This window comes from Struthio camelus, chromosome 1 (assembly GCF_040807025.1).
Source record: "Struthio camelus isolate bStrCam1 chromosome 1, bStrCam1.hap1, whole genome shotgun sequence".
NCBI lineage: Eukaryota > Metazoa > Chordata > Aves > Struthioniformes > Struthionidae > Struthio > Struthio camelus.
This window is the reverse complement of record NC_090942.1, coordinates 135,351,968-135,487,175: the sequence shown is the minus strand read 5'-3', so window position 1 is coordinate 135,487,175 and position 135,208 is coordinate 135,351,968. Positions and strand designations below refer to the sequence as shown.

General features: G+C 42.4%; 3 protein-coding genes and 1 long non-coding RNA gene across 9 annotated transcripts; 2 read left to right on the top strand and 2 right to left on the bottom strand.

Annotated features, from left to right (window-relative positions):
• Positions 1–65,108: 65,108 nt before the first annotated feature.
• Positions 65,109–74,897, bottom strand: LOC138062086 (uncharacterized). Its single transcript, XR_011136078.1, has 3 exons — positions 74,725–74,897; positions 67,176–67,254; positions 65,109–66,125 (listed from the first exon to the last, which is right to left on the bottom strand). It is a non-coding gene; the product is annotated as an uncharacterized lncRNA (long non-coding RNA).
• Positions 74,898–74,904: 7 nt separating this feature from the next.
• PRDX4 (peroxiredoxin 4) lies at positions 74,905–84,667 on the top strand. Of its 2 annotated transcripts, XM_068917861.1 has the most exons (8): positions 74,926–75,154; positions 78,101–78,218; positions 79,273–79,389; positions 79,876–79,998; positions 80,974–81,104; positions 82,838–82,872; positions 84,160–84,206; positions 84,544–84,667. In XM_068917861.1, exons 1-8 carry the CDS (start codon positions 74,926–74,928, stop codon positions 84,545–84,547), a joined length of 804 nt encoding a protein of 267 aa, XP_068773962.1. In that variant the 3' UTR covers positions 84,548–84,667. The 2 variants fall into 2 exon arrangements, with proteins under 2 accessions (XP_068773955.1, XP_068773962.1); XM_068917854.1 differs by lacking the exon at positions 84,160–84,206 and having other exon boundaries at positions 74,905–75,154.
• A 6,452-nt stretch (positions 84,668–91,119) lies between these two features.
• ACOT9 (acyl-CoA thioesterase 9) lies at positions 91,120–120,971 on the bottom strand. Of its 5 annotated transcripts, none has more exons than XM_068917800.1 (16): positions 120,866–120,971; positions 112,600–112,691; positions 110,851–110,877; positions 107,760–107,805; positions 103,759–103,929; positions 103,628–103,665; positions 101,487–101,570; positions 100,809–100,912; positions 100,014–100,087; positions 97,810–97,877; positions 96,741–96,852; positions 95,565–95,655; positions 94,971–95,056; positions 94,140–94,227; positions 93,801–93,951; positions 91,120–93,518 (listed from the first exon to the last, which is right to left on the bottom strand). In XM_068917800.1, the coding sequence occupies exons 2-16, from the start codon at positions 112,679–112,681 to the stop codon at positions 93,460–93,462; spliced, it is 1,281 nt and encodes a 426-aa protein (XP_068773901.1). In that variant the 5' UTR covers positions 112,682–112,691; positions 120,866–120,971; the 3' UTR covers positions 91,120–93,459. The 5 variants fall into 5 exon arrangements, with proteins under 5 accessions (XP_068773901.1, XP_068773880.1, XP_068773919.1 ...); XM_068917779.1 differs by lacking the exon at positions 120,866–120,971 and adding an exon at positions 114,556–114,736; XM_068917818.1 differs by lacking the exons at positions 110,851–110,877; positions 120,866–120,971 and adding exons at positions 110,445–110,657; positions 114,556–114,590.
• A 500-nt stretch (positions 120,972–121,471) lies between these two features.
• On the top strand, positions 121,472–124,551 carry SAT1 (spermidine/spermine N1-acetyltransferase 1). Its single transcript, XM_068917830.1, has 6 exons — positions 121,472–121,800; positions 122,140–122,191; positions 122,277–122,360; positions 123,563–123,664; positions 123,739–123,779; positions 124,035–124,551. Exons 1-6 carry the CDS (start codon positions 121,735–121,737, stop codon positions 124,203–124,205), a joined length of 516 nt encoding a protein of 171 aa, XP_068773931.1. The 5' UTR covers positions 121,472–121,734; the 3' UTR covers positions 124,206–124,551.
• The last annotated feature ends 10,657 nt before the right edge of the window (positions 124,552–135,208 follow it).

Below are 135,208 nucleotides of genomic sequence, written 5' to 3'. Positions count from 1 at the left end.
AGTCCCGGGGCATCCACACAGGGCTGGAGACCAGTGTGCCCAAAAAACAGGGGGATGGTGTGTAGCTCGGCAGAAAGCTCTCCAGCCTCTTGTCAGTTTCTCTGAAGAGCCATGGATGTTCCTACAAAATCTCCATCTCCGTGAAATGTGAAGACCATGCCTTCAGACCCTCCAGCAGTGCTACGCCCCTCTCCTCGAGGAGTCACAATGCTCATTTCCAGATAGGCCCGTATTTTTTTTTAGAAAAAGATTTTTCTGGCACTTTGCCTTCCCACACCGCCATCCCCCATCTCTCTCCCATTCTCATTTATTCTCCTTCTCGTTTATCGCATACACATAGGATATTCCAGTGCAAAAGGGTGGTCTCACTCAGTCCTTTCTCCTCCAGCGTAAGCCAGCGCAACTTCCACTGACAACGGAAAGCCATCTGTAATTCCAGCAAAATGAACACCTTTCTTCTTTCCTCACTAAACCACAGAAGCAGAGCAAGGTATTCTAAAGACTGATATCTTAAATACTGCTGAGGGGGCAAGGGGCAGGCATACTATTAGTGTTTGCAAACAACGTACTCTGTGTCCAGTGGAGTTTTTCAAATTTAAACGTTAAGCACAAATGCAAGCACAAATGTGTGGGAAACAGAATTAGAAGAAAACTGGCTGCAAAAAAATTCACTCTGAAAGCTCTCTATAATAAGCAGTAGAGTTCATAATCTATGGTGAGGTTGTATCACTTTTTCAATGGTTGCTGAATAGGGGTATTTTTGGAGGTAGCAGTTTTAATCTGTGTTTCGAATACAAAGCAATTACATTGTCAAGTGGAACTATTTAGCAAAAAAGTAACTATGAAAATTAATTGTGTTCGAATGCCAGAGTTAGTGTGGCACATTAGGAATTATCAGATTGTATTTCTACCCCACCTCTGTACTTTACTACTACACGTTTGCACTGTTGTATACACTGCACATACGTTTTGTGTACTCAAAGGCATACTTAGCAGATATATGAAACGGAGATTGCACAAAGGGCTGTCCTGAGCCAATTATAGTTAACGTTTTCACTGCTAATGTGGATGGCGGAAGGGAAAGCATCTTTATTCAAAATTGTCTGCGGTACTAAGTTAGGAAAGACTGCAGCATTTCAAAGGCTGAGAATAGAAGTCAAAATGTTCTTGAGACATTGGAGGAATGATATGAAATCAACAAGAAATTCAGGAGAGGCAAGTGGGGGGGGGAAAGAGAAATCAACTCTATAAACACAAGATGGAGAACAATTGATTGAACATCCATCCAGCAGAAAAGGATCTGAGGTTATACTCTATTGCTACTTCATCATGAGTAAAAACTACGGTGCTGCTACAAGAACATCAGATCTAATCCTTGCCCAATTTATTAAAAAGATGACATATAGAAAACACGGGAGACGTTTTTTCTGTTCTCCTTGGAGTGCATGAGTCTTCAGCTGAACACTTTGAGCACGACTTTTGGAGAGAGCACAGAACTGAACAAAAAAGAGGAGTCGGGAAAACACGCTCTGGGAGGGAAAGTCTGCTTAGCCTAGTAAAGACACATCTGAGAAGAACCGTAGCAGCACTTTGCTGTATGTAAAGGATTTACGAGAAGGACAGGCGTCAAATGTTTTCCACATCTCTTGAAGGTGGGACAAGAAGAAATTAGGTTAATTTGAAGCAAATATTATTTAATTTGCATATCCTCAGTCTAAGAATAGGCATGCACTGGGAATACGCTGCCTGGGCTGGTTGCAGAGACTCCTAGAGCAAGGCTTTAAAGACTAGGTTAGATAACAACTGCTTGAAATATCCTAGGTACGTGATTCTGCCCTTTTCTAGAGGCGTAGATATATAATAGTATTTTCAAATTTGAGTATGGCATAGTGATTTTGGGTGCCTCAAAGTATGTCCCTTTAAATTGGCTCAGGTTGGGTATTCAGAAACAGAGACACTTAGCACTACTTGTCATATTACTTAATGAAAAAGCTGGATCCTTGGCATGTAGAGGCTGAGACAGATTTTAAAAAAAGGTGGGGGAGATTTATGTATCTGTAGCTAATTCTTTTAAGTATGGCAATTTAAAAATTTGCAGCAATTTAGCCACTAGTAAAAGGAGGAAATGCGATGTCTTGTACTGTTTTCTAATGCACTTCAATATGCAGCTGTGAAATTCCAGCTCTTTGGCTCAAAGAAAAACTGCCATAAAACATTCAGTAAAGATAGTCCAAGAAAAACAGAACAGCAGCAGAAGAAAGAGGCAAATTCATTCACCGGAGAGACAATTATTAGGAGTTTAGAAGAGAAATGCCAGTTTAAAGAATTTCTCCATTCCCCTCTTGCAAATCAGTCTTTGGGTGTTTAATGAGTTCCTATCAGCCTATGCAAATAATTCACAATGAATAATTTATCTGATGATTTTTTTCTGTTTGTGGAATATCTAAAAGCAAATTGGTTTCCTCTCACATATTCATTATTCAAAATTATGTTAACACAGTTTTATGTGAGTGTGCTTCCACCGCAGTTGCTTCGCAATCGTGTATTCATATCACCTCTTTTGGGCAAGTGTCCCACTAGATTCCTTTTATTCTCCAGGGAAAGGTTCCTTCCAGCTAAATTAAGGGCCGGCTTTCAGTAGGCCTCTGGCGAATCTCTCCCTACGCTGATTGCACTGGGGTGGGCTAACCTCCTAATTTGAGCATCTGAATTAGACGTGGCTGTCCGGATTAAGCTGGGCAGCAGGAATTGCTCCTCGGTGTCAGGGTAGGGAGCCTCTTCTTGGGCTCCCCCTTTTAGCTGGCTGGGGAAAAGCAGCGTTTTGGGAAGCAGAAGCAATGCTCCTCCAGGCATCCCCCCTCCGCCTGCTCCTCGTGGGAGAGCAGCCATGGTCAAGCAGGTGAGCTTGCTCCTGGTGGTGCGGGAATTTCGTTATGCACCACCCTAGATAGCACCTGCCAGCACAAGGAGCGGAGGGACTCCAGGTGAGGACCAACGATGGGGCAGGTGCCATGGCATGGCAGGGACTGAGGATGGAAGTGAAGATGGAAAAGAGTGAACAGGGAGAAGAAATGGGAGATACGGCTACGGGTAACTTTCACAGCCCATCGCAGACCCTCTGCGGCTCCGCGGGTTCTGCTCTTCTTCCTCCCACATTGCAAAATGGGCAGGTCACAGCTCAAGAGTAATTTTCTCCCATATTTTCAGCCGAGCTATTCTAATTCACCATTGTGTATACATTTGCAACTAGTTTGCGCACAAATGATATAGAAAAGATTAAGACTTTAATATCAAATCTCATCTTAATATTCCTTGCCTGAGGGAAGCAATCACTGTGCTGGAAGTCTCGTCCCTTTTTAGGTCAAAAAGGATGGCAAGGTATGGTACGCTGACCAATGGAGGGAACTTGCTTTCTGCTCCTCTAAAACAGAAAATAAATGCTTGCATTAAGGATTTTCAGTTCGCTTCTGCCATGAAATTTAGGGATGCCAGACAGGTCAGGCACCAGACCAGGCGTTTTTTCTGTCGTGTAACACACTGGTGATGGAGGATGGTGAACAATGGGAGAGAATTGGCAAGGCCTCCCAGCAAATGAACTTGTTAAAAAGAGGAAGGAAAGCTTATACAGGACTACAACTGTTTTTCCAGATGTGCCTAGGTCTCTCTGTTGATCACATTACATGGAGACGGTTATGTGAATTTCCCTTTGTCCTCAGTGGAGACAGTTAAGGACTGCAGTAACTGAAAACTGAAATATTTGGGTCTATATATGTTGAATATATGAACTGAACTTAAATATTTGGGTGCAATGAGCTAGTATTGGATGCTTAATGCATGCAGCTCCATTAAATATGTTCTTTAACCATATCTTCTTCTACATTTCAGCGGAGAATATTATACACACCACATCATCTGTCTTTGCAGAATTGTCTTCCACACAAGCAAACCTTCCTCTTTCACCATTTCAAACTGCCAAAAAAGTCATTCAAAATTGTCAAGAATTTTTTTATCCACAAATGGAAAGTCTCATTTTCTTTACAGCAAAAGATAAGCCATCTAAAACTGCTGACTATTTGTTGCTGACCTATTAATGTAAAAGTGAGAAAGCTTGCATGGTGGAGATAAAAAGGGGGAGGGAGGAGAGGACAGAGCAAATGGAAGAATAGAAAGCATGCAAGGAGAGGAAAGAGTTTAAAAGAAGAAGAGAGAATAAGAGGAAAAAGAGAGGCAAGGAAACAAAGGAGATGAGAAAAAAGGCAGAAAAAAGAAAAAAAAACATGCTTCAGTGATGCCCTCAGTAGAAAAGAAAAAAGAGTGAAGAAAAAAGGATATGGGGAAAATGTCGGGATGAAACCAGCTGTTAGAATAATTCTGAGAAAATAGAAAATGATGTCAAAAACCTCAGTAATTGAATTTTTGCCTTGAAAAGCCTAACACGGCTTTACTTAAGTGTTTAGTCACATGAAAGCCAAACTCCAGGTCTTTGACTGCATATGTTTCTCAATGAAGTCAATGAAAATAGCAATGGCAGCATTCAAATCTATGGGTTTTTTCATCATACAAAATGTAAACAAAATAGTCTTTCCATACCTGCACCATTCCTCCATCTATTTGTATCCTCTAACACACTCCTCGTATATGTCTATCCCAAAACCACTGTTGTTAGACTTCCTCTATTGGTAGTGTCTAGTTGAAAAGAAGCCAGAAAGGGAGAGGGAGAGCGCACATGTTGCCTGCACATAATAAATAATCATTAAAAGATGGCAGCACCACAGCATTCTCCAACATCTAGTCTATTTACCTTGAGTCACCTTCTCTGTACTTTCTCCCTATTCTTGCATAATTGAATAGTACATCTTACCTTTTTTTTCTGCTCAAGTACTGTGCTCATCTGAAAAGTATTGTAAACTCATTCAAATTTCATGAATCCATACTGGGCCTAATGCAAACTAGCCAGGAAGTTGTGCAGAAAAAAAAAATCAAATAAATGAACAGCCCAACACATCTCCACTACCCATCAAAAATTCTTCTTTTGTTATTTCTTTTATCTGCTACACAGGCCAGTCTGATCCTTTACCCCCTTGGCAAAGGGCATTGAACAATTTGTAAGTGACCAAAACTTAACCATTTAATCCTCTTCAGACTTACAACTTGCCATATAAAGTGTATATTCAAATGACCGAATCACCACATGGTGACCATGTTTCTTGGACAATTGAAGTTTCCAGCTGACTCAGAAACAAGGGCCAGAGAAGGTAGCTGTAGTGTAACGTCAGAGTTAGAAAAATATTTCATTGATGGCACCAGTTCGAAGATTTCTTGCCAGGCACTTTTAGGCAAGTGCTGCTATCTTAAGAACAAAGGACCTAGTAACTCATCTTACTCTCCCTTTAGATAGCAGTAAAATTCAATTTTTGGTGGTGGAGGGATGTGGAGAAGCAAAGAGTCATCAAAGTCACAGGAGTTATGGGTAAGGAAGCTATAAGAGATTATGATAAACTGGAGGGGCAGGTAGATATGGAGAGGGTTTCTGGAGTTTGTAGGGAGTGCCCATTTCTCACCCTCCCGTTAACCTCACCTAGATGTTTGCACATACACACAATCCCTCTGCTTATTTTACCTCATTGATGAGGGAAACCTATTTGGAAGGGGCTTCAGTTGGCAGTAGGGGCAAAGCGTGGTCCTCCTGGTCCTGGGAGGCAGCGCAGCAGGCTGGCCGACAAACCCAGCTTGACTCTCTTTCTAAAATCAAGGTCTCCAGGCACAAAATAGTGAAGGAAAGAAAACTTAATATTCCCCTGTAGAAGTCTTTTAACAAAAAAACGTGTCACAATGAGGCGCAGTGGGTGGGGCAAGAAAAGAAATTTGACAGAAGAAAAATACTGAATAAAGATTATTGTTAGGGACACTGTACCATAATATTTTTTGGTTTTGATTCAAAATCATATATTTGATTTGCACTGTGTCAGCCTTTCCAGAAATACTGCATGACTTGTAAGAAGCCTGGTAGTAAATAAGAATCATCCATCAAAAAGCAGAACAAGCAGGTTTCTTGTTTAAAAAGAGAAACAGTTCACCAAAACTAGAAGATCAGCTAAAATGAATAAGAAAAGTTCTGTGGAATTCTAAGTCACCAGAGTTGCAAGAAAAACTATTTTTGAATTCTTCCCATTCACGTGCGCATCAAAACTGCAGCTCATGGGTGCTCCTTTTTCTCATACTCAAAAAGCAGAATGCATTAGATGACGATGGTCCTGGAGCTGCAGTATGGCACAAGAAACCTCTAAAATACGCTAGTGCCAGATTGGGTCAGGCTGAAAATTATGTACTCTTCAACTGAAAAGTGTAAAAATTGTTGTATGGTGATAAACTCTTAGAAAATTTGCTGCATGCTCAAGTCTTTTCCATTTCTGCATTACTAAACGATTGTAATGTTGATTTCTGCCTTAATCTTGCTTCTCCAGTACCTTTCACCAGATTTTCGTGTATCCTGCCAGCCTTTCTCATGCAAGTTCACCTCAATGAGATTACCAAGGTGAATAAGGCAAGCAAGATTTTCCCATTATTTTATGGGGAAATTATCCACTATGTTTTTATTCTCTGAAATGTACAGCTTCCGTCCCTGGCCTTCTGCATGTGATTACATACATAGGCATGATTATGATATGACTTTTTGATGCACTGCTTTCTTTTCATGTACACCTGGCAGATGGGGGTGTGTATTAGCTCTGAAGATGAGCACTAAGCAATAATACCTGCTTGTCACATTGGATCAGGAACGGCATCAGCTGCATTCCCAAGTATTTACTCTTTGTCTGGAATTCCTCAGATATTTCAATGCCAGCCATACACCAGAACTTTAAGAGCTGAGGTGACAATTCAAAATATGAAAATCATTGCAGAGTAAATGAAGCAAATGATCATTTTTGACAAATACACACGAGTGTTGCACTCAGAAATCTGGCTTGAATGTTTCTAAATAATTAAATTTATCTACCTCAGTGACTACATTTGAATTGCAAATTACTTCTCAAACTCAGTCCTGTCACATACGTGTACACCTACCAATATTCTCTGTTCTCACTGGCTGCTATCTCCAAGGTGCACAAGCACCTTTGGGCAAGTATATTTAAGTAAAGCACCCAAGGGTGAAAACACTGGGCACAGCTCCTCAGACCCATGTTAGCAGTGCTTCACAGGATTATGTTGCTCTCCTTCCCGACGCTTTGTTTGAGTGCCTTTAGCTCAGTGCTGCATTGTGCAACATACCCATAACCTACGAAGCAGTGAGTAACGCCAAGGACAGGGCTCCAGAGGTAAGGATGCACATGCAAATTTAACTTAGCTCCATCGTGTATGTATTATGTTACCCTTTAGTTACCTGGTCATACACTATCATCTCCTCAACGCTCCTGTCCTTCTTCTCTGTACACAGAAGAGACGGTGCATAACTGTTCAGCTGATATTCTTCACTGAAAGAATGGTGAAAGATTTTCCAATGCTTTTAGTTAGTTCACCGTATTGTTTTCATCTTCGTTCAATGCTTCACTCGATGCTTCACTTATTATACATTATTCAAATGCTGCGGTAGAGACAGAATTATTCATTTTCCTATGCACGTATATGAACTTTTTCCCCAAATCAGTGACTTTGCTCTCCCAAACGTCCGGTGAGATGAGAAGGCTTCCTTATGTCCAGTTTACAAATAGGGACTTGAGACCTAGAGGTGTTAATCATCAAAGGACTAACTAATTTGAAATGTTTACAGCCTGGCTATTTTTAGGGAACCTGGCATTTTATTGCACTGGATTTCTTCAGAGCCAAGCACAGCTCTCCAGGACTCCATCGGAAACTCCAAGGGTTCTTCTTTTCATTTCAACAAGTCAGACCTATGGGCCCAGATAAGAAATGCAGAAATTGAAGAATGCACAGGCATCGCCTGTGAAAAGTGTCACTGGACAGATTTAATTCCCTGTGGAATTCACCGCCAGCCTCAGGGAGAAAATTCAGTTCTCCGGGGCAGTATTTAACAGCCCCTTCCCAGAGACTCTCCTTTCTCCGTCTCATTCACCACAGGCTTTCCCAGTTCCCACAGCAAATGACGTAGAGGTCCAAAAGGCAACGGCCTCTCTCGCCCTGCAGCCCTGATGTGTCCCCCCAGCCCAGGCACCTCGGTGAGTCCGTGGAAGCAGCTGTGCATGGGCAGGTAACTGAAGACAGCGCTTGCTACACACCGTTCAAGAGGGTGAAGTCAAGGTTGCACAGGCACAGCAGCTCGGACACAACCAGGACTGCAGCGAAAGCAGCTGGTCTTTACCCACTGAAAGCCTGCTTTTTCTTCTGCTCGGTGCCTTACCCTAGCCCCATGCAGACAGAGCCAAATAAGTAAGCAGAAACCATCTCTCGGGGACTACTGACCTCCTTAGACTGGGGTCTGTTTCACAGGGAGAGAGAGAGCTTCACTCTCCTGCGATAAAATGCTGGGAGCTTTTGCCCTCAAGCAAGGCAATCACCTCCTTCTTGCAAACAGCCAGGTCAGACTACTGAGAATAAAAATTGTGCATGCACTTTGCAGTGAAAATTTTAAATCAAAGCTATTAAACCTTGGCAAAGTTATAAAAACTAGGAAAATAATTTTATGGCTATTACTCCATCCTGGAAGGATGACTATTAACAGACTATGTTATTTAAGCAGAGCTTTTACAAACAGAACAACATGCATGCGGGACCTGGAGAACCAGATAACCTCAGCTGATAAAATAGTGCCTGCACAATTACACTGTTTGTGTAATTTCCTTAGACAGGTGACCAATCCTCTGCTAATCAGAGACTGCAGGGGTAAACTCTTTCTATAGTGTCCTTTTCCTGCAGCCAAAGATAAAATCTAAAGCCTTTTAGCAACACTTTCTATTTATGCTTTCCACTAACTAGTAGCACGTAAGCCAGGACACCGTCTTCAAAGTCCTTTCAGTGCTCTCTCTGATACTGAACTACATTAACCTAATCCCAGCTGAATGAGATAATCACATCTACCTGTACTATAAAGGGACTTTACAGATGGCTTCGTTCAACATAACTAGCATCTGTTCTGCAAACATCATACCTGCTTCCCCATACCTAGAAGCTGTTATGGCTGAACAACAAAAACAATTTTTATTAAGATCCTACTAGCCCAGCTACCCATTTAGGCACATGCAACAGAAATCTATCCAGCAGCTATAGCAGAGCTAGTACCTTCTGTCACAGTTATTGATATTCTGGGTGCTACTAAGATCACTGCTAGCCTTGGGGAGGGGAGGAGGTTTGTGTGTATGTGTTTGGCATATTTTAAGAAGTTTTGTCAAAATCATCAAATCTGTCAAATAAAGAAAGGAATTTATACTGATTCCAAATGACTTTATTACTGCAGCTGGGGACACATGCTAAGTAATCATGCTGCCTGACTCACAGCTTACAGTCTTAACCTTCCAGAATTGCTATATACTCTTTTAAATACAGAAAGACACATATTTTTGTGGCACATCTAAACTGCTATTTAGTCCTAAGCCTGAGGCTGGGACCAGTACCCACCCCAGCAAGACTCCTGAGCTAACTCCGCATTGTGAAGGCCAAATTAATGCTTGGTCATCACTGCCTTAACACCCCCACATAGTCTCAGACATGCTTATGCTCAGGCTGGACCTCATACAACTGGAGCTTCAAGGTATGCCTGCAGCAGAAGGGAGGCATTGCAAAAAAATTATAGCTGGGCAGGGCACTGCCAGATATTCACTTGCAAAACAGCAGCAGTGGTTTAAGGAGTTACTATCTCAGCAGTGAAGTCCCTCTCCCTCGGCTGAGGTGGATTCATCATTACTGAAAAGAGAAGTGCTGATTCAGGGAGGTAGAAAACACTCAGGTGGTGAAAACTTCTTAAATAGCTTCAAGCTCTTTCATGTGCCAGCAGCGCCTGTGCTCCAGGCTTGTGGCTGGTTGTCAGTGCCCCAGTGCTGCTGGCACAGCCCTTAAGGAGGGATTTCAAGCTCCCCACGTGCTGCAGGGCTGTCCGGTCCTGCAGGAGCTCAAGGCTGTCATGACCTGTCCAATGAGCTGATGGCTGTAACGTGAAAGTAGATGTGGAGTTCAGTGGCTGCTCCTGACCTGAGGGCAAACCTGCAGCATAGGCTGCCCTTAACGAGAAATGCAGTAGTCATAGACCTAGTTAATAACAGAAATGAAGCTGCTCGGTTCACAGAAGTGAAGGAGCTGGCCCAAAAGGGTGTCCACGCCAGAGGTCTAAGCCACCTACCCCAGTCGTGTGCACAGCATTTTTGTACAGGCGGCTTTTCTCAGCCCCATCAGCTGGCTGTGGCCTGGGGCTATCTGTGCTCCCCTGCACCTCTGAGCGCCCGTACGGCTTATAGAAATCAGCCAGGCAGCCCTGGGCTCTCACAAACCATGAATCAGGCCACATAAGATTGTTCTTAAGAATTATAGGATTTTTAAAATTTAAAACATGTCTCCTTTTACATTGTGATTTCTGAGTCATTGGAGTCCCCCTTCCCAAGCTGTTCTCCTTGACTATGACAGCCAGAAGCATACTTTCCTAATAATGACATATCATAACACGACTTCAGATATGGAAGCCTGAAGGAAAACACCAAATGTTGTGACATGTGCAATAAAACTCCTAGAGTTGCCAACACCGAGTATCTCACGTAGACGATCAGCATGTTTAGCTCCTACTCACTAGGGGCCAGCCGCATCTCTGGCAATCAGGCCTTTCACTTTTCTTCCGTTTCTCTTCTCTGAAATGGTGATCCTTCATTAAAATGACAGGTGGGAATCTAGGGATCTCAATTAATATTCGTTAATTGCTTGGAGGAAAGTTGACGAAATATGTATGGAGTGTTATTGTAAATAAACCAAAATAATTAAAAGGAGGTTCAAGAACATATATATTTTTTTAATATGTGTGTGTGTGTATGTGTGTGTGTGTGTGTGTGTGCGTGTGTGTGTATGTATACATATATATTTTTATATATATATGTATATGTATACATACAATGGTTTTCTCAAGAAGCTAATGAAAAATTATTTGGTTTCATCCCCTTCTGATATAGTTACTGTCTGATTAGGAGCAGCATCATCAATTATTCCACTGCTTGTTATATGAAACACTAGAGGAGATATAAAGGATACCTTTGCTAAAATAATTATCTTTTTGACATAGCATTATATGTATATTTCTTTGTTTAGGTATCCTACAGGCTAATAAAACCAAGAGCCAGATGCCTTGAGACAAACTGGCTATTTCCTGTCAATAAAATGTAATGCTGCCCAGTTAATTTATAGGAAACACTGACACCATTAAATGCTTTGGGCTGCCTGTGCCACTCATCTCTGCAATCGTTATCTTACAGTGGCAGCATCGTTATGGCCCTACTACCACAGAGCATTTGTCCATAAGGAAAGAAGAGGAGTTTATCTAAATAAAAGCCATGAGTAACGTAAGATGGTTCTGCACCAAAAAAAGATCCATGTGGCTTTGAATTTGCTTAGTCATTCTCCAAGTCATTTTTCTTTTATAGGCTTCGCTATATTCACATATAAAACCAGGACAATTGTATAAACGTTTGAATAACACCAGTGCTCCGCAGCTGCTTGGTCCTGCTGGCAAACTGGCATTAGCGTTGGTAAAGATCCCTCTGATCATACTGAGCGCTCATCTAAGCAACCACGCGTTTGTTAACAGACAACTTGAGGGAAGACAAATAGCGAAAAATAATTTTAAAAAATCGCTCCTGTCGTCCTGTATTTCTCCTGCCTCTTTATAATTCTTATAAAGGTCCTTCTATTCTCTGGGCTTTGGTTAAGAAACATCTATGCTCCAGCCTAGTTTGAAACATAACCATGAGATTCTTGTTGTTACTAGCACAGTTGCTAATTACAGAACTGTTGCCCAACCACAGATAAGCTGCATTATGTTTTATCATGTTGTTTAATATGAGAAACTCGTGGTATTGCCCTGAAATGTTTACCACATACTCTGTTTTTAAAACTTGGCGTTTATGAGGCATTTCAAGAAAAAACAGCAATTTGGGCTCTAAGGGCTAAGTAATTAAAAATTAGTCCAAAAGAAGCCCATGTTTTGAGCTTCTGAGGCCCTTCTGCATTGGCAAAAATAAAACAGAGAAAAAGAAAACATAGAAATACTGAAAGTTTAGTGGGTTCTCAGTGGCTCTGTACTTATTTTACTCACTAACGGCAACCTTCAAAATTCTGACTTTTGACAGGCAACCAACAGAAAATAAAATTTCTGACAGTTTCTCACATTCTTTGATACAATATGAGAAACTATCTGAAACAAGTCAAGATATCACCTACTCACACAGGCCGCTCACTAAGGATCCCTCCCTCCAAGGCCAAGGAGGTGAAAATAGTATTTACTGCACTTTTTTATATCAAATATCTTTTAGATACTCACTGCCAGTTTGCTGAAGACCACGGCCTTCTATCAAGTCAGAAGTCTTGAACTGGCTAACAACTGCTTTAGTGCAAACTAAGCTCTTCTGCTCGTTTATCAAAGCTGAAGACTCCCCTGGACTGTCCAGCCCGCTCCTGAGCAGCATTTTGGTTAGTAGCATCTTGAATCTTGCCTTGACAAAAGCTAGGTTCTTTGCACTCCCCTCCTGAAAAAAAATAAACAAATAAAATAAAAGTAGCTATTAAAAAATAAAACAACTTTTTTTAAACAGCAGTGATTTTTTTTTCAAGGAAATAACCTTTTTGATTGGAGTATTCTTTTTCCCAGACCTTTGATGAATGGGGAAGAACAGATCGTTTTTCCACAAATACTTTCCTCATTTGAGAAATCTCAGGAAGATGTAGGGCTCAGTACGTTGAGGATGAAACCCCGGGGGATGACTGTGTCAATATGAGGGCTTGCAGCCACCGCAGCAGTGTGGCCAGCCCCCTCCCTCTGTGCAGCCAGCACCTGGGATGAAGTTACGGAGATGAGGGACCTCCCTTTGCTGATAGCTAGGAGCTTTTACGTCGGCTCAGCTGTAAAATGTGACCTCACCCTTGTAAGCCAGCCGAAAATTTCCATGAACAGGAGAGTGTCCAACAAAGCAAAAGACCCTTTTTACACTAAACAGAGAGGTCTGCTCCTAGCTATGTCGCTCTATGAGGAAACCTCTGCTTTGGGTAAAAAGGACCACGGCTTTGCCCTGCCTGTTGTTTCTAAAAAAGACGCGGGAAATTACTATATGGATGCTACGCTGCTCCTCAGTCGTAACGTTACTGAAGTCCATGGCTCTGTAGCTTGGATAGAGAAGCAGGACTGCGGCCAGTGTCCCCCGCGGCATGCCCCATGGGCAGCTTGCTGCGTCCTGGCTCAGCGCCCTGCCCAGGGGACACAGCCGGACTTGCAGGGACCGGCTTCTTGGGCTCCAGCTGCAAACGGGAGCTGAGCTGCTGCTAGTCACTGCAGTGATTTTAAGAATGAGATCTTTTCTGTCTACTTGAGTAAGTGCCAGCTACGTGCAAACTCACTTATGTGAGGGAAATTACGGCACGTGGCAAGGGCTTAGTACCATTAGCATTGCAAAAATAGTGGAAGTCCCAGCAGAGACGCCCTTGGCAGCCCCAGAAAGACTCCTCGCCTCCTAATTCTACTTCGTCCTCTTCACTTTCCCACGTGTTCGGACCCCTCTAACTGTCTCCCCACCGACCCCAAGCTCCCCCCACCTTGTATGAGGAATGACAGCAGCACGATGCTTTCACAGCTTACTGACTTGAGCCTTATATTTGAAAAAGGGCAAGAAAGAAAAACAGGAGTGAAGAATCTAGAAACTCTGATGCAGCAGGAGAATCTTTATATTAAATTGCAGAAGAATGCTGTTTCTGTGTTCTACCTGCTTTTAAAACCAATTGAAACCTGGTTTGATATGGAAACTCAACCACAACTATTACCTTTGTGAAGTTATATTTGGCCAATTTTCTTGTAGCTTCCAGTGAAGTTTATTTACAGGTTGTGATTTCACTTTTTATGCGTAATTATAAAGTGCTAAGGGCTAAATTAATTGTAGTAAATGGAATTCGAATGGAAAGGAAAAATGCCTCCTAATATCCCATGGAAAGCGACTTCCTGGTATTCTCTAGCAGGAATCATCTACTGAGCACCTCTGTATTATGCATGAGTTGCAGACTGAGAGGTTTTGTCTGATAGAGGAACACTTTCTACCATTATATTTCTATCTTTGAGGTTTATTAGGGGAAGGACAAAGCTTAACATTGCATTTTACAAAAAGATTGAAATTTGTTTATGTAAATTTCTTATTTACAGAAGCTACTTGCACCAGCCAAATCTCAGTATAAAGAATACATATGCAACCCAACAGATTTCCAAAGCCAAAAAGAACCTAAGATATGAATGAAAAAAAAAGTATAGTTGCTGCAAGTTGTCACAGTGTTCGACTTGTTTATAATTAAATTTTCCATTTTAAGGAAAACTAGAATAGGATTTTAATTCAACACCATCTCCGGAAAATGGTTTATACTTCGTAATTTCATATTTATCATGTCAATGGGTAAAAACTAATCAGCACTGTCAAATTCTGTCACTGAAGAAAATGTCATAAAAGCCAAATGATATTTTCAGAATTTACAAGAGGTGTTTTTATACAAGGAGAGACGGAGAGAAACTGTTGAATACAATAAAAAAAGTAAAGAAATCAAAATGATGAAATAGAGGGATTTTTGACTTTATTACCACCAAAATTCCTATCTCTGTCATTTTAGAGTCAGGGAAACAAGGACCTTTCATTCAGCATCTTCATGAATTACAATCTGATCTGTAAATATGAACTGAGCACTTGGTATGATGTTGGGGTGTTTCTATTTTCCGTTTAATATTACTTCATGTATTCATGTGCTAATAAAGGTTAAACTAGCTGATGCTTCAAGCTATCCTCTACGTTTTATCTCTCAGAGCTATAAAAGACAGTGAAAATTTGGTTCCTTTATACTGTGAAAAGAGAAAGATTCCAAACATTGTAATGAAGTGCGGTACTTCTTTTCCATGTATCATTTCAGCAGCAGTTGTTTACAATGAAAATATTTAGTCAGAACTGGATTTTCATGAGAAATCTGCATGTGTTACTAATCTTCTGCTGACATCAGACTGATTCCCCTGGATTTTTCATTTGCTTCTGGTGAATCACCCTGCTCATAAAGCAAATTGCCTTCTCCTCACTTTGATTTCCACGTTGATTTTTTAGTGTGGCTTCAGGTAGAGCATATGCAGCAGTTTACCCTTGAGATATTTCAGCATAGTCATGCTAGCACAATTTTCATCCTAAATTAACACACACAAAACCTTCTCTGTCCAACGAAAAAATAAAATAAAAAATTAGAGGAATCCATTCGAATAACTTCCCACTCCAGAACAGCCTTTTTATCTCAGAGTCCAAAAATAGGCTCAGATGTGAAGTTGAGTAAAAGACAGGCAGCATAATCACAGGCAAAAAGCAGATGCAAGTTTCTCCAAACCATTTGCTTATTCTCTTCAACTATCCAGCTTTTCTTTCAGCCTCCCTAAAGGATCAATGAGTGCGCCTTTGTACTGCAAACATAACAGCCCCCTCTTAACCCTCTCCCAAATACATGCTGGACTAGACAGAAAAGGAAGAAAACTTTGTGGAAGCTCACAAAAAAGAACCTGTAGGCAGAAAAACAGCTGCCTAAAGTTACCTTCTCAGCACCTACAAAAGAGCAAGGTCATGAACATAAATGGCTCGTTTGGCTGAGAAGTGAGATCTGGATTTGGGTTAGAAGTGCCATAAAGAAAAGATTTAATGAAAACCTATATAATACATAGAAAAAGCTCAGATTGCCCTATGGAGAGGTAGCCAGTGAACACCATGGACAGAAAAGCTGGATCTAGCAAAAGTGCCTCTACTGTTTCACCAAATAATCTTCAGCTGAGATAAACGTTAGCTAGCAAATCTTGATAATCCGCTGATCCGGCTAGAGAAAAATTACAGAAAAATACGGTGTGTTGGTTTAGACAGAGCGGGTAAAAAGAAGTCTACAGGGAAGGAAAAAATACAAAAGCATGAACTGCAAAGGAATTACAATAAAAACCCATGTGTTACTATAACGCTTCATAATCCGAGAGGAAGAGCCACTACCAATTAAAGGCAAAATTCTGTTCTGCAGGTACCAGTTGGCCTCCCATTTACAGCAGTAGTGATGGAAGAGGCAAACTTTGGCAGTGACCTTGTCTTTTTTTTTTAAGGTTCTAGGGGCCAGAAGCCAGATTCACAAAGGTATTTTATGAGCTAAAGTTGCATATGGACCCATTGACACAAACACAGGGATTTGCAGTAAATCCTCACAGGCTGCCTAAAGTGGCTTTTAAAGCTACCTTCATTTTAAATCACCTAATCACCTTTGTAATTTTGCCTCTAAGACACAGATGTAGTGACTGAGTCATCTCAGAAAGGGTACACAGAAAGAGAACTGCTACCATTGCCATAGCATTGATATTTTTAAGGAATCTAAATTAACCTTGCCAATTCCAAGCACTGAAAGTTCATGCTTTCTGTCATTCGTATGCACAGGCCGTATCCAAAAAAAGCAGCCTCAAAATTAAAACAATAAAAGAGCTTAAAAAATATACAATGCTATTTTTTTAAATCCACCATAGTACAGCAAAATTATTTTATTATTTTCTCATCTTTTCAATTTAATCTGAAAAAGGGACATCAGGTTAAGTCTTTCTCTGAATAAGCGTTCTATCTTACCACAGCTTTCCACCTTAGAGTAGGAGCTACTATTTTTCAGACAGTTTAAGATCTATAATCAAGCCTAATCTGAGGTTCTCCAGTATAATTATTCTGAACTACTCCCTTCCTTTTTCATATGCATATATTGACTTAAGTCGCTTTTTATCTTTGAACTGGAGCAGCTGAAATTGGAATTGGGCCAAACATCTAATTTTCTTAAATCAACAGCTCTTCAAACTTTCCAGATATGCTCCTATTGCTTTTAGGGAACAGTGCGAGCTATCCTTACCAACTCAGACTGGGTCCAGTAATTTCTCAGTGTGGCAGGCTAATCGGTGTCCATGTAGTCTTGAAAACAGCTCGTCTTCTAAAACATGGAGTTATGGTCTTTGAATGATATATTTCTTCTGATCACACTGATTTTTTTCCTGAAATGTCTTCCTTGAATATTGTTTGACTTAACCTGCTGAAACGTAAATTATCTACCTCTACATTATCTAATTGTCTGAATCATCCTTTGCTTTATTTGCCGTTACCGGCAGACCTTGGGATTCCACATTTGACAGCAGTGCCGTTAGCCAAGTCACCTGCAGGCCCACTGAGCACTGCGGCTAGAATAAGATCTTGAACTAAAACACTGTAGGTGTTTTTGCATTTCGTAGCTGTTGTGCTTTGCTTTGAGCTCGTGCCTACAGTTCCCAACCACAGACGGACCCCTTCTGCGCATCAGGTGATGTGTAAATGAAAACTGAAAGGGAAGCTGAGAATAATTTGTTGATTGGCATTTTTTTCGCCAGCAGTCGTTTATACACACGCGTAGTGCTTTCTTGTCTCTTTCCAATTTAAATCTTTTTATTTTTACCAGATTTGTACTCTGATTCACCACAAAGCTATTAAAAATATTTAGGGGACAATCTAGCTCCTGTTCAAGAATGTGGAAAGAAAGATTGATTTCGTTTCTGTAAGAACTGGATTCAGAAGAGAAATGACCGGTATTTCTGCTAAAGAAAAGGCCAGAGCAATATGTCAAAACTGCTGCATTCATAGTCATGTCGGAAGCATTGCTCATATACGTCTTAATAATGCAGCATACTGATGAAACCAAAAGGCCTTTTCCCCGAAAAGAGCACCGCACCAGTCACATCTCAGGCTCCTCCTCACTCCTTCCCAACCTGAGTCAGATGCTTAAAGAGTTGTCCAGACTTTTTCTATTTACTTTCCTTTTATTTACTGGCCAGTCTGTACTGGCCTTGCAATGAAGCCATCCAAGTCTTTCCCTTTTGTCCTGAGAAGTACAAGGCAGAATTTTTCAATCACTCTGCATGCACAATATTTACAGCCCTCAAGAGGAAAGGAGCAATCTCCTGTTAAGAATTGACAACTGCAATTAGTAGCAGTTCTTTAACGAACGATCACCCAGATTTGTTTGGTTCCCTTGCTGGTGTTTTCTTTCTCCTTCCTCTCTGTTCTCTCACTGTCTCTGTAGCAGGACCAACGATTTTCATTTCTGACGTCCCATTATAGTTTAGGAAAGCTCTTGTTCGACAGTTTAAAAAACTATTCTTGTGGCTGCATCTATTCAGATATATCTTCACAAAGTCTCTGTACAGTGGCTACCAAAGCAAATAGGAGTCTCAAAACGTCCCTGAAAAGTGCTTATTAAAGTTACTATATCTAAAAAAGACTTAGTAATAAATCTTTACACAGGCTTCAGTTCCATGAAGCCTGTGAATTCCATCCATTATCTTCCCCCTAAATGTGCTGAACAGCCAGACAGGAAAAAAAAGTATGTTGAGACAAATCAATCTGAAAAAAATGAAGCAAAAAATATAATAAAAAAAACATTGCCTTGAAGCAGAGTTCACATCCCAGCAACAAGAGACCCCACAGAATTAACTAGGACCTTTGCTGTTGGTACTGATGTGAAAAGGCACATCCTTGGTGAAGTGACGGATGGTAGCACAAACCTCTGGGCAAGAAATAGGGCAGCATCTGAGCCCTTCATTTTAAGCATCGGCTTAAGCGTTGCCCTGAGTGAGGCCCCAAAGCCCCAGGGCAGCCCTGGGGCTCTTGGAGCCCAAGACAACGCTGCACTGAGGAATGATCTGGACTCCTTTTCACAGCGTAGGAGAGGTGCCATTTAAGACGAGATAACAAGAAAGCTATTTGTGTCCTGTTTAGCTAAGACATGGTCGCATGTTACGAGTTTGTAAGTCCTGTATCCTTACCTCTAAAGAACGCCACAGAGCCAAGCTTCCTGTGAAGCAGGAGGAAGAAGCCCACGGCACAAGTTTTCCTCAGTCCTGGTGTCTCAGCATTGCCTGGACAGGTCGTTCTCGCCCCCAACCCAAACAGCAGGACCCCAGGAAGGGAGCGAGCAGATAGGAGGCAGGACTTTCAAAAAAGCCCCATTCTGCTCCCAAATCAAAGCACTGGGGCAGAACGGGGCACAGACGACCAGGCAGGTCCAAAGGAGCCATGTGCTCCGTTATCCCTACGTGAGCCAAAGGAGCTACACTGCTCACCTCTGTCTGAGGCACAACATCCCCCGAACTCCTGCTGGAGCAGGGCCACTGCAAAGCCAGGCAGTAGTGACCTGAAACAGCTAACTACAGTGAAGAATAATTTCAAGTTCTAGCTGTGACTTCACACTGAACTATTATTAATTACTTGTTAAAGGGGGAACATTATCCATATTATAAATGTTACATGAGTAAATGAGGAATATGAATGAGTGAGATCTATTCATTTCTTTATGAGCACATCTCTCCCAGAGAGTGCTGCAGAGCCACAGGATGTCCCCAAGTTTCAGAATTTGCATTCCCACCTCTGAGTTAGATGAAAGACATGCAAAAGCATATGTATCTAGATAGCTCCTTAATGACTCTGCCTCTCAGGGGATTTTTGCACATTGCTTATTCAGGAGAATAGGTTGTATCACACACACTTACCAATAATAATTGCTATTTAAACAGCTGTCCTCTTTTACAAAGAACTTAACAGGCACCTACTATCAATCCTCAGAATAAGGAAAAACTACAGATCTTCCGAATTTGCAAATAGAGCACTGTGGGAGAGCAGTTGAAGCCTTTTCCATAGCTTTAGGCTGTGTCCGAATTGCAATTAGAAGACGCATGTGGGGAGAAACAGTTGGTGCTGAGAACTAATGCCCACATTATATACAAGTCATGGAGATTTACTTCAGACTAGCTCCAGTCTGCTCTGATGGACTGAATACGCAGCGGTTGGAGTGCTTGTTGCAGTTTAGTTTCATCCAAAATGAGCTGAGTTCATTAGCTCTGAGACCTGCAACACAAAGCAAATGGTGTAAGTGGAGACAACTAGAAGAACTATTTTAAAATGCACGCCTGATCCGAACTAAAACACTAATGCAAATGCACACTTACTCATCCTGTCTGGCATCTTGTTCTTCAGTACCTTTGAAAACACTGAAATAAGTCATGCACGAAAACACAATGGAAGGAGAGAAAAGGTTGCACGGTCCTTCCTCTTTTGACCAAGTTCTTACACCTCTCGCAGTCCTTTGGTAATCAAGAGAACAAAAGTCTAAATCGGGGCTATTCAACTAAACCATATTCCATTCTCTTGCTTTGAGGAAAGAAGTTCCAAGCCTTTCGATCATACCTAAGGAGCTTCTCTAAGATACCAAATTTCCCATAATTTTTAAGTTTTTTAAATTTTCTTCTACATTCATGAAACATTTTTTGTTTCACTTCTGTTTGGGAATTCAGCAGTTTTCTCAAGACAACCATTCCTCCTCTGGTTTCTTGCACATCCCTATTTCTGCACAGCAGACAGAAATGAGCTGCTGCCTCTTAAGCAGCATGTTTCTAGCAGAGGCTGCAGCTGCAGTGCTGAACACCTTCCACAGCAGCACTGCATCCTTCTACACAGACCTACAGTGCCAGAGTTGCACATTGATTTTGCTGCGACAGAATTAATGACCCCTAGGTATCCTTCCTACAGCTATACAGGAGACAGTAGAAGGGAGACCGGTGCTATTGCATGATCCGTAATAAAGGAGAACAGGATCACATCTCTCCCTCGCAGGTTGTTGTGAGGGCAGGTACCTCCAAATCCTTCATGTTGCACCTTTCTTGAACTGGATATTTTTTAGAGAAAGCCGGACTAGCTCTCTTTTCCCAGGCCAGGTGCTCACAGCAACACCTTTTAGCACGGCTGTAGGGAAGGCAAACAGCAGCCTTCCACCCTGTTTCCAGCAAATACATTTTCTCTTTTTCCTGATATGACTTTCCCAGCCCTTTCACGCGAAGTGAGGGCGGGTGGCCGCCAAGCTATTCCCACAGCCCGGGCTCGCTGCCGGGAGGGGGTGCAGTGGGCAGGCCGGGTGCTAGCCAGCAAGCTGGGCGCGCAGACGGCAACAAGCACAGCAAAACTGGGTGACAAACCGTGCCCATGGTGCTGGCACCCGACCAGCACTCCCACTGCCTCCTCTGTACCATACAGTCATGCCAATGGCAAGCTGCTCCCTACTAGCTCTCTGCTTGGGATTTCAGTACTGCTCCAAAAGATCCTGCCGCCTTAACCTGAGATACTGATCTGGATGTTTCTTCCTCTATGGGACTACAGAAATTGCTCAGTTTGCTTTTTAACATTAAGTTTGCTTAACAGTTCTCCAGGGGGCTGTGGCAGTGCACCATCACAAAATGCCTTGAATGCACAGCACCAAAATTTTTACTCCTGACCAGATTAGAAAGTTAAGGGATGGGAAGGAGAGAAGAGTGTCATTTTCCTCAAGAAATCAAAGGCAGGCAAACGTTTGGTCCTGCCATGAAAGAAGTAAAAGTTTCACTGCTGACAAGGTCTTTCTGTGACACCAAGCTGCGTTACATGAAGGTAAGGAGAACATCTCCACCTGTGAACGGCTTCATGATATCACACCTCACGTACCTGGAGCAAGGTGGTCATCCTGCTCTTCTGCTTTCTTAGGGAGGTGAAAAAGAAGTTCAACAGCTTTGTGGCTGTGCACGCTGGCCAAGACGGCCCACCGCAGAAGGGGCAGGAGGACACAACACCTCTTCCAATGGTGCAACAGTTTACATTTTTCCCAGGGTGTTCGGTCAAGACTTCAGTCGCTCTTGACCAGCCCCGTGGATTATTCTAGTTTGTGCAAAAAGGATCCTAGGCACGCCCCTTTGCCGCGTCTCCCTAGAGCCAAGATTTCCCTGCAATCAGGAATTTGTATCCTAGGGAGAAGGTGGACCTGCAGCCCCGTGCCCTCCAGGTTCCCTGGTGCAAAAATCTCATCAGCTAAAATTTACTGGTTGTGAACTGTCGAACAATTCTCTGGTTACTGGATTTTAGAACCAGATTTGCTACATTTAAAAAAAAAAAGTTATTTCATTGTATATGATGGCAAGCTGGTCTGTTTCTGCTACTTAGTGACATGCATGATAACACAGAAACACAGTTTTTGCTCTTAATTTAGTCTCTGTAAAACTCTCATGTTACTGATTAATGTAATAAATTACTGCATAGTCCAAATTATGCCCACAAAATGAACATACATCGGCATCAAAGCCGGACAATGCACCCAGTGTTGTTACTTCCCAAACATATATTATAACCCAATATTCATTTGAGAGATCTCTCGCCTAGTAAACTTTAAAAATTCTTTACCCAGATCGCTGCTTTCTTTTGATATAGAACAACAAAAAATGTCTGTTTAGCACTAAAATTATACAAAACATCCTATGCATATACCTACACGAGGCATATCAGAATACACAATATTTATACAGATTGTGGACTCTTTTGCTTTAGTGGATAAAAGCTGTATTTTTAGGTAAAGTCTGTATACAGCTGTGCATGACGTAGCCGTATATATATACACTCCTTCAGCACAGGCAACCTCCCTATCATTACAATTATTTGGAACTGCACTTCAAATTAATTATGAAATAAGACACATTCACATCTTGCGGATGACAGAGAGCAAAACTGGAAGGAATTACGCTGTTCTAAAGCCTGGTAAAACAGGCAGACTAGGAGCACTGCCCTCCTGCTTAGCAACATTTTCTCTGGTGAAGGGGGGGGGTTATTTGGACGGCTGCGCTCACGCACGCTCTCTCCCTCTCACTCGCTCTTTCTCTCCCTCGCTCCAGTCTTTTACTTCTCACGATGCTGCAGAGCTTTCCCAATGAAGAAGCTGTTTCCATGACACCAAACCCTTAATTTGAAGCATACATATAAACAGCCTAGGAGTGTGATCACAATGCACCATTTCATATTTCTTTTATTCTTTTTAGGTTCTGCTTTGGACAGAGGCAGAGAATCCTTGTGAAACTCAACATAAAAACTACTCATTATAGCTGGCAAACAGTTTCACCTTTAGTGTTTTACAAATACCTTGATTTTGTTCTCCATTAAATTTCTTGTCATGTTTAATAATCCTAAGAAGCAGACGAGTCAATTAATCAGACTGCTTTTGTGTTTGTGCCTTGTACTTTTAGCCAGATTGGTCTCTCCGGTGCTTTTTTCCGTGCGGTCTTAGCTCGTTGCATCCTTTTTCCTTATTATTTACTTTTCCTCGAAAGCTAATTATTTTTTGGTCACTCTCCTCTTTTCTCCTGAAAGCTGTTATGTAGCCTTCTATCATGGCAAACATACAGTAACTAATTACAAATGTAAATATTTTCCTTCATTTGTCTGAAAGATAAATAAAAGAACATTCTTCTTGCATATAGAAGCTGTAAGAAAATATATGCTACATTAAGACAGACATCATCTTGAACTGAGCAATGAAAAGCATTGTCATCAATGGAACGTGCCCAAAAAAGCCATTTTATTTTTTAATTTCTTAATTGTGTCTGCTTAATGGCACAGTTTCACTTTATTTCTTAAAGAAAGACTTTGGCAAAAATGTCCTCTAATTGAAAAACTATACTTGTTTCGCTCCCAAGGGGATGAGATTAGAAAGCAAAGAGCACGGATGAAGGTTTTCTGCACCCATCGCATGCTCCATCTCACCTAACTACTGATACGAATGAACTGCATTGGCAGAAGCATCACGCGATGGCGATTAAGTACTATTCATATCCTTAGCTTCATTAACACGCCCAAGACACCTACAGTATGTACGCCCACACACCCGCGAAGTCAACTGCTAGGGAAAGAGCGCGTTTGCCGAACGCATTATTTTAAACTGCTCGCAGCCTGTAAGGTAACCAGGCACAGGGTGCAGCGCCGTCACCTCGCTTTTCCGCAGGGAGGCAAGCACAGCAGCTCAGTTCCCACCACTGCCAGCTGCGAATTAAACCGTAGCTGCAATTCACGTGGCATTCCTAAATATGCAGGGGGTACGTAGGGAAAACTACGAGGTGGCACACTTCCATCTGGCCTTCATCTGTATGCTTGCTATTGAGCAGCAGCTAGTAGCTTTGGGCCATATGTCTCACTGTCCTGGAAGCCGTGAAATGAAAACGTTAAGGAGCAGCATTTTACTGGGGAGGCCTGGAAACTCCTCCCCAGAATGAGTACACAGGAGAGGGTGCTAAATGACTCAAGTGATTCGTTGTGAGATCAAAATCAGAACCGTCCCTTTTCCTCTCACCAAAATATCCAGAAAATCCTGAGTGCAAAAGAAGGGAGCAATCCGCACAGCTCGATGGGACAAAATAACCACAGACACACTTGCAAGCAGAGCGGATGTATTAGGGCAAAGGATATAGGTGGGGTTCAGAATTGGACAAAGAAATGATTTAACTGGCGTCTTTTCACTACCCATGTTGGTTGCCCTTTGAGGTAGATGTTTCCCTCAAAGTCACCTTTTCCAAAGGCCAAGGAAGGCACCAAGACTCTTCCCACTGATGACACAGGGCTTCTCACCCGGTAAAAAACATTGCGCATGACAAAAGCAGGTGGTGGAACCACTACCTAAGACACATTCACAGAGCCTAAGCTGCTGAAAAGAGTAGAAAATGTTCAGGATGTAGAAAGATAAAACACAAGCAACTAGCAAAATCTAGGGGATGGCATCCATAGCTGCAAGGGGTAGCGCTGGTAGGCGATCACCTATGTGATATTCCCACCTGTGACGATTCCCTTCCTTCCCCATTGCTGCTGTAGCCATGCCCAGCGTCCTCTCCAGCCCCATCCCCAAGAGATGACTGCAGCGCTGCAGCAGTGTCCTCCATCCCTGCGCTGCCAGAGTGAGCCTGTCGCTCGCCACATCAGGGCACCTCTAGTTTGATCACCTCTTTCCCAACACAGCACCTTCTTCCCTCCCCTCTTGGTGTCCCTTCACCTCCAGTAAAAAACTGCAGCAGAAGCAGAGATGGTCTCAGGAGAGCTGCCGTGGCCTGTCAGCCCCTGGTCTCATCATCCCCTCATGCAGCGGGCTGTCATTGGAGTAGCAGAGTGTCAGTTATGCACAGTCTGGTGCGTCTTCATCAGCGGAGCCATCCTCTCTAGGCGATTTATGTTAAATGCTATTTTGTGGCACAGGCCCTGAGTGGAGCCACTGACCCAGTAAACATCAGCTTTCTAAACCTGGCCAGCTTTGGGATATAATCACAAGTATTTGTGGGCATTGCTATCCTACATATATTGGCAGCTGCTGGATTATTTGGCCACCCCTGTGGAATGGCTGAAAGGAGAGAAAGTGGGTTGCAGAAATCAGGACTCTTGCCTGGGACCACCAAAGAGCCAAGCTCAAGCATGCTCCACTGCAGATTTAATTCATAAACCTCAAGCAAGTTTTTGGTCATCTGTCAAGTAAGGACAGCAGCAGAGCCATATATCACAGGGGCAGGGCGAAGACAAATATATGGCAACAAATAGGAGTTTGAGGTATCAGGTAGTAAGCGATATGAAAAACTTGAGAGAAGCAGAGGGTTTGAGACTTGCAAAATCTTACAAAAGGCTACCTTATTGTCAAGAAATCCTGAGAGGGCATCCAGCCTTGAACGTGAAGTGTGACTCCAGCTGGCAGATCCCCCTAAGCCCTGTGGCGGGGTCCAGGCTGCCTCAGGGCTTCGTCATCACTTGCAAAGGCCAGGACAGTCTCAAAAAATAATTTGGAGCGTGACAAGGAAATAAGTCAATGATGCATTTGAAAGTCAGCAGTAAGAAAGAGGCAAGGTGACTAAGGAAGGACAGAGATACTTACTGGACCACACAGATGGGAGGACAGCAAAGATAAATGGATTTGAACTGCAAGGAAGAAAAAGGCCATTTCGTTTGTGGGATAGGGTTTACACCACTAGGCTGCTGTCTTTCTCAGTGTTATTCTGAGGGCTGCTCATGGATCTCTATTCTTCAGTTGAATGATTTTTTTTCCTTTAATAAACTTGCTTATTAAGTCTCACTATCACACCAAAGGAGTAATTTGGATTTAATTTATGTCTCTCTCTCTGTGCTTTCCTTTTACTTTTTCTCCCCTATCTGCCAGTCTTTTCAATTCTCCGTCTTTTGTATGAGTCTTGTAGGGCAAGGATCATACCTGCTTCTATTTTTGGAAACCACCTACGGGGAATAAATTATGGTAATTAAGTCCAACAAAATTAGATTGTAGCGACTGCCAGACGTAGAATAGTCACTGACAGATATCCTCAGAAAAAGATAGTCTGGTCTTTGCCCTGAAGGAAGAAAGAACCAAGGAAGGTGCACCCAGTCAGTACTATGAAACTGCATATCTCTAATCTCTGGAAAAGTACCTGGCAAACGCTGTCTAGAGCTAGGATTTCACCCAGGCGGCACCAAGCATTTGAACATTACCACTGAAAGGTTATTATAATGTTAGTAAATGCTGAATTTAAATTTGAATTCTACTAAAGATTCACTTTTAAGCTACGCTTATTCCATTGCTCATGGCTTTGGGGGGAGGTAGACAGGTGGAAAAAGGCTTTGAGCACAATTTTATTTGACATGTTTCTGATATCCAAAATGCTTCAAAATGATTAATGCTCCACATTTGGCCTCTGTCCAAGAGGTGACTTACTTAATATTCTGTTTACATATAATTTGCAAAGACAAAAATACTAATTCACATAGATTTCAACTGAAATCTGTCCACTTGTGTAACAGAAAAAATGGTTGAGTCTATTAACCTCCAAGTAAGTTTGGGAATAGGCTTCCCAGAGGAGGAAAAACAGATTCCCATCTGAAGGCACTCTGTTCAGTAGTTCTAAGGCTGTGAATGCTGCAGCTGAAATAGTTACACATTTGCCTGAGAGCACTTCATGTTGCATTTTCACGGTGCACTAAAGGTAAGGCAGTTTGAGTAGACAGCGGCACCCTGCATCACCTTAGCTCGCTCTTAACTGCTTTAAGCACTTTTCTTCTAAAGGTGCCCCTAAGTGTTTAAAGACAGCCTGTAAGTGGGGCGGAAAGGGTGCTTGTGCCCTTTTCTTGTTTTTGGTGTATAAAAAAGGGCTTGTAAAGTTAGGAGATCAGCTTGTTTGTTTTCTGCTGGCTTTTCATATCAAGAATGCAGGTCTTGTTTCTCATAATAAATAGCTCATGGCAGTGTTTTGTAACCTGCACCTTAAAAGTCCTGGCGAATCTTAGGGATCCCAGTTTTCAGCCGGGGCTGAGCACATTTTCACCCAACACCCCAAACAGTTCTGCATATTTGCGTATATGACAGTTAGATCATTTTGAATATTTTTTGCCTAACTCACGCAACCATGATAATATGGATTATCATATCCATACTTATCTTCCTGGATAAAAAGTACCAACACAAATTGCACAGTTTCACAGACGGTTTTACCAGAGTGGGTCTGTTCCTGTGGCCTGTCTTCCCAGATGAATGCTCCTGAGCTAAGGAGCCAGTGTCCTTTGGAAGGGATTTTCTATCCAGTAACGAACCACTCTGCCAGCAGAAGAGTAAACTGGAATATTCTGAATACTTTTTTCCACACTAACACTTCATTTGCTGTGGCCTCCATTCCTTCCTTCCTGAGAATCGAGATACACAGGTAACACACGATCGGTAAAGCGTCAGGAGAACAGAAGAGAAGAGACAGTTCAGGTATGCACCAGCTCTTCTTTTATGCTGTCACATTGTGGCCACCCCGTCGAAGGTGATTTTTCTTCTCCCCTCGGCAGCACAGGATCCCAGACCAGCAGAGCTCCTCCATGGTGTGGTGCTCTGAATGAACGCAGGGCAGTGCAGAAACCATGAGGAGGTCTTCTGACACGAGGAAGCTGCCAACATCTGGTTAAAACCAGATGTTTGGAAGGTCTCCAAATAAACATCAGAATGGAAGGGGCGATGTATCCCTTTTTATTAAGGGTTTACACTCTTTCGCATTCGTATTGCAAATGCTTTGTTGTGCTCAACCCCTTTGAGAAACCATCTTGGAAAGCTATGAGTCTTCAAATAGGAGATGATTTCAGGGCAAAACCTGTCTCCATTGAAATCAACAGCCTAACCCCACTGTTGTGGACAGGTCTGGATCATCCCCTGTGAATCCCTGACTGATTGCAGATATTAACGCCTCCTCAGCCATACATACAAAAGCTTTCAGCAAGGAAGTATTTCAGGACAGTAACCACCTCAGTAATTAGCCTCCTGTACCAACTCCTCTAAAGGAAATACACTGAGAAGGAGGCAATACAGAGATTCAAACACATTAGCCTTTTTTCTATACATTTTCTTCCTTCCTCGGAGGAAGCTTCCTCTAAGGAAGAGAGCAATTTCATACCTATGGCTGACAACAGTCCAGTGTTGAACTTTCTGCCATCTACTTCTTAAACTCTCTAAAAGAGGCTATCATTTTTCGACACCTGTATGAGGTCTTGCAGATGTGGCTGAAATAGCCCCCCAGTGTTTTCTTTCCTTATTCCAATTTCCTTATTCCATGATGCGGTGCAGAATTCATGCAAAAGCTTACATTTATATCATTTTGCTTTTTTTTTTGAAGAAGCCAAAAGCATATTGTTTTTGTCTGAGTTCAAATTTCTGTTGAATATAGGCAAAGCATAGAATGACATGCACAAGGCATAATTACATCTTAATCTTGAATGAACTCTAACTTCAGTTCACCAGACCCAACGTACACTTGTTACTTTCCAATCCCAGATCAATGGCAAAACTCTCACTAACTTCAGTATGGACAGAATTTTACTCTTCATATTGAGAGAGAGAGGTCTGGGTAAAAATCCTGCCAATCTACCTGGTTCAAACAAAAGAATGAGGGAAATTTTAATCTGGTTTAGTTCCTTTTAGTTCTGTAAAAGAATTATGGGAGGCAATTCCTGATCCATCAGGTGTGCTTATATTATAGAGCAGGTTCCACCTCCAAGCCTTTAGTGGACTTTTTACCGCTCCTGGGTTCTCAGGTCTATCTAATGGTCTGTTGTATCTTTTATCATTTATAGCTAAGCAGCACCCTCCTCCCACTGTGCATACAAATGCACTTCCTTTAAAAACAGAAATCCCTGAGATCCTATCATGTAAGGAAACTACAATCCAGGCGCTATAAGAAAGCAGGGAGAAAATCTACTTTCTCCAAGAAGGTGACACAGTATCACTCCCACATATGGAGTTACTGAGTGGCAGATATCTGGTCAACAGCAACACTGACACTGTTACGTTATAAGACCACATTTCTTTTAATTAAAAGAAGGCTGCCTGCTTGGACTATTTCTATCATTGTTCCCTATGTAAATTTTAATAGCCGAATAGGAAACCTCTAAATAAAGAGATTTGTAATGGAAATGCTGACAGACCTTTGACTATAACATCAGAAGCTGTCGCACTATAGCAACCTCTGTAGAAGTTTCTGTGCCCACCACAGAATTTCAATACTGGCCCGGCTCTTGGGACTGGTGTATTCCAGTACCGCTTTTCAAAGCAGGAGTAACACTTATCTGGATACTGAAAGGATAAACCTGGACAAATTACATGAACATTTTAATTAAAGCACGTCTTGACAAAAGATCCGGGAGGAAATAGTAAGGTAACACCCACAAAGAAAGTGTGGAGACAGCTCTGAAATATTTTCCAGTCATAGAAAAGGTAATTGGATGAAGTGAAGGGGAAACAAATTCAATGTGATAAATGTGATGATAGATATTTATTGCTACAAAGGATTAGCTGAAATTACCTTCAAGCAGGAGCTTGATGCTAGATATGATAATTTGATAAGTCAAACCTGCTTCTCCCTTTTTTATTATATCAGCTTCTTCTATTATGATGTACTATAAGGGGTGGGGGGGGAATTACATTATGGATTTACTGGGACCTGTGGGATAACCTTGAAAGTGTGCCACTGAATTTCTACATCTTTTTTTAGATCTCCAGGATGGGACCAAAATAGTATTGAAAGTATGTGGAAGATTAAACTGAGGAAGAATGCTGGTAAATACAGAGTGTGACCTTTTCTTTGTGAAGGGAATGCCTCTGTGGCCTCCGCTCATTGGGAGTCAAGGCACAAATGAAAGTGCCGAAAGGGAGGAGAGGAAAAATGTACTCAGAAAAGCAGTAAAACTTTCTCAGCTGTGAGCATTCCTTGCCAAACTAGAAAATGTTATGCTAAGCTATCTCTCTATATGTATTATGTATACGTAAATATTGGTGACATGTTCATTTCACACCTCTCCTAGTTCCTTGCTACAGGTTATAATGAAGCAAATTACATTTTCCATTGTAAATAATGACTCATGCCCTATCTATACTAAACCAAGCAGAGAGGGGAGGCACAAGAGCAACTACAGGAAAGTATAAATACAAAACAAATGTGTGTTTTATAATTTCTGCCTTGTAACTATCCTGTTCTGTTCTTCTTCAAGCAAAAACCACGCCTGGAGGTTTTGCCTGAAAAAGAAGTGTTGTAAAGGGTCAAGAATCTATATTTTGTCTCCAAAACAGACTGGCTGATACCTATAGCATTGCAAAGCAATTGAATACTTTTTAGATTGCAGATTCTTCGGGGGCAAGACATGTGTCTGTAGACTGTCCCCAGCACAGTGGGATTGTTACTACAATATTAATAACAAATTATAAGCAGAGCCCAAAGGGGGGGGACCTTTTGTTTAAACTGAAAAAAAAGGAACGAACAAAGGCATGACACCATCAAACACAGTCATCCCAATTTGCTCTAACTCAGTATTGACATTTTTCTCCATTATCCATCACATCAGTGAGATTTTAATATAATTATTTCAGAACATTGCTAAGCTCTGGTCTGCACTTGGAAATTTACCAAAATAGCTCCAATTGTTCTGAGATGGTTTGTTTCAATATAAATCCCAAAGAGGACACTCTTATTCCAAAATAAGAGTTCCTATTTCCAATTTAATTTAATCTAGTACTAAAATATCCTCCTGGGATCTTATTCTGCAATAGTTATTTTGGTACGTTTCCAAATGTAGGCAAACCGAAAGTCATGGATTGGAGAGAGGAGTTTACTGAAGAGAAAACTGTTTCCGCTTTAAAAAAAAAAATCCGAAAGAAATTATTTGCCTAAGAAATACACCCATTTCAGAAATACAAGTGCTTATACAAAAAGGATATAGATTGTACTTCAATAATAGCTGCTTAACACTGCATGTGTTGATATCAATGAATCATCACAAATTCTCACCACAAGAACCGCTCTCAAACCTCCGCCACCCCCTTTTTCATTTAAACATTTAGTCTCAAAACAAAAGCAGAAGAGCAAAAAAAAAAAAAATCTAAACCAAGAAAATAATCTATTTCAAGGAGACTTCTGATCCTGAGAAAACAGAAATGCCAAAAAGCCAGTAACTCAACTAAGTGCTTTACAACAGCTGTTGATTTTACACAGCGGGGATTCAAACTCTGTGCTGTTCAGTAGCATAGAGAACCTTACAGTGGACAAACTTTAATAGAAGTAGAATGAAGCTAGTACTCGTAGCTGAAATAAAAGGATAGCATCTGTTGCTTTTGAAAAGCCTTTTATTGCACCTTTTACTACATCAAGTCTAAACTTTCTAAAACCTCTAGAATACAAAAGGAACTTGGAGAAGATCCCAGTTTTATATATTAGAAGACAACTTTTGCACTAGCATAATTTCTCGTACAACCTTCCTAAAGCATCTGAAAAGTCAGAACGTATTCAGGTAAATATTTGGTCCTACTCCTCCAAGATTTCCACTATATTATATACTACAGTCATTTTAAAAAGCAAACAAAAATAGTAGACAGGGCTTCCTAATTCACTAAATATAGACATTAGATCCAACCTAATTATTTCTATTATAAGAGCCACGGCCTGTCCTTTATGGATTGTCGAGACAATCCGTACCTTTTGCTCAATACACCTTTTTGCTCATTTTCTGTTCACCAGCCTAACAAGAGAATTTAAGGCTTTCTTATTTTCTTTCAACCCCTTTCTGAAGCCTGACCATGCAAAATGTACAGCAGCGTTAGTCAACACCATCACAGTCAATGCACACAACCAAGACATGTCAGATTTACCGTGCATCCAGTGGCCACCTTTGAAATCTGTTGCATGTGCCACTGACGTGGCTTCTCTGTGCTCAAGCCTGTGCTCTTGTCTGAGGTTTCCTGAAGCCTGCCAGACCTTGCAGACCTCGCGGGCTGGACAAGCCAGCGGGGGTGTCAAAGGGAGCCTGCCTTACTGGCAACCCGGCTCCACACTGGGTCTGTGACCTCCAAATCAGGGAGGGGGGAGCTCCTCCTTTGAATGACGACCCCTTGGAAAAACAAATATGTGGAAAGGAAAGGAGTGCAAAGAGTACCTTCAGTTCCCTTCCCAAAATATATCAATGACACCTGCAACAGAAAGACTTCTGCCACGTACATGAAGGGAACGTGCCACAGTCTCGGCTCTCCCTTCTCCGGCAGACCTCTGCAAGAGTCACCCTTTTTCCTCCAGCTGCAGAATAAGAGAGATAGTCATCCTCTCCCCCACGATGCTGAGTTGTGTTTCACAGCAAAGAAGCAAGAACTCACTACATACGGAGCTGTACAAGCCTGTTCTGCTTGAGATGGAGACTGAAGAGTGAAAAATAGCAGCAAAAGCTGGAGATGGCCCTGCCAGTCCCATGCTCTTGGAGAGCTCTGGTCACCCTCTGGTCAGTCTCTTCCCGAGGATGTCACCGTCCCTCCTTGGGATAATTTCCATCTGGAGTTAACACCATGGCAGAGTGTGCTCCTGTCCTAAATGTCTCAGGAACATCACCTCCATATTGAGGCATGACAGGGTGCAAAGAATTGCAAAGTGAGCAAATATCCCCATCTAGCGTCCCTGAGTACTAAAGACCATATTCTGCTCTTTTCTGTCTCTTCTGTTCCCTTCTAGCTGTCTTGATTCCTAGGGAGAAGGAAGTTGGTAGATTTTGCTACTCGCCAGATAAAAGACTAACAATTATCATTGCACATCAGATGGGTGTTGTGCAAGTTCTGGGCATGAAAACACTTCTGCCAATGCAATACTAATGGCAACATTTCTGCAAGTTTAGTCCTAGCTTTCTCTTGAGCAAAGGCTGTTTATTATTCCATCTTTCATAGTATATCTCTGTGAGGCTTCTTTCTTGGCTCTGTTCTGCTAATCTGACCATAAGGAATTGGCAAAATTAGTTCTAGGGGATAAATCAAAGGGGTTTGCGTGTGGCCCTTGCCCCCTGTTTTGCATACGGTGCTCCCAGCTCATGACTGTCTCCTCAGTTCTTCCAGAAAAGCTCTCTGGCTACAGTAGCATGTTATTTGAGGGTGAAATGCATTAGCCTCTCTTTGCTTCAAATTTAATTCATCTATTTAAATAATTTAATACAACATCCATCAGTATGAAAGCTAGGCAAATTGAATCCAAAGGATTTGAAGACACATAGATTAAATAAACTACCTTTAAATCCTGGCTCTCAAATTATCACTATCCCTAGATTAATTCTGCCTTAATTAGACCAAATAATCTTCTCAAACTGATTAAATTATCAAAATAAAGATGAAATAAACATAAAGCAAAAGCAAACAGAATATAAACTGCCAGAAAGCACAAACCATAATGCAAAGCCCTAGATCATACACTAAATCTCATTCCATTTAGGCTCTCTTTAGAAGAACTAGGGAGCATCACATGAAATTATCAAGCAAGGCTTTAAAACAAACAAAAGTGAGTACTTTTTGACAGAGTGTATCATTACATTGCCAAAGTCATTGCCACAGAATGCTGCAGATGCTGAAAGGATAAGTAGAGTAAGTAGAAATAAAAGTCCACAAAGAGTTACTAAACACAAAGATGAGAGAAATCTTGAAGCCATAAACTGCTGAGAGGCAGGAGAGCATACTGGGGAAACATCACTCAGTACTTTCCTTGTTGTTACACCCTTTCCCTAATTACCAACTCCTATCAGAGACAGGATACTGAGCTAGATGCACTGTCGATCTAGCATAATGGGGCCATTCTTATAATGTGACAAGTCATGAATTGGATATAATTTAAAATGTTGACACTGGCTCCAGAGTCTTATACCAGAAGGTGATTTAAAGACCATCCAAGCTAAACTCTGTTAATGGAGTTTAGGATAACAATTAGTCTCTCAGGCTTATCTAACCTGCAAAATTTGTTCGTGTTGCTACACCAGTTAACTTTCAAATGCGTTAAGCAACACTATTGTAAATGGGAAATCAGACGTTTCACTACGATCACGGCTCACGCGGACAGCCAGTCAGCATATTACAACAGAGTAGACAAAAGTACTCTAGAAAAGGTCCTGGGCAAGCAGATTCATCATCAGTGAGGGCTTTAAGGACAAAAAATATCAAATAAGACCCTGACACTTGGAAACGAGATCCAAATGTTCTACAGTATCTGTCTGTGGTTTCCAGCATCCTGGTGGCTGTAAACCACGGATAGACCTATCTTCCCCATTTTGATAGCAATGCTGAGATTCAGAGCAATGAAATATCTATCCAGCTCTGTTTTAAACTAGCTAGCCTGGATAACACTAACAGTAGAACTGCTGGGACTCTGGCATCTTCAACCTGCCGTGTTTTTGCCATCTGTACTGAGTTCCTTGTTAGCATCGTATCTCACCAGCTGTATCTGAGCTTACTGAAGCACAGACTCACACCTGGCTCCAGTGCAGACACGTCTCATGACTGAGTTGCAACCAGGTAACCTATTTCAATCCAGGACAATAAGACATGCTCATTCCTGAGGTGCCTCTGAGAAGCAGCAGTGAACCCACCCATGGATTGCTCCCTCAAACCACACTACCCCCTGAGAATAAATACAGCAGTTGATGATTAATTGTATTGTACCCTAAATCTACTGCCAGAGCTGGATCATCACATTAACTGTTTTTTTCAGAAAGGCATCCTACCCAATATTTCATTTTTTGCAGCTAGAAAATTATGCATATAATAGGAAAAAAAACTAGATCAATGCGGCCTTCAGGCCTGATCCAGCTCTCATTGTCATCAACAAAAAGATTTCTGATGCCTCCCGAGGACGGGAATTCATCTGATAGAGTCGCAAAAAAGTGTGAAACCCAGCGGGACCATTCAGCTTTGTAAGCTGCTCTCCGAGTCTGTGTGAGAACAGCCCCAAGCCTAGGCAAAGCTGATGGAGAAGTAGCAATTATTGGGAGCACCCAAGTGACCTCATGGCTTTTTTTACATAAACCAGAGCCCTCAAAAGTGAGGCTGGCAGGTGTTCCTGAACGTGGTGCGGGGACATGCAGGGTGACGGTTCGCGCTGAGTACACTTGCATCACTGCTCTGATGGATTTCACAGCAGCAGCAGAACGAGATCTTATTCCTAGGTTTCCCCATTCTTCCTGCCTCTGTTCCCTATGTGAGGTCTGTCTTTGCCTTCTGCCTTCATCTCCCCATAGCAGAAACAGCCCAGTCTCTTAGCCCTGCACCTGCAAAATGTAATGCCTGCCCTGCTGTCAGTCCTGAGCCAGCTCTCTCTTTGCATCTTCCTTTGGTTGACAATAGTCACAAACGGCCACAGTCACACTTTCCTCAACCACTCTTACTGGCACTGACCTCTACACTTGAAATAGGCTTCAAAATCTTTATAAAACACTTCCCTCTATCAGTCCCCGTGCAGACCCATATTCACACAACCCTAAAATGAAAGAGCCTGGATACCTGCCAGCGCCAATAATGCAGATGACTTTAAATCTTCCTTTTTCTCCTTGCATTATCCTTACAAGCCATTAAGACCCGCAGGAAAAAGCTTTGTCCTCTGTGTTTTTCTTTAATTTACAATGCCACACACCAAATGGTACAGTAGAAACAGTTAATTACATAGGCTGGGGATATGCAAAAACACTGCATAAGCAGTGCTGTAAAGGTGCTAATAGATATACATGAATTCAGAAAAGATCTGAGAGGAGGAAAATAATGCCTCATTAGTATGCTACATGTGTGTGCAAAGCAGCAGCCTGTTCTTTAAAATATGTGAACAGCTAGTAGAACCAAAGCATTCACCTTGCCCTGTAAGAACTCATGAAAACCAGTAATCTTTGTCGTTTTTCTCATTAGGATTATTAAATCCACTGATGCCCGTATTACATGGTTTTGGATCATTGCAAAGATATTACACATGGCAAATCTGCGTTTTCATGTGATCACAACAGTTCATACCTATTTCTGGCTCCATAATAGGTACCACCAGTCCACTATTCCCATACAGCTTGCAGTTTGCCAAACATTTAGAGCACTGTGTTGAGCCTGGATCAGCATAAGAATGTGGCCCTCAAAATGAGCTCTGACTTCATCCTCTGAGTATGGACTGAAATAACACAGCACAGGGGTCATCTCCAGCTTGGTTACTTCTAATTCTGAAAGCAGACATTTTCTTCAAGTAATCTTAATTTATGTGAACTTTTCTGTTTTCATCTTCACACGCTTCTGGCTTGCAGATTGTTTTCTCCTATTGTCCTTGTTCACAGTACGAGCAACAGCCTTCACGGGACCTATTCCAATTGCATGAATGACTGAGAGCTCATTTTAAGGGGGCAGGGATGGAAGCTCTCGATAGAGTTATGGGAGAATAAGAACAGTGGAACACACAGATTATGGCAAGGCAGTGTCACAAATAAAAAAATTAGACCAAACAAATATACCCCAGCAAATAATCCAAATTTCATTATTTAATGTGTCCTTGTTGGTCAGCTAAGTATATCCATCACACAGCTTTTACATCTCAGCTGCAGGATATGGACACGCGCCTGCAAGATCTGGTTTGAAAAAAGTGACCATTTCTTTTTAAATTTTGATTTCTTTGAGAAAAGAAATACTAGGCTATTTGAACTCAATGAGAGTGTTGACATTGACACAGAAATGCATAGGATTTTTCTTAGGCTGAATTTGACCATTAGAAATGGATAAAGGGGTTGCGCAACCCACTGTCACAGCATGCTCTGGGCATCAAGGGCATGACTGAATTAAACAAAGATTGGGGTGCTGCCTCTGGATATTCTCCACCTCTATTCAGTTCCTTCTTCCTTTAATTTAAAAACTGACACAATGAAACACGCTAAGAGACACTGTGCTTTCGCAAGTAAGAGGTTACTCTTACAGTAACTCTTCATGGTTAATCAGGTTTCAAACAGCAAACAGACGAGATGAAGGTTGCTCCCATCAGCTTCCATGTAATTGCTCCTACTTTTTTTTTTTTGTACCTAAATAAGTAACAAAGCAAAGTAAGCTCCGCCAGACGGTTTCTCTTCTTGTGGTAAGCAATTGCCGTGGAGGAGAAAAGTACTTTCTGAGCATTGCATGCATCCTGGTAGCTTGGGACCCATCTGAGCCGCCTGAGCCACCTTGGCCGGGAGGCACAGTTGAGCATGTACACGTCGCTAGCAGGGCATTCCAGCACTGACTTTGCCAGTACGATCTTTCAACATAAATTGTCTTGGACGGCAAGTAACTTGTGTCCGTGTTGCACCCACCACAGTAGCTGCCCAAGGGATAGCAAAGCAAAAAGAGAGCCAAAAGAAAAAAAAACAGAAAAGTTTCTAAAACAAGCATTTTCACTTATGCAGTCTCGAAAACTGTAGAGAATTCAGAGCTCAAGAAAGTGAAACTTCCAGTTTATCCTCATTTCCCAGCAACAAGATCATGCTCCAGCAAAGTATACAGCACACTTTAGATGAAAGGCAGAGTCACAGCTAATACATCGTACGTATATCTATTCAGCTCTCCAAGGATCAAAACACCCATTCCTTTCTTCATATCCTTTTCGTAAGGATGAATCATGCCTACAGCAATTGTGTTTTCATTAGCTAACACTGAATCTGTCTTTCCTGACTGAAAAAAAATACCCTGACTTCAACAACGAAAAAAACATTGCTCCTCTGCAGGGTATTTCATCCTTTCCTAACAACCTACAAATCACTAAAATTAACATATATATCATGATCAGCTCATAATTTCTTCTGAATTATTCACATAATAGAAAAAATCATTTTTTTCTGTACTGGATCCTCTGCATCATTTTTGGAGAGTATTCCAAAGTGTGAGTGTATGTACATTCAAAGCATGCTTTCATAAAACCTGTAGTGCAAAATATAAAAAATTCAAAACTTGTTCATGTATATACGTCTGTTCAATGTAGAACTGCATAAAACATACACCACAAATGCAAAACATTGAAGACTTAGCATTTTTTGCATTAGCATAGCTCCTGGAGGATGCAGTATTTTCTGTTTGCGTTTTGGAACTGAATCTTTATTAACAACATTATTATTTTGCTGCTGTTGCTGTTTTGTTTATTACCTGTCCACAAAAGCTTTAATTTTGATTTTGTGTTTTTTAATATTGAGCTAGAAACTGTAGGGTTCCATCTGCCATAGATACTACGGGAATTAATCGGAACAAATAACACTTAGGCATGCTTTTTCTGTCCCTGGTCTTGACGCTTCTGTGGCTTCATGGTGGTGTTTAGGATATCCTGGAATTCCCTGAGAAAAGTAAAGTTCCAGAGTCAGACTTTCTGTCTGGAGCCAGAGTAGCAGCGAAAATCTCAAAAATGAGCAAAAACTCTTACTGTTGGGGGACCTCAGTGAGTAAGAGACAAGCTAGCTGCTGCTACGGGCTCAGAGCATGCATTGGGCATAACTGGAACTGGAAATAATTAGATAAATATTTCCATTCTGAACTGTGCCTATTCTTTTAATCCTTTCTGTTGTGACTCTATTTGCTGCTTAGTGATATCAGTTTTAATACGCACTTCCTAATTACCGTTATCGAGAACCTCTTCCTCAATTCCATTACACAGTTCCATTATGCTTCCTAATTTCTATATACACTCCTAATGCTCCACCTCAAGCAACGGCAGATTCCTAGGCAGGCTTTGAAATTCACGCTTCAATCCCTAGAGCACCACCAAAACACAGTCACCACATTGACTTGAGGAGACGTTTAGCTATGATAATGCAGTTGATAAAAGTGAGTAGTCAGCCTGTTATCTCATAAGCACCACCTGGGTTAGCTGAGAAGGAAACTTAGAAAGGAAAGGAAAAAGGAAAAAGCACAATATATTTTTCTCCTATTCTCCTATTCTTTCCATCATTCTTTCCATCCTCTTTCCTAACAAACACTGAAAATTAAAAAAAAAAAAAAGTTCTTCTCATTTCTGCTTCAACTTACGTAAGCAAAAACTGGCAGCTCTTGTCCACTGCAAATTATGGGCATAAAATATGTGACAACTTACATATTTATCATCCCTTGGAGGAGGCATTCAGACCATCAGGAGCCTTAACCACATGGTTTTTAATATGTGTTTCTAACTCTCATAGAAGTGATGAAGTGTTTTACTGCCAGCTGAGCACTAATGGATTTAAAGCTGTTACTGCAGTCTGTAGGCAGCCTGCAGTGGTGAATTGACATGCATGCAATGTTGCTCATTTGATGTTAACAAAACTAGGTTTAGTTACAACATTTTAGTGTCAACACTAACAATCTGAGGATTGAACATTGTTGGGGAAAGGAGTGTGAGAAGCCAATGAAAACCTCTAAGAAGTGGAAATTAAAAAAGAAGCTGATGGAGAACAGAAGAGAAAAAAGCAGGGAAAAGAAATAGAAAAGAAGTTGGGGAAACACCAGGAATAAAAGGCAATAACAGAAGAAGCCCCAAAAAGAAATATCTTCAATAAACCTCTGCAAGTCATGTTGTAGGTAAAGACCAGGTGCTGCTTTGGAGCTCTCTGAAAACATCTCACTAATATCAGTGAATTGAGAGAATCCAGCATTTCTAAATGGTATCTTAAAGGTCAAATAAGGATTTGGGGACTGAATGTATGATAGACACCTGTCATAATCCTCTCCCAAAACAATTGCAATCTCGAAACAATTCATTTAATATGGGAGACATTTAGGAGCGCCACAGCCATTATATTTCGAGCTCTGAACAAAAGAAGAAGGAGTTCATGGTACTTCGATGTTTCACTGGACTTTCATCTCTAAATTTTGGAAGGTCATAGCAGGCTGGCAAGATGTTAGCAGAAGAGCTAGAGAATGAGGATGCTGAGTGTATATGGAAAAGTATGATCATCTTAAGGCTGGCAAGAGGTGGCTACCAGTGGGAAGAGAGTCTAGGTAAGCAAAGGGCTAAGAAGGTAAAAGGAGTGAAGGCTAAAGGATGTGAGCAGTGACATCTCTTCCAGGAACATATCTTTCCTCCTCAGATCCAGCCGTGCACTTCAGGTATGTTCCAGCTACATATGAATGTGAAACCCAGACACGTGTTGCTCCCAGCTCACTGCCCTTCCTCCTAATCCCCCACTTCTGCAGCAAGAAAAACTGAGAGCGCAGTATATGCCAACTGGATGCACCGTCCAGGTTGGATGACCTCGGGTTTGGGACCTCAGGATGTCCCCTGTCATACTGCACTAGGCCACCTTTAGAAACCAGGAGACCCAGCACCAGGGAGAGGAAGGTTCTAGCAGAACACGAGTAGAAAAAGTTGCTTTCCCATCTATGGCATGGCAAATGCAAAGTGAGAGTGTATACTACGTCCTAAGCTGAATGCATAAACTTGCAATGGGGTTAACACTGGTTAGGCTGATTGATGCTCACAGGAGCCAGCGTCCTGGCAGGTAGGCTGCGCCCAAAGCACAGGCTGAGCAGTTCTTGGCATTAACAAATTGAAGAATCAAAGAAAATGACAATAGTCCATTTTCTTCCTTTAAAACGCTGTTATTAATGATTTCATATCAATCCAAAAGGGCCTTCCATAGCTCTCAGTCTGGCAGAGTCTGAGCCAGGGCCAGTTCTCTGTAAATGGTAGACATATTCCCCTGATTTACTATGTAACATGTTTTTATGTCACATGTCACCAATAATGAGGGCTCTTTCCCAAGGAGCAATGTTTGTATAGAGAATACTCTAAGAATCACATAAAAATATCTCTTGTCTTTGACACTGGTCAGAGCTTCATCATTTTTGCTTCAGGAAGAAAAAAAAAGAGAAAAGTTCACCACCTGTAAGTGACTTCCAACAAGTTCCATTTTAAACTATATTTTCAAATTTACAAATTTACCAGTTTTTACGTGGAGTGTAGATTTAGAACCTGCTGGTAAATGAATATTTAATAGGAATCTCAGGACACTAAAACTGTGCTGCATACTATAGACACTATAACATCCTTCTCTCGTGCTTTTTTTACAGCAAATAAAAAAGTCTAAACATCAGCCAAGGTTAAGTTATGTGTTCATGTATCCACTTGCAATGGGACATTTTTGCAATGCAGCCAATGATTACAGAATTACCATAACAATTTACGCCAAATATGAACAGGGCCCCACGTACGTGTGTTGCCATACGTCACACTTCTCAGCTGGATGAACAATCCCATATGAAGTTTCATGCTGCTCGAGCAAAACCGTCTCCTGTGCCTAATCAGCTCATTTGGCTTGGGTACTATGACACTATTCTGCAGCCTGAATTGCAGACAAATCCAGAAGGGTTAGCAGCTGGAGAGCAGAAGTTGAACTGAGGAAGCTGCTCCTCCGGCCAAAAAAACATAGCAAATGAGTCCTGGGGGAAGCTGAGGGTGCTGTGCAATCCTGCAGGAATGCGTATTGCTGTCTCCCAAATTGAGGCCCTCAAATGGCTGGCTGTACCAATTAAACTCAGTCAGCTTCACAGCCAATATTCCACTATCGCACAATCTTCTTGTAGACAGCGTCATTTAAATTAAGAGCATTTTCCTTCAGGCTAGTCCCTTAGTTCATAAGGGATTTAAGGAAAGTTAGTATAAACCATTGCTGAGGTGAAATCAGACCTGCGACAAGATACCATTGGCTGATTTTATGCAAGCCTTGAAAAGGCAACTTCCCAGCAAGCTGCACAAAGTTATGAGTAAGGTTTTGGTTTCATATAAGAAGATTTATTATTAGTACTGTTATTTCCAGAATGCATTTCAAAAGCATTATAAGACTTCACTTTAGTCTGGCTGGATTTTTCTTTGAATCTTGCAAGGCAATTTGCATGAATACTGGAAATATTTTGCTGATAAAAGATAGATAAAAGAACTTGCACCTTCTTAAGCCTGGACTATCAAACAGCCATTGAAGATCTATCAGCTTCCAGTCACAGTTTTAAAAAATTACCTTATGTGTTTGTATGATGAACCATTATATAGCATTTTCAAAACTTTGGGGATAATTGTTTTCCTGTTACATGACAAAGAAATTCTAAGACCAATAAGCCAGAAAATTAGGTTGATAGTTCAGTACTGTCCATCAGAAATAAGAACATTCAGAGTTAGTGCTAAAATGTTCTGTGAGACTGAAACAAATTTACTGCAAAAAGTGAAAGCATAAGAATATTTGAATTAAATTACTTAATGGGAATATCTATTGCAGCTTTCTTTCCCTGTACTGGGGTTTTATTGTCACCTCATCTATGGCCAGGTCCACTATTGGAATATTTGCCAGCATGATCATGCCTTGTGCATACATGAAGAGGAAGTGAGGAAGAGGAGAAACGTATTTTATGATTTTTTTTTAATTTGACAGCATAGATGCATTTCTGCTGGAAAATAACTTTAGCTAGCTTCATTTGTTTTATTCATATACCTGGTATAAATAACAACATCAAATATAACTTCTTCCTGTTAGAGACTTCTAAAGACTTCTTCTGTACTATGCAGTTGTGAGCAGTTGAATTTCTGCTGCTCAGCTAGACGTTATGTGAGCTGAAGTAAATGGTTTTGTACATATTCTCATTCCAGTTTAGTGTGAAGTGACAAAGTGGGTTGGTTTATTCCAACTCAGATAGACAGTTTGAGATACAGCCTGATCCTGAAATAGAAATTCCATCCGACAACCTGAGTTGGGGGTGGCTTCAACAAACAACTTTCCGTTTGAGAATGAGGTAAGCAATCATACCTTCTGTGCTGAAAACCTTTTAAATCTCTTGAACTTAAGAGTTTGCGTTTCTCCAACTATACCATAAGAAGGCTGGGCAGTAAAGCTATTCCCCTACGTATGTCTTCCACTCTAGCCTAGGCCTATGATCTAGCCAGATACGTTTTGGGGCTCCATTTGCATCATTTTGTCAAGATTTATGGTCACTTCTCCATCCCTCTAATGAACAGGCTGAATCATCAGCTCCCAAAACATGAATCAGCTGATCCAAGTCTCAGTGCTGCCCCTCTGAGCCTCCTTCAGAGCTCATTTCCCAGGCATCAAGACACATCTGAAGTCACACTGCTGTGACTTCTGCTGGCAGCTGCTGCCTTCAAAACTATCCCCTGGGAAGTTTTCCTAGTCTGGAAAAAATGATCCTGCTCTTAATTCAGTTGAGAATGCGTTAGCTTTCTGTCAGCAATCCCCTGAATGGGCAGGGAAGAGCATAAGGGATGATAGATATGCATTAAGAAGGATACATATTCTTCTCTGGCAATGCAGAAAGACTTGCACATCAAAACACGTAGGAACAATAAATAAATCTCCAGCAGTTTCACTAACTACTTGATGAACAGGTTTAACATACTGATATATTTCAAAAACAACCACCAATGTGGACATACAGTTTATGTAGGTCAGGGAAAAGGCAGTAGTGGAAAACTTTTCAAAACTCCTTGATAAGAATTTCAGATTGAAAACAGAAACAGTTGAAAAGCAGGTCACCATTTCTGATTTTCACCACAGAAGAGTAATATATCAAATAAAAAAGAAAATATCGTGATCAAGACTACTGGCAAAGTAGTAACTAGTAACTGTCTTTGAAGTGACTCGTGGTCACCTCTGCTGCAGGCTAAGCTCTGCAGTCCAGCTGCATGTTCCATGGTGCCTAAGGATGTCATTCCTCCTCACTCATGAAAATCATCACTTCTGGGAAACCTGGCTTACAGGGCAAAATGGGGACATGAGGAAAATAAATGATAGCTTTCATGAGGATTTGGCACATCACTTCCAAATCCAATGACTCAGGTTTTGCTTGAAATACTTCTGTTTGCAATGAAAAGAAGTAGACATATCTGCCAAAATATCATTGAAGTCTGACTGATTATTTTGTTACATCTTAATGACCGAAAATGTTACCTCCTCAAATTTTGTGAATTATCCTCCTTGAATCATAGGAAACAAAGATTGACTAATCTTTCTTTTTACATTAAAAAGACAAAATGTAGTGCTATACAACTTAACTAAATTTGCTAGGCTTTCAAATCTAATAATAGCATTATTCATAACTGATTTAGTCTTTCTCAATTCCACTTAAGTTAACTTTCCGCTTTAATTAAATTGCAACGTATTTTATGCCATAAGAAAATTGGTTATTTTGAACTGCTAGTATAATTACGAAATATCACTACAACGCGAAAGAGAATCCTGAGCTCTATAGTTATAAATAAGCCCTGAGAGCTAATGTTACGCTTCTGTTTTCCTTACAATATTTAGAGCATATTTGCATTGCTGATATGTTTTATGTTGCTGTGCTAGATAGTGTTTTGCAGACAGTGCTACAATTCTCAGCATGCAATAACAGGAGTTAAATATTTATGGTTATGTAAAACTTTAATTCTCTCTGCAGTCTTCCAAATTCCTCTTAAAAGACAGAGTTTGCCAGCTCAAACCCAACACTGGCACCAGCAACAATTGTGCTGGCACTGCCACTTTCTAGAGGAAGAATTTTCTCTATCCCCAGTTCATCCATAATTTCAGTGTTTCATCCTGCCTTCTTCAAAAAACAAGTTATCAAAGTCAAAAATGTTGCCCTACTTTTCAAATCTGAAGAAGACACACAGTCCGAGAGCTAGAATGTTGACTGGATTTGCATGCATCTTATGCATGCCTTGCAGCAGGAGCGAGGTTTGGCTGAGCGTGGGACACTTGTAACTCATGCCTCTGATCATGCTGAGATTTCAGACTTCTCTGCCCTTGACAAAAGGTGAAGTAAAAGATCTAAGGAAGAGAGGTACAAGGACTCTCCATGGCATTTAATTCTTGCTGGAGGCTATGGTGAGGGACTGAACGAGCAGGTTTTCAGGGATGCCTGCTCTTCTTCCATCCGGAGTCCCAAAAGGACAGGACAAGAAGAGTATCCAACCTCCTAGCAGAGCCAAAGGGGGCTTGCTGCAGTTCCCCTTCTCCCACCCGGCAAAAGGGGCTGCAGGTCCATGGAGGAGACTCAAAGAAGCTCACTGGGATGGGCATGGCACCAAAATGCCTTGCTATTTCTCTGCTTTCATAGAAAGGGTGTCCCAAGAGAAGCAAGAAAAGGACTAAGGATTTGTATTATCAATTACCATACAACAAGCACTAACGTTCTTCCACTACTAGTCCAGGTACAGCAGTCCCACATCCTGCACCCTGTCATGGGCAACAAAGTAAGTTTTATCTCCTTAGCCCACCATGCCCACCAGCATAATGGTGTGAGTCAAGTTAGGTTTTGAAGACAAGGGATGAACTCTGCCTGGCAGCCCTGCACACCACAGGAACCCTCATCTGCATGTCACTGCATGATAAATGTGTCACCAATTTTCTGCACTGTTATCGCTGCAATAGGAGGATGCACAGTTCTGCTGATCATACTCAGTTTGGGGCTTTGGAAACTTGGTACTCTCCCTCTCACACCGGCCTTCTATATTTGCCTAGCTGCTTCTGTAGCCAATGTAGCACAGAGCCAAGAAATACTGGACTAGCACTACAAATGCAATTCTCAATTAAATTTAACCAAGCCTTTTGTGCTTACCTAATGACGACCAGTCATGCTTAATGCGAGCTTGCCAATGGGCCACTTTCTCTGGCTTTCCTCCCTGACTACCCAGGCTCCTCCAAGCCTCCCTGCACCTTCTGAATGGGTTCAGGAGGGGTGAACTTTTGGCACCATCATTACCACATCTGCTTTGATCTTCCCACCCACGCATCATTAATATAGCCTCACCTGGGCATGCTGACAGCCAGGTGCATACACTGGCATGCTGGCTCTGCCCATACTCTACGCTGATTGGGCAGGGAATGGATCAGTCCAGACCCGATGTCCACAAATCTTTGTGATAATTTATCTACATACCTTTCCAGTTTAGGCTTGCTTAGTCCTGGCAGTGTGGAGCACAACAGAGTTTAGAGCATGATCACCTGCACGTGATGGCTGAGACAAGCCTTTGCCTAGTACTGTCTTGCTCCCTCCTGGGTCTGCTTCTTATCCATAAAGCTGGTCCTGATGATGTTTCCAACCTTAAGATCCTTTCCTTGCTAGCGGACAGATGAGCCACTGAGCAGTTTAGATGACATGGGACAGGAAAACAGAGGTGGTAACATCCAGGAGGGTCATAACCAAGATACGGGTCACCTCAAGTCCAGTCCTAGCAATCACAGGTGCCACAGAGAGTCCACTGCTGCCAGTCACCACAAGCCACAAAACGCTCGAAGATGCTACAGCAAACTCCAGGTGCATAGCACAGAAAACCAAAACCCGTAAAGGATCACATACCTCAAGAAGTGATTAGAAAGATCAGGATCACCATCAGTACGAATGATGCTCATATTTGGATTCACTGGCCTTGTCCCATTAATGACAGGCCACTCCACACATTTATTCTAGAAATTTTAAAAATCAAATAAGACACAAAAATCTAGTAAGTGCTGTTAACATCTGTTCACAATTTCTTGACTTTTTATTTCTTCCTCTACTTCTTTATCTAACCATCTGTACTACTTTTAAGAACAGGAAGTCAAGTTGCTGTTATCTCCGCTATACAATATTGAATGTATCTCAGTAAATCCGCAGGTCCCTCCCCATAACTTTCCCTGTCTGCTATGTAAGTGAAAGGGGCTCTTTTAACAATAATCTGATAACCTTAAATAGGGTTTCATTTCCTTTCAGCAGAGGTTGAAAGAGGAGCTTATTTATAATGTTTGCAAGGTGTTGTATTTCCATATTACCTGAACCTTTCTAGTATGAATCCTTTATTCTTGCAAGACAGAGTGCAACATGAATTTTCTGTATCGGTAGTCCCTCCTATGCCTATAAACATTTGTATCTCTTCCCTTCTCCTTTTTCTTCTTGTTGGATTAGTTTTCTGCTCAATATAATCTGTAAGGAAACTTTTAAATCATTTTACATCAGTACATGTTGCCATTTTCAACCTTGAAGACAACCATCTAAAGAAAAGAAGAGGTCAAGAAAGTCAAATATTCCTGTACTGTATGTACTCTTGCAAATTGTTCCTAAATATAATTTCCATTTGTATCTGGCAGAAGCTAGGAAGGGACAGCAATGATTTCTCTTAAAAATGGCAAAAGCTTAACAAATTATGGAAAAAGATTTATGCCTCTAAAGGCGAAATCACTCAAAATGCCCTATGTGTCTCAGTGTGAGCAGTTACATGCTTCTCTGTTTGGACATCACACTGTTCTCTGAGTGCCCTTTCAGAAAGAACATCCAGTTTGTAACTCAGACACATATTAAACAGATGTGAGTATATCTTGTTTATAACTGTGTGCATACACATAAAAAAATCCCTTTTGCATAACTGCATATGAAAATTTCAATCTTTTATATATGTATGTGTATATTATACATACACATATACACATCTTTATATACGTGTGTACACACACACACACACACACACACATACACACTTATATTATATATATGATATTATTAATGACTCACAGCTAGAACACTACTGCCTACTCTCGTAGTAAATGATCAAAGAAATTTTCCAAGGAATTCTGGCACTGCAGTGGAAGACTGACATTTTCTATTAACTACTGACTATTGATTTGGAGATTTATTAACAACATAGCCTTTGACAGAGTCCACTGAAAGACTTACTGCTTTTGTAAAAAACATACAGATGCTTCAGTAGTGTGAGTCTTCACACAATTCGATATGTTGCCGTGGAAAGAGTTAGTACAGCTGGGTAGAGAGATCTGCCATGGAACTCTATCAAAGGCTGTGACCACAGACAAGTAGCAGAATTTAGTCACTGATCTTGCCTTTGACATCATTTAGATGTCACACAGAACATGACGATGTAATAGGTAAAGGTAAAAGAAGTGAAGTGAAGGAAACAATTATGCAAGCAATGACACACACACACGCTATACAGACACACAATATACAAGAAAAAGAAATCACGTTAGCAAGAAGAAAGAGTGGAGGAGACAGAGCACCTTTCCTGGAAAATTATAAAGAAAGACAAATACCTAAACTTCTCTGTGGAAACCTTATTTGGGAATATGCTGGGTTTTTGCAGTCAGTGTTTCTCCTGTATTGATAAGCCAGCAAAGGAACACTGATTTTCTTCCATTAAGCCACAGCTATAATCTGTGAGACTGATAACAAAACAATTCATGGTACTTTGTTCAATTTTCAAGTGATTATCATCAACTCCAAGTAAAGTGACAGTAAGCAAAAATTTAACTGACTCATTCAAAAACAAACTAAATTGCTTTTCTATCAAAAGCTAAAATGTTCTTCTTCGGGAACATGCAGCCAAATTTAACGAGCAGATTTGTTTGCTCGTGATCTACCCAACATCAATTATTCTAACTCTAACTTACTTCACATACCGTAATTTTTTAAATTAAATCAATTTAAGCCTACCAATAATCAAGTTTGTATTTATTGAACTCTTTTGAGCTTATTATATGTTTGCACACGAAAAATTGTAATTTAGCTTGAAATTAGCACCTCTTTTCAAAAACTTGGATATCTGTCCTGCATTTCTTAAAGAAAAGACACCTTTGCTGTAATCGTTTAATGTTAGTAACATGACGGAACTATTCAGGTTTTAAAAGTGTCACTGATTTATTTATGTTTATGATTATATAATGTTTACTATTGTTTCAGTAATAAATAGCTGCACATGATAAAGGAGAAAAGGTACATCCCTCACTGGAATAAATGTCACAAGGATTTCAACCTACAATGACATCTCTGAGTTTGAAGACTTTCCCTTGGTTGAGGTGGATTGGGTTAGAGATCATTTGTCCAGGCTTGACATCCACAAATCTATGGGCCTTGATGGGATGCACCCACAAGTGCTGAGGGAGCTGGCGGATGTTATTGCTATGCCACTCTCCATCATCTTTGTAAGGTCCTGGAGATCAGGAGAGGTGCCTGAGGACTGGAAAAAAGTCAGTGTCACTCCAGTCTTCAAAAAGGACAAGAAGGAAGAGCCAGGAAACTACAGGCCTGTCAGCCTCACCTCCATCCCTGGAAAGGTGGTGGAACAGCTCATCCTGGAGGTCATCTCTAAGCATGTGGAGGACAAGAAGGTGATCAGGAGTAGTCAGCATGTATTTATGAAAGGGAAATCGTGCTTGACCAATCTGATAGCTTTTTATGATGGGATGACCGGCTGGGTAGATGAGGGGAGAGCAGAGGATGTTGTCTCCCTGGACTTCAGCAAGGCTTTTGACACTGTCTCCCATCACATCCTCCTAGGCAAGCTCAGGAAGTGTGGGCTAGATGAGTGGACAGTGAGATGGATTGAGAACTGGCTGGATGGCAGAGCTCCGAGGGTTGTGGTCAGTGGTGCAGAGTCTAGCTGGAGGCCTGTAGCTAGCGGTGTCCCCCAGGGGTCAGTCCTGGGTCCAGTCTTGTTCAATGTATTCATCAGTGACCTGGAGGAAGGGACAGAGCGCACCCTCAGCAAGTTTGCTGATGATACTAAACTGGGGGGAGTGGCTGACACACCAGAAGGCTGTGCTGCCATTCAGAGGGACCTGGACAGGCTGGAGAGGTGGGCAGAGAGGAACCTCATGAAGTTCCACAAAGGCAAGTGCAAGGTCCTGCACCTGGGGAGGAATAACCCCAGGTGCAGGACCCCTGCACCAGTGTAGGTTGGGGGTTGACCTGCTGGAAAGCAGCTCTGCAGAGAAGGATGTGGGAGTCCTGGTGGACAAGTTAATCATGAGCCAGCAATGTGGCCTTGTGGCCAAGAAGGCCAGTGGGATCCTGGGCTGCATGAGGCAGAGTGTTGCCAGCAGGTGGAGGGAGGTGATCCTGCCCCTCTCCTCAGCCCTGGGGAGGCCTCACCTGGAGTACTGTGTCCAGTTCTGGGCTCCCCAGTACAGGAGAGACCTGGCCCTACTGGAGAGAGTCCAGTGGAGGGCTACCAAGATGATGAGGGGACTGGAGCATCTCTCCTCTGAAGAAAGGCTGAGAGAGCTGGGCCTGTTCAGTCTGGAGAGGAGAAGACGGAGAGGTGATCTGATCAACGTGTACAAGTATGTGAAGGGAGGGTGTCAAGAGGATGGGGCCAGACTCTTCTCCGTGGTACCCAGAGACAGGGCAGGAGACAACGGGCGCAAACTGAAATACAGGCAGTTCCATCTGAACCTGAGGAAAAACTTCTTTGCTGTGAGGGTGGCTGAGCACTGGCACAGGTCGCCCAGAGAGGTAGTGGAGTCTCCTTTGCTGGAGATATTCAAGACCCGCCTGGACGCGATTCTGGGCAATGTGCTCTAGAGGACCCTGCTTGAGCAGGGGTGTTGGCCTAGATGATCTCCAGACGTCCCTTTCTGCCTCAATCATTCTGTGATTCTGTGAGTTGGATTAGGTCAGTTCCACTGAAATTAGCTCATTTCACTTTAGGGAAGGTTTTCAGACCAAAAGCACTTCTGTAGTGTGGTTTACAATATTTAGCTTTTGACTTTCTCTGCCTTGCAGCTCCAATTGCTCCTGAGCCCAATTTCCTGACCAGGCCAAAATCAGCACTTCTCAAATAGTTGGGCATGACTTTCCCTCCAGTAGGCACGAAGGATCTTCAGGCTGGAGTGTGAGATGTGATGCACACAAGACGCTCAGGGGTTGCTCTTAACATAGGGCTCTTTCTGCAACAGATCCGGTGAGATTTCTGACTCGAGGCTAGGAAGACGATCAGACTAGGCTGGGAGCACAGTTTCTGCCCATGGGCTTCAGCAAACTTCTCGCTCTGGCCGAGGAAGACCCTAGGTTAAAAATCATTAGAGTTTAGGAAAATATTCAGAGCAAGTATCACTGTGCACTTCCTTTATTCTTCTTCTCTTACTTAAATATCTGCTACTAGACACAAATGAAGATAGGATACCTGAGTAGGTGATCTTTGGTAGGAGTACTGGATATAATGTGATATCTAGAATTCAGAAAAAGAATGAAGTAATACCTGTGTCCATATGTCACTCTTCTCTTTCTTTTTTTGGTATTCTAAGAAGTGCCAGTAACTTACTAAGAAGTCAATAAAGTAAAAAAATAATCTCATCTGTAATGTCCTTGCAAGTAAATGAATGACATTTAGCATTTTCACTAGAAATGTTTGACTATCATCTAATTGATTTTGTGCTGGAGAATTTAGTTTAGGCGAGAAATCTAACCTAAACTTTAAACTAAAGTCTCATACCTCAAAACTAGGGAGACTTTCATTTCAGATCTGCTGAAAGCAGAGTGAAACAGTGTGTCTAAACCAGTCAAGTGTGTAATTCCATTTGGTTGCTTGACCTTGGAAACATTCAGAGAGCTACTGATATCATTTAGGAAAGTGCAGCACAGAACGAGGATGCACTTTCTTCTATATGATTTCCTCTTTGCCATACAAAGAAAACACTTCTATATGAATGATAAAATTACCTATGGAATAAAACTGCAGATTGAAAACCAGGGCCAAGGAGGTCTCAGAACAAGAGAGTTTATAGCAGAGCAGCAGCCAGCAAAGTCTGAAAACTTTCTGCCATCAGATAAAGCAAGGCAAAGAGTCTTCACCTAGCAAACTTCTTGGGGAAATGAGGTGGGCAGTGGCCGAACATTTTTTGGTTCCTGCTCAGGCATGTCTGAACAAAACAGGCTCTGCCCTTGCCAGTGACACCGGAGGGCTATGCAGAACTGCAGCGATGACTGCAGTATCCAAACCTATGTGTCTCTCGTCCTAGAGGGGGTCACGCGTGGAGCACCCGAGACCTTTCTGTCCATGGAATGCTAATTCTAAACCCTACACGTACTTACCTGCAAAGAAGAAACTGGACTGGATTGCTGTTCATAATATTAAACACATGCTTGAACCTCTATGAAGCCAACTGTATTTATGTCTTTCGGAAGGGATAGGCTTAAACAAGAAACACCTTCATCACTTATCAGAGAGGAGTTTTGAAGCTTACCAACTGGATTTCAATTATCACTGTTAGACATCAGTGTAATATTAAAAGCAAAAAACTCAGAAAGCAATTACCCTTATTTTTACAAATTCTTACTAGACTGGAAACTGATGGACAACTTATTAACCTGCTGAGTTTAAATTCTATTCTTCGGAGTTCGCATAATGACACTCCAGCTACTTTCCTTAGATGACTAGTCTACGGTTTAGCACGTCCTGCCATCTGATTTAATTCTGAATTTTCAGATTGATTTTATCTTTTCTTATCAATGTTCTATCATTCTGACTGGACTGTTTATTAAGGAGAGAGTTTGATTTAAATTTTAAATTATGACAACAACATTCTTTCCTTGGACTATGTGCTGATATTCAATACTATGCAATTTTTGTGACCTTTTTTAAAATACTAACCTAAAGCAATAACCATTTTACCTGAAGAGCACAAATATGTTTGAAGTGACTAACAAAGACAAAGCAATGTTTCATTAACTTAAATATCCTACAAAGTCAATACAATAAGAGTGAGTTGACCAAAAAACGCATCAATCAATAAAGCAACAATCATAATTTCAAATCACTCAGGGAAAAACAGGTTCATCTGTGGCTGCTTTTTAAAGTGGAAAGTTAATTTAGACAAATTTCAGAGGGGAATAAATGACCTTTTGCAAAAGCTTAATTACTTTCTAACTTCTAGCATGATGGCAAAACCCAGAATCCCATCTTGCATGTGGGTGCAATGTCCCATCAAGGACCCACCAAATAGAGATCAAGGGGGTGATCTTAAATATAATCAAATCTGATCCCTTTCAGAGCTATATATATTCATAACTCCCCTGATCTGGGAAAAAAAATACAGACAAAACAAAGCTGGATGTATGTGCTAGCTCAAGTCCGTGATAAGGCATGCTGCTGAATTTTGAGTCAATTTTAAGTGGCACGTCAGTTTTACTAAACAAGAAGGGAGTTACAAACTGTTAAATCTCATAGGTTATTACTGCCAGATCAACACACAATAAATCAGTGTGTCAAGCTATGCCTGTTGAAGCAGAGCTAAAAATGACATCGAAATTTTTCATGTAGTTTGTACTTCAGAGTGATTCCATTCAACCTAAGGAAACATAAGGAAGGAGCAGATCCTCTCAGAGACACTAATCTTATCTAACAAGAGCGTTCCTGCTTTACCAGGGTTGAGGGCATTTTAATGCATCTGACCAGCAGTATCATTCACACATTCCTTCCTACAGGACTGAGTTCTAATTTGAAGAGTACACAGAGCATAAAATACAGAACTGAATCGCATCAGCTTTACACTCTCCTGCTCATCTCCCCAGACCACCCCACTTGTGCTTTCAGTTACTAGTTTCCAGACTTTTCTGACTAGTGAGTCACTATCCATCCACCCATGTTTCTCTTGGCAGAAAAGAGCATTGTGCAACTTCCATCATGCTAAGGGATAGCAATGCAGCTGTGAAAATCAACAGCAGGTCACTGCTCACGTAGACCACGGGACACATCAATGGATCCGTTCACAAGGGTCTCAGGGAACACAGCAGCCAACAGACTACCACCCTGAAACCCCTGTCATAAATACAGCAACAGGCCTGGCTCCCCAGGACCCAACTTTTCAGGTTTTTCTGTGCAGAGGGAGGCTCATCCGTTGCAGCTGCCTGATGGGAACCAACTTCCACATGGAGCCAAAGCTGCTGGAGACCTGGCCTCGACATACCAGAAAGGTCCAGGACAAGCAAAAGTGGCTTGCCAACTTTGGTCTATCATGAACAGGTATTTGTGACACAGTTATTTGTGAAAACGGTTTTGACACAGTTACATCTTACATATGACAGTAAAAAATAGTGGAATTCCTCACGTTGGACAGCTGCTTCTGAGCTTTTATTCATGCTTCAGTATGTTCTAGTTTGCTCCCCAATGCTGCACACGAAATACTCTCATAAACTGGCAGAAGGGTCCAGTTAGCATAGTATTACTACTAACATTTATCTTATACATTAAAAAATGGCAACTTTTCCTTAAGTATTTTTCTTGAGCATTTGACTGGACCTTCTAAATACCACCTTTCCTTTGTACTTCTGAGTTTTCCCAAATAACATATCCCTCCAGGTCAACTTCAGTCTATCTCCTGATTCTTTTTCTTCCATCTGTATTAAATCTCTTGTCTGTTTTCTCTGTTAACATGTTTCTGCTCAGTATCATTTAAAAATTAAAGGTTTAGGTCAGTTCATTAAAGTAGCTTGATCTAAACTTGCTGTATCGAAAAATAAGCAAATGGCATTAAGAATATATAGAATTCATAGTGCAGAGTATAATTTGACCTGAATACACACCTGAAGAGCTGAACATTACAGAGCTGTTGCAGCTCCTTGTCATATTGTATTGGCTTTAACCCTATTAGCTAATTACAGATTTTAGCTTCTTTAAAAATGTGCCTTTTTTTTTTGTTCTGTATTTTCTCAGACACAAGGCTCTCATTTTTCAGCAGCCGCTTAAACTTTTCTAGAAAACATTTCTTCCAGGTGGACATTCTGGAAACACCAGCAGTAATTTCTGACTTATTGTTGGTAAATCAGCAGTATTAAATGATCTTCAAAGTACTTCTGTGGATGATGCAGAATGTATATAAACTGCTACAGCTATTTATTGACAAAATCATCTACCTTCTGGTGCCATTACACAGAACAGCCTAATATACATAATTACTGTAATTATGCAGGGTAAGGCGCAAACAACAACAAAATTATATGCTGCTTCTCACTGGCACTCTTTCAACTAAATTTATTTTCACATTTACAGTATTGCAAATATGGACAGCACTATTAAAGTGGAATTTGAGCATAATTATGAATACTGAACACACATTAAATTTGTATTTTCCATCTTCAGTAAGTTGCAGGTAGCTGCTATGATGTCATTTTGATGGCACGTTACACCATGGGAAGTCCAACGATCTGTGAGACTATATCTGTTTTTCTTTCAATAGTACCACTGAAAGTTAGACATTTCAGCATCCGTAATCATCTACTGCATTCAAGCTAATAGTCACCGCTTTTCATAGCAATTTATACAATGAGCTGGTAGGCATTATCAGACAAGGCATTTTGATACTGGGACCAATAACTTAGTTTTTTTGTATTTTTTAATTTTAATTTTAATTTTTTTAGTTTTCTCCACAAACATGAAAAAGTCAAGAAAATATATTTTTTATAATATTATTTTATTGTTATCTTTTTGTAAAGCAAAATGAAACCTTAGAGCCCAAGCCCTGAGACGTCCCACACTGCAGTAGCATCTTGCATGAGCACAGCTGTTTTCAGAATGTAAATCCCTCTTTACCCCTAGATAAACCAGCAAGTTTAATGTTATTTTAAGCGTGCAGTTAAGTAAGGAAAACTGCGTTTTGGCCACAAGCCTGCTCTGAATTCAGGATGCCGCTCAGGTTGAGCGTTGGTAGGAGCTCCACGGCAACGTTTCCTCCTGCAGCCCCAGGGTAAGTACGGGTTGGGAGTCAAAGTTGGATGGCAAGCCTTTCGGAGGGGGGCGGGGTGCTGAAGGTGGCTGGAAAGAGCCCATCAGGCATCCAGCATCCATCCAGAGCACCTCTGGGTGAGCAGTACTTGATCACTGCATTGGCATGCAGTCGCAAGCAGCGAGTCACTCCTGATACAGAAACCCTGCACTGAGAAACTCAGTAGCTTGAAGAAGAGTAAAGGACTGTCCAGTTGAAAGTCTCTGTGGGAAGAGGCTTGATACGGGCAGCAATTACAGAAGTCCTTTTCATCTAAATATTTGGATTCCAGCTTCTTCACAAGTAGTTTTATTTATCCAGGCTTGTGATATTTGGGAGTGGGAAGTGGGAGAAAGAAGGGTAGTTATAAGCAAGCTCTTGAGGTAGACAAAACTCTGAATATCCTGTTAAAAGGCTAAGTTAGTAGGACGTTTTTCCATGCTAACACTTGTCAATGATGCCCTCCTTCAGATCACAGTGGCTGCCCTGGTGGGCATCACAATCAAGACCACCAAGAGATGTAGAGCAAGGGAGAATCAGCAAAGTTTGCAAACCACCAGAATAAAACTGCGAAGTCTCCTTTTGGGCCAACAGGTCACCAGGTGATGTCCAGAGTCCCCAGGACCGCTCGAGTAGGGGAGAGGAGACCTTCACACCCACAGCCAGACTTCCTCAGCCACTGGCCTGTCCTTCCCTGTGCCTAGAGACCAGCATGAGCAGAAAAACACTGCTTCTTTCTAAACATCCCTGTAATGCACCTTCAGTTCTTGCTTCTTAAGTGAAGGCTAAAATGCTGTGCTTAATATTTAGCCTAATTTCTTAATGCAGTTATGCTCTCTTGATGTGCACATGTAGACCGGTTTGTCTTTTGTTTTGCTTTTTTTGAGCCTGTTGGCCAATTTTGATCCAATAAGACAGACAAGAAGCCATCTCAGAGGCATGAGGTTCCTACATGTTTCCAGAAAATACAGTGTGGGTAGAAGAGAAAGACCTCATTAATGCTGCCTGTGAGAGAAAAGGCTGTCGAACAAACTCCCACCTCTTTAGAAACCAGATTGCACGCGAGAGAGAGAAAGCAGTTATGTATTTCTATAGTTTGGGAAAAGCTGCTCCGAGCACTCGCACCTTAGCAGACTGAAGAGCATCCAGCCACCAAACCCAGGGTCACAGGAATCCAAGTTTCAGTAGTTGCACTGCTCGCAGACTGTTTTCTTTTTTTGATCTGTGCCTGCCACTAGTTTTTATTGTTTGGGATAATTCAATATTCTTAAGTTCAGGACATGGAATGAGAAGGGCACTAGATGTGTCTACATTTAGGGTGTGAGGGTGTGTTTTTTGGAGCACGCATAAGCTTCACACGGGAGGGAAATACATCTCAAGTTAAACACAAAATTACTCATGTATTTTTTAATAGTCCTAAGATTGGGAAATTGCCATCTGTAATTGTTGATAATTGCTGATTGATAGAGCCCTCGTTGCTAAGTGAATGCCTTTAAAGATTAGTATACATATACGGTAACTGCTTACAGGGAAGGAAAGGAAGTGTTTAGTTATCACAAAACCACTTAAAACTGAGATGGAAGCTTTGTAATTGGAGTTGAGGTTGTAGTTCACATATTTAGATTAATATTCTGCTTCAGTTTGGAGTGTTATCCAGCTCAGTGAAGTAGCTTTGATTGTCTTTGAGAAAATTCTTTATTTCAGATATATAATCAAATAGCAGCCAATTCGTTTAAAACTTTTTCACCATGAGCATGGTTTTGATTATTTTTTATATTAGCCTGCTGTATTCTATGCAGTCTCTGGCTGTATTTCCACTAGGTGAGGGGACTCAGGCCTTCATTTTTCTTGGAGAAAATCACCTGCAGTTCCTCTACCGTTCTCAAGCCGCCATTTTTACGTTCCTTCAGCACTCTAACAATAAAAAGGTCTTCAAGTCTTCACTTAGGAGCTGTGACAACTGTTTGAAAGCAATGACCCAAAGTAGCTTTTCAAATATCTACTTTTTAAGCTTACTACAGAAGAAAATATAACAAGACAAAAAGGTTTTAAGTAAGGCAGATCGAGTTTTTTGCTTTCATTTTTTTCATCACAACATTTTGAAAAATGTGTCAGTTTCAACGGAAAAATTCCCACTGCAAATATTTGGAAAAGAAAATGCATTACTACTGAACATTTCCTTCTTCTGTCTTAGAGTACTTAGTCGTAGTTAATTTAGAGTAGTTAGTTTTTTAAAGGGAGTAGTTAATTTTTGATTTTGTTTTGGTTTATAGGGGTGCTATATCCATTTTACTTTATTGCATGATACTGTTAGAACAAATTCATTTTGTGCTTAGACCAAACTGTCTCCCTCACAGGTTTGTTTGCCCCTTTGGCCATGCTGCCGGTGCTCAACAGAGCACAATGCTGAAACTGCTGGGTATGTCCAAATCAGCACACCATCAACCAGGGATTGGTTCATGTCCCCAAAATTAAGGCAGCCGTAATAGCACAGCACTGCACCTGAGCTAAAAAGACTTGTCTCTAAGCAGGGAAAATCAAGCTAAGTGAAACATGGTGCTCACACATCTGTCACGGCCCTCTAGCTGTGGCAGAGGTGACGATCACAAGCCCAGGCATCTTTGCACCTTCTGAATAGGCAGATAAAAAAAATACATGTTGACCAAAAAAACTCTACAAGGGATTAGATGGAATTAGCCATCTACTGACCGCTGCAGACACTTCAGCCCATTACTGAGAGCCTCAGAACCTAAAGATTGAGGATCTCCCTCATTCATGGTCTAATGCTAGATATGTACTATATAGGCACCTGCATTTTCAACTTTGAAGTTCCTCAGGTGGTTAAAGTTGAGTCCCTGGGCATGCCCCCATGGTGCTGGCCACGCTGAGCAGACAGGTGCCTACCCCCGATCCGAGCTCCCACCACTACTTACAAACTCAGGCACTCATTGCTTCACAGGATTTATGGCCTGTGCTGCTTGCAGGCTACACCTCAGGTAAAACAGACCACAGAGGTTAGGGACCAGGACAACAGTAAGTAGGCCTAGGGCAAAGGATGACTGCTGCCAGCCCAGCTGAGCGTTCCTAGCTGTGTTTGGGAAAGACAGACTGATTAACTGGTGCCACCTGAGCACAAGCACTTGAGTAGGAAGCAGCTATTCTGCTTTAGGTAGAACAGATTAGCCTGAGCTTCCCCCAGTGCCAGGCAAACAGCGATGGTCATGTGATGCGCTGCAGACAGACAGTCACTGGATTTCATGTTGGCCAGGAAGGAATTTTCATGAAGAGCGCTGATTAACAGAGGCTAGAAAGGTTTTGTTGCCTACCTCATGACAGTATCTTAAGAGTTATGGAAAGCTGGCATTAGTATCTGCAAAATTCTATCGCAAATGAAGAGTGTGTGCAGTCACTTATGGCCAACAGTCAATCTTCCATAGTATGTAATAGGCGGCAGGCTAGCATTTGCCAGGGTCCGGTCCCCAGGAGAAAGCTAGGAAAGCTGCGCGGGATTTTGATTTTTCAGAAGGACAAAAAGCTAAGGATTTTGAGGAGCCCAGGTTGACTCTGTAGAGACCCTCTCTGCAGTCTTCTTAACTATCCCTACAGGACACCTGGGCTCCATTCTCTCCTCTTATGCTCATGAGAAGGTCCTAAGTACTGAGTAGAAACATATTCTGGGTTTATAAAATCATGGAGTGGTTGAGACTGGAAGGGACCTCTGGAAATCGTCGAGTCCAATCCCCCTACTTAAACAGGGTCAACTAGAGCAGGTTGCCTAGGACCATGTCCAGTTAAGTTTTGAGTATCTCCAAAGATGGAGATTCCACAACCTCTTTGGGCAAACTGCCCAAAGCCTTTGACCACTTTAACAGTAAAAAAGTGTCTTCTTATGTTTAAATGAAATTTCCTGTATTTCATTTTGTGCCCATTGCCTCTCATCCCGTCACTGGCACCACTGAGAAGAGCCTGGCTCCATCTTCATTGCTCCCCCTCATCAGATATTTATATACATTGATCAGATGCCCCTGAGCCCTCTCTTCTCCAGGCTGAACAGTCCCAGCTCTCTCAGCCTCATCTTGCATGTGAGATGCTCCAGTCCCTTAACCATCTTTGTGATGCTTCACTGGACTCGCTTCAGTATGTCCATGTCTCTCATGTACTGGGGGGCCCAGCACTGGACCCAGCCCTCCCAAGGTGGCCACGGTGCTGAGCAGAGGGGAAGGATCACCTCCCTCGACCTGCCGTCAGTGCCATGCCTAATGCAGCCCAGGATGCTGTTGGCCTCCTTTGCCGCAAGGGCACGTTGATGGCGCATGGTCAACTTGTTGTCCACCAGGATTCCCAGGTCCTTCTCTGCAAAAATGCTTTCCAGCTAGTCATTCTCCTGCCTGTACTCGTGCCTTTGATTATTCCTCCCCGGGTGCAGGACTTGGCATTTCACTTTGTTGAACTTCCTGAGGTTCCCCTCTGCCCATTTCTCCAGCCTATCAAAGACCTTCTGAACGGCAGTGTAATCATCTGGTGTATCAACCACGCCTCCAAATTTTGTAGCATTTTCAAACTTGCTGTACTTGGATATGTACACCCCTTTCTAGAAGCTGCTCAGACTTGTTCCAGTCACCTGAAAGGACTGAAAAAGTCTCTCTCTGGATAGAAAACCAGTATTTACCAGTCTTTTAGCAGAAAAGTATGTGGTTTACCTAGGAGTATTTTTTCCTATATACTTAAGTTCAAACTTAAAAAAAGGAATGGTACTATAAAACTTGTACCAACTGGTTTAATAAAAGATACTATCTCTCTCTAAAACTTCACATCTCTTGTTACACCGAAATGGTTGCTACTATTACTAGTGCTATTACCACTATAAAATTTGAATCTTCTTATTTGGCCCGTCTCTTGAAAGTTTTATGGATTCTTCACCAGCAGTTAAAAAACCGTGCCTCATACCTCTGCTTACTTGGATAAATTGCTTCATACGTTCTGTTAAATTATTGTAAGTTACATTTGTTACTTAAAATTTCAAGCCTTCATTTCAGAGATCCGTATGCAGAGTAAGGGAAGGAGGTACAGACTATCAGAGGGGCACATTACTGAGCTGTCTTTCTCTTCCATTAACCAAGGCATCAAAAGCGAGATCTCCACCAATACAGCTGCATCGCTTACACCAGGCAGTGATCTCCCTTTAACATTTGAAAAGCATTCTTATTTAATAATGCCAGATAATTAAATAACCAGAGATGTATATGCCTATGGAGATTGTCCAGTCCCAGTTCCAAGTCTAAGAATGCTTTTTTTCCTCTAATTAATATTGAAACTAATTTCTTCCTTAACTCTTTATCTTACCGCACATTTGAATTTCTCAGAAGCATTCCTTTTTGCTCTAAGCAAAGCCATGTTTCAAATACTTCCACCTTTACTGATGTTCAGATTAATACCCGTCACGGAGCAAAGCATTTCACAGAACAGCTGCGCTTAGCAGAATGTGGTGCTCTGCATTTACGTGAATCAATCCAGGCAATTTCAGGGTCACTTTTAGCAAAGGAAAGCCTGCCTGTTAAGGCCAGATAAGAGTGAGGTCATTGATTTATTTTTTCCTCATTATCTGGCAAGGTTTCAGTTGAAGCCTAAACTCATTATCTCTGTGGAAATACAAACATAAGTTGGCCTCTTGAAGCAAGTTAATTTAGTTTGAAAACAGTTAGGGAGTTACCTTCTGAATTCAATTAGCTAATAACTCATGATGGCTATGGGTCATAGAGGATCAAGACACCGTGCTGATTTAAGTTGAATGCATTCCATGCAACATCAGAGCAGCACATTTCCCTTTTATTCTCACCCATGGCCGCAGCTTCTAACCACCGACTCCACAATCTCCATCAACAAGAGGCAAATTTATGTCAGGGACCATCTTCAGGGATGAGAACAGCAGCAACAACTTTGCGGTACAGCTCCTTCAAAGCTTCTCCTTTGCAGAGAAAAGAAATCAGCAGGGGAAGCACTCGCCCCTTCTGGCCACACTGCACGAAGCCCCCCTACTCCCATACGGTAATCAGAACATGTACATGAAAACCAGAATCCATCTCTGAAGCAGGGCTGAAGCCAAATGCTGGCTCCATCTTCTACTCCCAGATGCAGAGAAGTTTCTTACCACAACTCCTGTTATAGGAGAGCCTGCATTTCTGAAGAAGATAGGACACGTCTGGATCATTCGGGGACAGTCAGAGAGGCTGTTTCAGGCTGGGCTAGGAAAAAAAGCTTCCAGTTTAATGGCCAAGTTGAAAATAACACTACGATAGAAACTCTGATCACAATATAATGACTGTTAGTATCCCTGTAATGAATGGGAACTAAACGGTGCAAGCGTGGCACATGCTAATTGCTCTCTCAAGGAAACACAGGGCTTTGAACTATGCAGAGCAATCGCAGGCTAAATGCAGTTCCTTGCTGGAGAAACTATAACTTCGTATTACTGTGTGAAAGCAAATTTCTTGCCACTATTACCTCAGGTCATTAGCTGGATTACAATTCTTACGTTTTTCTCAGCTGATTTCCATCTTAATTTGATTTTGAGCACCTGATTAAATTTATCCTCCCTGCGGAAACAGACGTTCAGTTTAACTCCAGCTCTATATTAGATTCTCACTGAAATACAGTTCTCGTGGCTGCATTTTCAGTTAAAGAGTAATTTTGTCGCTATTTTAAAGTGGTGTTCTCTAACCAGTGGCATTATACTGGCTGGCTCCCATACGTCCGTTGTTTTACATAAGCCTAGAAAACAGTCAGAGCAATAAAATGTGCAACACATAATGCAGGGCAGTAACTCTTTGAAGAACTCCTGCAAAATGTAGGATGGGAGGATGAGGAAACGCACACAGCATGCATTGCTCAGACCACTTTCCCTTCCCTAAGTGACTCTTTTCACCGCATCAAGATGCACCACAGACTGATGTGCAGCGTGCAGCATCGGTGTTCATTTTCTTTCCTCATCCCACAGGGGACTGAATTCAGTACCCAGAAGTACGGATCTCTATTTCATTGCAGTTGTCCACAGAGCTCTCCCTTTCTCAGGCAGCTTGATCAATTCGACCTTTTGGATATTTATCTTTGGAGGCTCTGAGTGGACACCCAGGCTACATCAAAATTCCTTAAGTACAGATAAGGCTTCAGAACCATGTTGGTCTCTGGGTTATTTTATGCGCCTCTCTCCCAGACTGATTCCTCATAAAAACATTATGTAGAAGAATTATATGGCATCAGACCAAAGGTCCATTTAGCCCAGTATCCTGTCTCTGCCAGGAGCCAGTAGGAGATACCAAGGCAAAGAATTTTTTAAAAATGAGTAACCACATAGACATTTCCTCCAATAGATCCTCCCAGCATTCAGTAGCCTACCATTTGGGGAGTTCCTGAGACAGGAATATTATCTTTGCGCTTAATAGGCCTCCACGGATTTTTTTTCCATTAATTTGTCTAATTAATTTTGTTTTTCAGCCCATCTAAACTTTTGACAACTGCAAGATACTGTAAGACTTGGTTCCAGTTTAATCGCACACTGTGAGGAAAAAATTATTTGCTGTTGCTTGTTTAAACTGCTACCTGATAATTTCATTTGATGTCCCTTATTCTTATTTTGTGAGAAACAGCAAATAATCATTTGCTACTGATCACAATATAATGTGAATGTATATTTTCTCCATGCCACTCATGATTTCAAACACGACTGTCACTTGCCTCTCTGCTTTTTCTGTTCCCATCTAAGGAGTCTACTTAATCAGTAGCAGTGTGAAATCGATTCTATGTTTCTGAAAACACTTGTCAGGTTTCTCTGTCCCTTTCATCTTCTGCTACACCTTTTTTTAGACAGGTAGATCAGAACTGCATGCAGTGATCAAGAGGAGGGTGCACACCAAAATGATTATTTGCTTTCTGTTTTGTTTTCTATATTTCCCCTAGTAATTCCTGACAACCTATTTGCTTTTTTGAGCATCGCTCTGCCCTGAGCTAACAGTTCTCAGAATTACCCACAGTCATTCTGAGCTTTCCTTGCTGAGTGGTAACAGGTAATTTAAAGCCTATCATCAGCTATGTACACTTGAGATAATTTTTGCCTACGGGCATTATTTTGTGCTTAATGGCACTGAATTTGGGCTGCCATTTTACTGCCCTGTCACTCGGTATTGTGAGATTCTTCTACATTTTTTTTACAGTAGATTCTTGTTTCTCCTGCCTCTGAATAACTTGCTTTAAGAAACGCCAAGCACTTCACTATTTAGCACATTTTCCAGATCACTTATGAATCTGCCAGATATCAAAGCTCTTAGCACAGACCGCTGTGGGACTCACTTGTTATCTTTTTCTACTGAAATATCCAACCACCTATTCCTACCCTTCATATCCTGCTCTTAACCAACGATCAGCTCCGGAGGGGATCTTTCCTTTTATCCTGTTACAGTTTTGCTTCTTTAGGATCTTCTGACTAAGGAGTTTATCAAGAGCTCTTGGAAAACATGAGCACACTGCATCAGCCAAATCACCCAAATCCACATGCTTGTTTGTGCTTTGGAAGAACAGTAGCAGGTTTCTCTCAGACATGATTTCTCTCTAGGAAAGCCACGCTGGCATCTTGCCAAAGTCCTTTCTAAAAGTTGGTGTCAAAGTGCTATTTGCAGTTTCTCTGGTCCTTAGTACTGCGGATTGGGGCAGGGGGGGAGGTTGTGGGTTTTTGCGTTTTGCTGCTGAATGTTGGCTGCATCAGAGTGTATGGTGGTTGCAATGACCAAAGGGTCTCCATCCTGGAGGGGATGCTTCCAGCTGCTTCAACAAGCAATCCTTCATGCTGATTAAAACAGTAGTCTCTCTCTCATTCCCCGTCATGACATTTTTCCAGCCTACCTGGAGGTCACCCATTAATCCTGCTACTTCTTTTTCCTCAGCTGCTCGTTCCCATGGATCACAGTCTGGAGCACATCCTATCCCTAACATACAGTCTGGACACCACAGGGTATCCAGCCCCTTTTGGCCACAGCTGACAAACCGCTGTAGAGTCCTCTAAGGTCTCACAACCATAGCTAATAATGTCTGACAACTGAATCTCCTGCCACTGTGGCCTGCCTATTCCTAAGATCTTACCCTTACGAATTTCCCAGTGCAAAAGGAAAATGTCACTATTTAATGGGGAGCGCACATCTACAGAATGATTTTTCACCCTCTTTCCAGTTATAAAACCTTCTTCTTCATTAACTAGGTGCTGGTGCTGGGTGCTACCCTCCAGGCTGCTAGGCAGGAGCCCTGGGAATCTCAGCATACCACTTGTGTCCCCGAACACCCTCCATTTGTCCATCCTGGCAAAAAGAGCCACCACGTTGTCCCTGCTGCCTAGATGCTGCTTCCAGTATATGCACAACCACGCCACCCGCTCCAAGAGCTGGCCACCTGCCATCGATGGCCCATGCACCAAGGTGAGACGCGCCCGTCCTCCTGATGAAGCTTCACCCGCAAGGCAGTTCTCCCAGACGGCCGCTGGGGCGCCACGCAGTTGCTTTGGCTCTCACTGGTTCAGCTTTCGAGGGGGCAGCGCTTTGGATCTGTTCATATCGTGTTTCCGCTCTTTTGAGTGGTCCTCAGCAGTTCCCTTCAGAGGAAGCCTCCCCTCCGCAGCCCAACCTCGGCCGCGGCCGAGCTGCAGCTCCCCGCTCGCCCCCGCAGCTGTGGAGCTCCGTCAGACGATCCTGGATCCACTGTCGTAAGTGTGAGGCCCCTGCCTTTCTCCTCAGTGGGCAACCACTAATGATAGGTATCTTTTAAAAACAATTAACCAAAGCCCAATCACAATGCACATGGCTTATCCAGGGATGAACTTATCCAGGGATGAAGTTTTTGGAACCCGCACAACCATACTGGCCCTTCCCTTTACGATTCTTGGTTCATCATCTTAACACTATGGCAACTCCGATAAGCCTGAGGCATTAATGAACTTAATGCGAGTAACAAAATTCTTTTAATAACATCCCGTTATTCCGCAGTAGATCTGGTAGTAAAGTTATGCCATATGAGGTTAACTCTGCAAATGTCCTGTAGGGGTCTTTTAATTTTATTTATCTGTATCTTAACAGGTTTATTTGTATCTGTATATCCTCTTCAGATTTTTCATTCAGTGTGTTGAAAAACGAAACTGTGCGAGTTTGAGTGATTCGGCAACTTAGCTTCTCAGAATATGACACAAGTTCTTAGAACTGTATACATACATTAAACAAGTAAAAAATCCACCAGGATCTTAAGCACAGTTTTGCTTGTATGGAGTATTAGCTGTAAAAGAATTAAATCAGAAAAGTCATTAGAAAATGCAAGAAATAGCCTACAATCATCACCTCCTGTCCCAACTGCAGTCTAGTATATGCATAATTTTAAGTGGTGTAAACAGAAAATTGTTGCCAGAAGGCATCAGACAGATAAGATAGTAAAGATAAAGATTTCCTGACAAGAGGTCGGAAAACAGACCACATTGTGATACATGAAAAATAGAGCATCATAACTTCAGATACTGATGTTCTAGGTAACCCTAAGCAGCTAGATCTGCATACCTATCCACTCAGTGGGGATTTAAAATGTTTCTGTCTCCAAAAATAGATAGTTGGAAGTATGTTAATATCAATGGGGCATTCGCCCTTGAAGAGACAAGAGCTTCCAGTGGAAGACAAAAGAATTCGTTTGAGTTTTCTCACTGACACACAGGTGTGTGTCTGCGTGCGTGCGCAACGTTAACGATGGACACGTGAGCTCACGGAGCACCTGTGAAAACATGCATTCAGCTTTGCGGTGTCAAGCTCACAGGTCTTTTCAAAATTCAAATGTGAAACAGGTCAGGTGGTACTACTCTCCTCTTCTGAAATATATTCAAAGATTTCATTTCGAATGAAAAGCTTTTTGGACAGGACCATTTATGTCACTGGGGCTACAGTGAGTATCACTAGTCAATAACCGGCATTAGTTACCCAAAATTTAGTGTATCTCCCTTCACACAGCAGCACTTCAGAAGCTAAGACGACACATGTATAGTGAATATTTCAGTAGTTAGCATTCACCAAGAAAGAAAAACGCACAAGCGTTAGATCCCAAACCCCACTGCATTAGGGCAATCACTGCTAGGAAGCAGAGTCTGAACGAGCATTTCCAACGGATTAAACCCTAACAAGCATAGTAATGTTCCCAGCTCAGCACGCTTCACTAATATTTCTTTTTTCCCATCAAATTTCATTTCATATGCCATTTTAACATATTTGTGTCCCTCGATATATTCTAAGTCCTGATGTCCAGACTCGGCTCAGTTTCTTTAAGTCTTTCTGTCGGGTTAATTACCTCGGGCGTCTGAGTTAACCTTTCGTGCATGGCGGTTCGTCTGAAGCCAGCCCTGAAGGGGGTTTCTGCAGCTATTTATCTAGGAGAGAGACATACATGAGGTGGAATGGAATTAGAACAATTTAAGCTTCCTCCTGAGGACGTCCGGACTCCGACCCGGCGGTTTCAGCATCAGCGCTCCAGTCCTGCACTTTGGCCCACCAATGAGGCATGTCCACGGCGCGTGGGCTGCAGGGGACGGCGGGGGCCGCTTTGCTCCCCTCAGCCGGCTCACGGCCGGACAGGTTTGAAGGCACAAGGCAAGTTTGGCAGCCGCACAGTGCTCCCTTCGCTCTGCGGTTAGGTCCGGCCTCGAGCAAGGGTGCAGCCAAAGACCAAATGTGCCCCCTGGCAAAAAGAGGAGAGTCTTCAAGGCGTTAGCTGCCCACAGGCTGAAAGCAATTCTGTAGGAGCATCATTTTATTTGGTTATTTTCGTAAAGTTCCTCCCTCAAAAGCCTCACAATTACTTGAAAACACAATTTTCATTTAAAACAAACAAAAGTTTTCAGCCTCCGTGACTAGGAAGAAAGCCTAGAAATGTGAACCCCAGACGTGCAGAAGGAATCAGACAAATCTAAAGATCTCCAAATCCTATTACTGTCGGTAGTGCTAATCTCCTGACTTTTTAACGTTTGGATTTGACAATACAGCACAAGAGCGCGGGGCATGGGACCCATCACTTTCTTTATCTAGGTAGGCTTTTACAGCCAAGGCGGATTTTTCATGTTACATGTTGGTCTTTGCAAGAGGCCAAAGATTTATCTGCAAATACAAAGGAAAATTCCAGGAAATGGATTACCTGGCAGGTTTGGGGCTTTTCTGAGGCATTGGGGGTGAGGGGAAGGGGGCACTTCCTGCCCAGTTATTTCCTCTGCTGGGCAGCCGAGGGGCAGATCTGCGCGACAGAGCAAATCTCGTCCTGTGTATTTGTGTTCATTGTCGCTGTTGCTGACAGCAGGCACCAGACCAGAGACTTTCCTGGCAAAACCTTCACAGCTTCTGACGAACAGCCGGCCTCTGTAGCTACAGACAGGGCAGACTTGCCTGGGCGCAGAAGGATTTCGGACGCGAGCTGGTCGGCTATACGCTCTATCACATGGAGCCTTCGGTTTTATTCTTCCTTAGTAATTTTCCCAAAAGCGAAATAACCACCGTCTAGCACAAAAATAGGTCTAGACAGTGTGTTTTCTTAGCAAGTAGGAAGGGAAGGAAGGGCTGGCGGTGGGAGAGCCTTTTCCCTCCTGTGGAGGTGCCGAAGCACGACAAAGTTTGGGACTATAATAAGCTAGCGATCCTTAATGAATAATGTGGCAAATATGAACAACCGTTACCGGCGGTGACCGATTCAAAGGCGGCTCACAAAGCCGCACGTCGGGTGCACGGAGCAGGCAACTTGCAAGGCAGACGGCTTCCACCCGAGGAGGAGCAGAGCACAAAACCTGCGGCACAGTCCTGCCTGTCTCACAGCGGCGCCTGCTTACCGCAGGGGTTGGCGGCTGTATCCAAGGTTTTCCAAAAAATAAATCTGTAGGTGATAAAAAGGAAATCGCCAAAGAGGTGATTTCGGGTATTTTCTTTAATGGGGCTTTTTTTTAAATGAATTATTCCACGCTGAACAGGAAAATGTTCCAGTCCGTTTGTGCAATGGCTACAGATGCACCAAAACTAAAAATGTACTAGCACCCCTCTGTCAAATGGCAGCAAATGTTGCAGAGGACCTTGAAAGCGGCCTTCCTCAGGATGAACAAGTGTTACGGAACCCGAGGGGTTTTCTTCTCTCTTATTTTTTTAAAGTGCAACTTGTGTCATTTACATTAAAAACACCATCTGGCAGAAATCTTACCTCAGAAACCAACACCCAGGTCCAAGGGAGGAGCTCCGTCCCAAAAACTATTTTGTGTTATCAGCTTTCTTAACTGGGAACTCCAGCTCACTCAGCCGGCTTTTCTTTTAATAACAACATCAAAGCATAGGCCTGAGGTGTAATTCTGTTTAACAGTTAGCTCTGTAACCAGCCAACAAATCATTTTATTTGCCTTACCACTACCTACCATCCTAAAAATCCCTGAATTTTTAACAGTTTTAAAATGTTTTTAGAAATAGGATGCATTTAGCATCATCTCTCACTCAGTGGATGTTACAAATATATATATCTTGATAAGATGGCTGCAGCTTTGGAGTGATTCTGAACTACCCATCCCAAGGTCAGGATGGTGTTATTATCTCTAAAAGCACAGGGAACAAACACCTCTCAGCATTAACAGGAGCTGTGTCCATACTTAACAGTAGGAAGCAGAACTGTTATTTTATTTTCAAATTACCCAATGGCATGAACCTATCCATCGCCTTTTTTTTTTTACCACATTAACTCTTTAGCTTCCATACTGAAGAAAACAGTTATACTATTTTGTTTTGTACTCTTTTATTTTAACTTCTTCTAAGTGTTTAAGTTGCATACTGTTTTTTCATAGGCTTTAGAGAAGAGAGTAGCAGATATAAGAAAATCAGCAGCACACAACTGTATCAAATATTAGGATCTCATAAAAACATTTTCTTCCATCTTTTCATTCAGTAATGGTGAATGAGACTATAGGGTATAAGCATCTAAATGCTTTGCATACAAGTAGAGCCGGAGTACATTAAGTGCCGTATCATCAAATCCCTACACTTATTGTTGTGCATTTCTAAACTCGCAAGAATAATGCCCTTCTGAAGAAAAAGTAAGCAAGCAATACTAAATAAAACTCCTAAGTGGAAGCTATAGGCATTTTTCTTTAATCATGGAAAAACATAATAGCACTCCTTCACATTCAGATGTGGCAGGTCAAATATTGGCTCTTGCACAGAGGCATGGCTTCCCAAGGTCCCTCAGAAAGCTGGCAGTCCAAAGCAGAGGAGGAGCTTTGACTCCCGCAGGAGTTATGTTAGCTCCGACCAAAGTTCACATACAGTTCATCGTCAATAAAAATTACATGCTAAATTAGACTGTGCAGAACACATGAACTAATTGAAGGAGATTCAACAGATCTACCAGAGAACAAATATATTAGATCTACTTCACTTCTTTCCAATGACTAAGAAATTTTGCCTTGCAAGGAAATTACTGGGCCCTTACATTATATCAAGGCACATACCTTTCCTAGGCATATACCTTTCCTAGGCAAGGAAATTACCGGGCTGTTATATTATAACATGAGGACAAGCTGAACTAGTTGAATCTCTGAAATGTATGAGAAATAAAATTGGAATGGATATTACCATAAAAATGGTAACTTCTTCATTTATTCATTCTAATTCTAAATGCAGCAAAGACATTTCAGAAACAGCGCAAAAAGAGAAAGAACAAAGGCCTGTACACTATATTCAGCCTCGTTAAAGTAGATATGATAACTTTCTGGACTTCTGTATAAATTCTTAGAAAAATGTCTGTAGTTAACAAAGGAAAGCAAAAACGGAAACCCAGAATTCCCTTCAGTACTCCACAGTGACCAGGTTAAAAGTTAGCTTTTGTTGCCAATTTCTGCCTCTCTCACCACGAGTGTTATGGCTACCTTTTTCTTCTTTTGTCCTCCCTCTTAAGACACCACTTTAGCTTCCCCAATATTTGTCCTCTCAGAGACATAATAGAGAAAAGTTCTTACTGAGAGGTTATGCAAGGTTGATTTCCTTTATTGTTGTAACGAATTCAGAGGAACTGGGATTGTTAATGAGTATTGAATATAACTGCTTCCCATCTTGCATTTCCCATATCTGTGGATTTCGTATTTTAGTGAAAAACAAGCTTCCAATGTTAGACCTTCAGATTTTAAGACATTATAGGCACTTGCAGAATACACCTCTGCCCTTTTTTTTTAAATCGGTAATAACAACATCTTACTGCCACCTAGTGAGCAATGTAAAAGTGACCGGCGCATCAAGGTGCCCGAGTATTTCCGATCAAAAGCCACTCAACTTTTTCACATGTCCAAATAAAAAAGAAAGGCAAATCTAGCTACGGAAAAGTGCTAGAAAACTTGTAACATAAAAGGGCTTAGCTTTTCAACTGAGAAGACAGCAAAGGCAGCAGGCAGCTCATGCATGACTGCTCATGGGCAGTAGGGTCTGCTTTTCCAATGATGGTTAAACATCTCATTTTCCTCCACTTACTGCGAACGCAAAGTGGCTAGCACACCCAGAAGCTTGAGCAAGGCTTTTAGTGACAACCCATAAAAGGGGCATGCCCAAGTGTAAACAACTGTCAGCAACATCCACCCGTGCTCTGGTGTGAGAGGATATGGATTTGGGTCGTTGCAGGGCTTCTTTCCACCTACACGTATAAAACAGCTGTATCGGACACCTGCGAGCGAGGGCTGGCAAGCAACTTTGCTTTTTGTCCGAACTGAGGTGACAATTTTTACACATTTTTCCGAAAACTTAGCTAGCGATTTAGATAAGAATGAGTTACCCTAGTTTCAAACTCGCAAAATCCAAAGGTAAGACCCCAAAGGTAAAAGCTTATGGAGCACTATGAATGGCACTAACAGCGGTCTCTAAAGCTTAACATATCCAAGGTTTTTCCTGTGTGGGTGACGGCCACTCTTCTGCCCAGTCAGCAACCCCAGATGAAGCTATCGAGGTTATTTTTGCCAGCAAGCTCCTAGCTGTGACAGTCTCAGGGCATGCGAGCAGCGCATTGTTGAAGGTAGGTCTAGATGCCCGGCAGTCTCTCGCAGGCACAGCGCCTCAACAAAACTTTCCAGTCCGTTGACTTTTAGAGTATGGCACATGTCCAAGGGGCGTTGTTCAGCGCTGGCTTTCTTTGTCCTCCCCGGTCAGCGCAATTGGCTAAAAATCACACTAACGCTGAGAAAAATTTTGCATTTGAGCACTTCTTTTAACAGACGCTTTTTAATGCAACAAAAATTGGAATACTGTATAAACACATTTGTATGCCTCAGCTGACAGCCAAAGGATAACTGACAGGGTCCTGCAAGGACTACATTATTTATTAGGTCAAGAAGACGGTTTTACAGGACTTGTTTATATTTGTCAAACTGGACTCTCAGCGCTTACACAGGCAAAAGAAAGCTTCAAACGGATGGTGCTTTCTGAACTGCATTTTTACGACTCGCAATGGCTAGAAGTATCGATCACTCTCTCAAGTCATGCTCAGTCAAACCTATTAATAACATGCTCGGTTCTGTTACTATCACACAAGTCCCTCAGGGTTTCAGACATTGATAAAATGAGGAAACAACACTGTCTGGGCTCCACTTGCAAGCAGGAGAACGGGGGAAAAATAAATGGAGCTTTTCTACGACAGGTGTACTTGCAGAGGAAAAACATAAACCTATCAAAGATAATAAATATACCTATCATGCCTCTATAATAGCAAGTGGTAGTTTTTAAGAACTTTCTGTTTATATTTAATGAGCCATATTGCTTCAGCTAGCTGACAACATTAGCAGCAGTTAGAAGTTAGAATGAACTTCCTACAAGAACAAATGACACCACAAAGCAATTCTCAGCCTGATATATTCTTTCTTTAGGGACACTTTGCAGTCAGTACAAGCACAGCTGATCCCAACAGTTTAGCCTTACCAAGAGCCAAAAAGGAAAACATTTTTCTAATTGGCAATTTTAATTATGGTCATTCTAACCCAGGCCAATAACACTTACAAAACAGATGTTTTCTACCTTACAGCTTTTCTGTCATGCATGACAAGCAATGCAATATATTAGCTAAAATGTCCTTATAAGACATGAGGAAGATAAAACCAACTGCAAGTTTCACCAGCATAATATTGAACATCTGTTCCGTCTGTTCCAGGAAATGGTGATAGGCATCTTGCTACAATATACTATGCTAATTTTTCCGAGATGTTTTTACATTAGGTCATTTAAATGTTAGTAAGGTGTTTTATTACTATAAGCAAGAGTAGACAGAACCTCTATAACCATTTCTAAACTACTTTAGTATCCTAAATCACCTTCTGCTTCGGTAATGTGAGTGCCATCGCGGCAAAGACAAAAATTCTTGTCAGAATCAAGCACTTTGCCAAAACTGAATCATATCCCAGGGTGTGAATACGGCATGACAAAGAGTGAAATAGCCTCTAATGCAATTGATGAAGGGAATGATATATAAGCTTTTACTTTGCACTTGGTGAACTCCACTAACTTCAGAAGACCTGTGCGGATGGAATAGCGACGAATTGAGCACAGTGTTTCTATTATTACATACCAACAGTATAAATTAATTAGGCCAATTTAAACGAAAAAATCTGTGTTCAGTTCAAGTATTTCATCACTGGGCAAAGAAAGAAGGGTGCCTGTGCTCTCTGGAGAATGGTATATATTTGGATTTCATCTTGGATTTAATCTGCAAAATTTTTCATTTTTAAGCCCTTCCAGAAGAAAAGTCTTGATAGTACAGTAGTAGACAGAGAGTCTTTCTCATTGCTCTTTTCAAGTATCTCTTCAATGTCCATATATGTAACCACCTATGAACCTCAAATTAGTGCTATTTAACTAACATTATATTCTGCCGATAAAAGCAACTTTTGTCCTTCAGCATTTTCTCCACTCCCAAGAAGCCTGATTCCTCTCGTCTTTGATAACGGCCCTCAGCATCTTCTTTTGGCTCTGTTCTTTATACGCTTGCTGTGTATCGTTTTGTAAAAGAGAGAAACTGTACTGTCCGTTCTGGCGCAGGAGCTGTGCCGCCTTGAAGGTACGTGCATTACAAACCATCCGCAAACGGAGACGGCTCCCCGTGATGCAGAGGGCTCTCTCCACAAGAGCCTGACACAGGGAGGCCGGAACAACGTCGCTCCTGACCCACCAGCGTCCTCGGGGGACAGAGCGCTCCAGGGGCAGGAGGTTCGCGGTGCCCTGCTTTCCCTGAGGGACGGCTCCCACTGCCTCACACCCTGATTGTCAAGGATCCTGATTACAACTTAACGGAGACTCTTGACAGTCAGCCTTGAGCTGTCCCGGCCAAATATAGAGGCCCAGCATGGTCTAGTTCAGCTACATGCTCTACTAGTACTACAAAGCCTTACACGCCGCTTGTTAGGGCGTGCTGCGTTTCCTCAAAATCCTTCTCTCAAAATCTTTCTTTGGCCTGCCTGCTACCGCACACGCGCTGCGTTACCTGCTAGCTACGTGTAAGTGCGATAAACACGTTAACTGTGTCGTGATAGGAACCACCATCCCCTCAGCACTGCGCAAAACGACCTCTCACGAGCCAACCCTGAGCCAAGACGAACGCAATGAAAAAGGCCCTTTCTATGAGCCTCCATTCCGTTTAACCACGTTCCTACCGCAGCCACCAGGCGCCCTGCGCGGACCGCAGCCACCCACTGCTGCCCCCGCGGCCGCCATGCACCCTTTTAGGCCTAAACCAGCCCGCTTTACCCCTGCGCAGTATCCCTATCAAGCTCGACCATGAGGGCGCCGGCCGGCGCGACGCCGCCGGAGGAAACCGCCCGCAGAACCCACACAGGCCGCAGATCAGAGATACCGACCGGGTGGGAAATCTCTCGTGTCGCTGCGCGGCTTCCCTCTGCCATCGCGCACTGAAGCACACACTCACACTATATCTATATATTTTGTTTAATGTCTATATAGATATATATATTTATACGTGCAGATACGGGTGCGTGCGAGTGCGAGGGCCGCCAGGCTCCTCCCCCGCCGCCCGGGGCCGCGCAGTCGCTCGGCGGGCCATGGAGGCGGCGTGGCGGCGGCTGCGGGCGGGCGGCGGCGCTGGGGCCCGGCGCTGGGCGCTGCTGGCGGCGCTGCTGGCGGCGGCGGCGGCAGCAGCAGCAGCCGAGGAGCCGCGGCGGGCGCGGGGCGACGAGCAATGCCACTACTACGCCGGGGGCCAGGTCTACCCCGGGGAAGCGGCTCGGCTGCCCGTGTCCGACCACTCGCTGCACCTCAGCCAGGCCAAGAGTAGGTGCCGGGAGGGACGGGGGAAGCGGCGGGAGCGGGGAGAGCCGCCTGGGGGGGGGGTGGGCTGGGGGGGGGGCTGGGAGAGCGGCAGCCCCGCCGCACCGCCCCTCCGCCGTGCTGCGCGCTCGCCGCACGGCTGCTGCGGGGCCGGCGGCGGCGGGAGGTGGCCGGCGGGGCGCCCCCGCGCTGCGCTGGGGGAGGGGGCGAACGCCACATGGCGGCAGGCGGGGCCCAGCGGCGGGCCGTTAACGGCCGCGGGGCGCGGGCCGGGGCCGTTAACGGCCGCGGCGGCGGGCGGGCTGCTCGCGCGGGGCGCGTGCGTGCGCGGCGGCGGCGCGGTTCATGGAGGCAGAGCCACGTCAGGCCCAGTGCAGCGGTCAGCGGCGCGGGGAGGGAGGGCCGGGCACCGCCGGGGCCAGCGGCGGGAGGATCCCGCCCAGCGGAGTCAAAACCGCCGCTCGGCGGTGAGTGGGGCGGGCAGGAGCGGCGTCCCTCCCCGCCGGGGTCCCTGAGGATACCGGGCCGCCGAGTGAGGCAGCTGCCGCCGGCGGGGCGCGTCAAGGAGGCGGCCGGGCGGGCGCTGACCCCCCTCCCCTGCCGGCCTCCGAGCCCCCGGCCGCCCTCTTGCCCTTCAGGCTTCTCGGGCTTCGCGTTTTGATTCCCCCAAAAGCGGCGTCCCTCCAGCGTTTCAGCGGGTTCTCAGCCCCTTTTCCGACTGAATTTGTGGTCGTAGTAGTTCGCACGCTGCATCCGTTTTGTGCTCTCGGGCAGCCCTTAGGGAGGGCGGCAGGACTGCTCGAGGTCCCTTCCAAACTGACATGTTTGTCGTGCTAAACTGACAGCGCCATTTAACGAGGCCCGTGTTCCCAGAAGGGGTGAACGAGTTAAGAGAAACTCTGCAAACAGTATGTAGGAGTGACTGGTGCTCTCGCTGTGAGCAGAAGGACTAACTCCTCGCGTAAAAGGTCACTGGGCTTGTTCCGCACCGTACCACACGTCCCATGCACCACATCACAAACGGCAGCCCTTACGCACAGGAGGCCAGCAGGATATAACTTAGAGCTGCAGCAAAATGTCCCGTGCTTGGAGGCCAGTACTGCTTTCCGTTATTATTGGACTTAGCTTGACAGTTGTTTTTGTGTCTCTGCTGTCTTGTCATTTAATCGCTTCACAGCAGATCTAGGTGCCAACATTTTTAATTGAGTTCACTTAAATGTTCAGTGGTACCTGGTCAAATGGTCACCTGCTTTTAGAAATTTTAGTTTTGTAAAACTGCAAATGGAAAAAAATGTAGTAGCAGTACTGTTTCCTGAGAGAACTGACAGTTGTAAATCCGTTTCATGTACTGAGCCAGGACAGAACTTCCATTTTAAACCTTTGCAAACAGATGGTATGAAAATACTGGAAGCCAGCCAAGATACCCATGTAACCAATTTGTTTTTTTTTTTTTTTTGCTCCCTTTGTAATACATATTATTACAGTGTTTCAGACAAGTTTTTTTTTTTTTTGAACAAAAAATCACATTCTTTCAAAAATGGCCAAAACAGAATATGTTTTATTTAATTCTTCTTGCTTCTCCCTCCTAATTTGGACATCAGTTGAAGAGAATGTTTCCTACAGATTCGACTAGGGGTATCAGTTTTTTCTAATGAAACAACATATTTGGAAAAATTGTGGGCAACTCTAAATCACTGGGACATTAGTCTTTGCCCTCATTTGAAAATAGTCCCTTGCCTTCAAACATTCAGTCAAAAAAGCATTAGAAGTCCTGAGCTTGAAAACTGGTCAAGAATTTTACAAAAGACTTAAGAGGAGGAAGAGTATTTCTTCAAAAAAATTTAAAACTAAACTGGTTTTGTCAATCATATCTGCTGATTTTGTGTACCCATCCTCATGCATCCTTTGTGGGTTGTATAAAGTGAAACCAAAGAAGACTGCATGCCCGCTTACGGACACGATGTATCTGATGTTTTAGGGTATTTTTTGCGATCCTTGTTCTGTATCCTCCCTAGCTGTATTCCACAACTATGGGTTGTCCTAAGAAAAGCAAAGAAAACTAACAATGCAACCATCATCCAGATCATTAAGACTCTTTATATTTTTCTCAGCAGCATAATAATTTCCTGGGGTTGTATGTTAATGTCCTTTACATCACAAGTGTATCCGGATCACATGAGTTTTACCTCATATCTCCAGCATACCCTAACCTTTGTCAGAGAATTCACGTCATTATGGGCTTTCATACTCAAAATAGTACTTGGCAGAATCTTTTTTTTTTTTTTTTCATTCAAGATTGAGCCCTTGTAATAGGAACAGTAAATACTACATTTCATCTGTTTCTAATGGGATTTTTTAAAAACACAACTACCTCCAAATTAAAATTTACTTCTTTACAGTGCATTTTTAGGCATTTGTCTCTAAACTTGTTAGAGCATATATTTTCTTGTGATCTTGAGTTCCAGGTAGTTTTTCTTGGCCGAAGAGTAACAATATGAATTTGAACCATCCTATGCTGATGATTCACAGTTGTTATTCATAGCAAAATAGTATGGTTTTCTGAAAGCTAAAACAGTTTCTTCTTCAGTCTAAATAGATGTTCTGTCATGAGCTGGTGGTGGGCATATGATGTGTTAAATATGTCCAGATAATGTACAGGCAACCTTCATCATCAGTGAATCAGGTGGCTCACGTATAAGCACAACTTTGTCAAATTATATATTTTCCATGCATACTGAAATGTGTTGCTTCAGCATTCTGTAACCTGTGCCAGCTGTGGACTTTCTAAAAAAGTAAGAGTTTGATATTTTTAATTTTGTGTAGTATGTTATTTTTCAAACATGAGTAAGAATAGTCATCCATGTACATAAACTAGCTAATGAAGAGCTTTGTTTGAACATGTGCTTCATGTAGTTTCTTACTTTAATTTGACTGTTCCTCATATTTCAGTCTCCAAGCCAGCACCTTACTGGGAAGGAACAGCAGTCATAAATGGAGAGTTTAAAGAGCTGAAATTAACAGATTACGAAGGAAAATACCTTGTCTTCTTTTTCTATCCTCTTGACTTGTAAGTAAGACCACTGTAGGCGTACCAAAACTGAGTGCAGCTACACTTAACTCATAATTCACTTGTTCTTCTCTTTTTTTTTTTTTTGTTTGGGGAGGGTTTTGGGGAGGAGAGGGGTGAGATGGAAGAAAGGCATTCTCTGCATTTATACTTTGATCATGGAGTGGTAAGATTGTAACAAAGTATTTGTCCAAATACATTCTCCAGACAAAACAGTAACCTTCTGTCTGTAGCATCTAGTCAGGCAACCTTTGCATTCTATATTATGCTGTAAATCAAAAGAGAAGATAGCATCTCCTCTGTTTTTTTTCAGAGGATATGAAGGGACATTAAGAGATGGTATTTTCTCACATCTTAAAAATATTTAACATTACCCGCCTTTATTTGGAATGCCGTAATCTCACTAGTTCAGAGAAGATGCTCCTGCTTTCTACCAAACGATCCCGTTCCTTTCCTCAAAATGAGGAACAGAATAGGCAGTATAGTGACAGAGATGCATAACTACCTTAATGTTCTTAAGGGAATGACTTGACTGTTGGCTTCTTACCTTGCGTATAGCATCAAAGACCAAGGAATTGTGATCTTCTTTACCGTTATCTCAGTTCTGAAGCAAAAGAAGTTCAAGTTAAAATAGTTAAAATAAGCAGACATGCACTGCAGCAAGAATTTACAGTACGTTTCACTGACTTGGCATATCGTGCTTAAATGCAGCTACTTCATATTTGTAAAGTCCAGGAGAAAGTGATTATAAATACACTTGCATCCAGATCATAAGCTAACTGTGGGCTTATAATCTTCTTTAGTAATAAACTGTTTGAAATTAGGCTAGAATCTAAGACTGGAAAATTTGTCAATCAGCATTTTGGTGAATATTTGAAGAGGCAATAAAAAGTAAATAAAAGCTGAAATAATTTCTGATAAATCCACAACTTATTTTCCATTTTTTACTTCAAACAAATCTAACTGCTTTGAAGAAGCTAGTTACTAATAAGTTGAACAGTGAACTTGGATGGATGTTTGAAGAAATTTTGACTTTATTTTGCCTTTTATCTAGTACGTTTGTATGTCCAACTGAGATAATCGCCTTCAGTGACAGAATTGAAGAATTCAGAGCAATAAATACCGAAGTAGTAGCATGTTCAGTGGACTCCAAGTTCACTCACTTAGCATGGTATGTATCTTTTATTAAAAATAATTTATGGGTCTATTTTAGCTGAAGAATGGTATCCCCATACTTATAGCCTGTGTAGGTTTATCATAATGTATGAAAGCATGATGCCAGTGATAAAACTTTAAAAATATTTTTCAGTGGTAAAAATTTTAAACCTTACCGTGTGAAGGTACTTTTATGTTTGAAGGTTGCTTAACCTGTATTGCTTGAAATATATCCTGACCCAATCCAAAATATTTCAAATACAAAAAAGAGATAAGGATGTAAGTATGTGGATGCGAGTATCTGTAAAAAATCTATTACACTGTCCCAGTTCATGAGTTCACTTATACGTCATGGATGGCATTCATCTCCCTTGTGTGCAGAACGAAAAAAAGTCACCTCCAGTAAACTCTTCTGTCTGTACTGTTCTGGTTTGTGGCTTAATTTTCTGTTAAAGACATAAAACTTAATGACGAATACAGCTACATCTCATTTCTTTCAAAGGATCAATACTCCCCGAAAACAAGGAGGACTTGGACCAATGAAGATTCCACTTCTTTCAGATTTGACACACCAAATTTCAAAGGACTATGGCGTATATCTGGAAGATCAAGGGCATACGCTTAGGTATTTTACTTTGTTAGAGTTCATTTTGCCTTGTTGGACTAGGACATCTTACTATATAGTTAAAGAAACATTTGAAATTTTTCTTTTATGCTATCCATTGAGCTATATGCATTATTATCACAGGGGCTGGTATTTTTTTCATATGAAATAGAGGGCACATCCCATGATCTTGTTTTATATTGTATTAGCAGGTCTGCAGCTAACTTGCGGTGTGTACCTACAAAAGATCTTTCCTTTTCATTTGCGCAATTCAAAATGTTTTTAACAACACATCATGCCAATTAACTGTTATCACTGCACAAAATAATTTGCAATAAGTAACTTTCATATTAAACCTTCCTTTAATACTTGAAAATACATGAGGACTCCTCAGTGTGATTGGGATCATAGTAGCCCCACAGATGCAGACATACTCCTTTGTTAAGCAACACCAGAAAGTGTTATTTTTGTAAAGCAAGAGCAGCTTTTACGTGGGCATCCTTGCCCAGGGACAAGGTAAACGCTGAATAATGAAAAAGAATAGCCCTAGCGAGCCTGAACAGGGGGCTAAGTTGGCATTGTGTTTGACAGCACTCAGCAGCAAATGCCTAGGGCAGGGCAACACAGCAGTACAGCAGTGAGAATTCCCCAGAATTGCTGTGATTCAGGGACCTCCCTAGTCTATGGCCTATTTCTTTCGTAAACTTCACCAGTTGTTTTTTGGCTCTCTGTAATATCTTGGCATCTTCCACATCCCGAGGTTTAGTTTTATGTTCTCCAAAAAAGTATCTCCTCTTTTGTTTTTAACTTGCCCTCAGCTGATTTCATCTGATACCCCCCAGATAAAAAGTACTAGGTAAGTAGTATTCTAAGATGGTGTATATTATATGGTGTTTGCAGCGATCAAATTCCTCCCATCTAGCAGACATAAAATAGTGTGTGAACACAACAATGTAATTAGTTCTGTTTCCTAAAAAGAGATACATGTTTTCACAGAGGCCTTTTCATTATTGACAATAAGAGAATCCTACGACAGATCACAATGAACGACCTTCCTGTTGGGAGATCAGTGGATGAAACGCTTCGTTTAGTACAAGCATTTCAATACACAGACAAACATGGAGAAGGTACTTTTAAAAATATTTTTTTATTGGAAATTGTTTTACTTAGACTGGAAGGTGTATTTGTAGCTTTTTGGAAGCAAGGTACTTGGTATCATCAGAGAGTAGCATGATGAAGTATCTGTCAAGTGTCTTGATTGTCCTGCTTCAAGATTTTGAGCCTCCGTAGGTTGCCTGTGGTGTAGTAATTTGCATTTTGCTTTACATCTGTGTGAGAACGCAGAGCATAAAGCATTCCTCAGTCTGAATTGAGGCACAGAGATACACACACACACACACACACACACACACACACCCATCTTTTCACAAGCATAAATCTGTAAAATATATAAGACGCTGAAGAATCAGGCCCAATATTTCAGTATATTTTGGCAGACTAGAATTGAGATGTACAACTTGGCAGTCCTTGTCCCGTGTCATTTGTTGGTGATGATCTGTAACAAATGAGAATGCTTCATGTCACGAAACATGGTGATACTGTGAAAGGTAGACCACCAGTTTTCTTTACAGGCGCTACAGGGTGGTGATCTCCTGGCAAAACATTTCTCATTGGCTTGAGGTCATTATTTTGTCTCAAATAGGGTTGGATTCCCTCCTGCAGTTCAGTCACAGGGTGAACTTTTCACATATCTTTAAATAATGAATTTAAATAAACGCATTAACTGTTTAAATATAGTTATTTAATATTAATGGAGATGTTCAGCAGCTTAGCTTTCCTTTCAACTCAATTTCACTTGGTATTTAAAAGTATCTTTAGCTGAAGAAAGCGCTACAGCTGCAGTTTACCTATGAACAGAAATGGTACAAATCATCACGCTTTGCTGTACAGAATTAGAAAAGATGAATGCTGATACTTAGGCTACAAACCTAGTAGTTTCCCAGTAAGGAAAATTAGTCACTCTTAATTTAGTTGTAAATTAATCTTGATCTATACAATATGCTTCCAAAGTACAAGATCTTTTTTCAGTTGTACGTGCCACCTCATCAGCCTTTGAAAGAATGCTGAGGCAAGCCTACCGAGACATTTTGTTGGATTCTTTGCACAGAGCAGGAGGGAAAAATTCATTCACAATTCCTGAATTGCATTTGCAGTATTTTCTATGGCAGCGTGCTTTAAAGCAGCGTAATATAGCGTCACTCAGGCTAAAGCCTCACAGAGAGAGCTGTGAACGGATGTGAGTTTCACTCAGGAACGTGCGCTTGTACAGGCAGTACAGTCTCAGGGCTCTCTGAAGCAGCTCAGCCACACTGCATGGTAACTGCATGCTATAATCCTTTATCTTCTGAGTAAAGCTTCAAATAAAATCTCTCAGTCTCTAGTGGAATCTTTGAACTTATTCTCTTGCTTAACAGATTTTCCCTGGCATGGGTTTTAAAACAAGCTAAGTCTCTATGTTGTTTACCTGCATTTTATCGTGAAACTGCTTTGTCCAACAAGAACACGTGTTAATTCTCAGATATTATTTTGCCCATACTTTGTCTAGAAGGGCATGAGGATTAAACCAAGATACAAATGTCCATCCAGTTAATGGAAGTGGTAGGTGGTATCAGTTATGAATATGCTACTGACACCATCCCGGGTATAAAAAAAAAAATCACATATTTAGTATTTGCATGTGACACTTCTGTGCTGTTTTACTCCAAGTTCAAAAAGAGTAATATTAAAGAAAGATGTACAAAAAAGCAAGTGTGTGTGAAAATATTTGCTTTTACTAACTTCTTTGTCTTTTTTTTTCCAGTTTGCCCTGCTGGTTGGAAACCTGGCAGTGAAACAGTAAGCCACTATTTATATTTAAATCCTCGTACTATTAGAAAACACCTAGTTTTCATTTCCACTAAAGTCAGACCCAAAATTGTTGCAACTTTCAGTGACGTGATAGTATCAAGAAGGTTGAGTGAGGGTAATTTATATTAGGAACGGTTAAAGTATCGGTAAACTCATAGTTAGAGCTTTTGGAGTACTACCTATTTCATACAGAAAAGCTCATTTTTCTCACAAATAACTGCGGCAATAGGTCAGACTCAGAGTTTTCAACTTCCACTAATCAGGCATGAACAATTCTTGACCACTAAGTGATCGCTACTGAAGAGTTTTGGTTATGCACCTGGAAGCTGAAAGAACAGGAAAATGTCCAGAGTCTGACCTGTCGCCTCATTTATTTGTCCATATAATTATTCAGTACTGTGGAGTCTTGACTGTGGATCCTAGGCACTACCCAGGTATAAACGACGTTCACAGGCTACTGTAAGATTTTTTTCATGGAGGCAGCGTGCCATGGTCAGAACTCCAACAGAGAGCACTGCTTTGCTGCACAGCAGCACTTCCTCCATTGCTACTACTCCCCTCCACGTGACTGCAAGCAGAAGAGGAGGCAGGGTTCAGATAAACACTCGTTGGCATCATTTCTGTTCTCTGGGCTTGGATCGAGCCTCAGGAGAATAACGGAACTTTTACTGAAGGTGCGAGCTGCCTAGTTTAGATGAGATCACTGTCATTTATGTGGCTTTCACAGAGATGTGGCTTTCTCTGAACAATCTGTTGGTGACAAAGCATTGTTGTTTATTTAAGAGGTATCCTAACAAAAAAGCAGGTCCCAGCAGCCTCTAGGCAGAGTAGTGTACATTTTAATTGACATTAAAACAGTGGAATGTTAAATTAGTTTTTTTTCCTGGCTGTGAAACTTTTACAGGATGGTTGGAGGCTAGGAGTTGCATCCTTTGAGCTAGCAGAGGAAAAGTTGGATATTAAGATTTTAAGATGAAGAAGGCCTAGCTGGCCTAATAGATACGTATTTTAGCGTTTGAAGTTCTGCCCTCCATAGTCTAATAATAGTGTAACTTCATATTATTTACTACATTTCTTCTGAAAACCAGTCTTACAATGCCAAGATTAAGAAGTCCAGTACTATCAATTTAAAGCTCTAAGTAAATGCATAAGCTGTTATCTTTCTTCTCTGTGGAAAAAAAGGCAGATAGTTTTAATAGAGTAGTTCAAACACGCTTTCTTGAAGATACGTTAACATCTGTAGCCATGCTTTCTAAACGTGTTTGATTTGATTAGATCAAACCAGAGGAAGCCATGAGAGTGTGGTGGCCAAGGGAAGAACTGTAAGTAAATTCTAAAGCACTTGGTTATAGATGCTAATTTATTAAAATACCTTGCTTTTGGGGCAAGCAACATAGATGTGCTTTCAGCTGTCCAGACTCTTCCTTTGGTAGGCTGCACTCTCTGTTCCACCAATTAAACCTTTCTGCTATTAGGCATCTGTAGAGATAAACAGTAATCTAGTATCAGGTCAACTGATTGATACATAACTTTCAGACGTTGTTTGTGGGTTGGCCTTAAGATCATATTGTGAAGTACTGTGCTGTTTTGGTTTTATAGAACATCATATTAGTGTGATTTTGTTTTTAGACTAACACTTTTATTTTCTTTCTTGCACAGATAATTCCAGATCCTGCTGGGAAACTGAAGTATTTTGATAAATTAAACTGAGGCTCACCTCTGTTGAATTACATAGGTCACATTCAACTTGACTTTTGCCAATAAAATTTCATTAATTTTGTTATTTTCTGGAATTTGGCTAATGCATAACCGCAGTAGATCACTATAGCTCTAGTTACTTAAATAGGAGCTTGACCAGCTCATTAATTTTTGGATGGTATTTTTATGAAATACATTTATAACATGTTTACCCTGTCAGTATTGTTTAGATGCTTGCTTTTCCCAAAACGTACTTTCCTTAGCATCTCAGGCTTAGATTCATGAGTTTCACTACTGATGGATTGCTTAATTTCCACAAAATCGTGTCTGCTTGATCTTATTCCAGGAGCTACAACTAGCAAGCAGAAACTCAGTTATGGTTCATTAGACCACGTTCCAGAGGCAATAGTAGCCTGAAGCCAGACATGCAGTTACAGCTGCTGAATTAAACTTCTAGTTTGTCCAAAGTTAGAAAACACTTTTTTCTTTAAGCTATTAACATATTCTGTGCTACGTTAATCAGTACCACTGCACTGGAAAAAATTCAGCTATGTCTGTTCATGTGACTGAAGAGCTGAACTGGTAATTTTTTCCCTCACATTTAGGTTTGTGGTTAATATGCTGATAAGATCCATTTTGTTTCCCAGGGGCTGCATTTTCCCTGGTCTTACACTGTTACAGATACAGTTACTGGTTATTGTTCTGTGCTGCTCCACGTTACCATGGCTCCTAGTTTTAAAGGAGTAATCGTCTTTCCCAAGGTTATTAGTGACATGTCCAGTGGCCATCAGAAACTTTTGTGGCTCATGTACATGAATTTCTTCTTTCAAGGGATAACATCACCTTCTAAGACATGCTTAATCCTTTCCTTCACTGGAGATCCCTTTTATAAGAATGACTTTTCTTGCCCTTTCCACCTCTCCCTCTTATTAACATAATACTCTACAGTTGATGCAACTGGAAAAACAGTGCCTGATACCAGAAATCGGTGTCAGCCCTTCACCAAGATTGCTGTGCCCTGATCCTTGAAAAGGCCACAGATGACACTTCCTCCCTGCTCCCATCCAGTATCACTAGTTACCACTCCAGGACACCATGCATGGAGAACTCCGTTCCTGCTTACCCCACCAGTTCATATACCACCTTCCCTGTATGTAGATGCTTCAGCATAGTTCTGCAGAACTAGATCAACAGATGCATTTTTTCCCTGTAAAGTTACTTGATTGTGTAAACTTCAGTGAGTAATGAGCAGCTCTTGAGATTAGTAGCTGCAGGTTGAGGATAGAGGCTACTGCTTGATTTTTGCTTCAACTCCAATTCAAATGATAGCTCAGAGCATGTATATGGCCCGCAGAACTACTGCTGCAGCAAGCACAACTCCACTAACCCCAGATGTAAGAGCCTTGATGATAATTTACCTCTGTCTGAGAGATGTGGGGAGAGTAACACCTGATTTCAGCCAGAGCGCAATGGAGGCAAAATGAGTACCTGGAAGATGGAATGCCAGAAGCTGGTAATGCACTGCTCCAGGCCCGGAAACTCAAATACCAGAAGGCTGCATGTAAGAGAGCCAGTTTCTCACATAACTGGGCTGTAAATCAGCACCTTGAATTTTACTCAGGATTTTGTCTACAGCCTTTATCAACCTTAAAACAACAACAACAACAACAAAAAACATCAAAGAGAACGTTCAGATAAACAGCTCCAAACAACTCCAGCGTGACTAATGCAAGCCCAGCTACTCCATGGATATTCATAAGCAGCCCAGGGCACAAAACAAACCTAACCTATGTACCTCTCTTACAAATAGCTCTGTGTTCTTGTTCAGCAATACAGTACAAGTACTTAACTCTGCCTGCCTTTCCAGACAGGTAACTCATTCACACCTGGTACTCTCCTAGCAGCAAGGACATTTGTTCTACTAAGCCAGCAAATGAGACATTATATATAGAGAGAGGGATGAGTTATCACCCCTATTTTGAATATATTCCAGCGTACTGCTCCTTGCTGAGCCAGGCAGAAGTTAAGAGCAATAGAACCAGAGGCTGCACCACTACAGCAGGTACAGCAACAGCATCAAACTAAAGTAGGCACTGAAAGCTCTACCTATCCCAAGCTGAAAAAGGAAAACAGGACTGAGAACACTTATCTGACTGGAAAGACTGATACAGTCGACACACTTCTGAAAGCAGATTTAGGTGTACAGCTGCATAGCTGTGCCAGATTTAAAGGGCTTAGCCCTCTAAATGCATATGATAAGGAATGACTAAGGAATTCTTTTTTTAAAAAAAGTAGTTCAATAGGAATAAAAAGTCTTAAGGAAGCAGTCCTTAAGCAAAGACCTGAGTCTCCAGGCCACGGTATATATTTGAACGGAAAGATTATTTCTATGGAAAGACAGAATGAGGTTCGAGAGATTTGGATATGCTGAAAGGGAAGTTTAGGAAGGAGAAGGCTGGATGAAAAATACAAAAGTACTGGTGTTTGAGGAGAGAGATGTAAGAGTGGGGGAGTGGTGGAAACAAAGGCAGAAGCTCAGTTACACACTGCCTCCAGGAAAGAGTGGAAAACCATAAGAGGGAAGATGAGAACCTGGAATGAAAGAAGAGATTGGAAACTTCAGGGAAAAAAAGGTTGAAGTCTATGGTATTGGGATCATCATTAAGATCTGCAGAAGTACAAACAAATAAACAAAAAAGCCAAGCTGAGGATCTAGCCTATCACCACCTTCGTCACCTAAAGCTACAGCCCTTCTCTTGCTCTAGAACTTCCCAGGCAGGCTTGGTTTCAGAGTACCCTTGGATACCATGTACCATTTAATGGCATCAGCTGATTTTTGTAATACCCTCCATCAGGTAGCAGCCTGATTAGCAGATGTAAACAGTACAGCGCTTCCTTGCGTTTTTGTTTCCCCTTCCTCTAGGGAAAAGTCAAGTAAGGAATGATAGAAAGTAGGACTAGAAACTAACTTTACACAAACAGAGCAAATAAAGCTCTTGAAAGTATAGGGCTCTATTCTTACTTTTCTTACTTTTGCTGGACAGATCATATTCTCTGCCCTTCCTGGACATGTATATACCTGATAAACCCAATAAAATAGCAATGAATTGATAACATAACTTTGGTGATGATGGTGATAGCTACTTCAGATGCTTAGGTGGCTGTTTAATTATTTTATATAATCAGTGCACGTCAGGTTTGAGATTTTCCAGCAAAACCCAGCAAGAACAAATTAATTCCAAAATCAGAGTCTAATAGTAACCACAATCTTGAATAGGATCATACAGCAAGCATAGGCGTTTACGGATTTGTTTTGCCCTTCTGTGTTTTAATTAACAGATTGTTGCAATTTTCCTTCTAGTTCCTGTCTCAAATTCTTTCTTTTATATTAAGCCCATATAAATAGGTCTGAGCCATAAAATAGGTCTGAGCTGAAGGAGAGCCGCTGGGAGACAAGAGGCAAGATGAATACTTCAGTAACACATACTGTCCACGGTTGACAAAGATAAATACAAGTTTCAATTAACCAGATGAAATTAATTCATATTCATAGCAATAATGAAACACTGAGGCAGTAATAGAAACACACTCACCTCTTCTATGTGCACATTACTAGTGCTTGCCTATTGCTTGAATTAGGGGCTTCCGTGGCCTTGTTCACATACCTGGATGTGTTTTATGCACAGGTGAAGGAACAACATGTTCAAATAAGCACCAGCAGGACAAAAATTAAAATCCTAAAACTTTAGGCAACAAATAAAAGTGACATTATCTCCTAAAGTAAAGAGCACCCACCAGCAATCCTCACAGAAGCCCACACTGCAGTGGATATCCATAGCACTGCCTGAAATACGAACCTTTCACAAATTTTGGTGCACGGAGCTGAATGTAAGAACCTGACTTCCAACAGCTGATTTGAAAATACTGATCCACATCACATCAGCCGCAGACAAACTCAGACTGGGCAATGCCATCTGCAATGGTCACTTACAAAATGGTAACTAAACAAAAGATAGAGTGGTCTGTTCTTCAAGTACTCGTCTTTGGAGATTTGAAATAGTGGAGGAATTGAACCGCAATAAAACTCCGCTTCCGAAACCCCGGGAAGTATTTACAGGCCTCTCTTGGAAGTGCATGAAACACAGATGCATCAAACTGCCATTTTGAACTTGTCTTCTCAAAAGACAAAAAAGCCCAATTTCCAGGGTTCCAACTTCTTCCAGTCACGATAAAAGCCCTCTTCCGAGCCCAAACGACCAGGCTAAAGGCTTTTCCATTCCATGGTGACCACTTAGATCTGACAAACTCTTCAGCAATGAGGTCCCTTAACGTGTATTGTGGAAGGCATGTTTGAGGTGAACAAAGAACTCCTGGAAAGCAAATAACTGCTAGCAATGAGACTCTCTGCCTTCAGCTTCCTCTGCTGTTTTGAGCAAGCAGCTCACCCTTTGGACCACTGTCACAGCTGTAAAAGAGAAGCTTTAAAAAGCAGTGATATCTGGAGGTGAAAGCCACCTCTCCAAGTCTACCAAGAACTCTCCGAGTTCTACCTGTTGGAGGAAGCCCTTTGGGGCTAGCACTCCAACAAAGCTATCTTACCCCAAAACACCGGCAGATGGTGCCCAAACCACATGCCAAGACACTGAGAAGCTTCTGCCTCCAGCTCCCCATCCAGCCCGCTCTGCCTGAGGCTGGCAGAGCCCTGAGGCTAATTTATTTGTGTTGCCTGTAATAAGAAGCTTGCTTTAAGCAGTATTTAAATCTGGAGAAGACAAAAAGCACAGGGCTCAGAGAGGGGGATCTGGTCCCAGCTGCAAGACTGCATTTTTTTACTGAACAGTTACCAGATAAAAATAAAGGAGCTACCATGTAAGGAGGGACCAGAACGCGTAACTCTGTCCTTACTGAGTGCCCCGAGAACCAGCCCCCAGACCCCTGGTCCATTGCTCCAAAGGTCTCCCATTTCTGCTATGTAACAGAAGATAAAGTAAGCAGGAGTCTCTGCCCAGAAGAGCCTCCAGCCTCCTGGTTAGGACGCCCTGCTGGGACACGGGGCGCCCTGTGGTCAGAGCAAGAAGCAGTTTATTTTATATGCAGGTATCATCATTATGACCTCCTCCAACTATGCCTTCAACAACAGCTGTCACCAGCCCTGTGCACAGACTCAGTCTGCCCCCATCCTGGGCCAGCTGAGACAGTAAGAACCGCCCAAGTCCTGTGTCCCTGCTGGGGCTCAGGCCAGGCCAGCCCTGGGCATGTGCTCCTGCCTCTCCAAGCCCCCAGGCATCATCACAGACACAGGAACCCAGCGAGTTTTCCAAGCACAACTGCAAACTGCAGACACTGCTTACTTCCTATTGCAGGCACTGGGAGCATTTATTGGTTTCAGGCCCAAGTAACTTGCCCAAGCTTATGCACAAAGTCAGTGCCAGGGCAAGAACAAATGCACACCCCTCCCCATCAAAGTCTAGTCAACTACTTAAATCACAAACCACCCTTCTTCACAGTTAGAAGACACTAACACGCATATTGGAGCAAGCTGGTGTTGGGAAAAATCTAATACAGTCTTTCTACTCTGAACTAAAGCAACTACATTATCAACAATCCAAAGCTTCACAGTTTATCACATCACTAACCCTGGAGCAAAGTGTGTTGTGTTACTTCCTTGTCAACCCTTTCATGAAATTGTGAATATTTCTTTTCCTGTTAGGTAGGCCCTAGGCCAAGATGAAATAGTATCTCACACCCCCAGTTTAAAATCTGTTCGGAGGAGGACCAGCAATCAAAGTCTGTTAACAGCAGATACTGACAAAGAATGACGTGAACATACAGTATAACCAATGAAACACGCAGTAATCTTAGATGCACTAAAACCCTCACTCACTGGCCAGTGCTGTCACAGTTTCAGCAAGTTTAATCCTACAATGCTGAACACGGCTACTTAGCTGCAAAAGAATCATGAGAATTTTGAGGAGGGATTACCAAAAGTTGTTACGGTTTTTTTTTATTAAGTCATTTTTTTTTAAACACAGAAAAATAAAGATATCTAAAACAAAGCACTTTAGAGGGCACTTAGCTCACCTAATCTCACAGAATTCTCCTTATATATCATCGCTAACTGAGAGGGTTGGGGGAGGCAAACCAGCTGCTGAATTCCCCCTTCCTTGCTGTAGTCCAAGACATGATGGGCACAAAAACATTTACTTTCCACTGCAGAGCCACAGCCAGTTACCCAGATATGTCAGCTATAAACAAAAAGATTTTCTATTAATACATTTAGCTTTGTGTGGCAACGGTTAGTTACCTATAGTAGTGAGGGGCTGGTCATTAAGTTGCAATATAAACCCAATAATAATTCCTATGTCAAAATATTTTAATTCTGAACGTGAAATTTAAGTTAAACTAATTTTATCTCACTCAAGAAAGCACACAGAGATGTACAAACAACATCCCCCAAACACAGGTACACTTAGCCTATACTCAAAGAGGGAGCCAGCTTGGAGTTACCTTCCAAGATTAAAAATACATGAGCACATATTCTATGTCTTTCTTTTTATTACTATACATAATTTTACATAGTTTTTCTATTATATATATGTATATACACACACACATATTCTGTATGGCTGTAAGTACATTTCTATAGTTAACTGTGATTGTCATACATTCTTAAGACATCACAAACTTTGAAAACACACATCCTTTTAAGCATCTTCGTTTGCTGGATTCATTTTCTTCACTGTGTCCAGGAGGTTTTATGTCATGCTTTCCTCCCCACTCTTATTTCTTTTCCTCCTCTCCAACCCCTTTCCAAAGGCTAACTTCAGAAATTATGATAAATTCATATTTAAATATAACTGAAAAGGCAGCAGAGGAAGAATTTGGTATCCACTTAATTTTTATGCAAAAGTGATCCATGTAGGACCACTGGGCCAATGCTAAGAAACTATATAGTCAGAAGTAATAGGTAGTTCTGAAACAGATCTCAACTTCCTGCTTTACTGATTATTTTGAATACCCCACAATCACGCATACAAGCAAGGGGGGAAGAAGCCGGGATAGAATTTCAGTTCTTTATTTGTGTGATCAAATATGTTCAGCTTCCAAAGAGTTTGAGAGTACGAAGAGGAGGAAAACAGAAAATGCACACATCATACATACCCACAGTTCCATAACCGTTAAAGAAAAGGATTATAAGATCATACAGCTGCATCTGCAATGGAGTGTGGCTGAAGCAAGGAACTCTCTATAAAGAGCAGGGAGCATACTATTACTGCAATGCATCAATCCAATCTGTATCAGGTAACACCACTGTTTCTCTACTGGAAAGCTGCTTAACTCATAAATACACATGCAGGAGAATCTTAGAAAGGAAAGGCCAATGCATAACATGCCGATTGACAGAACGCTCATTCCCCTTCCATGAACGGCAATCGGTTTTTACGAGCCATGAACTTCACACTATCATTCCAGCACCAGAAAAAGCTGGTCCTAATCATGAATTTTTCAAATTTTCCTACTTTGAAATTAAATCTCATCACATTGCTTTACTTTATCAACCTGTTTCATGCATCTTTGCTGAGTCACACCAAATCTACCTGCTGCTTCCCCATTTTGGAGATTTTAAACCTCCAAGGGACAGCTGAGTTTATTTCCCTGCACTGTAAGACATGATAGTTCATGCATTTAACCTACCGCTGAGCCCAGCTACTCCTGTTTGGGTGTCTTGATCACACAGGACATCAGTCTTGATTTGAAGGTATCAGAGATCCAATTTTGTGATCGTGGCTGTCCTTCACAAATAAACTTCACAACCTCTAAAGCACTGCAATACTCATAGTCCAGCAGAGTCTACCCCCATATAGGGGTGGTATAGCTATTCCCCCACAGGGGAGTAACAGTTCTCTTGCCTTTCAGCAGCTGACTTGGGAGCTGCTCAACACAGATTCTCTGGACTCCTGACTCCTGCATCAATCAAATACAACCATTAACGATTTTAATAGCGTTTTCCCTTCTCTGCTCCCAACCCCAAACAAACCGAACTGTTCCGCTCCACAACGTCCTTTCCCAATCTCCGTCAGATCTCTGCTCTACAGATCATCAGGAACAATTCATTCAGGAACACACTTGCAGTTATAGCAAAGAAAAAAAAAGTTTTTAGAAGAGGCTAGCAGGACTGGCTGTATGCAAACAGAATGCCAGAACAGCCCTTCTGGCCATTTGATTTCATTACAAAAAAATAGTCTACTCCCAAGGGAACAGGAAACCATCCAAAATAGAAGCTGCAACAACCCTGTAAAATCCCAGATGATGGAAAAATGCCTGCTTGTATATGGCACAAACTAATATTGTGTGCACACGCTAATCATTTGTGAGCTTCTGCTGCTGTTCAGATGCTTGTGTCTTTGATAAAAAAAAAAAAAAAACCTAAACCTAATTTACACAAGAATGTTTGTCAAACGGCTTCACCTGTGTTTATATACTTATTGCCCATATTCTTCTGATAGAACTTCTCTTATCAGTGAAGCACAACAGGGAACTATCAAGGGAAATAAGGCAGATGGTGACAAGACAGCAAAGGTGGTAATGAGATCTCTCAAAGCAGACAGACAGAAGCTTTCTAAAGTTTAAGATGGTATTTTTTCAGACTTTTTTCCTAAAAGAGTTGCTGCGTCAAAGTAGATTTCTAAAAAAAAATGCTCGTAGCAGAGAATAAGAAATCCACTTATAGGCAAATACATAAATAGTGCTAAAAAGGAACTCTTTTTTTTTTTTTTTTTTTTTTGGTACTGCAGGCATCTGTCTGGTAGTCATCTCTGGCGACAGCTGCCTTTCAAAGACCGCATGCTGCTACACTGTTGATGCGCATTCAGTGCCTCAGATTTCTTTCATGGTTGCAGCAAAGTGTCTCTTCCCATCTAAATACAACATGGACTCTGAAATAATGTGAAGAAAAGAGATAATACATTAGTAACTTAGTATCAAAGTATCAATAAGGGGCAACTACACAGAGTGACAAGATTAAAGAGCAATCCAAAACGCATATGTTGTGTCATCAAAGCATACAATACATATGCTTTGCCATGAAATGCTGTTAAATTATTCACATGCCAATAGTTCATCTATTAAAATGAACAGCATTTCATTATGTTCCAACAGAAAGAAAGAAAGTCTTCTTTTCCAGAGTCGTAACAAAAATGCATTAATTGGATACTTGCCTCCATACGTTTTAGGGACAACCCGTGGGACCTCCTTTTCTGATATAAATGTAAAATGGAAGATATTGGTTGTGTGGTGCTCTCTGGTATCTGCATCATAAACCTCACTGTGTACTCGAACCTGGATATAGTTTTTTTCCGTGTAACAAACCTACACAGTTAAGACAGGAAGTACAATTAGTAATTCATCACTGGCCCTGGAAAACAGAAACAGGCTTTGTTTCACTGTTTAACAAGAAAAGTCTTTCTCTCTCACAATGCACTGCTCATCATCAGTGATTAGCAGTGACAATATGAAGGGTAAGTTCTTCTGTTCTTCAAAAAGAAATCAACTCCTACCTGGGCAGAAAGCAGTAGTAAGGATCCAACCTCAACTGGCCTCTGAAACATGATATCATCAACAGATACGATAAAAGGTCTGGAACCCCTGAGCAAGAAAAACATAAAATTGCTCTCAAGAATAACTAGGGTACTTGGAGAAACTGAACTGGATTTCACTGTCGGCCTTTTAATGAGGGTTTTTTAAAAAAAATAAGTCTCAATTAAATACAGGCCACAGGAATTGCTGAAGAATTATGCCATCACCCTAGACAAAAATAACTGGAAGAAACCTTTCTTATACGCATACAAGGACACACTCCTTTAGGCCTCAGTCTTCCAAGCACTCACAAAAAACACTCATCTTTCAATCAGGCTATGCACATGCTCACCTGCTCACCATTAAAGTTGTACACAGATCTTTGCTGGGTGATGACCTCAGTCACATTTTCTAAGAACATGCACTTTTTAGAAGTTCAGAAACCATTACTCTTGTGCAGGTAATGAGAAGATGTAGTATCTGTTCGAATGTTCATTTCATACATTTAGAAAGAAAATGCATCTTTAGAAGTCAATCTCAGTAGCTTGGAAAGACAAAACAAAAAGGACGTATATTTTGTATCCTTACATGCAACGCTTAAAAACCAAGCTCCAAGGAGCAAGACAAAAATCTCCTTGTAAAAATGACAGGTGCACTGTCCAAGCAAAATATTGCTGTGTCCTGCCACATTCAGTCAGACACCTGGGTATTTTCTATTCAAACTTAGGTTGGTTACCTTGTTTTTCTGACCTACGTATGCATGCACCGTGTTATGTTCTGGATTATGTAAACATTGCAAGTCTGCCACTCACCCACAGCTGCAAGCAGTTGCCCATCCCAGTTCAAATGCTTTCCTCATGAGAAAACCCCCAAAGATCCTATTGAAGATGTTCCGCTCCTGCATGTAAGAATACAATCAGCAAACTGCTATATCACACAAACTCTTCCCAAAATATTGTGTTGAATTCTGCCTAGTAATCTGCACTTTTGTTCACAGGATTTAACAGAACACCCAGCATCTGAATATATAGAGAGCTACCGAAATCTATATATACAAAAGGCTAAATGGCTGCAGCAAGTTTACTTACTAGGAGCTCATCTGACTCATTTGACAACATAAGATCAAAACTCAAAATTGTGTCATCAACCAGAAGCCCAATTTAAACACATTGCAAAAGAATTTCTGTATCCAAAATGAGTACTCTAATAATAAAAGGAGGCAGGGAAAAATCTTCTAATTTTCAGTATTAATCTATATAGATAATACCAAAATGGCAACAGAAACTCAGGTCTAAATAGAAAAAGAGGACAGAAGAACCTAAACACAATAAAGGATTCACTAGTCTTAAAAGACAATTCTTAATTCAGTAATTGCTTTTGTAATTCATTAATATATTTCAAAATACCTGAGGGTGGCAAATCTGTAGGCTCTTCAGCTTTGCATCTTCCATCCACATTGAATTGGGTGGTAATACACGACTCCGGAAACTTACTGTCCTATGGAGGAGGCAATAAACTTAATAACCCACATTAGCAGAATTCAGCAAGTCAAAAATGCACAAATAGGAAATGTGGAACTAAAAAAAAAACAGAAATGCTACCACTGAAAGCTATTCCAACAGACCTTCAAGTCTTATCTAGAGATACTTGGATTTTTTACTGTAATCATATAGCCTGTGCTCCTGATCTTTCAAATACTTCTGCTAATGTTCACGCTTACGTGAACACTTTCAACTTGTGAAAAGTGAATGAAAGAAGAGATGAACCACATCCACAAAGCACATGCTTACTTTTCCAGAAAAGCCTTGCACCGTTTAAGTCATAACATGAATTAAAAGCAGACAATGAACTAGCAGATTAACTCAACCTCAAACAGGCAGACACTTTGAGGTTTTCAAACCCAGAGAGAGCATGAACAAAATACATTTGCTAATTCCAGTGGAAGGCATGTCTTACTTTGGTAAACAGCTTTGAAAAATCAACTACGTTAAGTTAAAGAAATTATAAATTATCCACACGTACAATAGTACACTAATGTCATTAGCATTACTCTGCCACCACTGGCACTAGAACATTTCACAGAAACGTCAGCCAGAGAAGTATGTCAACACTATGTATGTCTGTCCCTCAAAAAACATTGTCAAGTGTTATATTTAAAACACATTGCAAGGTTACTTGGTCAAAACATGGCCAATTCCTGCCCTCACAGGTTTTTCTAGCTATCACAGCAGAAAACTCTTGCGTGGTTGCAAGTCACAAGGCTGCAAAAGAATTCCATTCCCTTGTCCACTTAAACATCATTAACCTTCTTTCTGAAGGTTATTCCAAACAGATTGCTCAGAAGCTCGTTGTGCTAACTCTGTCACTTTTATCATCCTTGCACAGCTAACATTCTTGGACGACGGAAGATACTTTTGAGAGGCATGCATGTCACATTAAACTTTGTACCTGTGTTTCAAGGAGAGCACCCAAGAGTTTAAATGTCGAAATGGGAAAACAAAATGTCTGCTCTCCAACTCAAAAGGCACGTTACTACTCCCTTTCCCAAGACTTCAGTTCTCCTCCACCCCTCCCTTTCTTGCCTTGTGTCCAACGTATTAAGGAATATGTCATGAACAATGTTTCTTTCTTCTGCTGTGGGAGCCATCTTCAGTAAGGAAGCAGTGCTGAAATCAATCCTCCTTGTCTTGTTCACTAAACAAAAAAAAAAAAAAAAGCTTATCAGAGTTCAAAGACAAAAACATTTCACTTGGCTCTGCAGATTTTAACCTGGAATCATTTGTCTCTTTTCATTTCATTTTCCTGCAAGTTAAAAGATAAGATTCCCACTCCCACAGCGCTAGACTTAGACTCAAACAGCAAACTGGCTGTTAGAATTGACCACATCAAATTAAAAATAAGCTGGAAGTCCACTGTTACACCCCAATGTGATGAAGACCCCCTGTGCATATACTGCGATCTCCACCCAACCCTCCAACAGGGCACTTAAATACCCCCCCCTAAAGTGCAAAAAACATATCAAACAAAAAACCCTACAGAACATACAAACTTCCATAGGTTTTCCAATGGTACAAGAATGCAAATTTATGCTAAAACTCATTACCCTACGCCACACTGATTGAAACTTTAAAAGATCTGTTGCTCAGTTTATACAATCTTGCACTTTTCTGTTAAATTTAACTCCCTGCTTTAAAATTCCAGTTTGAAACAAAGGAAGATGGTACACACTTTTCCCCTATGCCTGAGTTCCCTTCGAAAGGGAACACAGCCACCCAGATAGGGAAGGAGCAGTGAGGCACTCCAGCAGGCCCACCTCGGGGCCAATCCATTGCCCAGAACATCAGGACAGCCCACGCCGCAGTCAGGACTGAAGCGGAGTGAGCACCCTGGAAACAGAAGTCCAGGGTGCCGAGTACACCAGAAGTGCCCCTGCCCGTCAGCTTAGCCAAAGAGTTTGCACGAATGTGGTATTAAGCTTTTAAATGCTCTCTTTTCCATCTCTTCTCCATACGGACACGTGAGAGACACAATAAAAATCTAATTTTAAACAAATTAGGAGCATCTATTAGCAACAGAACTTCTAAAGTCTACTTTGCAGCTACTAAGTTGAAGCTGAGTCAGATTGTCATACTGCCAGGAAATATGACATACATTCCCCTTGCTTGAAGATTTCTTCTTCCTCAGGGCTCTCAGGAATTAGTTGATTAACAAATGCTGGCCTACGGATAGGAATTTTTTTAAGTTACAAACTTTACCAGAATTTGTCCTATAAATATCACGTTATAGCATTTTTGCTTACAAGATGAAAAGACAGACTTCAGATCATATCTTAGAAATAGCTATGTTATTTCATAACGTGGCTGCTGCCAACTGAATATCACATTAACTTGAATTCTGAAGAGGCAGGTAAGAGATCCTGCCACTATCTAGTATCATTAATAAAGAGTAACCAATGCATCTGTTCTTCTTAAAAAAACAAAACCATACCTATAGATTACATTGAACATCACTCAAGCAGAAAGCTATTAAGAAACATCACAAATGAAGATGGGATGATCTAGAACAGTCTAAAATAGATATACAAAACATAAACGGCAAAACAAAATTATTTCTGGAATAGAGCGCGCAGTGCTTTAGGCAGCAAGTGTTCTTATAATCTAAACATTCCCATGACAGCCTTATCCACAGCCAAAAGCTGTTTACCACATGTAAACACTTTGATCAAAGAAGATGATATGAGGCTGCCTGGAGTCTCAATTCATATGTTTATTTTACTGTACAAATAAATCCACTCTAGCATAATTACATAAAATTTGATTCTTTTCACAAGGCAAGGCAGCTGCTTATTTTCAAGAGCCCTTCGTCCCCATAATTTCCACATGCTATTTTTGTATTTTAGCTATTTATAGGAGTGCTCAGAACAAAAACATATATATCCACACACACATATATACACATATGCATATACACACATATATAGGGGGATGTGTGGGGGGGTGTGCGTGTGTGTACACACACATATATACACACACACAAACATGCAAACCTGCTGAACAATTCACGTCTAGCCCTGAACCTTTATTTAAGTCGCTGACAAGAAGCGGGCAGAGACACCGTTTGTTCGGAAGAGCTGTACTCTTATCTAAGTTATCTTGTACCTCTCTGCAAGGTCTTTACCCAGCCCAAAATACCCTGCATACATGGATAGAAGCCTTCCACAACGCAGCTGGCTTTTGTCCATCTGGCTTGGGGAACAGGCACTGAAGTTTTTATCTATGACGTACCTCCACAGAGACACGCCCTCAGCTGCCCATTTGTAAAGCAGAGTAAGAACACTGCCTCGGAGAGTTGCTTGGAGCTGTCATCGTTTGTTTTGCTCCATTAGTCAGTCTGCTAGCATATAATTACATCAAATTTGATATAATTATTTTTTTGCAAAATAAGTCTGCTTCCTCAAAATGGGTATCAGAAAGATAAAGTTCTTTTAAAGTATATTGGGCATGAATGCTATGTTAACGGGAGCTAAAAATATTTCATAAACCTGAAGGAAACCAAACTAATAACTACGATTACCATTATAAGGAATAAATAATTAGGTTAACTAAAAAACCCTTCATCAAATACACCCCTCTTCATTAAATACAAACAATTATTTAAACTACTTAGAAGAAGAAAATGGTTTATGACTTTTGCAGGCTCTTTGTAGGAAGGAAAGAATTATAGCTGATTTTTACTAGTGCTGGAATCATGTAAACCAACACTGAAACTGAGCAGCTTGTTTGTTTAATGACTAGGCATTAGAGTGAAACCAGAAAAATAAGGTAATTGTTTTTTGTAATTCTGTGAAAATACTTACCAATCCCATGTTATTTACATAGCAAGCTTTAGGCTGACAAGAGTCATTCTACCATTTTCTATTAAGGAATTAAAGACATTTTTCACTCGAAGATTACTGAACCATTCAGGCTCAATCTTTCTGCTCCTTAGGACAGGAAACTTATCAGCTCTAACTAGTACTACAGAATGCAGGTGAGTTTCTAGCTAACTCATTCACTTCCATGTTCATCAGGCCAGTCATTCAAACACAGGGATAAATCTACTAAAGAAAAGGGTCACATCCCAAGACTAGCAGCAACTCCTTGTGTCATTTAACTGCTGAATGCAATGCTCTGAAGCTTGCCCCAGAAAAGTAATTAGAAATTAGAGGGACGTTTGGCCAAGGGAAAACATCAAGTGTGTCATTTATCTGTAACTGCTCACGCTATACAGTTTCTATACATACATAACAAGCGATCACGTTTGCCATTTTCACCAGAGCAGGAGTCTGAACAGTATTCCCCCGTCCTACAAATTACCGTTTGTTTTCTGGATCCCGGGCCACCATGACAAAGGTTGCATCTAATACCGGGCTGTAGTCACCATCATGTAGCTAAAAGAGACAGGAAACCGTTACACTTTTAAACTCTTAACATCATGAAAGCGCCTAGCAAGCTATCCAGTGGACATCAACCACGCAATCACACTGTAAACCTGTTCACTTTGACATTCTACTGTCCCTTCTGAGCTCTCTCACAATAGAGCCAAGGCAAAGAAAGAACAAAACTTAAAACTCTAGTTTCTGGAATTCTGCAACGTAAGTACTAAGCACAGAAATGCTAATTACTAGTTTCCATTAGAAAAACCATCGTACTCATTCTAAAATTATCCTCTTATCCTTTATTCTGAGAAATGCCACAACAACAACTTGTTGTTAATACCAAATTGCCACTAAAGCCAGCACTAAGAGGAATTCAGACAACAAAGGTGTAACCTTACCTTCTAAATTACAGACTTCATTCAAGGAGACAAACTGAATCAGAAAATGTTTAGCTGAGTGTTTACCTGAATTATAGCCAGTAATATCACTTAAGTGTTTATACTGTATCTGCGTTACTCTAAATAAACGACAGAAAAATTAACAACGAAGGCTCTTGCTGATCCTAGACCATCAGCGCTCACCTTGCTCTTGAAACACTAGAGCTGTTTCAAGCCCTTCAAGGAAGTTATCCTAGAAAATGCAATTTAGACGTCATGGTACAGAATCCTATCTGAAGCACCTCAGAATATAAAGCTTGACCGTCACAGGATGGAGAGAAGTCACAGGAACTAACCTGCAGCATGTGCATCTTCACTTCCATTGAGGTCCTGCCAACCCAGGAAACATTGCCTGTGAATTTGATGTCACCGTCTGGATATATAATCTTTTTGCACAAATCTAAAAGATAAACATTAGAGGTTACTGGAGACAGAGGAGCCAGTCTTTCTGTATTAAACGTGAGTGGCACCTTTGCTTTCTGTAAGTGACAACGCACAGAAAGACAACCCAGAAAAGGATAACCATTGCAAGAGACTGCGCTCTAGAACAGGAGGAAGAAGGAGGCATGCAGGTGGCAGGCGGATGGCAGACCCACAGAGACGCTCAGCAGAACACGTGACGTAAGCAAGGCCTAACTCCATCACAAGAAACAGCATTCAGGAATGAAGGTAAGAGACTCACTTGCTAATACAACACCAAACACAGACGTGCAGGAAGCATAAAAACTCACGTTTTGAAAGGAAGGAAAACCTGAAATGCTAGGAAAGCATCTACAAAGCCCTCTTCCGTCCTCACCCCCTTCCAGAAAAGCCACAGTACTTAAGAACTGGAAGCCAAAACAATACAAAGAGAACTAAACAGGAGAGGGAAGAAGAAACCCTCAGTAAGAACCGTGGGAAAGCAGTAGCTGTGGAAAGACTAGGGATTCAGACCACCAGATGAAATCATTTATACTGATCAAATTGCCACTTACTGATTTTATCCACGAGGGCTGTAACGATTGATAAGGGAGACCTTGGCTGTGCTTCCTGCTTTGTGTGAGTGTAGCAAATAAGAACTATGGAGAGATGAAAAATGGAGTCAGCTTTCAGTTCTCCTGTATTTTAACAAAACGTTAGTAAAGCATTATCAAAGCCATCCCTGTGAAACATAATGGGAGGTACCTGCAAAGGAGAAACTGAAATAACAGCCTGTAGGGACGCAGATGAATTCCATGTTTTCATGTGTGTACCTCATGGGATTGCTATAAAGAAAACTGTGATTCAGCAGCTGTCTAGGCTATACGCGTATTTACTCACCACAGAGGGAAACTAAGCTCAGCACCTTACCTCACCCCATTGCTCCTAGACTCCCTATCCCATTTAATCTCTTCCCTTTATCCCTGTGGCCCACTTGTCTCAGATCCTTCATTCCCTTCCTATCGTCTACTCTGATTTTATGCAGGTTGTCCAAGTATACATGTTTTCTTAGGACTTATTTTCAAATACCGATTCCTTTAAAGAGGTGCAGATTAAATAAGGTGTGGCTTATAGGCACGAAAGCATAGCCAGCTATTTATCACACTATAATTTCTACTAGCTAAACCACTACTTAAATTATTTTAGCTCTGCTCACAAGAGTACATCCAAGTAAACAAACTCCTTAAAGTACTCCTATGCTGCAAAGACATTGTCTACTACTCATGTGATTTTCACTCAATATAGATTTCTGTAATCAAAAAAAGTATTTGTTCGCAGAGAGGAGAGAGATCCTTCCAACAAATGTGAGATACTTCTTCCCCACAATTGCTAAAGTCACCATTCTAAAAACTGTTACACCTATTAATACAATTTAGTAAGAGTCAGAATTGGATTTATCAGACTTCTATTGCCATGGACAAATAATTAGAAGTCAGTCACATCTTGATGTAGCATGTCTGTCAAGATCACAGTTAGGATTAACCCAAACTGACACATCCGCAGCGGAACTGACTGAAGTCAAATAGGAGTAAAAACAAAAACAAAGACATTCTGCGCTGTATCAGAAAAATCTAAGATCTTCACAGATCTACAGGGAAGATGAGCAAGGCAGAGAAAAAAAAAAAAAACCAGGCTCATCTCATTTACTAGAAGAGGGTAGCCAATAGTTTCAAGATTCCTTTCCTAATTCAGGACGGGAACTGGAAGGCAATATCTTTCACATCCCTGAAAGGAATATAAATAACCTAGCTATTTCATCTGTCCCAGACGGATATGCGACATGCATTCACTCGTTTCTCTGCCTTCCTCAATTTCGGACATCCGGACCACTAAAAGGTCTTTCTTTTCTGTCAGAGAAACCGATAGGCACTTTCCATTTGGAGCTTTCCTTTAATGAGCGTTTAATTTTTTGTCAAAAACCTCCACCAAAACGCTCCCCACCAGTTACAGAACTTTGATCAAAACAGAAATCATCTTGTGACATTGTAAGAGAAAAACTTCCCCAGGTTATATTAACAACCTAGCACTTACTTTAGCTGGAAAACAAAAGGCAAAGAACTTTTAAACACCATGAATAAATGAACCAGGGAGAAAAGGATTAAGAAAGCTAACTCATGAAACAAGTGAGTGGTTTCTGCTTCTACCCTTAACACGAATTCCAAAACAAACCCCAAGAATCTATACTAGTTTTATTTGGTCACAATGGATAAATTCTCTCCACGCTATACTCTCTTCTTTCTCCTCCAGGGGGAATAGTAAAATAAAGAACCTTCCCCTCACTATCACCTGTTTGTTTTTTTTTTTTAAGAGAAAAATCATCTGATTTAATTTGAAATAGCTCCCTATGCAAATTCTCTCTGACTTAGAGCTCAGTGCAGACTCTCAGTCTAGGTGCATTTCTCAATAAGCTATTCTTGTAACTCGTCCTTTAAAAACCGGACAGAAGCAAGAAGCTGAAGCTATAAGGAACTATTTTGCTTCTGGTTGTTCTTTATCACCTTTCTTTCAGCATCAGTATCTTTTCTTTTTTTCCTCCCTTAGAGATAGCACTTTGATGTGATACTATCTCTGAGGAAATATTGTATTATCCCAAATACTACTCAAACTCACTTTGTCTGCATTATTCCTGCATTCATTTCAAGAGAGAGATGCTTACCTCCTAAACTGTCAAGATCTTCAAGAATTCTTCCAAACCTGTAAGATATGTTTTTTGACAATTAAATACCTACACTGATAATAAATGAAAGTTAACACTTTTCTGTACATATAACATACTTCCTTTGTTACCTTACACTGTTGTGCACATTCAGATACTTTTCTCTTATTTCAGGTTGACTTCCTAGAGGTAGGACAACTTCCAAGTAGCTATCTTTCATTCTCCTAGGAGGCAGATCTTCCTGCCGTTTTGCCAGTAAAGTATGAAGAGCTTTTCTTTCCTGCATTGCTTGCACATGATCCCTAGTAACAGAAGAAACACACTGTTTGAATTATGACAACAGAACTGAAACCCTACCTAAAAGATGCCACAGTGAAGATTACTACAATGAAAAGAAGATACAAAAATAGCAAGACACAGCAAGTGTTTCTTGAAAAAAAAGTGAAAATGAGATATGTCATGCAAGAACACTCCAGAAAAATTTTTAATAGTTTTATTTTATGAGTGGCAAGCACATACTTTGCACTAAAGAGAGAAACAAAATTTATCCAATACTGAATGATAGCAAAACATTTTCCCTTGAAAACAAAATAGTTTAAAAAACTTCAATGACAGATAATTTAACCTACAGATTTTTGTGCATATTCATGTCTTCCGCAGCTTCTATATCCCAACTCTTCTCGTCAATTTTATAGGTCTGATTTCCAGCTTACAATCTCCCTCAAGCACAGGAGACATATAATGCTGACTAGTACTGACCAGAGGGATAACTCATCTGCCAAGACTCGCTGTCACCTGCAGATGACTTTTCCCTTTACAGCATCAGTTCATACAGCACATAGTTGACCAGCAAACTGGAAGAATGGGAAAATGAACATATTTCCCTCTCTTTCTACCCAGTCCTCTCACTACTCTGCAGTTATGGAAAGTAACCATACAGAAAAGGGAACACTACCCTTTCAGAGGCTGCTCTTCCAGCGCCACCAGGTCCACAGGGGTTGCAGCTTGAACAAGGGAGAGAGGGCAAACTTACCCTCACCTCCTTCCAGTACCCCAGTTTGTTCCCTGCAGAGGTATCTATGCCATGTAACAACCCTGCCCCGCCTTCTCCCACCTGCTTCTAGAAACTTCCCTCCCTTAACAGCGCAACCTGATTGAAGGAGGCAAATATTTGATAGCATCCCTAGAATCAACAACAAAGCACTAATAATCTGAGCGTGACACATGCAAGAGTTCAGGTATAAAGCAAGAGAATACACAAGATGATTAATCAGTTTCATAGAGCAAGAGAAGGCATTAAACACTAAGTAACCAAGCAACTTTAAAATTGTAGTGGATATGTGCCATTCATTCAGAGGTGCATGCTGCATTACGGTGATTCGAGCGCCACTGTGTTTAACAGAGACAATTAAAAAAAAAATCTATAAGAAAATCACAGAAAAGAACCTTTTCACCAAAACTGAAATTTGTCTTAAAGTTTTTATTTTTGATGTATTCTGGATATTAGCCATATTTTAAGACAAAGACTTTTTTTGGCTTAGGTTTTATTTCAGTAGAGGAGAGGTACAAAGGAGTCAAACTGCCACATATTTATACTCCCTCTTTTCTGTTTAATAAATTTGGGGAGAATGTGAATAATCCATAATCAAAGAACACAGAGGTTTAGCAGACAAATTCAAGAGTATTTTATTGTTTAAAAAATATCATCTGAGCAACATGAATACATAATATTGCAGAGAAGATTAAATGATAGCTCCCTACTCCAGAGGTATTTTTTGGAAGGTGAACTGCTGTATAGACATGGAATATTCTAAATGACCAAGGAACAATAAGCAGTCAAAGGTGATGCATCTCTACGCCTTATTAAAGATCTGTTTCTAAGGTCTTTCAGTGAAAGGTTTAAGAGAAATTAGTCAAGAGATCAAATCAAAATTTTGTCTAAAAGCATAAACAAACAGTAACAATCCAACTACATTCTGTTTTCACCAGTCCCATCCTGGCTCCTCTGAGGTCAACAGCAGAGTTCTTCTTCACTGCAGCTTCAGAATGCACTCTCTTTAATATACAGAAATATTGGGCTCAAGGCAGTTACATTTTTCAACAGATAAATACTTTTCAACACTACAATGCCAGTCAACCCCTCACTTGGGTATTAATTAATAACTGCTCTAAGTATTTTGAGAAATGATATTCTTTGTTTATGACATGGCCAAAACTCTTCCTAGACTATGGTGAGGTCTAGTATAAATCACCCTATGAATCTGCCATCAAATTGTACTTGCAGACAAATTTTACAGCTTACGCGGACTTGTATGGGTGTTATTCCTAATGATTTCAACACAGGCCAAACCACTCCATAATCTAGATCCAATAGCTTTATTTAGAAATATCTCATACTCGTAGTAAGAATCACTGCACTGTATTAGTAAAGGAGAATGGATTAATTCTTAACCATGTAAGTACAGAAACAGAGAATGCACAAGCCAGATTATTCTTTTAATGCAAAATGCCACTTGACACTTATAAGAGAAATCATAAACCAAAATTTCATTTTAGCAAACTTAATGGCCCAAGGTGTTCCTCCAGCCTCTATCTTTCCTACTCTCACAGCAGTCCAGATGTTTGTGCATCAGACCTTCGCAGCCCACGTCTAACTTCCCATTTCCAGATCCCTATCAAGCTACTCCACTGGGTCCTCTTAGTCATCCTGCGGTCTCAGTTTATTAAAGCACTAGCTGTTCGGTCTATGCGTTTCATTTCCTTGTCACTCCATCCCAAAAGTGGGATCTCAACATCCACATGACTAATGTCTTCCAAACTTTCCCACAGATTAATCTTGTCATTCTCAAGTATGCCCAGCTATGGGCTCCCTAGCTTTACTTCTTCATGATAATTGCACGTAATACTGTGCAAACAACTTCCAACACAATTATTCTGCATTTTATACAGCACAAGGGATGTACCCTTGTGAAGAAAAACACTGCTCTGGTGATCCTGGCTTCAGTCTCCTCTCCTTTCACGGCAGGGGGCAGTGAGGGAGAAGAAATGGATGGAAAGACTGTATTTGACCCAAGCCTTCTATGAGTTTCCTATCTTCAGAGGGTATTTCCATATAGCATGGTTCCTTTTCAGGCACTCTTGGCTGCAGAAAAGGCTTTTTTAAAATCAACTTTAGATTGCTTGTCAGCTGACTTACTGAAAATTTCAAGTCCCCTCTTCCTTTGTTACTAGGCAAAAATAAGCTTCCCAGGTTCAAGCACTTTCTTTAGTATGCCTACAGTACTGCTCAGATAAACCTAGTCAGAAGGCCAGGACACATTAGACACTCAGTCCAGGCATGCAGGCACCTCTCTCCTCATTTCCTATCAGTGCACAGTGTGAAACAATAGCTCAGCAAAGATAATCATAAGAACATCAACAGTCAATAAAATAGCTACGGAACCAATCAATCTGCAATACATAATTTCCCTAGAGTGTTACACTGACTTACTCAGAACCGTGAACAGCCAGAGGACTACAGCCAGCTCTGGCTTATCCAACATAATGGAGGGAAGGTAAAATAACCCGAAACATGGATGATATAAATTAGATGTAGATTCAGCCACAATAAGGTTATAGTGGAGAAAAGAAATGCTGAGAGACTTCTGACTAGGGAACAGACACTCAAAGCTGACAATTTTACAGAGCCACATGGGTGCTGCCAGGCCATTCATAATGCAGCCTGCTTCATGCAGACCCAGCTCCATTGCCTCTGAATCCAGGGCAGGACAAATCCGCCCCACGGATGATCCCCCAATAGACAAACCAAGAGATGACTGCAGTATAACATTTTTGGTAAGACTCTACAGCTGTTAAACTTCCATGAGTGTCAAAATGGGAAAGTTTTGTGGGAATCAAGAGCATACATTTTGTTCCTTTGGTTTTAAAGATAAATCTTCTGCTAGAGAAATCTCAGAAGTCTGCGGTAAAATAAGAACTCAAAAACCTTCAGTTTGCGTTATTATTTTTTAGCGTTGGCCAGACGCTTTTTTCCCCCAGCTAGCTAGTGAACACTGTTAATCTCCGCTACCACAACTCTGAGCTCCCTCTGGATTTCACAAATAAAGTAAAATACATTTAATGCACACTGTACCTCCAGTTGGTAGATGCTCCCACTATATCCCTCAATCTGCTTCGCACTGAAACAAAAATCAAAGCAAATCAAGCTTAGTTCTGCAAGTGATAAATGTGAGGTTGCCAGGTGCACAGAGACACAATCCTCATCCCAGAACAGGAAAATTAAGCAGTCATGCAAACAGTGGCTTGAAAACAAAAGTTTGGCCAAATTAATTGATGTTGTTAGTAGGCATATCACAGTAATGGGTTGAGTAACATGATTCTGTAGCTTATTGTGTACAGCCAAGATCAACAAGGGAATGCATTCAGAGTGTTTGTTAATGCAATCAAATGCCTGTAGTGCTAATCAAGAACTGAAAAAGACAGCAGATCAAGATCAGATTAGGGAATTTTGATGTGAAAATATTTCAAGCTGAACACCAACAAACTGTAGAGATAACACAGATCAGAAAGTCATAAAAGGAACATAAAAGGGAATAGCGCAGCTGGGAGGAAAGGGACGCTGAGAGCACCTTTTAATTAGTCCCACCCACGAAGGGCATGTAACGTCAACAGACGGGCTCTTGCCAGCATGGTTTCACACATGCCTTCACTCCGGAAATAAATTTATAGCAGCCTCAAACATCACAGTGTTAAGACGCTGAGGACAGATCTGTACTATTATTTCCAGCACTGTTTTGCACTATCACAATAAACGCTAGCCCTGCACAAAGGTTTTTTTAAATTTCAAGGACCTGTAGAAGCAATTATGCTACTCTTTCCCTGGATGGGACTATTAAGTGTGCTAAAGCCTAGTCAAGTCTATCAAGTTACTCTATCGCTATTAGGCAGGTGAATGTATGCTGTTTGCAAACGTCTGAAAATACGCAGCAACAATAAATTCCTAAGTTCAAAACAGGAGGAAGTTAAGAAGCAGAGAGAAGGAATACCTTGCTTACTAACTAAGATTTTTATGGAGAGGGCTCAAGTACTAAGACAAAATAGTTAAGGACGCATCAAGGAAGGGCTGTCAAAAATATTCACAACGCAACAGAAGGAGGGCTGTTGGTGACCCATCAGCTCATCCTTTATACGTTTTGGTTATTAGATGCAATCGAGCTTTGCCCGCTCCAAACTAAATGCCAGGTCACAATATTCCCTCTGGTCAGCAAGCTGTCCTGTGAGCACTGGCGTTAATGAAGCCTGATTGCCTATGGATTAAAATCAGGTACCACCTCTCAGCCAGATCCACTCTGTCCCCCAGCACAGTCACTTCAGTTGCTGCTCTGTTCCTGCCCGAGTCCCCCACACCTCCATAGCTGCAATATCCCCAACCTCCCCTTTCTTATTCCTTTGCCTAAACACCCTCACCTCCTGTCCGTACACTCCTAATCTACTTCTGTTTCACCCGCCTCCTAGCAGAGCGCCAGCAGAAGCTATGGCCAGTCCAGAGCTACACCAGGCTGACTGCCAGCCCATGCACAGATCCGTGTTATTTGCCAACAGCCAGCAAACACAGTGGTCAGCGGCTGAACTGCAACACTAATTTTGGCACCCTAACAGACCTCTAATTCAGAGGCTAATTTTCACAGAGCTTGTGGAAACACAGGTATCCGTGATTTGTGTTTATCTATTTTGGCTTAAGTCAAGCAACAAAAGATTCTGGAAGAACAGGCGGACAGCAAGACAGGCAGGCAGGCAAAGACAAAAACTGAGGCTTAACTTGTTAAGGATATCAGGCTAAAAATGTTTTGAAATAAGAGTTCCTTTACTAATTCTAAGAACACGAAATTATTAGTGAAAGAAACTGATTAAAAATTGAAGAGCTGATTTTTTCAAAGGGGGTTCTGATCGTTTTTCTAAGCAGCGGCTTACATAATAGGTGCTACTTTCCTGTTACTCACACGCCACCTGTGAAAACTGCCATAGCAGCTATTTGAATAACAGTTGTAGGAGAAACACTGCTACAGCTTCTAGAACACAAAACCTCAATTTTCCAATAGTGGGTGGACTGTGCCGGGACAGCCACGATAAACAGCACTTTCCAGAGTCAGTGTCTCTGTCTTGGTTTAAATTAAGTTCATCCTCCTTTTTAGCCTTAAAAAGGCAAAAAGCTCTAAAAAGCCTTGGGTCCAAGCCTGCAAACATGTAGAGGCAGTGTTAGTCCTGTTTACTACTTCTGATTTCAATGCTAGGCATACAGGCAAATGTTTGCCAGACTGAGACTGTGCAATCTTCATTTTAACAATAAAAGGACCGAATGCAAAGGTGTCTCTAAAATACCGCCAGACTAAATCTAGTCCCTTTTGAAGACTCTTAAGTACATAATTTTTTCTTTTCCCCCTGGGAAAACGATATTGCTCTTCTATATTTTCATTTTTTTATAGCAGAATTTTAAATAATTAACCTCAATACTCCATAAACTCTTTCTCTTTCCTTATATTACAACTGGTAAATGTCTTAGATGTACAAAACGTAACTACAGAAAACGGGTTTCACCCATTCACCCGAATCACGTTGCAATATTTTACGGTATCTTCTGGAACACTGACGCCAGAGCAACAGGACCTGCATTTATTTGATCTCTTCTGTGCAATAACAGAGTACAGGAATGCAGCTGGACAAGCTTACTGCATCCTTGAACGACACCCATACCCCTGTACTGACGCCTCCCCAGGCTACGGCCAGGTTCAGGTAGAGCACTAATACATATTTTACCAACCATTTCTGATAGAGCTTCGTCCAGACTTCAGGGAAAGCTGCAGGTATCCGCCGCTTCTGAATAGCGAACCTTTTTATTCAGATGTCTACAGTGAAGCTAAGTACTGGAGGAGTTGGTATGTAAGAGATTTTGTATCCCGCGAGCCTCTTATGTGCTATCCAGCATGCCATCAGGAATACAGTGTGCCGACCGAGATCTAGTACAACAATATCTCTACAAATAAGACCAGACCATTCACTTTTCATGACTTAACAACTTTAATGAAGACAAAGAGGCTTTAAGCAAGTTGACAGAGAAGAACAACAGGTTTTCATTTTTCATGAATGCTAAAGTAATGCAAGACAGCAGCAAGGTAAGTTTGGTGCTAAAGCAAATATGAAAATATATACAGATTACCACAACACACCATTATTCACATGAATGGGTAAGTGTCCTGTGGAGTGGAAAGCACAGGTTAGATTAACAATACCATCGTAGAAGAAAGAAAACAAATTACCTTTATTAAGGGGTAATTATTAATCTGATAATTTTACCTGCTTAAATTCCATTTAAGTACTTGTACCTTAATTTTAGTAAGCACCTGTAAGCAACTGGTCCTTGCTCACTTCCAAGGCTGAATCAGTATCTTTGTGATTTCAACTGAGTTAGTCCCTTCCTTCACATCCGATCAAAGCCAGCTTTACTGTCTGTTCATCTGTCTGGTGTATCCACTGTAATTCTAATTAATTTCTCAAATGCTGTGTTACCTTTCACTGTCAGCAACACTGTTAATATTGGTTCTCAATGCACGTATCAATGACAAGATCGCCGAATCTAGAGCTGTGAACACTTAACAGCATGAGTAATCCTAATATTTCAGACATCAACGGGAAAGCCAGGAATTGCACTTGGAGGAAAGAATAATCGGGAGCATTTTTCAGGAAGTGGGATGAGAGTTACTTCAAAGGAAATTTCTGAGGTCCTGCGTGGTGCGCCTTGAGGAGGACCATGGAAGAAGTGAGCATGTTCACAGCTGGGACCCAAAGTTAGAAGGAAGGGTGTGAAAAGCTACTCAGTATTCGGTGTTTTGTGAAAACATATATAGCAAATGAAAGGAAGAAGAGGTCGCTTACATACCCTCTAAAGTCTGCATGAGATTTTTATTAATTTTACAACATTTGGAACTGAATTTCAAATATTTACAGTTAGCATAGTCCATAGAAATATTAGTATTCTTCAGTAACAAATGACACTTAAGGCCAGGATGGCTTCGTGACTTCAGTATTTTTACTGTCCTTCCCAGGTGGTATCATTATAAAATGTCCAAATAAAAAAGCTGGGTAATACGTGCAATTATGCAATGTTCTGTTTCCTTGTTTCTCTCCTTTAACTCCCAAATTACTCTTTATTAACAGCAATGAACAACAAAAAAAAAACCTCTAACAGCCAATAAGCCTCATTTTCTCTTTCATTGGATTACTTGGGGCTTCTATTTAGAGAACAAAAGGGAAAAGCTGACATGAGAAACAAGCAGAACTTCATGAAGAAATTATTTGGCCCTTTTCCTCTTCCCCTTTTCTCAATGCATGGGTTAAGAATGGTAGAAAGCTTTTTAATAAGCTTGTGAAGCAGGAACAGTATGATTTATTATTAGAGCATTAAAAAAATCCTTCAGCACAAAGCACTATTGACAAGCACACTTTCACACAGCAGTGATGCTGATCTGCTTAAAAGATTTTTCTATGTTTGCGAAACAATATCAACATATTAAAAAACTACAGTTCTGTAAGACTTTGTTTGTACTCAGTTCCTCCATCTCTTGACCACAGTTTCCAGTCACCTTAGTTCTTGCCTGTACTATATTGACTTTCAATCCAGAGCCTCCTTTAGAAAAAGTTCTTCCTCCAGAAGAGAGGCTTCTTCCAAGGCTGAAGACCCAGACTAGTCCCTAAATCTGTAATTTCTATAATGTATGCATATTCATTGCCACTGATCTCAGAACACACGCAGTGATTTTCTGCTGTTTCGAAAATACTTGTACTATGAGCTAACAGTCAAGGGTATGGCCATTTTGCAATGTATCCAAACCATATTAACACATTAAAGGCTACCATCTGAAACAGTAAGCTCCCTAGAAACATTCCTAAATCTTCCAAAATATAGCCAATTACTTTACCTTCAGACATGTCAGGAAGCGACATGGAGCCACTGGTCCCAGAAGTGAGTGTCCTAGCCAGGACAGAAGAAAGCTTCTTCATGGTATACAATCTACAGACACAGTGGAAGGATTTAGTGTCATTAAAAGTACTGCCATGCAAATAAATTAGGATTTATTTTTTAATGGTACAGATTATTTCAGAACCGCCATTCTTTATTTTTAGACTGATTTCTAGAATCAGAAGCAAACCAACAGCTGAAGCCAGTTGAAATTCAAACTGGTATCTGTCCCTGTCCTAAAACAGCAGGGAAGAATGATTCATTGGAGGTGACCATGCTCTTCGGCGACTGTTCAGATACCCTGCGACAGCAGCCTAGACTGAACACCAGCTTCTACACTGTAGACATCCTAGCCACAGACTGGATCTGTGTACATCTAGCAAGTTATCCATGACTGTAAACGTAAACATCTTCCCACACGCTTGTCTGGAACACGTTGAGTTGGAAGGTGGAATACTCTAGGAAGGATATCACAAGGCCCGCAGCACTTCCCCACTGAGCTAACCGTGATATTCCTCTCCATGGTTATGCACTGCACCAACTCAGGACAAGCATAAAGCGCAGGACATAATCTGCTTAGGTGCTCAGCAAAAAGCAGCAACCACAAAACCTTTCAGAGAACGTAATCCACCCAGCAATTCAGTAATTTTTAAACCAGCTAGCCGCCAGTAGGGATCCTCCAGGCAAACAAAACTGTGGTAACATAAACAACACACAGAAGGTCTGCAAAAGTAAAGCCCCTCACAACAGTTCACAGCATTATTCTAAGAAGTAACATGGGTTGCCTCTCCCTTAATTTTCTGTGATCAAGGCTGGGGTTTTTCCTGAAAAAAGGAAAAAAAAAAAAAAAGACACATCCCCAGGCACTAGTGGAAAAGCAGGGCCGTATACATATCTCTAGCTGCTACATCTCCCGTATGAACATATTTACACATACGTATCATGTACATACAAGCTGCCTCTGCCTGCAGCTACATCAGGATTACTTAAGATAGTAAAAAGGAAAGAAAAAAAAACCCCCACACCTAGAAGCTAACACCTTAGAAGCTAACAGAGTCTCATATGCACTAGAGATCACATTAGTGGTAATTCTGAAACCTTTCTGTTACAGATACAGCTCCTGGACCAAACATGTCTCATAGCACAGCCAGCAGAAGACTTCTTGCTTAACCCAGCCTGCACTCCCACAGGATCATAAAACTTGCTGTCATTTATGTACGTGTAGTCCCTACACAAGTAAACATACAAAAGTTAAAAACACTTTCCCAAACACGTGCTGCCAACTGTGCTGTCGAAGTTGCACAGCACACCGGTTCCTAAAAAAGAGTTGTTCCCTCCCCGTGAGAGAGAGGGAGGGAGACACAGAAGAAACACTCTGTGGGCCAGGGGAGGGAAGGTGAGGGCCCTGGTGCCTTGCTTCTTCTCACACCTGCCTGCTTATCACCCTGCTCCCAGCGGCTTCCGGCTCACAAAACCCTTCACCCTGTTAGAACATGTCATGACCACCGCTCGAGGAGCGTATTTTTTAAAAAAGCGGTCATCCCTGGCACAGAGCGTACCTTCGGGAAGAGCTCTGCCCCGAGCACACCGCAGGCACCTGCGGGGCCGGGCGCCCGTTGCCGCGGGGGCTGCCAGGGAACGGCGGCGGCGGCCGTTGGGCGGGGGGGCGCGGCGGACGCCAGACCCGCTGCCCAGAGGGACCGTTTCGGCGGGGGACGCGCACAGCCACTCCCGAGCCGACACCGCGCCCGCCTCGCTGCCGCAGGGCCCGGGGCGGCCGCTCCCTCCCTCCCTCTCCGCCGCACCCCGGCGCCGCGCCGCGCCGCACGGCAGGCCAGGCCGTGCTGAACCGCCGCCTCCCCTCCCCGGCTCCGCCACCGTGGGTAGGGGCTGAGCGGCGCCCCGGCGGCCTTACCGGGCGGCCAGCATGGTGCTCCCGCGCTCCGCCACCGCCGCTCGCCCAGCGCCTGCGGCCACGCCCGCCTCAGGCACGCGGTCCTCCAGCACCATAGACTCGCGGCCCCCTCGGCACAGAGCGAGCGCGGCGGACGGCCCGCTCGCTGTGACACTCTATGCTCCGCCGCGCCCGCGCCCCCGCCAGGCCGGTCTGGGCCCTCGCGAAGCTTCACGCTGCCGTCGCCGACGACGCGTCCCAACGACCTGGCGCCCGCGCCGCGGCCTGCGGGGCTCCCGGCCTGGCCGCCCGCTCCCCGCCGTGGGCACCCGCCTGCCGCGCTCGGCTGAGAGGCACGCGAGCGACACCACGCCACCCCGGCGCCCACGAGGCCGCCACCGCACGGAAACGAAAGAGGCCGTGCGCTCGGCGCCTGCGGGCTGCGCGCGTGCTGGGCCGCACGCGGCGGGTGGGCCGCCCCGCCCCGCCCCCCCCGGCGGCCAGGGCGCGGCCCGGCCGAGGCCGCTCGGCGACTCCTGCCGGAACCGGTTTCCTCGACGTGGCGTTCGGCACGAGCGCGGCAGGGGCCGGGCTGGCACCGGCCGCAGTGCAGAGAGGCGGCGGCGGCGGCGGCGCAGGTGAGCGCCCAAGCTGCGCGGCCCGCCGCCGGGGGAACCGTTAGACTGGGCCCGACCCGACCCCCCACCCCACCCCGGGCAAAGCAGGGCGGCCTGGGGTCCTTCTGTTGTGGTTTTTAATAATACTGTGGGGTTGGGTGTTCTTTTTTTCTCTAATATTGATTTGCTTTCACTTGCACTGAATTCTAAGGGAAAACAGGGTTAAGTAAAGCCGGGCACTACCTTGGCAGTACACCCAGCCCTCCTTCCCGTTCCAGGGGAGAAAAAAAAAGGGGGGGGAGGGAGGGATTTTCAGCAGGTCTTGCTTGGATTCCTTTCCAAACTGCATTTCTCACATTGAATGAAGAAATCGATGAATGGCTGTACAACTGAGTCATTAGAAAATACATTTTTCTCCCTTGACCTGTCACTTGGTGGCACTGTTACAGAATGTAACTGAGAAAATTCGTATTTTCTATGGAAAAAAAGGCTAAGGATGTTAAAGGCTATGTGTTAAATCCTCACATTTTCCACACGCAAAGTATCAACAAAGTAATTCAATTCGATTGACTTTTATATTGTGAACTAGGAAAAAAAAAGAAGGCAGGCAAAAGGGAGAGCAGAGAGGCCCATCAGGGCCCGTACCAAGGTCTCAGAACAGAAAGGCAGCTCCCTCTCCTCACACACAGAGACCGTCAACGTAAGGATGTAATTTACAGAACACTAACCAGGAGCCATTTAAATATCTCAAGGCAGCTTGTATATAGGTGGACAGGTACAGCCCATGGCTTTCACACCGGTCATAATTTCTACTGTTCTCACTAGTAATTTAAATTTACCAGCAAAATAGTCCTTGTAGGAGTTAGCAATGGAATTAAGTCACGCATACACTGCTAAGGACTTAAAAATATAACACTGAGATTGTACAAGAATATGAGAAAACACACATTCTAGCAAACAGTGGAAGTGAGTACATTAACCAATTTATTCATTATTTTCAAGAGTAACACCTGATCAGTCTTTTTTCTCTCTTTTTGATATTTTCCAGTCAGACTAAACTGGAGCCACATTAACTGAGAAACAGTATTATTATCCCTTTAGTACGAGGTTGTGATAGATTACTGTTTTCCTGTTTTTTCAAAAGAGAATGAATGAATGTCTCGTAAATTCAGCAAAACCCACTCAGAACCGACTCTTGCTACCAGCGCTTTTTTTCTGTCGTGTATGTGGTATGAGTACTTCTCCCCTACTTCATGTCTGCATAAACTGCCACAGCTGATGCTGGTGCATGATCCTGGGTTGCGCAGGAGTCAGGGGGGAGGAGGAGACGACTGTGCTGTATCTTAGGGAAAGTTCCTCTTCGCTGCTTCACATCCTTAAAACAACTGTAATCCCAAGTCCCATCCCCAGCGACAGCCCTTGTACGTGTGACCCCATACACAATCATGTGACTCTTATTACTTGCCGTACTAGCTCCATGTATCTGCAGAGAAAAAAGTTGAAAGAGCTATTTGAAAGCTTCTAGCTCATCTAGTTGTAGAAAAAAATGGAAATCTGGTATGGATGGTGGCCATGTGCTGAAGAATCAGAAACCAAAATACCATAAAGAATCACCTGAGGACAGAGCAAAGTCTGTGACAAAAGATAAAAACTGTGATAGTGATGTATAAAAAGAACACCTGTTCCTCCTGGGAATCCCCGCTTGTTTGAAAGGAAAATTCATATTCCTCAGGTTTCTTTTTAAAGTCTGAGAAATTGAGCCCAAGAACGCCAATTTAAGTAAGTCACGAGATCAGAATCGAAGGCACATCTACCGTATCCAAAACTGAAGGCTATAAAACTAAGGCCCATTTTGATTGTTTTCCAAAATTGTTTCTACTGTTTTTATAACCCTTATTTGCAGGCAGGATGTTGATAATTTGTGGGTGCAATCAGACAATTAGATGTCTAAATCCCAAATTCATCAAATTGCATAATTGCAAATGCCTGTCAAGGCATATCAGCTTACAGGAATAGGATTGCAGTGGCCTAAAATATGTCTTCAAATGTAATAATGCAGAAGGTTGGGCCTTTATTTCCAGTATATGGAAATATATAGTTTTATTATGTGAAACTGTTAATTTTGCATTTGCCCCAGATTCTGAAGTGCTACTGCAATGTTTATTTACTTTTTTATAGAAATATATTTTTTTTATGTGCAGCTCAGTGTTGATAAAAACTGTTATTGTAAGTTGCTTGAAAAAAAATCTGGCAGCAACTGGGAGCTCATAAATATCACAGCTAGTTCTGAGTATTAGACAATAACTATTCAGTTGAAAATGCAGAGAAAATCCTGAATGCTGTCCAAAGAGTAGTGGTGTCTGGAAAAATTAACAGGTCAACACTGAATGTTAACTTAATGTGTATTTTCTGTATTTTGCTCCAAAGATTTGAGATGAGATCTGGATTTGGATTGAAATGTTTGAGATCCATTTAATACTATACTCAAAAATGATTAACATTTTTGAGTATTCCACATTTTAATGTGGAATATTATGTGGAAAATTACATTCCACATTTTAATGTGGAATAAAAAGTCCCTATCCTTCCTTCTTTTATTTATTATAAACAGAGAACTTTTGAGGCATAAGAGAGGCATTCATACAGGAATTCAAGGAATCTTCTTAGCGAAGGAGGAAGTCAAAAATTGAAATACCAGAAGTAAAGAGGAGCTTGATTAATTGAACACTGAAGAAAGCAAGCTGGTCCCCACTTTGAGCCTTTTCCTCCAGTCTCTGAAAGAAGATGAAATCCAGAAATTTAGAAGCAAATAGAAAGAGTCATCAGTGCAAGTATCCAACTGAGGCCCAAAGTTCTCTGAATCGGTTGTTCAGCTGCATCCCTATGAAAGGTTCTTGGGGAACTAGCATGACTATAGCCTGTTGCTCAAGACCAGACAGTACCTCTCTATCTCTGGAGGGATGTGGAGAAAATATGCCTTAAGATACAAACTGTTCTGTATGCTTTTATTAAAAGCAGTTCCTGCTGCAACACTTTAAGTGCTGCTTTCTTTTTTTTGTTTTGTATAACATTTTTCTGGCTCCTCACTTACAAGCAAGGTTTAGTGAGGCGATAAAATGAGAATGGGAGGAAAACATGTACCATCTTTTCAGATAATCCTAATCATTCTACCTCTCAAACAGAGAAGTGTCATCCCTTTTGGTGGAAATATTCATACGGAGCAGGTTCTGCACAGAAGAAGCTGTTGGGTGTAACATGAGAAGCAAGAACTAACCTAATCCAGTTTAGTGCATATGCCATTATAACAGGTTATTTCAACAATTGATTTACTTTAAATGCCTTTACTACCCACTTTTCAGCATAATTGTATAATTTGAAAATAACGTGATCCTTGTCAGAACATTTACCTCTTCTCATTCCCTCTAGGCAAAACGTAAATAAATAGGCTGACCACTTAAGCCTAAAATCCTAACCCTATGGAAGTCGTTAGAAATTCCATCACTGATGTCAGCTTGGTCAGGATTACAGGAAAGATTCTCAAAACTCAGCAGAGCTGAGAGAAACAGAAGACCCATCAATATGATTAATTCTCAAAATGGAGTTCTTTAGAACCACTTTGTAAAACTGTCTTACCATTACACTGAAAAAAGTACATATAGTTGCAAATAACCAATAATTGTAGCATAGGTTCTGAGATCTAGCTCTCTTAATTACATCATTTTTCATTTCCTTTTTGTTCTTTTTTCTTCTCTGTATTTCATATGGGTCCATGAAACTATTTTTGATATTTCAGGATTTTTTTTAATTTTTTTTTTCTTCTCCTTTGTGAATTTGAAGGCTAATTCAAATGAATTGTATTCACTGGGGTAACACAGTATCAGCATATTTCTGAGCAAGTTGAAGCAGGACTCTCACAAACACTTGAGATGGAAAATGTCTTCTGCTGAAACTTCAACTTCTAACATCATATGACTTTTCTAACTTGAGAACGAAAGGAATCAGGTACTTTCTGCTCTTACTCAACATTAGGTTCTCTGATAGTATGACTTCCTCATTGTCAAACGGACAAAAAACAAAAGAGTCAACACAACAGACACACTAAGTCTTTCCAGAAAAGTATTTCCTGTTTCTGATCCCAGTTCAGGTTCTTCCTGGCAGTTAACCAAAAAAAAAAAAAAAAAAAAGTATATTCATGAAATCCCTTGCAGTTAGGTTGGAACTCTTCTTTGGGAAGTTATTCAAATTCAGTCTCCCTGCCAGAACCCCTGTCCTGAAGGATTTCCACATCTGTAACTCCTTCTGAAACAAATCTTTTCTCCTAGTAGGCATTGGCTGTCACTTTTGTTTTGGAAATGCTGCTGTTCCTTGGGCATCTCCAGGTGTCATTTTTGCCCCAACAGAGGGTGACAGAGTGAGCTGGCGACACCTGAGTTGGTGTCTGAATACATCCAAAACTACTCTTCTAGGAATAGAAGTACATTCCACTGTGAGCCAAAGGATTTTCCTGGCTAACGCTGGCCACCAGAATATACACTTCCTTGTAAGTTCTCCTGTAATAACACATTCCATGCTGGCCCAAACGTCTAAATGAAGGTGAACCTTGTAAGTCATTTGATACACTGGAAAATAGGGTTTGAGCGTTGTGAGAGCGTTTGGGAATCCAGGTTTTAAGGACTGTTACAACAGTAGCATGACTTGGTGTTTTCTCAAACCCCAAATCACTTTGAAAGCAAGTCAGATTAAGCCGAACGTAAAATAAAGAGCTCCTTTACAGTATCTAAGAATGGTCATGATAGTTGCAAAGTTTATGGGTCATCAGAAGCGAAAAGAAAACCATGCACATACCAAATTGTTATTTCTATACTTCTTACCTGGGTGGCCTAGCTGATAGGCCTACAGACATTCATAATTATCTAGTTGAGGATCTGGTTCTCATTCTGCTGTCTACATCTACATCCTATAGGTTAGGCTTAGAGAAGAATGAGGTTAGGGATAATTATTCCTTTCTTTTATACCCTAAACCCCTAATCATTCAGACAGATTTCTTCATTGCACCTCTGTACACAAAGACATTCATACCTCCTTCTAGAAGGAATGTGAGCTTACCCAATAGCAGACTACGGGCAGACCCCTCCTGCTTTGAAGATGCTACTGTCCTTTGTGTATCTCTTGAGTACTACTCTTTCTTCCCCAGCAAGTTTAGTAAGCCAGGTCAGTTATCATGCTTGGGGACGGTTTTCCCATCAGATTGGAAAGCGTTCCAAGCCCAAAGTGTAACTTTTTTTCACATTTTGAACCGTATTTTCCATATAAACAAATACTTGCAAATCCTGCTATATAGTAAGAAATGACCACAATTAATACGTAACGTACACTAGTGTCTTTCATTCAAAGCTAAACATAACAGTTGGGGCAAACAGTACTGTGACAGGAACATTTTAAGTCAGTGTTCTTCCATCTTTTAGAGTTAGATCTCTTTTCCCAGGGGGGCGCCTTTTATACTAGACTTTAACTTTCTTTTTCCTTTTAATTAAGGAATACGTTTTAGCTCCTTGTGTCAGGGAGACTGCCTACCTGGAGAGCTCTGTGTTCCTCTGTGATGAGCCCAGGGTTGTTTAAGAGCACGTATATTGAACTTACCAGCACGGTTGACGTGTTGCTGCGTGGGTCAGCTTGGGTATTTGTCGGTAGTGTACGGGATTCCGGTTACTAACCTTTGGAGAGTCTCTTCTTGTGACCAAGGCGCGCGCGTGGAGGAGGCAGAGGACCAGAACTATCTGTGCGAGGGCTCATAGGGATCGCTGTGGCACTCCTGGACGTTTCAAGCAGGTACAAAGGCTTCCCCCTCCCCCTCACACGGCAGGGAAGATAACTTGCTTTCAAGTCACCACCGAATACCTAGCTGGCCGCCACCGCAGCTAAGATGGCGGCGTCGAGGCGCTCCTCGCCGCACGAGGCGATCCCCTAGCCGCAGGCACACCGCCCGAGGGGGACCCCGGAGGGCTCCCTGCCAGGCGCAGCCCCGAGGGCCGCTGCGGCGGAGGCCCGCAGGCCGCGGAGCGGGGTTTGGGGGCGCGGCGAGGTCCGCGGGTGCGGACGGCGCGGCGGCCCCCGAGGCGCGGGCTGGCTGCGGCGGGGGCGTCCTGCAGCGCCGCCCGGCTCCGCTAGGGGGCGCCACCGCGTGCGGGGGGGGGGGGGAGCCGGGAGTCACGAGACAGCCCCGCACCAGCTGTTGCTGGCAGGGTGAAGTAAGCCTCGGCGGAGGGGCGCTGTCATTGGCTGAGGGCGAGCACTACGGGCGCTCCCATTGGCTTGCGTATGGGGAGAGGCGGGGCGAGGGTATCTATAAATAAGGAGCGCGGCGGGGGCTTCGGCACACAGTTTCGGGTCGGGGTCAGAGCGGTGGAGGGACGGGAGTTGCCCGCCTGCACAGCGCCGCCGCCGCCGCCGGGACATGCTCGCAGCCTGACTGACCGCAGGTGGCCGCCGCGCCCGGGACACGAATGAAGAAGCAGTTGCTCCTCCTGTTCACACATCGGGGACTCGTCAGCCGAGGGGGTCGCAGGGGGAAGCGCCGTCGAAAATGGCCTCGTTCCGTATCCGCGCCGCGCGACCTGAGGACTGCCCCGACCTGCTGCGACTGATCAAGGTGCGCGGCGGGCCGGGGGCCCGGGGGCGGGGGGAGGAGAGAGAAGGGGAAGCGGCGGTTGGGGGCGTCGTTCGGACAGCGCGCGAGACCGGCCGTTCCCTGGCGGCGTCGCCGCGCTGGGGGGAGGGGCGGGCGGGGGGTCTCGTCAGCGCCCCGCGGGGGGTGGGGGTGGGGGAGCGACCCGCCTCGGGGCGGCGCGGGCGGGGGCGGGGGGGAATGTCACGGCTGCCCTTCTCTCTGGGCAAAAACAAGCTCTTGCGCAAGGCTGCGAGCGGCCAATGAGGAGGCGGCTGGGGAGACCTGCGGGGACAGCCCGCTTACATGTATCTTCTCTTCCAGGAACTAGCGAAATACGAGGACATGGAGGATCAAGTGGTGTTGACGGAGAAAGGTATACAAGCAGCAGCTGCTGACCTGGTTGATAGCCTAGTGGCAAGACCTGTGGCTTAGGTGACAATTTTCTTCTCCTTTTCTAGAGCTGCTTGAGGATGGTTTTGGCGAGCATCCTTTTTACCACTGTCTTGTTGCAGAAGTGCCGAAAGAACAGTGGTCGCCTGAAGGTGAGACTTCCTGCCGCTTGTGTTTTGATGCTCAATACACAAGAGATGTCTGAATGTTGTTGATTGTACGTAAGGTTCCACCAATGAACTGGGGCAGGAGGACTAGGTTAACTGTTAAAAATGGAGTAACATACAGTGATGCTCTCTGAAGTAGTCACTAATCCTGGAGATGTGGGAAGATCAGGTATAATATAATGTACTTTAATTCCAGTTAATTAAATGGCTTTTTTTGTTTGACCCTAACTTACCTTATGTAATTCTGTTGAATCACATTTTTTCTTCAATTTGTCCCCAATCTTCAGGTTACAGTCTCTAGCTTCGCCATGTACATGGCCCTTCTGTGTACATGGATGGGCGGGGAGGTAACTAAAAGATCCGTTACACAATAAAGTAGATGATCATAATATGAGGTAAGGTCTACAGGGACAAGTGTTATTCCCAAACCTTTACCAAAAAACACGGTAGATCAGAAATTTGTGTGCACGCTTCTCCTACAGTATGTGTAGAGCATTAGAGCAGATAGGGTTTTAATTCTCAAGAGTTAGAACCAAGAGTGCTGCTGTTGGAAGAGTTGGTTTCTCTTCTGTGTTGAGCCACAGAATTACATTTGAAGCAGCAGCTTTCCTTACTTACAGTAGGTAAATTTTCTGGTGCCGGAGATAGAGAAGGGCATGATGCTATCAGTGCCAAGCCTAAGTTTAAAGTGTTAGAAATGCCGCTGTAAATGTGGTCAGCAAGCATGCCTTTCTCGCACAGTAATTGTTGAGGAATACAAATTGTAAGATCAGTGCTCTCTAGAGTTTGTTAGTCTGTTCTGGTCGCTAAGGAAGCAGAGTTGGGGCAATCTAGATTCTGAACTGCCGTGTAAAATTTGACTTGTATTCCACAACGGAAATAGTAATAAATTGGTAGGGTGTGTATTTGTAGAAAAAAGTCTTAAGTGTTCAGTATTTACTGTAACATTGCTCTTGAGGCTTTCAGGGTATGAAGAGGGCAATCTTTGCTGTATTAAGTCAATAAAATTTTGTCAGAACTCATTTTCAGTTGTGTGCTTATTTGCAAACTTCAATTGTAATTCTAACCTGATAACAAACAGCTGCATGTTACAGAAAGAGGGACTATATTTAAACATGCATGTAAGGCTTGAATTAATATGTTGCCTTTTAAATTCAGACTAGCTAAAGTTGCACCCTTTGTTTCAGAACACAGCATCGTGGGTTTTGCCATGTACTATTTCACTTATGATCCGTGGATTGGAAAACTGCTGTATCTTGAAGATTTTTATGTGATGGCTGAATACAGAGGTAGGTTTTATGGCACTAGATGAGGAGTTACAGGGGCTTCTCTAAAACTGAAACTTTTTTCTTTGCCTTGTTAGGGCTTGGCATTGGGTCAGAAATTCTGAAGAACTTGAGTCAGGTATGTCAAAGCGATAAGTCTAAAAAAGCAGAACTGAGGACACGTGACAAAGCAGTGCTGTTCTAACTGCATGAGAGTTTCCCCTTAAACAGTACTCAGAATTAACATAGCTGACCTATTGAAGGAGGTGACAGGATGCTAGACAGAGCTTTAAAAACTTTGACAACATGCAGTTAGTTGCTGAGTGCTTTCACCAGTTTCTACTAGGTTTAGTGAAGACTTGCTCTAAATTTGTACTGCTGCACACTCTTGCAGGTTGCTGTCAAGTGCCGCTGCAGCAGTATGCACTTCCTCGTTGCAGAGTGGAACGAGCCTTCCATCAGGTTCTACAAGAGAAGGGGGGCCTCTGATCTGTCCACTGAGGAGGGGTGGAGGCTCTTCAAAATTGACAAAGAATATCTCTTGAAGATGGCAACAGAAGAGTGAGAGATGATTCCAGCAAATAAACCCTTTCTATGAATATATACTCTCTATGAATAAACTCCTTCTTGCTTTCTGTGTACAGTTTGTAGTGGATTAAAGTAGCATGGATACTAATAATGAAAATGCTTTGCAAGTGTGGTTAGAGTAATTGGTACTGTGATCCGGAGTTGAGGCATCTGTGAAGTTGAATTTGTGCTTGTGTACATCCTTAACCAGTGTGGGCTTGTTATCGTTGAAATGTATATGAAAACTTCATTCTTGTAAGTGTCATTCAAATGTGTACAATGTACACACTGGTAGGGTTTGTTTTAAGTATTTCCTTTTATAAAAATAAAGTGTTTTCACTTCATGGCAATAGTTTTTGACTTTAATTCTCACATAGTCTGCAGAGAGTTGCTATTTAAGGTAATGGAAGTCTCTTTTGAAAAATATGCCCAGGTGACTAATAAAGTGAAGTGCTATTTATCCCAGTCTCTGAGTGATAAAAGGTGATGTCTGCAGGTGCTAATGGGGAGGCTCTAGCCACACCTGTACTGGAGTGGAGAGCACTCAGTGGGGTTTAGAGATCACTCACGGCTTTACGCATTGTGCAGAGCATTCTGTCTAGTGAGGGAAATTAGGTGCTCTTACAACTAAATTTGGTTCTTGGTTGGGAGTAGAAGATAGCCCCAGGGGAAAAAGCTACTGTTACTTTCTCAAGGCTTACTTAACTGTAGAACACCTCAATATGGAGGTGTAAGCTTAAAAGGGGGGGGGGGGAGGATATCTTGGCAGGGACTGACATATCCAGATAGACTTTTAAGTCTAAAAGATGAAAAATAGTCAAAACCTCAAGACTGAGAAAGGGATTTTTTTCTAGTTCATAAAAATGAATGTTTAAAGATCCAATTTAAATGCCCCTGGAAGTTGTAGGTTTAAATACATCATTTCAGATACTGTACAGAGCTTTGGCATGTGCTTCAGGGCTGTGAATTAGGCAGCAGTGGCGAGATGCCTGGAAAGTAGTGCTATGTAAATGTAAAACTTAAGTCCTGTGCATTTAAAGCTTTGTACAGCAGCAAGCAAGAACAATGCTACTCACCAACTTTTTCATGAGCTTGAAAAGCAAGTGTACATTTTCTAACTTAGCTTTAAAATACTGTCTTAAGTTGTGGTGCCAAGTGGATGTATTCAATTTGTACATTGTTATCCTCATGCTGTAGTTACTCCTGAAGTGAAAGGCTTCTTTTAGCCAGCACTGCCTTACACTTGAAAAGGAAGAGGCTTACCTGCCTTGTAACATGCACTGCTTTAAATGAAATGGGCTTTTAAACTGCATTGCATTGCTACATGAATCTTGCATCCTCTAGAGGATGTCTCCTCATCCTGTAGAGTAGAGGGCACCGACTGTTTTAACCACAGATAACCCTAATGTAAATTTTAAGAACAAGGCAACCCCCTCTGCCTTATTTCCAGAGTAGGCTGTGCAGGGTGAAATTATAAAAGTGTATTCTGAGAGGTTTTGTTTTTTTTTTTTTTTTTTAAACTAAGTAAAGGGGCAGCAGTGTGCCTGCTCAGCTTGTGTGTGTGATATGGCTGTCAGCTGTTGCTGAAGAAATGAGAAATGCAGCGAGACATACAGGAAGTCCTGGAAGAAAGCAGGAGGCGGCATACATCTACATTGGGCAAACATAATCTGGATTGGACCTAGAACCTGTCACAAAATTTACCCTAGTCTCACAGATCAGATTCGGCATAGGAGTCATTTCCAGACATGTGCCCTTGTTTGTGTAGCAGCTCAGCTGTGAGAATGTCCATACTGCAGACAAGAAGAGCCTTAGGGTCAAATCCCTCTTCTGCCTGGAGGAAGAAAAGTTAGTAGTTCTCACGTGACGGCAGATACACGGCTAGGCTATAACCCTCCAGGTGGCTGCATAGGTCTTCGCTGCTCTTGTTGAATGGTTTTGCAATTCAGCTGGCCACATAAAGTGAGAGTAAACCCAGCTGATGAACTGCTTAAGTAACTAAACCCAGAGAGCGTATGGGAAGGGAGAGCTGGTTTCCAGCAGCTTTCACTGATGTTCAAGGTAGTAACTTTTTCTCATGTGCTTCTGACCGGTTAAAGATACGCCTCCAGACAGCTACTGCAGTGAAGCTGGTGAGGGATAACTCGGTCACCTACTGTAATGTAATCATGCATCTAAATCATAGTGAGATTGGTTTTGAAGCTAATTTAAGCCAGTGCTTTTGGCACTGTGTATCAGTCCAGAAGGTGATTACTAGTAGAGCAGATTAAGGACGTTTTTATTTTCAAATTAACAGTTCATTAGATATCTAGGACATAACTACTCAAGCCTGAGACTTCCGGAGCACAATCAAGCTATCAATGCTGCATGATTGAATGGAACAAGCTAACTAATTAGGCATCAGAATTAGGAAAGTAAACAACTTAGTCAGATTTCCAATTAGTTAAAAAGTATTTATCCCAGCTTGTTCATCTCCTTCTGCCAACACAGTTTACCGTTGCATTTTTGCAATGAATTCTGCTGAAATAGAAAAGTAAGTTTCTCAAGAAACCACATAAAATAAATTAAGCAGCTATATGAACAGACTCCAGCCATCTGTGATCATTTTGAAAGCTAACACTTGAAAATAAAGACAACTACTAGCCTTTCGGACATGTGACTTTCACTGTTAAGCAGAAGGGTTTTTAAAAACAGCAGAAATATTGTCACAGCTATGATGATAAAATCTCCAACAGGAAGATGTACTGACATTGCTCAAGACCAAACCAATTTTCAATTCCCTTAATAACGTTTTCTTGAGAGACTTACTCAAATTAGCTGAAATAATTGCGGCACCAAAGTGACACTGTAAGTGTAATCGAGACTCACAGCTGAGTATTTTCTACTTGCTGAGACACAGGACAAAGGTTGTATGGACTGACTGAGGAAGACTTTCTTCATGTCTGGGATCTTGCCCACACTGCAAAGCTGCGCTGCTAGGGTACTCCAAACCCAAACAGCATAAGCACATTTATAGCCATATGAAAATGCTATTTACTGGCAGACTCCCCCCTGCCCTTCTCTGTAGGAGAGCAGACAATACCAGCGTAAGTAAGTGGGACTCAATACCAATAGCCTTGGGGCTTGCTAGCAGTGCAGTAACGCCAGGGAGAAGTCATCACATCTGCACCTAAACTGCAGGCTTCAACCAACGCAGTTTCAATCATAAAACAAATCCTGAGGTAACCAGCTACAGGCTCGTGCATCAGCAAGTGGCCTGTTTCATGCAAGCTCTCTTCTTCACCAATTTTTGCCCCCTTGTCCGCCCCTGAATCGCGCCCACGCTGCCACGGCCACCAGCGTGGTGATAGGCCAGGGACCGGTGCTGGGGAGGCAGGCAGGGGGGTGAAGGCGGGAGGTGCAGGCTTCCAATATGAAAAATACAAAACAAATTGTGTGTGGCCTGCATGTATTTCAGTCTCTCACTTTATCTTATTTACTCGTTACAGTCTGCCTGCCTCTGAGGAAGAGCTAGGAACCTGCCATCATGACAGAGCTGATGATATATCTCCAGGGAGGTGCAACCGGCATCCGTGCCCTCGCTCTCAATTCCATGACCAGGGAAAATTTCTTTACCTTGAGAGAGGCAGCCGAAGTCTTTGCAATTAAGGCATTTCCATGCGCCCATCAATGAAAAGGTGGCCTAAGGCAGGCCTGTGGCCGGAGGCGGCCGCAGCGCTGGGCTCGGCCAGCCGCATTCAGAAAGGATGAGCTCGCCGCCCCCTCTCCGTGTCGCTGCTCCCTGGCTCCCGCACAACGATCACAGCTGCAGCCATAGCAACAGTATAGAAGGAGGCTTTTTTTTTTTTTTTTTTTTTGTCTACTTAATTTGAGTTAAAACTTGAAATAAGTGGGAAAAACAACCCTTCCGTTCCTCCCCTGTTTTTTTTAAAGAGCCTTTGCTCTCGACATAAGCCAAAGGTCAATGCAAACCTTCCCAGAAACCAGCATACAGGGGGTTTTAATGAATTCACAAACACATTGTTTCATCTCGGGAGATTTGCCATGCTGGAGCCCGGCCAGTTAAACGCTGAGGTCTCACTGACGCAGTTACAGGGAAAATACCAGCTACGTATGCAGCAGAAACACAGGAAGCAATTGCATAATTTACTGCCATACTGCACTACCGCTGGCTGGATGCTAGCTTAAAGATGTGGCTCATGCCCCGTCTTCTTTGAGTTGACAAGAAAACAAACAAGACAAGGAGCTGAGAAGAAGGAAATTGCAGACTTTCAGGGGAGCATGAAAGGCTGCGAAACTAAATGCAGCACGTCAGCGGAGCAGGAAGAAACTGGTCTTTGCACGGTCTTCCCCTCAAAATACATGCCGCTCATATTTGGCCTTTCACCATCGCAACCGCGCAGTATGAGGCCTCTAACGCTCGGCCCGTATCAGAGTGCCACAGGGCTGGCCTTGCCCGCCCCGATCACGCTAGAGAGACCTTTCAAAAACGCCTCTTGCAAGCTACTCCCCCACCAACCACACGGCAGTCGTCAAAGACGTGGTAAGCCCTGTCCCGGCGCAAGAGCTTGGCTTTGCACAGTTGTTTTGCTTGCCCGGACCAGATTGCTGAAATGCTTTTTTTTTCTTCTTTTTTTGGAACTCCGGTTTCAGAGAAGCGGCTGCCATTTCAGTAAGGGCAGTAGCTGCTACCTGAAACAAAACAGAGCGTAACTCCCATTTCAGCCGCTGATGTTTAATCTCGCTGCACACTCAAGCCAGAGCGCAGCTTCGGCACCCAGGCACGTCCCCGTCCCGTTGCTCTCTCTACCTACATTTCACAGAAGAGCAGAACAAGTGTCCAGCCTTCCCCCCCACGACACTGCCTACTTCTTTCTTTGCTATCCAGCAGGTTTTTGGTCAGCGCAACCTCCACCAAGGGCTCCGAGTAGCCCTGGTGAAGGACAGCCAGGTAACCAGGGCTGCCCAAGCCTGGGGGAGCGGTGGCAGCCCCTGCCCAGCAAGGAGGACGCGAGGGAAAGGGTTCAAGGCTGAAGATGGTGGATTCAGGCCCTGGGGTGGGAGCGCAGCACCACGGACGCCCATGCTATCCTGTAGCCCTACTAGTCCTGGGCTGCGAGCTGCACCTCCTCGTAGCCCCCAGGCCTCTCTCTACCCGAATTTTTTGCAATCGGAAAGGACAGCCACGCCTGATAACAGAACAAAGCACAGCCACCCGCCTCTGCTAAGAGGGTGGGGAAAAAAATCCGGCTTCAAACCAGTTTCAGTTTCGTTTCACGGATACACTGGAGGCCAAAACAAAACACGAAAGGCCACAGGAGGCGATCAACTGGATCAACTCGTGAGAAAGAAAAGCAAACGCAGGGTTGCACGAACTCCTTTGAACTAAAGAGTTTTGTTTAATTGCATTTGGACCTTTGCATATTATTTCCATTGTTCACAAAGCTGGTGTAAAATGAGCGTGTTCAAGGAAAAAGGCTCCTCCATTTTCTTTAGCTCTATATTCTTTCTCTACAAAAAGAGGTTAAAAAGAACATGCTTTAGTAAGATGAAACCAGATGCCAATTCTCATGTAAAAGTTAGTTAGCTCTGCAGCATAATGTAGCAGCTTCATGTCTTCCAAATCCCCTCCCAGAAGCCCACGATGCGGCAGAGGGAAGCCAACACCTGAAACTCCCACTAAAAACCCTTCGCTACCTGCGGAAAAAGGTGGGAGAGAGACGCTAACTTTCCACGTCACAGCCCATCGGTGTTTCCAAGCAACCTGAATATTGCAGCAGTGTTTTCCAAAGATGCTAGTACAAATGCAGGGTAAGATTTTTCAAAGTTGACTACTGTACTTTGGCATTCACATACCACCTGCAAAGGTGCCTTTGAACCGTCTTCCTCTGACGACTCTTATGATGATCGAACTCTGGTTCCGTCTGGTCTGTCAAGATCTCCCCGAACTTTCCCTTTTGAACTGCTCCATGGGAGCAACAACATGTAACTTAGGTGCTACAGGAAAAAGGAAAAAAACCTGTAGTTTTCGTCTATAATCTTTTGCAGTCAGTTGATACTGTAGAATTTCGTACTTCTTCCTCATCCAACTTCCTACCATAAGCTAACACGGCTAACAAGAACATTTCCCACCACGCAACCCGAATACGTTTCACCTACAGTGCAGGCACGTGGATCTTCTCTTCCCCCCCCCCCCTCCCCCCAGAGCTCTTATGCTTCATTATAAACATGACTGGTAGGATTGAGGCTTATTTTTAGCCAACTTAGAGCACATATGGAAGAAATGTTATAAAAAGAATTAACAGTTTCCTTCAACAAAATGTTTGTTTTAAGAAGGCTTCTTCAAAGGAAGAGCTCCCTCCTTGCCTGGGATATCTTATCTGCAGGAGGAGATGCTCCAGGGGCCTCTCTGGACTGACATGGGACGGCATTAGAGGAGGAAGATCCAGCCAACTAGGGAGCCTCCAGAGCCTCTCCAAAACACTTCTGTCTGAAAGGTTTGATGGTTTGGGTTTTTTTTAATTATTTTTATTGTTTACTGGATAGATCTGAATTGGTGCAGGCCAAGTTGCTAGAAGAGGAGAAATTTCAAATGCAACTAGTAAAAATATCCACCCCAAGTGGGGACAGTGGAGAGCTGTGCTGAGGGGAGCCCACTGCCCCCACGTTGCTCTGGTGACTCCCATGGGGCGCCCGGGGATGCGGTGGGTAGCCAGTGCAGGGGGAATGGAAGGACAAAAATCTATAGTCACTGCTCCTGGAGGTAATAACCTCTGCACAGAACAGCAACTTTGCCCTTGAGGCAGAAAATTTAAAGCAAAAAAAGACAGGAGGAGATGTTTGCAGTGGTGAAGTAATCCCACGTGCAGGGCTGACCACATGAGGCTGCTGCGGGGAGCTGCGGGCCCCGCGGAGGCAGTGGCATCAAGGAAAACGTTTTATGCTTTATTCTCACCGAGTAAATATCGGGCATGGGCTGAAAATGAAGGATTCTTATTTGGCAAAACCAGAAGTCTCACAGGTAAATTCTTGGGCTACATTAATACTCCCTAGGCTATTTCTGCCTCCCATTGATCTCATTAGTCGTAACTCAGTGGATTAGCAAGCACTGGACAGAGATTTGGCACTACAGGGGTGGGAATCGTTGCTGAAGAGCAACAGACAGAATTGGCAGAGAGAGGTGGCAGTAAGCACTAGTTTCAGAGAAATAACACTGTGTTAAGCCAGGTTTAAACAGAACCAGCTGGGAATTCAAGGAATAATAGCAGCATACGTTGTTCCTTAGCCATGCAAGAAATCACACCCATTTTTATGTAACTACGTATCTCTGAAAGCTGGCCGACTGCAAGCAAGTCTGATAAAACAAAGTCCACCACATTACAAAGTACAGCCATCCAAATGACAGTGAAATAAGGCCAAGGCTAAAGAGTCCCAGAGGCAAAAATCCACTTTGTAAGCAAGCACTTGGGAGTTACAGGCATCAGTCGACTGCCTTCTCAGCACAGCAAAGTAATAAAATGACCCTACATTTCCACGCTGAGTTTGCCATCACAAAGATTTGACGGAAATTTGATTAAAGCAGTCCTGCAGGGAGTTTTGCCCAGGGGACACCTCACCTGCTGGAAGAAGCTGTGCAATGACCCGAGCCCCAGAGCAACTTTTCTTGCGGTTTGGACTTGGCGTCACTGTCAGTTCCTCCCTAGCTTTGCTATTAAAAGCCCGGAGCGTTTCTCACACCCACAGTTCAACACACTCAGCTGTCCCTTCCCCTCTGCCAGGCAGGACCATGTCCACAGCTGTGTCCACACGCCTCTTCAGCATGGTTCAGGCACCTATTGCTTAACTTACATACACCCGTGTCTGGTTTGGCATACTTTCTGAACTAGTTTGTTTGTTTGTTTTTGGAAGAGAGGCAGAACTGCAAAAGTCAAAGGTCCTCTTAACACACCAACACAACTCAACAGCAAGGAGAGTATGTGAGGAGTAGAAAAGGACATACCATTATTTCCCGTTCTCAGGCAAGGTGTTGAGCCTTTGGGTTTCAGCAAGCGATGCTCCTCTCATTTAAAAAACAAAACATCAAGCCCTCCTTGTGTTTGCAGAAGTACCCAATGCAAAACAAATGGAAATCTGCCTAAAGCTATACGCAGCTGGAAACAAAAGCTTTAGAAATGTGAGTATGCCGTGGCATTGTGCTGGTACTCAGTGCTCGGTGGCCCAGCAGCAGCCCCTGGGACATCCCTAGCAGGGCTCAGCGCTGTGGAGATGGGGGCAGTTGCAGCCAGTCCTTCTGCTTTGTAATTTCTTCTGTGCATATGAATTTAGCCACGGTAGCCTAACTTGTGCTGAAGGACCTGCTGAACACTTTGCAGGAGAGCCAGTGGATTGAGGAAATCCAATGACTGTAAATGCCAAAGTTTCATAGCATCCAACCTGGTCTCACTGTCGTCAGCAAAACCTGGCAAACTTTCGTATAAGGAACCCCTTCTGTACGCTGTACCTTTTGACATGCCATACTGGTGCCGCTCTTGCCAACCAAAGCCAAAATAATCTCCCTTCCCAGTGAAGCCAACATGGCAAATAGTATTTGGGAAGAGCAGAGAGAAGTCCAAGAGAGCCAGGCTCTACGCAAGTGGATTAAATCCTGGCGTTCAAAATTTAACATTTGCCAAGATGAGAAGATGAGTCACGCACATGGGCTCCCCGTGATCTGCGGCGGGGAGCGTTGCAGAGGAGAAACTGCGAGCGTTGCAGCAGCCTGCTTCCTGCCACTGAGTTAACAGGGGTTCCCACTTCTTGTCCAAAGGCACACAGAAACTCACACTTTCAACTGATACGCAAGGGCATATTTGGAGGCTTTCAGTTTCTTGCACATTGCTACATGGCACACTTGGCAAAACACACACCAAGTTTTATCAGTGTAAACAATATATTACAAACACCCTTCAATGAAACAAAAACTGTTCCTAAAAGAACTTTTCTGCAACACAGCCGATTGATTGATAGAAAAATAAATCTTGCAGACAAAGGGAGCCTTGCCCATTCGCAGCTCCACCTTCCATGGGTACTCATGCCAACAAGCCTTTTACACCACACCCCTTGCTCATATGTTACCTATATAATTTGTTATACGCACACATACAACCTTGCCTCTTGGCTCATGCTGGGACCGGCTGCTGGTGACCAGCGCCATTGGGGCGCGCGCCCTTGGGAACACGCGCGGCCAGCTCCCCGGGAGGGACGTCCCTGCCACCACCACCCAGACTTAGGGCCAGGCCTTTCAATAGATAAGTAGCTTGGTAAGGAAACACGACTATGTGAAAATATTTAGCAAATGGAAACTGAAAACTGTCACCTCCCCATCTCACCTGAAAAACGTATCTTACTTTTCAAACGCTGTCCTGAATTTTCCGCGTGCCAAATAAAAGGCATCTAAGAAGAAAGAAACGACATTCAATGGGAAATGCTTTTTTGCAGAACATAGATCTAAGATGCTCAAAAACTAGAATTAATTATTGATTGTCAGCTTTGACAGTTACCTGCAGCATTTCACGCAAAACAAAACCCACCTGACCCAAGCAATTACAACATCGCAGTCCCCATCAGACCCTCTCTTGTGGCTCTCTCCTCTGGCTGTCGTGCTTTGGGTCCCAAAGTGTTCAAAAGGTGTTTTGAGGCCCCAGTGTGGCTGTAGGCTCCCTCTGATGCATCCCTGGGTTTCAGGCTGTTGCTCCCTCACAGCGACCGACGTCCCGGCGCAGGGGCTGGCCGGGCGTCCCCAGACGTGAGGTGTCCCAAACCTGCCACTCCTGGCTTAGCATAGACAACAGATGGGGCTGGGGTCAGTGGTGACGTATGGCTCCCTTCCTCAGCTTACTCACCGCCTGCGAGCCCTCTTCAGGGTTTGACTCCACGTCCCTTCGTGACTCCACAAACCCTCTCCTCTGGAGCATCCCGCCTGCTCGCCTCTTCCCACGCACGCCGCATAGTCCTGCTGCCAAGGAAACCACTAAAACCCCACATTTTCTCCCCAGGTCCTGACTGAAACTCTTTCTTTAAGGCCTTGCTCTGACTCCTCCATCCTGTTGCTCCCCTGCCGAGGGATTTCCCACCCTGTCTTCTCTCCCCGGGCCCCAGCGCCATGGATAAAATTATCTGAGCTGCCCTTCTCACACTCATCCCTGAAACACCCACTGCTCTTCCAGAGCCGGTCATGAGGTTTTATGACTTGGCTGGTCGCGTAGCTTCATGCAGAGCAGAGCGGGGATACGTCATGGACCCTGCCAGCCTGAGGATGACTCCACACGTGTGCAGGCATGTACAACAACCTTCGGGATCACCTCTCCATGCAGTGGGCTCCCCCCAGCGAAGGCACGCACTGCTAAATCCATGCACAGACTTTCACACAGTTACACGCGACACTGGATTTCATGGCTGTATAGAAGGCAACTCTAGAGAGCTGTTACAGTGGACCCTTGCAGCAATCTCTTCTCCTTTAGGGTGAGGCTCAGAAGAACAATATGGTTCAACATTAATTGCTTAAATACTAGTGATTGACAATAGGGTGTACTCATGGTTTTGTCTTCAGCTGAAACGAGCCAGTGGGCCTTCACATATACGTTTTCTGCAAGCACAAAGACAGCTCAGATGCACAGACATCAGAACCGGCCTCAAGTTATTCTGCAGCCCCTGGTCTACAATCCTGAAACACCCTGCCACCGCCTCCAAGAAATTATAACATTGCTCACACAAAGGAGTAGCAGTAACATGTAATTACTATTACTGGTGGGACACACTCAGTTATGGAGTGCTTGAAACAAAAATACAGAAAATTGATAAGAACTGGAAGAGTAGGTGTCACAGACGTGTTTATGAAATAAGGAAAGCAAAAGTAGAGAGAGATGATAAGAAATGAAAGAGTAAGTGGGACATGAGTTTTTGAAAGGCTGGAAATTTCAAAGACCGGCATGCGCTGAGATGTAAGAGGTCCTGGCTACAAGG

Excerpts from the sequence above, each read along its gene's own strand:
- SAT1 (XM_068917830.1), top strand. The coding sequence starts at position 121,735 with ATGGCCTCGTTCCGTATCCGCGCCGCGCGACCTGAGGACTGCCCCGAC. Across the intron at positions 122,192-122,276 it reads AGTGGTGTTGACGGAGAAAG|AGCTGCTTGAGGATGGTTTT; the intron begins GTATACAAGCAG and ends CTCCTTTTCTAG. Across the intron at positions 123,665-123,738 it reads TGTGATGGCTGAATACAGAG|GGCTTGGCATTGGGTCAGAA; the intron begins GTAGGTTTTATG and ends TTGCCTTGTTAG.
- ACOT9 (XM_068917779.1), bottom strand. The coding sequence starts at position 114,650 with ATGGTGCTGGAGGACCGCGTGCCTGAGGCGGGCGTGGCCGCAGGCGCT. Across the intron at positions 112,692-114,555 it reads AGCACCATGCTGGCCGCCCG|ATTGTATACCATGAAGAAGC; the intron begins GTAAGGCCGCCG and ends CTGTGTCTGTAG. Across the intron at positions 101,571-103,627 it reads AGATCTTGACAGTTTAGGAG|TTCTTATTTGCTACACTCAC; the intron begins GTAAGCATCTCT and ends ATCTCTCCATAG.
- PRDX4 (XM_068917854.1), top strand. The coding sequence starts at position 74,926 with ATGGAGGCGGCGTGGCGGCGGCTGCGGGCGGGCGGCGGCGCTGGGGCC. Across the intron at positions 79,390-79,875 it reads AAGTTCACTCACTTAGCATG|GATCAATACTCCCCGAAAAC; the intron begins GTATGTATCTTT and ends TTTCTTTCAAAG. Across the intron at positions 79,999-80,973 it reads GATCAAGGGCATACGCTTAG|AGGCCTTTTCATTATTGACA; the intron begins GTATTTTACTTT and ends ATGTTTTCACAG.